Source organism: Tachypleus tridentatus, chromosome 13 (assembly GCF_004210375.1).
Source record: "Tachypleus tridentatus isolate NWPU-2018 chromosome 13, ASM421037v1, whole genome shotgun sequence".
In the NCBI taxonomy this organism is placed as follows: domain Eukaryota; kingdom Metazoa; phylum Arthropoda; class Merostomata; order Xiphosura; family Limulidae; genus Tachypleus; species Tachypleus tridentatus.
In genome coordinates, this window is record NC_134837.1 from 12,176,705 (window position 1) to 12,320,883 (window position 144,179).

Below are 144,179 nucleotides of genomic sequence, written 5' to 3' on the forward strand. Positions count from 1 at the left end.
TATCCTCGTTCGTCAAGCGTGCCTACAAGGCATATTTTGAAGTTCATCTTGGTGATCAAGACAAGCAATGGGCTCCTCATGTTGTGTGCCACAATTGTGAGAAAATGCTTCAAGACTGGACCAAAGGAAAACGCAATGGTCTGCCTTTTGATGTTCCAATGATTTGGCGCGAACCCACCAACCATGTAACTGACTGTTATTTCTGCATGGTAAACACAACGGGTGTTGGGAAGAAAACCGACATAAGATTACGTATCCGAACATTCCCTCAGCTATTCGGCCTGCTCCGCACTCTGAAGAAGTTCCTGTTCCAGTTTTCAAAGGCTTGCCTTCATTGGACGATAAAGACATTGGACATGATACAAGCGAACAAGACAGTTATGACAGTGAATTGTCAGAAAAGTGTTCACAATCGGAGAACTGTTCTTCAGACACTGAACCTTTCCCCGTCCCCAAGCCTCTTCCCCAGGCTGAATTGAATGATTTAGTGCGGGATTTAGGTCTTTCAAAGAAAGCATCAGAGCTTTTGCCATCAAGATTACAAGGCAGAACTCTTGTTGATCACTCTGTTAAAGTATCATATTTCAGAAAGCGTGACCAGCTTTTAGTGACCTTCTTTTCAGAAGACAGACAGTTTGTTTACTGCCATGACATCCAAGGGCTTCTCAAAGAACTGGGTGTACCTTACTATAGTCCTGCTGAATGGAGACTCATTTTAGACAGTTCAAAACGCAGCCTAAAGTGTGTTCTTTTACATAATGGGAATGTTTATGGAGCAGTACCTGTCGGTCACTCAGTGCACTTGCGGGAAGACTATGATGATATGAGAATGGTCATGGACTTATTAAAATATCATGAGCACAATTGGATCATTTGTGTAGACTTAAAGATGGTCAACTTTCTTCTTGGACAACAGAAAGGTTTCACCAAGTTTCCATGTTTCCTCTGTATGTGGGACAGCCGAGCACGAGACAGACATTGGGTATTGGGTCCAAAAGGACTGGCCTATTCGTGACACCCTTGAAGCAGGCATGCCAAATATCATACAAGACCCAATTGTAAGCAGAGATAAGATAATCTTTCCTCCTCTTCACATCAAATTAGGTTTGATGAAGCAATTTGTCAAGGCACTGGAAACCGAAGATGAATGTTTCCAACACATCATCACAGCTTTACCAGGGTTATCATTTGAGAAGATCAAAGCAGGCGTGTTTGATGGCCCACAGATTCGAACTCTAATTCGTGATAATCAGTTTGTTGCTAAGATGACCGCTTTAGAAAAGGCAACATGGTTATCCTTTGTGGCAGTCGTTCAGAACTTCCTTGGAAACAATAAGGCGGAGAACTACAGTGAACTTGTGAACAGAATGCTCCTCGCTTTTCGTGATCTCGGGTGCAACATGAGCATCAAGCTTCATTTTTTGAACAGCCACCTTGATAAGTTCCCTGACAACCTGGGGGCTGTGAGTGACGAACAAGGAGAACGATTCCACCAAGACCTAAAGGTCATGGAAGAACGCTACCAAGGGCGCTGGGACAAAAGTATGATGGCTGACTACTGCTGGAGCATTAAACGAGATTGTCCAGATGAAGTGTACAAGCGCAAAAGTTACAAACGCAAATTCCTACCTGAATAAAATACACAAACAAATTGATAAGCTATTCCTATAATTTCCTATAATAACGAAAAATTAAAAAATAAATAAAAATGTCAAATTGCATAACATCCGTAGCTTGCAGACAAAAACCGACTTCAGATTTGAAATCAACACACTCAAATTGACTATAGAAAGGACTTTTTTTAAATGTAACAAAATGAGTGTTCCCCAGTGTAATTGTAGATAGCGTGCCAGACACGGAGTCAGAGCAAAAATGTGGATGACTTTAAAAGGAGAATAGTAGTCGATGTCTATAGACAGAAGTATCATTATCGTTATGTTAAAAACTACAGAGATAAGTAGGAGACCAAGAGTTTTACATACAGTTAGATGAAGCTCCGATTTCAACATTAAGAGATTGTGGTATAGAAAATTAAGAACCTTCTCTACTCAGAATTAATGTTATATGAACCATTCATCATGTTAAAACTTCCTTTTACACAGTTATATAAACTAGGTACTCTAAACTACCTTATTGAATCTACTTACGTTTTACCACGAAATTAATTTTCTAGCTTTCACCTTTCACCCGGGCTTCATCCATCCGCTGCATAATTTAGACCTCTGTCAAATATTTTCATTTTGTTCTATCCTGGACATATCTCGTTCATAACGATCCTGGATATCGTGTGATATCATCTTTTAACTCTCTCTTAATATTTGTTGTTCGTATCGTCCATTTCTTGTCTTTCCGTATGGTAAATATGGTATGGTATGGTAAATACTTCAAGTGAGTTTCGTATTTCTTTTATCTGAAAATATTTCTCTGTATCTTCCACCCTGCTTCCATTCTTTAAAGACCTCTTCCTCTTCTATCTTACTAGATCTAAATCATTTTTGTTACTGCTCTTGTTAACGACAGTATCATACTGCCACCAGAAGGCGCTTTATCTTTATAGATCACATTCCGTCTCTAGTACCCAGTAATCGTTCAGATTGATAGAAGTAAAACGGGTCCTGAGTACAGTATATGATCATAAATAACGGGGTGCATTAAACACTTGTAATTTTGCTATCTGTTGACAAAGAAGATTGCTATGGAAACCATGAAGTGCTGTTACTACAGTACTAACCTGTTTATTTATTTATTTGTGAAAGAGCAGACTGTTGTCTGGCCGGATTACCGTCTCTCACATCCACAACTTAAGTATGCCAAACACATTTTATCTATTAATTTTTAGTTAAAGTTAGCAGGGAATATCGGTAATTAAAAGCCAGTTTGCTGCTTTATTAATTTAACATTTGTTAAATAAATAAAGTTTGTTTAATGTTAAACACAAAGCCATACATTGGGCTGTCTGTTTGTTTACATTGTAAGCCCTCAGACTTGCCACTGAAGGAACATCTAAAAAAAATTACAAATACACGACTATAAATACTTTTTTTTATCTGGTTTTTCTTTAGATAATTCAATTTGATTATTTCATAGCGAAGTAGTCGTTTTTAGGGTAACTTCGTAATGTGACTAGTCTTTAGGAATTCCTTAACACTATTTCAAATTTCCAACGTACTTATTCATTGAAGTAGCCCAAGAGTTGGCGCTAGGTGCTACAACAAGCTGCCTACATCCTAATGACAATCCTGCACGTTTACACTCCGCCCACTTGGCAACTACAACTGCCACACAACCCAGCGAGGGTAGTCTTACTGCGGTAACTGGTTGAATGTCGTGCAAACTTCACTTAGCAAGAGGTGATCTAGTAATTGGAACACTGACGTTCCCGTATTAATCATGAACTACATTAATGTGTTATCGCTATTCATTTTTTACATTAAATGTTCGCCTGTACTTCCGATGTATAAAACATTGCTGATGTTGTTAAAACAACTGGTTGGTACTTAACTCCGTGCTAAAACCGACACTGAATATCTTGTTTGTTTGTTTTTGAATTTCGCACAAAGCTACTCGAGGGCTATCTGCGCTAACCGTCCCTTATTTAGTAGTGTAAGACTAGAGGGAAGGCAGCTAGTCATCACCACCCACCGCCAACTCTTGGGCGACTCTTTACCAAGGAATAATGGGATTGACCGTCACATTATAACCCCACGACTGAAAGGGCGAGCATGTTTGGCGGAACGGGGATGCGAACCCGCGACCCTCAGATTACAAGTCGCACGCCTTAACACGCTTGGCCATGTCGGGCCTGACTGAATATCAATATTTCTGATAGTTAAAGTTAAATATACGACTTAAATATATATATATATCGCTAAGTGCATTTTCTGTATGTATATATGTGGAAAAATAACTAACCTTAGTTTAAAAGCTCATTTCTTTCCGACCTAATATTCCCAACAGAAACTACAAAACCAGCATGTCATTCGGGGACCTAACATTCGTCTATTGCCAATCGAAATGTCAGTTTTATCTTTAACAATTTTACTCTATTCATCCTTTTGCACGACACAACCTTCATAAAGGATTTTTTCTTACAGATTCAATATTTACTTTATGGGGCCATGTCAGTTTATTATGCTAGAAGACAGATCACTTCACTTGTGGTCCTTTAAAGGTGGAGGATATCCATGCAGAAAAAACATTCCTTTGAAGACGGAACTTATTGACCACTCGTGCACCGAAAAGAAAACAAGATGTAACAAAATAACCGAATTTCATTCGTTCACAAAAACATAACTTCTTACAAACATTTCTGTTTAAGCGAAGCAAAACTGACTTTTTTCGTCTAAATTGTAAAACATCACACGAGTATTTGTATTTCTTTGAGTGACTGGCAGTTAATATATGCAAGCATATAAAACACACCACTTATTCCTGAATTTGTTTTAACGCACGTTTTCATTTGAGAAAACTAAGTGAATAAATTTAGTTAAAATATCGTTTTTTGTTTAAGCACACATAAAATCAATACAACGACCAAACCTAATACCAGCTGACGCCATCTCTAAAGTTTAGAGCGCGTTTGTTCCTTCAGAACCTGTGATGTTTTGTCATTTCATCATGTTACCATCTTGTTTGGCACACATCTTAGCGTTGAAATACTCTCCAAATAAAGTAAAATAAGACACAATCTTAACAACGGTATAACGTGGAAAAACAGATGTCCAGGTCGCACTGGACTGAGTCAGTTTTTCTCTCGGTCATCTTTAAGTAGTTCTTTTCAAGTTATGGTCAGTCAATCGTTTATAATTTACATCCTTGAAAGTACAAATACTGATAACATTGTTTGCATGGAAATTTTCCGACATGACCGTAGCGGTTCTTAGTTTTGGATATGTCTTGACATACCACAACACTATACTTAAATACATGTCTTGTCGAGTTTCAACACGTTCTAGTATCACATTCGAGACATGGACAGTATCTTCGTCAACTTATTTTCTGCTTTGGGAATTTTCAGGTGATAAAATGGTTAGTAGTTTAGTAACCAAATATTACACCGAAGAATTTATAAAGAAGGTTTATTTCAAGCTGTTACTATTACCACCTTAACACCCTCCCACATAACATCTCTATTACCACATTAACACCAACCTATATAATGTCTCTGTTATCACCTTAACAACCTCCCACATAATGTCTTACTACCTTAACAACCTCCCACACAACGTCTCTGTTAACACATTAACACCATCCCACATAATGTCTCTGTTAGCAAATTAACAACCTCCCACACAACGTCTCCGTTAACACATTAACACCAATCCACATAACGTCTCTGTTAACACATTAACAACCTCCCACACAACGTCTCCGTTAACACATTAACACCAATCCACATAACGTCTCTGTTAACACATTAACACCAACCCACATAACGTCTCTGTTAACACATTAACACCAACCCACATAACGTCTCTGTTAACACATTAACAACCTCCCACACAACGTCTCCGTTAACACATTAACACCAATCCACATAACGTCTCTGTTAACACATTAACACCAACCCACATAACGTCTCTGTTAACACATTAACACCAACCCACATAACGTCTCTGTTAACACATTAACACCATCCCACATAACGTCTCTGTTAACACATTAACACCAATCCACACAACGTTTCTGTTACTACATTAACACTCTCCCACAGAATCAGCTTTCTGCAGGTTTTCTCATCATCACTGATTATTTCTACGGTTCGTGTTAAAACTCCGAACATTCAACAGTAATTATGTTAAATATACGTACAGATAGAGGTGTAAGAAACACGCATTAAACCAGGTGTTACGGACTGGTTTATATATCTTTATATATCCTTCTCTGTCAGTAAGGTCCACAGAATACCAAGGGATGTTCGTTTGTAATTGTTAGCTTCCAATCAAATGTACTTCGTACACAGATCGGGCCTAAACATCAACCTAGTGACATATATATATAACCAAATAACCAGTTTCACCAAGAATATACAAAGCAATAAAACAAAAGATTTAGTTATAAGAACATAATAAATTGATCAACTACTTACATTGTTGCTTTTATTGGTTTTTCAGCTTTAATCCTAAAACTCTGAATAGATAAACAATATTGCCTCATTTGATATTAGGGACTCCTGTCACTAATGGTCATGGACACACAAATATTTATTACATAACTAATTTGGAAAAAAAAATGCGTTTAAAGAGCCGATGAGGATATGAACCCTCACTAATAATACCTGACTTAAATAACTGACATTGAGTTTTCTAAAACCCTGAGTGGAAAAATCGATAATTAGGCGGGTATGTATTATGTAGGAGATTCATAAATTCTTGATCTGATAAGCAAGTCGGATCCATCAAAAGTTATCCAACTTTGCCAATAATGTGAAGTTTAATACAACATTTAAGCGAAAATTAGTGGACTATTCCTCGTATTAAAAGTTACATACTTCACAGAAATGTGCTGCTAAACCTTCCGGAATCGGGATATCTTGCTTATCCTCCAAACAGAATATAACCTCTCTCTCTGTACTCAGCAAGCGGAATGCTGTTGACACGCCTCTCCTGACGTTTTTAAACCAAAACAGTACCTATTGATACGTCTATCCTGACGTTTTTAAACCAAAACAGTACCTATTGACACGTCTATCCTGACGTTTTAAATCCAAAACAGTACCTATTGACACGTCTATCCGGACTTTTTAAACCAAAACAGTACGTATTGACACGTCTATCCTGACGGTTTAAATCCAAAACAGTACCTATTAACACGTCTATCCTGACGTTTTTAAACCAAAATAGTACCTATTGACACGTCTATCCTGACGTTTTTAAACCAAAACCATCCGTATTGACACGTCTATCCTGACGTTTTAAATCCAAAACAGTGCGTATTGACACGTCTATCCTGACGTTTTTAAACCGAAACAGTACGTATTGACACGTTAATCCTGACGTTTTAAAACCAAAACCGTACGTATTGACACGTCTCTCCTGACATTTTTAAACCAAAACAGTACGTATTGACACGTCTATCCTGACGTTTTTAAACCAAAACAGTACGTATTGACACGTCTATCCTGACGTTTTTAAACCAAAACCGTCCGTATTGACACGTCTATCCTGACGTTTTAAATCCAAAACAGTACCTATTGACACGTCTATCCTGACGTTTTTAAACCAAAACAGTACGTATTGACACGTCTATCCTGACGTTTTTAAACCAAAACCGTACGTATTGACACGTCTATCCTGACGTTTTAAAACCAAAACAGTACGTATTGACACGTCTCTCCTGACATTTTTAAACCAAAACAGTACGTATTGACACGTCTATCCTGACGTTTTTAAACCAAAACAGTACGTATTGACACGTCTATCCTGACGTTTTAAATCCAAAACAGTACCTATTGACACGTCTATCCTGACGTTTTTAAACCAAAACAGTACGTATCGACACGTCTGTCCAGACGTTTTTAAACCAAAACAGTACCTATTGATACGTCTATCCTGACGTTTTTAAACCAAAACAGTACCTATTGATACGTCTATCCTGACGTTTTTAAACCAAAACAGTACCTATTGATACGTCTATCCTGACGTTTTTAAACCAAAACAGTACGTATCGACACGTCTGTCCATACGTTTTCAAACCAAAACAGTACGTATCGACACGTCTGTCCAGACGTTTTTAAACCAAAACAATACGTATTGACACGTCTATCCTGACGTTTTGAAACCAAAACAGTACGTATTGACACGTCTATCCTGACGTTTTAAAACTAAAACAGTACGTATCGACACGTCTGTCCAGACGTTTTGAAACCAAAACAGTACGTATCGACACGTCTGTCCAGACGTTTTGAAACCAAAACAGTACGTATCGACACGTCTGTCCATACGCGGACTGTTTGAATTGCGCGGCTCCAGTTGGTTCCAGGTGAATCCGCTTGGTGTCGCTAGGTTCGCACAGATCAGCTGATTACGACGTCATTTCCCGATTGCAGATATCTTCATTTGTGTATTAGCTACGCGGTTTTAAGTGAAGTGTGATTTTTTCGTTTGGCGGATTTCAGAATGAATGACCTGAAGGAGCAACGACTTGCTGTGAAATTTTCTGTTAAACTTGGAAAATCTGCGACTGAAACTTTTGCTATGCTTAACACGGCTTACGGTGATGTTGCTATGAAGCGTACGGCATGTTTCAAGTGGCATGAACGTTTTAAGGATGGTCGACAGTCCATTGAAGATGATGAGCATCCTGGACGTCCTTCCACGTCAACTGACGACCCACACGTCGACAAAATCAACACTCTGGTGCGGGCAAATCGACGTCTGACTGTCAGGGAGCTTGCTGAAGAGTGTGGGATATCAGTTGGATCTTGTTACGAGATTCTGACCGAAAAATTGAAGATGCACCGCGTTGCTGCGAAATTTGTGCCACGCCTGATGACGGACGAACAAAAAGCCCATCACGTCCAGGTTTGTCAGAAACTGCTTGATCGTTCAGAAGAAGATGAAAACTTCTTGTCAAGGATCATAACAGGTGATGAATCATGAGTTTATGGTTATGATATTGAAACGAAGGTCCAATCGTCCCAGTGGATGGGTGAAACATCCCCCAGACCCAAAAAAGCTCGCCAAGTTCGATCCAAGGTCAAGGTGATGCTGACAGTTTTCTTCGATGCTAAGGGTGTTGTTCACCACGAGTACCTCCCCGAAGGCTCCACAGTGAACCAGACTTACTACATTGAAGTTCTGAAACGTCTGAGGGACGCCATCCGTCGCAAAAGGCCAGAAATGTGGAAGAGTGGCGACTGGTTTTTCCATCACGACAACGCTCCAGCCCATTCAGCCCTCAGAACTCGTGAGTTTTTGGCCAAACACTCGATCACTGTTCTTCCCCACCCCTACTCACCTGACCTTGCTCCTTGCGATTTTTTCTTGTTCCCCAAACTCAAAAGACCCTTGAAAGGAAGAAGATTTGAGACGATTCCCGAGATTAAGGCAAATGCGACGAAGGAGCTGGAGGACATTACAAAAGAAGCGTACCAGGACTGTTTCAACAAGTGGAAACACCGTTGGGATAAGTGTGTGCGTTGGGGAGGAGAGTACTTTGAAGGGGTCCCAGACTTGTAACTTCTAAATAAAGTACATTTTGTTTCACGACGTCAGTCCGGGTATTTTTTGAACAGACCTCGTATTCATTTAAAGATATTGAACTAGTGTTAACAATCAGTTCCTTAAATATCTCAAACTTTAACATTGTGCCAGCGTTCTTATATGCTACAAAATAATCGACTGACGTTTAAATAATATTTGTTCTTTTTTCCGAGACCTCTGGTGTTCTTTTTTTTTCACCTCGGGTTTTGTCCAATGTAAAGAACTGTGTCGCAGTCCCTAAAATTTGGATCAAAAAACAACTTTTAGCATTCTTTGGTTTCACTATAGAAATTTACTTGAAAATCTGTATTGACGTATAGAAATACGTTCACAACAATAGTCAAAACTCACATATTAAACATTTTCAAACTGTAACCTAAATATGAAGAAAAGAAGGCACTCTGGATCTACCAATTTACCAACTCTCATGAGTATATAATAAATACTTTCAAAATAACCATCTAATCTCCATACAGATGTTTCCCAGGAAAGACCAAAGAGAAATAGAATAGAAAACACTGTGAATTTGTTTCACAGTTTTATATTTTGTCCTCATATAATAATGAAGGGGATCTTGTAGTTATCTGCTTGGTATGATAAATCCACTGGGTATAACCTGTTTCCTTCTAGTTCACTTTGATAGTTACTAATGCTTGTGTACTACCCTATGCAAGTTTTCATCGAACATTTTGAATATCCACATTGAAATAATCTAATGTCGTCGTGAAATTCTAAATTTACTTATGCAAAACTTCTTTATACATTTATATAACTCGCTACTGATCTTCTGTGGATAACCGGCGCGGTAAACAAACTTCATATAGTTTATTACATGTAAATGATAATAAAACTATGATTTCGGTCTAAATCTGTTCAACAAATTCACAAGGTAACAACACTAAAGATATTTCAAGTTTAATAATCCATTCTGAAGATCGTCACAGTTATAATAAAAAATACTAAATATTTTCAAAAGGTGTATCAAATACCTTCAAAATGTTAAATGAAATATTTAGAAAATTAAAGTGTTTAGTTAGAAATAAGGAGGCAAGAACAGCAGAACACAGCACATTAAAGAACATATTTGAATCACTTGGTAACAGAATAAAAATACCATACACTGAAGTCCCAAAAATTATCTGAAAATTTGAATAGTAAGAGAAATTGTATAAATTGTTCAGCCAGTGTAATAAATAATCCCTTCTTTATTTTCCATTGTTGAATGTTAGGAATTCCAAAAGAAACTAAATGGTATCAGTAACATCAGTGAAAACAAAGTTTTGAAAAGACACTTCCTTAAACTTCCTTTGGAAATACTTGTAAGCTCCTTATTAAGGGTGCTCTTTAGAAGAAAAAATGTACCATTTAATAAGCTTTAATTGTACCCTTACATACGTATATCATACGTCAGATTAGTTAACCCTCACTGCAGGGTACTCTGAATTGAAGTTTCACTAGTAGATTGGATTTAAAAAATTAAAAAGTTATTTCGTGGTAATTAGTAATTAATCTCTAGGAATTAATAGTTCGGAAGAAGTAGTTACATAAATTGTTGTTGACATGAAACGTAGCTTCTTAAAGTAAAATAAAAAATATATACATCAACCAGATAAAGTGAGACGAAATTGTAAACGGTGAGATTTATGACACTTCCGTTTGTAATGGCCTAAAGTAAGAGCTCATGAACATTAGTAAGTAGAATAAGCGATTTAAATAAATATGTAATAAATGACTTTAATAACTAACTTAGTAAAGCGTTAAAGCAGTTTCAATAAATATCAATTAATTATATTAAAAAGAACAAACCTATCTAAATGTGATCATTTCAAGAAATTACTGAACACCTAACTGTCATGCACACGAACTTCTTTATACGTATAATCACAGCAACTGGAGGTGACACCTAGATTGTCTGAAGATAAACAGACTTTAGTAAAAAAAAAAAAGAATTTGTTCCTTGCTATTATTATTTGCTTAGAAAAAACTCTTTTGACAGATATCTCGATTTTCATTGTTGATTTATTACATACAAAACATTATCACGATAAAAGAGTTTAAAGTTACAACGAACAATGATATTTAATATAAGAAAGGCAGCCATTAGAACTAACATTAATATTATGAAATATCGTTATTAAACTCTCACTGTCGTCAGCAAGCAATAAGTTCTCATTTTTTTGTAAAAACTAACACTATTAATACTTCTTTCTTGTTGTTTTTTAATTTTAATGAAAATGTGAAATAACTTTAAAATCCAGAAATGTCTTCTTAGTTACTCAAATAAAGTTGACAATAAAAAAGTCGTTGAGGACAATCAAATTGCCAGCTTTTAAAGTTAACTTTAATCTTGAAAGTTGTGAGTTGGATTTTGGTTGATCTTCAAGAGCGTGTAGCGAGTCACTCACTAGTAACTAATTGAAGTTCGTATTTTTTGTGTGTGTTTTACTGTAACGGTGTAATGGCATTTTTAATGAAAAATAATAGCAATCTTCGATGGCTCTGAAAGTTCAATAACGTTTTAGTAGCGGACAAGCAACTAGATTATGTAAAGCTGGCTAAGTAATCGCTTCGAATGTTTTTGAGCAGTTGTAGCTAAGAAAGGAATTTCTCCTGGTAATAGTTAAATTAAAAATAAGTTTGTCATTACTGGCTCTATTTCAATGAACGGAAGTACTATTAGTGAAAAGCAGACGACAATACAAAAACAACACACCAAAAAACAGGAATATCCTGAGAATCATTATACTTTCAGTCACGGCTAGAGTTCCAACTGCATAAATGATGAACGTATGTTACGTAAAATAGGAACTCTCATTTATACGTAAATTTAGTTACTTCTTTTGCCTCTTACTAATTACATAGTATTTTCCGGTGTATAAGACACACTTTTTCTTCAAAAAAAGGGAGTCTTAAAACCCCCCTGCGTACTATACACCAAAGGTAAAAAATGTTATGCCTTTACAAGTTTTGAAGTATTCTAAAGAATAATAAAAGATTATAGCGATGTTGAACAAATAAATAAATGGTAACTGTGATTTTCTTTCCCTGAAGATAACCTTGAAAATAGGTTTGCGTCTTATACACCAAAAAAATACGTAGTTACACAGGATATTTACAGAAGTTTCCTCCTTCCTCTGATAATAATAATCTGATTCTTCTGATAAGATTAGTATTCAACAATAACTTTGTATAGAACAAAATGAGAGAACAATTAAAAACATCTAATATTTATGACAGAGTGAATTAATAGGAGGCTATCTCTAATTCTCGAAACGAACTTTTAAGTGCATGATTTGTTAACAAGATGACGAAGCTGATAATTATAACAATGGGGACAGCATCCCGCTTTCTGCCTCTCAATGTGAGCGCTGTTCTCGGTGAACTGAAATCCTGTCAGAAGAAACACGTTATTATTTTCAGAGGAAGGAGGAAACCTCTGTAAATATCCTATCTGACAGCTGTCTGGACAGTTACATAACCCTGTGTAAATATCCTATCTGACAGCTGTCTGGACAGTTACATAACCCTGTGTAAATATCCTACCAAACAGCTGTCTGAACAGTTACATAACCCTGTGTGAATATCCTATCTGACAGCTGTCTGGCCAGTTACATAACCCTGTGTAAATATCCTATCTAACAGCTGTCTGGCCAGTTACATAACCCTGTGAAAATATCCTGTCTGACAGCTGTCTGGACAGTTACATAACCCTCTTTAAATATCCTGTCTGACAGCTGTCTGGACAATTACATAACCCTCTTTAAATATCGTATCTGACAGCTGTCTGGACAGTTACATAACCCTGTGTAAATATCCTGTCTGACAGCTGTCTGGACAGTTACATAACCCTCTTTAAATATCGTATCTGACAGCTGTCTGGACAGTTACATAACCCTGTGTGAATATTTTATCTGACAGCTGTCTGGACAGTTACATAACCCTGTGTAAATATCCTGTCTGACAGCTGTCTGGAGAGTTACATAACCATCTTTAAATATCCTGTCTGACAGCTGTCTGGAGAGTTACATAACCCTGTGTGAATATCCTATCTGACAGCTGTTTGGACGGTTACATAACTCTGTGTAACTATCCTGTCTGACAGCTGTTTGGACAGTTACATAACCCTGTGTAAATATCCTACCTAACAGCTGTCTGGACAGTTACATAACCCTGTGTAAATATCCTGTCTGACAGCTGTCTGGACAGTTACATAACCCTGTGTAAATATCCTATCTGACAGCTGTTTGGACGGTTACATAACTCTGTGTAACTATCCTGTCTGACAGCTGTCTGGACAGTTACATAACCTTGTGTAAATATCCTGTCTGACAGCTGTCTGGACAATTACATAACCCTCTTTAAATATCGTATCTGACAGCTGTCTGGACAGTTACATAACCCTGTGCAAATATCCTGTCTGACAGCTGTCTGGACAGTTACATAACCCTCTTTAAATATCGTATCTGACAGCTGTCTGGACAGTTACATAACCCTGTGTGAATATCCTATCTGACAGCTGTTTGGACGGTTACATAACTCTGTGTAACTATCCTGTCTGACAGCTGTCTGGACAGTTACATAACCCTGTGTAAATATCCTGTCTGACAGCTGTCTGGAGAGTTACATAACCATCTTTAAATATCCTATCTGACAGCTGTCTGGACAGTTACATAACCCTGTGTAAGTATCCTATCAGACAGCTCTCTGGACAGTTACATAACCCTGTGTAAATATCCTGTCTGACAGCTGTCTGGACAGTTACATAACCCTGTGTAAATATCCTATCTGACAGCTCTCTGGACAGTTACATAACCCTGTGTAAATATCCTATCTGACAGCTGTCTGGACAGTTACATAACCCTGTGTAAATATCCTATCTGACAGCTGTCTGGACAGTTACATAACCCTGTGTGAATATCCTATCTGACAGCTGTTTGGACGGTTACATAACTCTGTGTAACTATCCTGTCTGACAGCTGTTTGGACAGTTACATAACCCTGTGTAAATATCCTACCTAACAGCTGTTTGGACAGTTACATAACCCTGTGTAAATATCCTGTCTGACAGCTGTCTGGACAGTTACATAACCCTGTGTAAATATCCTATCTGACAGCTGTCTGGACAGTTACATAACCCTGTGTGAATATCCTATCTGACAGCTGTTTGGACGGTTACATAACTCTGTGTAACTATCCTGTCTGACAGCTGTCTGGACAGTTACATAACCTTGTGTAAATATCCTGTCTGACAGCTGTCTGGACAGTTACATAACCCTGTGTGAATATCCTATCTGAGAGCTGTCTGGACAGTTACATAACCCTGTGTAAATATCCTACCAAACAGCTGTCTGAACAGTTACATAACCCTGTGTGAATATCCTATGTGACAGCTGTCTGGCCAGTTACATAACGCTGTGTAAATATCCTATCTAACAGCTGTCTGGCCAGTTACATAACCCTGTGAAAATATCCTGTCTGACAGCTGTCTGGACAGTTACATAACCCTCTTTAAATATCCTGTCTGACAGCTGTCTGAACAATTACATAACCCTCTTTAAATATCGTATCTGACAGCTGTCTGGACAGTTACATAACCCTGTGTAAATATCCTGTCTGACAGCTGTCTGGACAGTTACATAACCCTCTTTAAATATCGTATCTGACAGCTGTCTGGACAGTTACATAACCCTGTGTGAATATTTTATCTGACAGCTGTCTGGACAGTTACATAACCCTGTGTAAATATCCTGTCTGACAGCTGTCTGGACAGTTACATAACCCTGTGTGAATATTTTATCTGACAGCTGTCTGGACAGTTACATAACCCTGTGTAAATATCCTGTCTGACAGCTGTCTGGAGAGTTACATAACCATCTTTAAATATCCTGTCTGACAGCTGTCTGGAGAGTTACATAACCATCTTTAAATATCCTATCTGACAGCTGTCTGGACAGTTACATAACCCTGTGTAAATATCCTATCTGACAGCTCTCTGGACAGTTACATAACCCTGTGTAAATATCCTGTCTGACAGCTGTCTGGACAGTTACATAACCCTGTGTAAATATCCTATCTGACAGCTCTCTGGACAGTTACATAACCCTGTGTAAATATCCTGTCTGACAGCTGTCTGGACAGTTACATAACCCTGTGTAAATATCCTGTCTGACAGCTGTCTGGACAGTTACATAACCCTGTGTAAATATCCTATCTGACAGCTGTCTGGACAGTTACATAACCCTCTTTAAATATCGTATCTGACAGCTGTCTGGACAGTTACATAACCCTGTGTGAATATCCTATCTGACAGCTGTTTGGACGGTTACATAACTCTGTGTAACTATCCTGTCTGACAGCTGTCTGGACAGTTACATAACCCTGTGTAAATATCCTGTCTGACAGCTGTCTGGACAGTTACATAACCCTGTGTAAATATCCTATCTGACAGCTGTTTGGACGGTTACATAACTCTGTGTAACTATCCTGTCTGACAGCTGTCTGGACAGTTACATAACCTTGTGTAAATATCCTGTCTGACAGCTGTCTGGACAGTTACATAACCCTCTTTAAATATCCTGTCTGACAGCTGTCTGGACAATTACATAACCCTCTTTAAATATCGTATCTGACAGCTGTCTGGACAGTTATATAACCCTGTGTAAATATCCTGTCTGACAGCTGTCTGGACAGTTACATAACCCTCTTTAAATATCGTATCTGACAGCTGTCTGGACAGTTACATAACCCTGTGTGAATATCCTATCTGACAGCTGTTTGGACGGTTACATAACTCTGTGTAACTATCCTGTCTGACAGCTGTCTGGACAGTTACATAACCCTGTGTAAATATCCTGTCTGACAGCTCTCTGGAGAGTTACATAACCATCTTTAAATATCCTATCTGACAGCTGTCTGGACAGTTACATAACCCTGTGTAAATATCCTGTCTGACAGCTGTCTGGACAGTTACATAACCCTGTGTAAATATCCTATCTGACAGCTCTCTGGACAGTTACATAACCCTGTGTAAATATCCTATCTGACAGCTGTCTGGACAGTTACATAACCTTGTGTAAATATCCTATCTGACAGCTGTCTGGACAGTTACATAACCCTGTGTGAATATCCTATCTGACAGCTGTTTGGACGGTTACATAACTCTGTGTAACTATCCTGTCTGACAGCTGTTTGGACAGTTACATAACCCTGTGTAAATATCCTACCTAACAGCTGTTTGGACAGTTACATAACCCTGTGTAAATATCCTGTCTGACAGCTGTCTGGACAGTTACATAACCCTGTGTAAATATCCTATCTGACAGCTGTCTGGACAGTTACATAACCCTGTGTGAATATCCTATCTGACAGCTGTTTGGACGGTTACATAACTCTGTGTAACTATCCTGTCTGACAGCTGTCTGGACAGTTACATAACCTTGTGTAAATATCCTGTCTGACAGCTGTCTGGACAGTTACATAACCCTGTGTGAATATCCTATCTGAGAGCTGTCTGGCCAGTTACAAAACCCTGTGTAAATATCCTACCTAACAGCTGTCTGGACAGTTACATAACCCTGTGTAAATATCCTGTCTGACAGCTGTCTGGACAGTTACATAACCCTCTTTAAATATCCTATCTGACAGCTGTCTGGACAGTTACATAACCCTCTTTAAATATCGTATCTGACAGCTGTCTGGACAGTTACATAACCCTGTGTAAATATCCTATGTGACAATTGTTAGAAAAATTACATAACCCTGTATAAATATTCTGTGTAACAGCCGTCAGGACAATTATACGAATCCGGAAATACATTAAATTTTAAAGTTTAAAACATAATACTCTAGATAATGGTACCTCCACGTCCCTCATACCAGAAGTGATGAGTTCCCCTAACTTTATTTATTAACCTTTAGAAGGGTATTATTAAGACAATTAGGGCTAATGTGTTAATGTTTCCTTTAAAAGATAAGACAAATCAAAGGATAACGGACCATTTAAATATGAAACTCTAATAGAAATATAATTGGTACTGCGTTGTCCATGTTAACCTTCGACTATTGTTCCTAACATTAACTCTTAAGTTTGAACGTATTTATTCAGAAAAATTGTTAAGTTTCAATATGTTTATATGGCAAGATTGTCGAGTTTTAGTATCTTTGTACAGCAAAAATATTACGTTTTAACATGTTTATACACCAACATTATTAAGTTTGGTTTGACAATAACGAGACTTGAGTAAAGGGTAAGTTTCAATGAAAGGTAAGTACAGTGATATGACTTTGAGGCATTATTTTTCTAAAACTGTGGTAAAAATAAGACCATCTTTACCAAAATGAGAATTATTTGTTTTCTGTTTCTTTCTTATGATTTAGGCAATTAAATAATAATTATACCCCAATTTAACATAAGTATATCACAATGTAAGTTTCCTCTGTCTTCTATGTTTCATAACTTTCTCTATATATTTTTAACATAACCTTGACATTTTAAAATCCACTTAATTGTCTTATTGATCGAATTGTTTGGACGCTTGACCAACAATCAGCATTTTACAAAATGGAAACCCGTACCGTACGTGCTCACCCTTTCAACTGTTGGATCATCATAACGCAATGGTCAATCCCACAACTGGTTAGTAAAAGAGGGTAACCCGCGAGTTGGCGGAGGGTGTTACCTTCCTTCTGTATTAAACTGCTCCAGAAATTGTTAATAGGAAAGGCAGTTACCGGATATGATGAGTAAAACTGATCTACGTTGTTAACAAGGTAACAAGTAGCCCAGTACAACTGTGGTTCAGATGTCATTACTGTTTCTGTTTGATTGCACTGCACAACAAAGTTTTTGTTTCTTGAACAATGTTGAGTGTTCCTTACAGATTTTTGGCTGCTGATCACGAAAATCACATCCAAATGTGCCCATCAAGTACCATTTCATCAAAATCTTGGTTTCACTACGACATTGTTACAATGGGAAAATGATATCAGGGCAACTGGAATCCGTCAATGCTTGCTGACTACTGTTAGACACTGCAACGTGATGCACCGGACATTAAATACAAACGAAGTTCAGGAGCAAAACACTTTTAATTATGTTGAACTTAATAGCGTATTAGAAACATAAACGCAATTAAATACGTTATTGCCAGTAAACAGTTAACTGTCTATTTCTCAGAGTTCCTACGTGATGAAGCAAAACCAAAACTATATTTGTACATACCCACCAGGTACCTGTCACAATCAACATAAACTTTTCAGGAAGCAAAACGTTTCAAAAAATTGTTGTGCAGTGTTTGCTTGTTTTGAATTTCGCGCAAAGCTACTCGAGGGCTATCTGCGCTAGCCATCCCCAATTTAGCAGTGTAAGACTAAAGGAAAGTCAGCTAGTCATCATCACCCACTGCCAACTCTTGGGCTACTCTTTTACCAAAGAACAGTGGGATTGACCTTCACATTATAACGCTCTCACGGCTGAAAAGGCGAGCATGTTTAGTGCGACAGGGATTCGAACCCGCAACCCTCAGATTACGAGTCGAACGCCTTAACTCACCGGGCCATGCTGGACCCTGTTTCTGTTGGATGTTCCACTTTCTTACAGCCACGTTTCTGTATCAATCAGAAGTAGGATCAGCGAAGTCACGTTTCGGTATTAATCAGAAGTAGGATCAGTGACGTCAACTGTGGATAAATAAAAAAATCGTGTCCACTGTATGAGGAATAACGTTTATAACAGTGAAAGCTGTTTTGTCGAGATGTGGTAACCCTCCCTGTTTGAGACTTAGTGAACAACATTCTGATAAAGCCAGGGTAAGATTATTATTGGTTAGTATTACCAATGGCTTCAACCTTATCAACAAATCACATGAATCTCAACCGGATTAAAGTTTATTGCGTAAAACAGTTCAGTGATGACGAGAAAACCCACTTGTAGATAAAAATATACATGTAAAAACGGCTGGTTTGGGTTGAAAAAAATTGTATGTAGAGGAGAAAACAACGTTTCGATCTTTTTCGGTCATCGTCAGGTTCACAAAAGAAAGAAAGCACTCTCGAGTAATTCAGTAATAAATATTTGAAGCGTTAAGTGGTTGCAAGCTTATTTCATGGAAGTCATGCCATCTAGTGAGTAAATACATAATCATCTCAGTTATTTATTACCATGAAATACATATAAAAGTTTTTGTTTGACAAAGATTAAAAATATCAGATTCCTTGTTCTAATTGTCATACGTCAGTAGTACAGCAGGTCTAAGGTATCATAGTTTCTAAAAGATAATAAATTATAATAAGTTTCTGTTCCGCTTCACTTTTTTTTTCGGTTCGAAACTCACACCAATTTTAACAAATTTTATTTATCTCTAAAGTTATGGTCCTTGTAACATTAATTAAAAAACAAAAAAAAAGATGTAATTACTTCTTGCAAGAATATCTTGCCTGAACTGAAAACGCAGCTTATCAATATATTAAGCTAAGTATAGGTCTCTAGTAATAAGGCCTGGTGTGTCCTTTTCATTAGCGTCCCTGGACTGTGAATCCAAAGGTTCGTGATCCGCATTATCATGGATTTGATGTTTTAATGTAAAAACACACATCAAATAATTCATCTTTCTCCATGTTAAATTCGAATGTAGCTTTAGAACAAAAGTAACTGAGACATATTGTAAGAGACAGTTTTCATCAAAGTTTTAATCACTCAAGTATCGGGTTTAATGTAACAAATTGTAACCGTCCCTATAAAAAGCCATAACCCACCTCTATGTATATAACAAACCACAGCCAGAGTCTATATAAAACAATAACCCATCTCTATAACAAACCATAGCCAGCCCCTATATAAAACTATAACACACCTCTATAACAAACCATAGCCAGCCCTTACATAAAACTATTACCCTCTTCTACAACAAATCAAATATTATTTGATACTGCTCATCAGTGGCACAACGGTATTTCTGTAGACCCACATGCTAGAAACTATGTTTCGATACCCGTGGTGGGGCATAGCACATATAGCCTGTTGTGTAGCTTTGTGTTTAAGTACAAACAAACAGGCAGTTACTTTGTCTCAGCTTCTAACAAATTACATTTGGTTGTATAATATACACCTATATATCTACACACGCAAATAATATTTATATTATATAAATTTGTTCAATGAACATTGCGTACAGTTTCCCGAGGGTTATATGCAAGGTTTGGTTTTGTTTTTAGTTCCAAGTTCGCTTACAATCGATGGAGCACGTTAGATCCTGATGAATCAGCGGTGATTCTTATCGGTTAGGCTTACCTGGTGTCGCCTGTCTTCTCTCCAGACAAGAGGAAAGGCAGCTAGCCAACAGCACTCACCGCCAACTCTTGGGCTACTCCATACCAATGAATAATGCGATTGACGATAACATGACAACACCGTCTCTCCTGAAAGGACTAGCATGTTTGAGGACGTAATGTAAGCCCGTTACCATCACGTTGCGAGTCGAGTGCCCTGACCTCTAGACTATGCCAGGTATCATCTTTATCTTTGAGATGTACTTACATTTCCTGAACTTAGCTCTAAGTTTCTCTGGGTTTACTTAGCTGTGCATGCACCATTTAGCTCTAAATTTCTCTGGGTTAACTTAGTTGCGAACCATTTAGTTCTGCGTTTCTCTGAGTTTACTTGGCTGTGCACCATTTAGCTTCAAATTTTCCAGTAGAAGGGTTAGTTTGACTTGTTTTATATAATTAAACACCAATTTTTAGTTTTGATCTAATTTCATGTTCAGTTTAAGTTCGTTGAATTTCACTTAAAAGTTTATTTGTGTAGAGAGTTCGGATTCATTCCCAGGGCATGCTCACCCTTTCAGTCATTAAAAGGTGAAAATCAATTCCACTTTTCATTGGTAAAGCGTAGCTTAAGAGTAGGTAAAAAGTGGTGTTGAATAGCTGCATATCGCTTAATAGTTTATCACTTCAAAATTAGGAACCACAAGTATCCCTCGAATAACTTTACGTCTAATTCAATAACAAACACATCTATTTTATGCGATGTTTTATTACTACTTTAGCTTTCTACACCATTATTTTATTCTATTTATTAGTTACATTTGGTTTTACTCCATCACGTTTTATTTAACCATTTTTTGGTTAGTGTTTTTTTTTTCAATTTACGTTTTGTTTGACTGAATTTAATCAGTTTATATTTGGTTCAATTTCCCGTTATGTTTCAATTTAAAATATTCAGTTTACTGGCTGCTTAAGATTAATTGTTTAGTAAAAATTTATTTCGTTTGTCCTTCAGTAAATGTCATCGTATCTCGCGTGTCAGAACAAATTATGGCTATAATTTGTTACAAAGTTTTGATCATTTAAATATAATGTTTGAGATTTGGGGTCTTTGAAGCCTACGAAATAAATAAGTGAAAAGTGTAGTTGTTGAAAAAAATTTAAGATTTACACTTTAATAGCTAGAAAATAATTAATTTTTATCATCGTTTAATATTTTACTTCCATGCAGAAGCGAAGTATGGAGATTTGTACAAATTAGTATCAGCTGGAGGTTAATCTCCCTTTTGAATGTAAAAATGGAAATGATCACTGACGCAGGTAATTTAGAATTGTGGGATAGCGCAAAAGGATTTTGATGTGATTTAGTGATGTGAGAGATGCAACACTCAGTCTCTTATCTGACAAATATGTGTTTTATCTTTTTGCCACAGTAATCAATTCGTCCTTAATATTACAGAAGATGACCATTACTACATCAAACCATAACACGTGTCAAGTGTGAATAAAATTTGTGATGCTTTTTACTTTTGGTTGGTTCTAGTTTCACCTGTGAATACCACACAGTAAATGGTTCTAGTTCTACCTGTGAATACCACACAGTAAATGTTTCTAGTTCTACCTTGAAAACAGTTACAGAATATGGGTCCACTTCTATTTGTGAATACCATATCGTTAATTAAAAAGTACTTCTTCAATATACTCTTACATCAGCTATGTCATTAATTTAGTTAAAAATAAGTTTACTCTGTAACTTATAGAATATTTTATTTTCTCCACGATCAATATTTAACTGTATAATCAGATACCATTCACAGATGTAAGAACAAACTTTATAAAATGTAACTTGTTATTTTAAGTCTGTGAGCATACTTGTAATAATGTCTGCCTATCGTTTTATGTACTTTGTACCTATCTTATCTCTAAAATAGTAAAAGTTTCTACTTTACAAGTTACTGTATATATTTAAATTTATGTTGGATTTTTTAAATCTGTCTCTTTAGATGGGGATGGAACGTCTGGTTCTTCCAGATTTGACCCATCTACAAATCTAGCAACTAAGTTGATGTCACTAAATTTTGTTCAGAACATATACGGTTATAGAACAAACTAAAACACTTTTTGTTGTAATAGATTATAAAAACAACTGTTTTCTTACACGAACTGAAAATATTATACGTGATCACGTGTTACTGTTAGAGACGACACTAGTAATGTTGTACGTGATCACGTGTAACTGTTAGAGACTACACTAGTAATGTTGTACGTAATCACGTGTAACTGTTAGAGACGACACTAGTAATGTTGTACGTAATCACGTGTTACTGTTAGAGACGACACTAGTAATGTTGTACGTGATCACGTGTAACTGTTAGAGACGACACTAGTAATGTTGTACGTAATCACGTGTTACTGTTAGAGACGACACTAGTAATGTTGTACGTGATCACGTGTTACTGTTAGATAGTAATGCTCAAAAATCTACAACGTTCCTTGTCAAATTCTGTAGTTTTCTAATTGATAGACGTTAATCACAATTCCTAGGCTTATAGTGTACTAACTGTAGCTGACCAATGATAACATTTTTGTCTTCTGTCTCTCGCTAGTTGCTTTTATACGAATCACACGGGATCCTAGAACAAACTCCAAACAACAGTATCACTGCTATACATACACACCTAGTGCATTTAATTTTTAAATCATCTACAAATGTGGAAAAGAGGCGGGACTTGCACAATACACAATCAAAAATATGTGACATTCAAAAACGAAAACTATACAGAAACAATCGTAAGCACTAATGTAAATCTGTTACAATGATCTCTGATCTTAATAGTAAATCCTGTAGTGTGTTTTATATATATATAATAATCCTTTAACGTTTGTAGAAAATGGTAAGCAAGTTTTACTAACAGCCGAAGAAAATTGATAAATATAAATTTTATAACTAGTAAATATCTATTTTATCAACGGTATACTGAGAAGGAAAATTATTAAATTGTAAAATTATGAGTAGCTTAAAAATAGAGTAAGTGATAACTGAAATCCATAGCTTTAACTAACGGTATGTACGTCACTTTTCAACATAACCGGAAACTTTTATTACTTCATAGTGATCAGTATGTCTGTGATGAAATTTGTTTCCCTAAGGACAAGTAATTTTTACTGCACAACTACATTAAAGATGGAGTTTCTTTATGATTCCGTTCACTTTATTAACTTTTATCTTCTCTGAAAGCTTCAGCTTGCAATAAACAACCCTAACCACACCACAACGTTCCGTTGAAAAATTGACTTCAGATTGTTTACTATTTGAAACACTGGCTTTACTGTGATATCAAAGTACAGAATCTTTATCATGTCGGGTTTCCCTCGGGAATTCTCTTTCATGACCCAACCAAAGAGAAGATGTCACTGTGTAAAATTTCCACTCGATAACCCAACTGTATTTACATTATTTAATATCTTCTGTCTTATTTGTTTCACTAATTTTGATTTAGTAATTTGTTATCACTAATTTTGATTTAGTAATTTGTTTCACTAATTTTGATTTAGTAATTTGTTTCACTAATTTTGATTTAGTAATTTGTTATCTCTAATTTTGATTTAGTATTTGTTATCTCTAATTTTGATTTAGTAATTTGTTTCACTAATTTTGATTTAGTAATTTGTTATCACTAATTTTGATTTAGTAATTTGGTTCACTAATTTTGATTTAGTAATTTGTTATCTCTAATTTTGATTTAGTAATTTGTTATCTCTAATTTTGATTTAGTAATTTGTTATCACTAATTTTGATTTAGTAATTTGTTTCTCTAATTTTGATTTAGTAATTTGTTATCTCTAATTTTGATTTAGTAATTTGTTATCACTAATTTTCATTTAGTAATTTGTTATCTCTAATTTTCATTTAGTAATTTTTTATCACTAATTTTGATTTAGTAATTTGTTATCTCTAATTTTGATTTAGTAATTTGTTTCTCTAATTTTGATTTAATAATTTGTTATCTCTAATTTTGATTTAATAATTTGTTATCTCTAATTTTGATTTAGTAATTTGTTATCACTAATTTTGATTTAGTAATTTGTTATCTCTAATTTTGATTTAGTAATTTGTTTCACTAATTTTGATTTAGTAATTTGTTATCTCTAATTTTGATTTAGTAATTTGTTATCTCTAATTTTGATTTAGTAATTTGTTATCTCTAATTTTGATTTAGTAATTTGTTTCTCTAATTTTGATTTAGTAATTTGTTATCTCTAATTTTGATTTAGTAATTTGTTATCTCTAATTTTGATTTAGTAATTTGTTTCTCTAATTTTGATTTAGTAATTTGTTATCTCTAATTTTGATTTAGTAATTTGTTATCTCTAATTTTGATTTAGTAATTTGTTATCACTAATTTTGATTTAGTAATTTGTTATCTCTAATTTTGATTTAGTAATTTGTTTCTCTAATTTTGATTTAATAATTTGTTATCTCTAATTTTGATTTAGTAATTTGTTATCTCTAATTTTGATTTAGTAATTTGTTATCTCTAATTTTGATTTAGTAATTTGTTATCACTAATTTTGATTTAGTAATTTGTTATCTCTAATTTTGATTTAGTAATTTCTTATCTCTAATTTTGATTTAGTAATTTGTTATCACTAATTTTGATTTAGTAATTTGTTTCTCTAATTTTGATTTAGTAATTTGTTATCTCTAATTTTGATTTAGGAATTTGTTATCACTAATTTTGATTTAGTAATTTGTTATCTCTAATTTTGACTTAGTAATTTGTTATCACTAATTTTGATTTAGTAATTTGTTATCACTAATTTTGATTTAGTAATTTGTTTCACTAATTTTGATTTAGTAATTTGTTATCGCTAATTTTGATTTAGTAATTTGTTATCTCTAATTTTGATTTAGTAATTTGTTTCACTAATTTTGATTTAGTAATTTGTTATCTCTAATATTGATTTAGTAATTTGTTATCTCTAATTTTGATTTAGTAATTTGTTTCACTAATTTTGATTTAGTAATTTGTTTCACTAATTTTGATTTAGTAATTTGTTATCTCTAATTTTGATTTAGTAATTTGTTATCTCTAATTTTGATTTAGTAATTTGTTATCACTAATTTTGATTTAGTAATTTGTTTCTCTAATTTTGATTTAGTAATTTGTTATCTCTAATTTTGATTTAGGAATTTGTTATCACTAATTTTGATTTAGTAATTTGTTATCTCTAATTTTGACTTAGTAATTTGTTATCACTAATTTTGATTTAGTAATTTGTTTCACTAATTTTGATTTAGTAATTTGTTATCACTAATTTTGATTTAGTAATTTGTTATCTCTAATTTTGATTTAGTAATTTGTTTCACTAATTTTGATTTAGTAATTTGTTATCTCTAATTTTGATTTAGTAATTTGTTATCACTAATTTTGATTTAGTAATTTGTTTCTCTAATTTTGATTTAGTAATTTGTTATCACTAATTTTGATTTAGTAATTTGTTATCACTAATTTTGATTTAGTAATTTGTTATCTCTAATTTTTATTTAGTAATTTGTTTCACTAATTTTGATTTAGTAATTTGTTATCACTAATTTTGATTTAGTAATTTGTTATCACTAATTTTGATTTAGTAATTTGTTATCACTAATTTTGATTTGGTAATTTGTTATCTCTAATTTTGATTTAGTAATTTGTTATCTCTAATTTTGATTTAGTAATTTGTTATCACTAATTTTGATTTAGTAATTTGTTATCTCTAATTTTGATTTAGTAATTTGTTATCACTAATTTTGATTTAGTAATTTGTTATCACTAATTTTGATTTAGTAATTTGTTATCTCTAATTTTGATTTAGTAATTTGTTTCACTAATTTTGATTTAGTAATTTGTTATCTCTAATTTTGATTTAGTAATATGTTATCACTAATTTTGATTTAGTAATTTGTTATCTCTAATTTTTATTTAGTAATTTGTTTCACTAATTTTTATTTAGTAATTTGTTATCTCTAATTTTGATTTAGTAATTTGTTTCTCTAATTTTGATTTAGTAATTTGTTATCTCTAATTTTGATTTAGTAATTTGTTATCACTAATTTTGATTTAGTAATTTGTTATCTCTAATTTTTATTTAGTAATTTGTTTCACTAATTTTGATTTAGTAATTTGTTATCACTAATTTTGATTTAGTAATTTGTTATCACTAATTTTGATTTGGTAATTTGTTATCTCTAATTTTGATTTAGTAATTTGTTATCTCTAATTTTGATTTAGTAATTTGTTATCACTAATTTTGATTTAGTAATTTGTTATCTCTAATTTTGATTTAGTAATTTGCTATCTCTAATTTTGATTTAGTAATTTGTTATCACTAATTTTACAATTCAAGCTCTTCTTTCCAATATCGAACCCCCCTGTCAACCTGTAAACGTTGTTAATAACTGGTTTCACACAGGAACTTTGCTGTCATTTTGTTACTAACTCTAGTTTCATGCATTAAACCCGTATATAAACCTATAAACGTTTTAAATAAGTCTAGTTTCACACTTTGAACTCACCTATGAACCTCTAAATGTTGTGAATAACTCTAGTTTCACACACAAGCCCATTTATTAACATGCAAATGCTGTAAAAACGCTTGTTAAACAGAAATAGCACCATTACATGATTTTTACATAATAGAATCTGAGACAATAATATTATTAGTGACTTTGTGAGATCGATTTGAAGTTATAAGTTACAGACGGTGTAAGAAACCATGATAGAATACATGCTCAACATAATCCCTAAAAAGTCAACAATATCTGTGGAAACAAATATTTCAGCTACACAGTCCTTCGTACATTACTTCCACAAGGTAGCGTTCTGTTGTACATTACTTCCACAAGGTAGCGTTCTGTTGTTGTTTGTTTTTCACTTACCAATTATTACACAAAACATTTGACGAAAACTTAAATCTGAAATTCTAAACGTTGGTGTTTATTTTAAAATCCAGGTGTACAACTGATAAATCACGTCCTACTGCTTGTAATTACTACACACATAGTTGCAGTTAATATAAATAAGTTTAAATCAACACTAAACAATCCTGTTAAAGACTACATATAAGTTGGTACATGGATGATAATATGAGTACCAGGTTAAACATGTGGAGTTTGAATGTTTTATGTAGTTTTACTCGGAAAACTATTCTATACATAGATCGTAAGTTGAACTAATATATGGACAACCACATTAGTGAGCCACTGGTTAATCAAAACTTGAAGACACAAAATATTTATTTTACTTGTTTACAAACTTTGTCGTTTATAGATAATGATAAATGAACAATATTGTAGTCTTTATCTTTACGAAGACCATACTTATGATAAGCATGTAGATATTTCATACTTCAGGTCAACACGAAATAACCTTTTTGAGCACTAAAGCACAAGTTCAACTAACCTTGAACTAGGCTATACATATAATTAAACATGAATAAAAGGAACAGACATATTTATTTTACGTATTCAAACGCTTTGTTTGCTGCTGTATAAATATACATGGTGTTCGGAAAGTCACTGTGCAGTTTTGTAATTATATTTTATTCAGTCTCTTTCAAGCCAGCAACTGATAGCGGTGTTAAGAAACAAAATAAGAAGGATCCAGACCTGTATTGATGCCACCAGGGATCACTTTCAACATTGTTTATAATTGTCATTCATATTTACCTCCTGTATTCTATACTGAAACATGTCTGTTAATAAATATATAAGTGCACAGTGACTTTTCGAACACCCTGTATAATGAAGTGAAATTAAATAGTAGAAGGTTAACAATAAATATAAAAGAATAAATATAACCCATAAACTAACATTATGTTAAGAACTAGTAGTAGTTGTTTATCGTAATGTGTTGTAGCGAAAAGTAGTGCTCTACTTGGATTATTGGTTAAGCCTATCGCTTACAACCTAGTGATGCAAAATGAAACTATTGGCCACTACCAATAAATTTTTCATTACCCGCCCATAGTAATTTATGAGCCCTTACTACCAAACTGCTCAACCTCTAGCACCCCCTTATCGAATAAAGAAGTCACGTGCCTTCAGGTCTCAAAGGATACCTCTCTTTGGGCGGCATCCTTTGATCTCTACTTCCTTCATGTTTTCAAATGCCGTCATCCTCTGGGCACAGACCTGATGTTTTAGCTACATATATTCTTATATATAAGAAGGCTGTAAGAACGTGGTAATCTGTACGAAATAACAAGACTGTGAGAACGTGGTCATCTGTATGAAATAACAAGACTTTGAGAACGTTGTTATCTGTATGAAATAACAATACTCTGAGAACATGATTATCACATCTGATTGTAGGAACTAATCCCAGCAACAGCGTTATTTAATTTACCGAAGCGAGGTCTATTATTATGAAAATATGTCTAGAATATTTTACAAATCAAAGCTCCGATGACAGCTTTTATTTCATTTTACTTTCCCAAACAAGGCCAATTATTAAAAATAAAAACCCACACGTACCACAAATGTTTTGTAAATATACAACTAACTTTTTAAATTGTTTTTTGTGCATAATGTAAAGGTACATTGTGTATCTCAGGGCAGCTGGTATGGTTATTAACAATTTTACTAATAAAGTAAAGAACAACGTTTCGACCTTCTTAGGTCATCACGAATCACGTAAAAATACATTGTTACCATTTAGTGTTCATCTGCTTACACAAAGATTAAGTTAACATATTCAGATAATAAATGTGTAAATTCCTTCTGCCAAGTTTCAAATTATACCTTCAAAACAACATGTGTGTGTGACCACTAATAACTGGTGAATAGCTGGACAAGTTGTCACCAAACATATCAGCACATACCCTCAAATTCAGGAAGAGCTGACGTTAGGTTTCGGCGTTTGAATGTGATATCTACTCTTCCTAAACCCACTCCAAATTTTGAACTGGTACGTCAACTAGTGTTTCGAGAGTTCACAGTTGCTATTTCTGTGTTAAAAGCAACATTACTAGCTTTCGAATATATTTCAACAGTATCTACGTCTAGGCCTTGTTATAAGCACGTTATTCTATAAAATACTTCTCGACCGATAACACGTATGAAACAACAAAACAAACAAGTATGTAAGTACATACATGGTAGTCATACAATCAGGTTCACAAAATAACCGACAAATATAGTTTCGTGAAACAAATAACCTTAGTCAAATCATGTTTTTTAAAGTAAAAACAAAAATACCTAACTCTATTTATCTATAGAGAACAATTAGGTAAACAAACGGTTTTTTAAACATTCTAAGTAAAATCCTGTATACAGAACTCAGTGAACTAATAGTTTTCTGTGAACATTACAAGTAAACTTCTACATGTAAAACAACTAGTTAAAATAATAGATGTTTTTTAAACATTATAAGTAAAATCCTGTGTACAGAACTAAGTAAACTGACAGGTTTTTCTGAACATTATAAGTAAACTCCTGTGTACAGAACTCGGTAAATTAATAGGTTTTTACGAACATTGTAAGTAAAATCCTGCGTACAGAACTAGGTAAACTAACAAGTTTTTATGAACATAAGTAAAATCCTGTGTACAGAACTTGGTAAATTTATAGGTTTTTACGAAAATTGTAAATAAAATCCTGAGTACAGAATTCGGTAAACTGACAAGTTTTTATGAACATTATAAGTAAAATCCTGTGTACAGAATTCGGTAAATTAATAGGTTTTTACGAACATTGTAAGTAAAATCCTGTGCACAGAACTAGGTAAACTAACAAGTTTTTAAACATTACAAGTAAATTTCTATGCACAGAACTAGATAAACTAGAGAGTTTTTGTGAACATTATCAGCAAAATCCTGTGTACACAACTAAGTAAACTAACAAGTTTTTAAACATTATAAGTAAATTTCTATGCACAGAACTAGATAAACTAGTGGGTTTTTGTGAGCATTATCAGCAAAATCCTGTGTACAGAACTAAGTAAACTAACAGGTTTTTAAACATTATAAGTAAATTTCTATGCACAGAACTAGATAAACTAGAGAGTTTTTGTGAACATTATCAGCAAAATCCTGTGTACACAACTAAGTAAACTAACAGGTTTTTAAACATTATAAGTAAATTTCTATGCACAGAACTAGATAAACTAGAGGGTTTTTGTGAACATTATCAGCAAAATCCTGTGTACACAACTAAGTAAACTAACAAGTTTTTAAACATTATGAGTAAATTTCTATGCACAGAACTAGATAAACTAGAGGATTTTTGTGAACATTATCAGCAAAATTCTGTGTACACAACTAAGTAAACTAACAAGTTTTTAAACATTATAAGTAAATTTCTATGCACAGAACTAGATGAACTAGAGGGTTTTGTGAACATTATCAGCAAAATCCTGTGTACACAACTAAGTAAACTAACAAGTTTTAAACATTATAAGTAAATTTCTATGCACAGAACTAGATAAACTAGAGGGTTTTGTGAACATTATCAGCAAAATCCTGTGTACACAACTAAGTAAACTAACAAGTTTTTAAACATTATAAGTAAATTTCTATGCACAGAACTAGATAAACTAGAGGGTTTTTGTGAACATTATCAGCAAAATCCTGTGTACACAACTAAGTAAACTAACAAGTTTTTAAACATTATAAGTAAATTTCTATGCACAGAACTAGATAAACTAGTGGGTTTTTGTGAGCATTATCAGCAAAATCCTGTGTACAGAACTAAGTAAACTAACAGGTTTTTAAACATTATAAGTAAATTTCTATGCACAGAACTAGATAAACTAGAGGGGTTTTGTGAACATTATCAGCAAAATCCTGTGTACACAACTAAGTAAACTAACAGGTTTTAAACATTATAAGTAAATTTCTATGCACAGAACTAGATAAACTAGAGGGTTTTGTGAACATTATCAGCAAAATCCTGTGTACACAACTAAGTAAACTAACAAGTTTTAAACATTATAAGTAAATTTCTATGCACAGAACTAGATAAACTAGTGGGTTTTTGTGAGCATTATCAGCAAAATCCTGTGTACAGAACTAAGTAAACTAACAGGTTTTTAAACATTATAAGTAAATTTCTATGCACAGAACTAGATAAACTAGAGGGTTTTTGTGAACATTATCAGCAAAATCCTGTGTACACAACTAAGTAAACTAACAAGTTTTTAAACATTATAAGTAAATTTCTATGCACAGAACTAGATAAACTAGAGGGTTTTTGTGAACATTATCAGCAAAATCCTGTGTACACAACTAAGTAAACTAACAAGTTTTTAAACATTATAAGTAAATTTCTATGCACAGAACTAGATAAACTAGAGGGTTTTGTGAACATTATCAGCAAAATCCTGTGTACACAACTAAGTAAACTAAGAGGTTTTAAACATTATAAGTAAATTTCTATGCACAGAACTAGATAAACTAGAGGGTTTTTTGTGAACATTATCAGCAAAATCCTGTGTACACAACTAAGTAAACTAACAACTTTTAAACATTATAAGTAAATTTCTATGCACAGAACTAGATAAACTAGAGGGTTTTTGTGAACATTATCAGCAAAATCCTGTGTACACAACTAAGTAAACTAACAGGTTTTTAAACATTATAAGTAAAATACTGTGTACAGAACTAGGTAAACTAATAGGTTTTTGTGAATATTGGAAGTATAATCATGTGTATGAAACAAGAAAAGCATGTAAAAATTCAAACCATGATTAACATCTCTGGGTAATTTTTTCATATGTTTATAATAGTCTTTGCAATGGTCCATCATGTTTTTGAAAATGATATACACTTTTGTTATTTTGTGAAAAAGTTGCTTCCCACTTGATGTGATTATGAATACATTTGTTCCACTGAACGACAAAATGTTTCCAAAAGGTTGGTAGTGTGTGTATGAAAGTGTGAAATAACACTTTGTGATTCTGTTTGTATTTAGTAATTATATATATTATATGTAACATATATTTTAAACCATTACAGTTTATAGAAATGTATGAATCCATAACACAACAGTAAACAAAAACTTCTTATAATACTTGCAGTGTAATTGTTCAATACAAATTAAATGACAACTGGTCAGTTGTAAGTTGGATAAAAATCTGTTTATAACTTCACTACAGATATAAACACATATACGCTACTCTAGTGAGTCATTGCTGGAAAATGAACATGCAAACAACCACCAATTATGATTGTTCAACCAGTTTTCACATGAGAACATCATAATACTACAAAGAAAACAATGTATACACCTTTCAAATAGAACTGATAAATCGGTAATAAATCTAGCAAAATAAATCCATGTGTCACATTTAATGGCACACTGGGAATAACAATAATACTGGAAAAACATCTGGAAGAAGTCTCAATCACCTGACAAGCTAACAGCAGTTTGAAATGTTATGAAAAACTTTTAAAATCTTGTAGAAGCAATATGTACATGTTAGACAGTGATAACAACACAATTCTTAATACAAGAACTTGAAATGTATATATATATACACAACATTTGCTGATTATACATATAAACAAACAGAAATTGCACGTTCACCAGGCCTTTGTACACAACACGATCAATGCCAATAGCACATCGACTAATTAAATCAGAGAAAATAGCACATACAACCTCTAAAGTATTTAGAAGGATATGTTTCAAGAATTTATTTACAACAGGAATTTTCTTTCTTTGGTTTTAATTATTAATAGTTTCCAGTTTCATAGTTTGAATTATCTTTACAGTTTTAACGTCAGATTGAGATTTTAATCTTATAATAAAACTGTCTTCCAAACTTATAAAAATTGTATACATCTTTTGATTTTAATTACACTTCCAAATAAACATTAACAGCTGTGCTGAAAAATAAAAATACAACACAGTTATTTAACTTTTACTATGAAGACTCAGTTTTAGTATAAAACTCCAAACTTAATTGAAAACAAAAATAGATTTATATCTTATGCGAGTTTTAACTAGAAGACAATATTTCTACAGCATTATGACACATTCTTTACCAGTCATATTTCACAATAAATGTGTTGTACATAAAACAGAAATTCAAAGATTAAATTAGAAATGAACACAAAACATTTATTTTGTATTTGATGAACTTGTAGTATAAAAATGGATCACTTTCTAGAAACAGGTTTTAACGATCCACACAAAATATACAAATGGAAATTTGTAAGCGTGTGAGTAAAGCTAAGTTATACTTCTAAACGAAGGAAAGGAGAAATAAAAAACAGTTACAAAGTTAATTGTGTATTTTGTGTGGGTGTATCATGTTTACAAGATTAATATTAGATGTAATGTGTATTTCATGTGGGTGTATCATGTTTACAAGATTGATATTAGATATAATGTGTATTTCATGTTTACAAGATTAATATTAGATGTAATGTGTATTTTGTGTGGGTGTACCATGTTTACAAGATTAATATTAAATATAGTGTGTATTTTGTGTAGGTGTATCATGTTTACAAGATTAATATTAGATGTAATGTGTATTTCATGTGGGTGTGTCATGTTTACAAGATTGATATTAGATATAATGTGTATTTCATGTTTACAAGATTAATATTAGATGTAATGTGTATTTTGTGTGGGTGTATCATGTTTACAAGATTAATATTAGCTATAGTGTGTATTTTGTGAGTGTATCATGTTTACAACAAACAAACAAACTAAAGAAAGACACTACAATTTAGACACAAGTATGTAAAATATGCTAAGTCAGTCATTTTATTTTATAAAGCTTTGTAAATTTCTTTATTAAATATTTTGGTTCTATAATAACTAGCATGGAATAATATATTAATAATAACATCTAAGATAATTTACATTATTTCCACAGAATTAAAATCCTCAACTTAAAACATGGGTTTATATTAAACATATCTCTTTTTCTCAAATAACGCACAGCAATAATTCTATACCCACAGTTATTTTCATGTGGTAACTTAAAGTGGAGCATTATGGTTTTGTTCTGTATTGTAAAACAAACTGTTTTTATAATACTATGTGATAATGAAAGGTAAAGCCTATGTCATGTATTTTAACTTTTAACCATGTACATTCGTTACATATTATTCCTTTAAGCAAATCTTTACCGATTACTAAATTAAATCAAATTGAAACAAGCATCAAGGTATAAAATGATCTGGGGAATTAGAAACAAACTATATCCAAAACAAAAAGGAAAAAAGTAGACAAAAATATGTGTTATTAGTATGCGAATTACTAGCCTTCTGATCCGAGGTAAAAGTAATAACATTGGTAATATATCCAACTAACTACACCGTGTTACTGTTCACATAAAGCAAAATCCTTCATTAACCACCTAATGGTTCTGTTTCTAATACTATGCTTTAACTCCTAGATAGATTTATAAGACTACAATAATCTTCATAAGCCAAACAATGATAATTTTGTAATTCTGAATATTAAACTTTTATTAGCTTTTGAAAAATAAAGTTTATTCATAAATCATGCTTCAATATAATTATTCTCAAAATCAAGGATGGACCACACACAAACACTGCCAGATTAATAAAAAACTGCTATATTTTTCTTCAATGGTGAGTACTAGAAAATTTATGTCCTCAAGTGGAGTTAGCTGAAGCAGCCTTAGTTAATACACTCAAAGTGACAAAACTTTAGAGGTTTATCTCATTAAAGTTTTAATGTTCAGACTACAACCACTTAAGATAAAATATAAAAAATATACAGAAAATACAGAATTTCTTCACAGTTTATTGGCTCCATCAGTTGTTACAGATATGATAAATATAGTGTTGAAACCTGTCCATATAAATCTTCACATTCCTCTATATGACTGAAAACACTGAAGTCAAATTTACAATAAGTGCAGTTTTGTGTTAATATATAACACCACACTTAACAAAAACTGTATGGTAACAAACTGGAGCCTGAACCACGACACTCATGTTTTAACAAGAAACCCAACTGTATGGTAACAAACTGGAGCCTGAACCACGACACTTATGTTTTAACAAGAAACCCAACTGTATGGTAACAAACTGGAGCCTGAACCACGACACTCATGTTTTAACAAGAAACCCAACTGTATGGTAACAAACTGGAGCCTGAACCACGACACTCATGTTTTAACAAGAAACCCAACTGTATGGTAACAAACTGGAGCCTGAACCACGACACTCATGTTTTAACAAGAAACTCAACTGTATGGTAACAAACTGGAGCCTGAACCACGACACTCATGTTTTAACAAGAAACCCAACTGTATGGTAATAAACTGGAGCCTGAACCACGACACTCATGTTTTAACAAGAAACCCAACTGTATGGTAACAAACTGGAGCCTGAACCACGACACTTATGTTTTAACAAGAAACTCAACTGTATGGTAACAAACTGGAGCCTGAACCACGACACTCATGTTTTAACAAGAAACCCAACTGTATGGTAACAAACTGGAGCCTGAACCACGACACTTATGTTTTAACAAGAAACCCCAGTTTCACCTTCATAGCTCATCACACATATTATTGTTAAGAAAGCTAAAAATTATCTCTTCCTCACAAAATGACTAATTTACATGATTGTATGAGTAGAACACAATTTACACTTGTGAAACAGTTTTAATAACAACATAATTTGACTGTCTGTGAAACAGTTTTAATAACAACATAATTTGACTGTCAAAAGTATTTTAATACAATTAACTTACCAAGAGTTAGAAAAAGTATACAAATATCTAATAGAATAGTTTTAAAATAGCTTTACTTCAATGACAAATAGATCAAATAGTTATTTTTAAGCCTTTTGAAGACTAATAAATATAAAGAAACACTAAATAAAACATTATCATAAATGCTGCATACAACTTAAACAACACGTTAATTAGATTGTTAAACATACACAATAAAAGTGCACTGTTGCATTTTAAATTGTTCACATGGATACATGAACTCCCCCCCCCAAAAAACACTGGTACCCAAGCCACAACTGATGCATATATTACAAATAAAAGACAATTTCCAACAACTCCCTTTTAAACTCTGAGCATCTCCTTACCATAATATTATACAAATAATATAAGAACTTTCACCACATGATCCATTTCTATACACTTAAATCATTATATAAAATTGTATTTTTTGCACTAAACCGAAATATGCAACAATTCATTTAAGTTTAATTATAAACAAACTATTTTCAAATGTAGCTTCATACAGTTTTTATTAATAAAACTAAAAAATAGAAAATTTTTATGTCACAAAAACAATCAGAAGCTCTTACTTGCATAATCTATAAACAAGTTTAACCTATCTAATACAACAGCTCTCTAGACTTCTATTGTTTCAAAAATAGTTTACAACGGGTATGACTTTATGGTGTCATAACTTTCCACCTGAACATGTTAAAGATTTTGTTTTCATATGTTATTCCAGTAACAATATGGTTATGACAAGCTAAACACTAAAACAGTTAACTTCCGAACTTGAAATTAGAATATCCCTTGAGAAGATATTCTTCAGTGACATTTCTAAAACAACAGAACCTAGTGCTCAGCTAATTCAACTTCAATAAAGCTAATCATCCAGAAAGAAATTGAAGAAAACAGTTCGTGTTAAAATCACAGAGAGGTAAAATAAGTTAAAGTAATTTCTTTTGGCTTTAAAAAATAAATTGTAACAATTCTTCTGAACATATCCATCCTGATTTTAAAAGTAATTATGAAAAAAACTTTAGAACATAGTGGGAGAAAAAGCAGACTGCAATTCATGTACCTTCAGTTATATTTTTCACTGACAACATTATTTTAAAAACGACAAACAACTGAAAACTGTGAGAAGAAATTATTGTTTAACATCAGAAAAAAAGTTCAAAATATTATTTTCAAAATTATATTAATGACGTTTTATTACAATGAATGCCAATTTAAGTGCAGTTCCTATCAGTCTAATACTGTAGCTTTGTCAGCAGTACCAACATTTAATGGAAGACTGAAAATGACAATTTACAGTTTTATATACACACACTAAGTGTCACTCATGCACTTAAGGCATGATAACTTGCTTTAAAAACAAACACTTTAAAAGTACAATCATTTAATAAAATGATATATCTTGTTGCTTCTAGGCTCTTTATTCAGTTAATCCTTTAGAAACAACCATGATTCTATTCTTAAAATACTCCATTCCATTTTATATAAAAGCAAATAAATAGTTCAACTGGAAATCTTGCCAAACATTTATGGCAAGCATTCTCTGTTCAACTCACAGGATAAGGTTATGGCTTATATTCTTAGGCAAAGTGGTAAAACTGATAGAAACTATTATATCCCAAACCTTCCCACAGATGGCACTGAATGCTATGAATGCTCAAGTCTGAAAGTTTCCTCAGTAACTGGGTCACTTATTACACAAATATCAGGGTCCATGAGTATCTGCAATCCATCAAAATCAATGGGTTCCAGTCCAGCACGTAACACGTCATCTGAAGTGATAAAGTCTGTGCCAAAGAAGCCAGACACACTGGCCATGGCCGAACCGATATCTTTAACAAAGTCTTGCATCAACAGGGGTTCATCAGCACCTGGACCTGAGAAATAAATATAACTTTAAATTGTGAATTTAGAGAAAACTCCATCCTGTTTACAAGCTGTGTAGATGATTTGCTAACATAACCAGGAAGGTATTGGTTCACTTGATAATATCCCCAGTATATAGTTAACTATTTTGCTTATCCTTAGGCATTGTTTTTAGTACAAGAATTACTCACAGGTTTATCTAGTATGGACTAATGAACAGAACAGTATGACACAATTTCTAACAATCCCTTTTTTAAATCTAATGTCCTTCTCCTAAAAACAATGATAAATAAAATTATTCTAAATGGATTTAGTCACAAATTAATTATTTAAGCATGTTGTTAGTAAGGTTGTGTAGCAATATTATTTTTAATTAATTTCACCACAGGAATCCAATAATTTAAAAACAACTTCATTAAGTGTTTATAATTCTAATGTATAATATAATATTGTACAATATTGTACATATTGTACCCAATTTTTAACATTTTGTAAGCCTACAGACTTACTGCTTATTCTTTTTCCTTGGAAATACATTTTAAATACAACTCAAGACAGCTTAATGCTATAACTTCAAAATAAAAATAATGCATGGATATCAGCTCCAAATGTGTACAAAGCAATTACACAAAGATTATTTGTACTACACTTTAACCACATCAAAGGAAGAACCAATGTTTTCAATCATCCCTTTCTCTCAAAGTTTATTTGTACATGTATAAAGCATCTCATTCATCAGTCACTGTAACATGAAATGTAAACTACTCATAAATGAACACCGACTTGAATGTTCACCATAAACAAAAATGGCAGACAGCCACTGATGCCTGGAATACGAGTAACAGTTAGATACAGTATTACAGAATCCTCAACTACCCCTATGAAGGACACCTAACACTTACCAAGATACCGTCCTAACCATAGCTACAACCACGAAAGACACAACTGACAGAACACAAAAAAACAATTAAGAACTTAAATAAGGTCAGTATTCTGGGAAAATATAAAACCAACTATAATACAGAAAAAAAATGCCTTAAGGGAATTAAAAAACAACATCGAAACAAATCTACCAGAGAAAAAATGCTAATGCCACTACAATTACAATAAGCTCCGTTCTAATTTAATATGTCCAATAAACAAAGACCAAAAAATAACCCAACAGCTAGCAAAGACAAAACAGAAACTCCAGAACGAAGTCAGAACAGAACTACACCACACACAACTATGGTTTACTTAAAACTCACAAGAAGGAAAATAGCTCTATCCTGAAGTTAACTGCACAAATAATTTACCATGTCACTTCTGAGATAAGTATTTATTGAATATAAAATCAGGAAAACATATTTATATATTTACAGCTCAGTTAACAATGTACAGATTATATAAACAACAACAGCTTTACAAAACACAATGATTACCATCGACATATCCAGCCTCTTCAATAGCATAACAAACTTGTAACATATTCTCTACCAGCAACTTTAAAACTACAATAATCTCAAGATATGCACCCAACTGACAGCTTTGAAAGTTCTGTATCAACACAACTTACTTACAACATGAAAATACATATCACCAATAAGAAGGCCTAGCAAAATGTTCACAGCACAAAGGGACATCAACATAGAATGTTTTAAAGACACCAGTACCAGCTGAGATATGTTGACATTATATTAATCACATAAAACCACATACTACAGTTAAGATTCTAGAATTGAAAAACTGCATTAAATAATCAAGCATGGAAATAAACGCTTTCACACCAATATATGATTTACCACAATATGAAGTTTATACATCATAGAGTTTACACAGACAACCCATAGATACCAGAAAATGTCTTGGCCACGGATGAAACTAGTGCAACAAGGGGAAATAACAGTCTTAAAAAACAACAGAGCTCACTGTACATGGGGTAAGTTCAACAGACCAACCAGGATGTTGGTCATAAATGTAAGTTTATTCAACATAACTATATGAAATGTAGAAAGATTTTAGTAAAACATACAAATTTGTTGTAAACAAAAGTCATATGCATCCAAACAGTATCTGTACATAAGATGTCTGTGATTATTAATAACATTAGATTAACTTAGAACTCACAGCACTAGGTGGTGTTCACATGAAGAATACAAAATATACTTTTGTCCATCGTATAATCTCCACATTGTACTTGTATAATCTCTAGACTTCTGACACATTGTACTTGTATAATCTCTAGACTTCTGACACATTGTACTTGTATAATCTCTAGACTTCTGACACATTGTACTTGTATAATCTCTAGACTTCTGACACATTGTACTTGTATAATCTCTAGACTTCTGACACATTGTACTTGTATAATCTCTAGACTTCTGACACATTGTACTTGTATAATCTCTAGACTTCTGACACATTGTACTTGTATAATCTCTAGACTTCTGACACATTGTACTTGTATAATCTCTAGACTTCTGACACATTGTACTTGTATAATCTCTAGACTTCTGACACATTGTACTTGTATAATCTCTAGACTTCTGACACATTGTACTTGTATAATCTCTAGACTTCTGACACATTGTACTTGTATAATCTCTAGACTTCTGACACATTGTACTTGTATAATTTCTAGACTTCTGACACGTTGTACTTGTATAATCTCTAGACTTCTGACACGTTGTACTTGTATAATCTCTAGACTTCTGACACGTTGTACTTGTATAATCTCTAGACTTCTGACACGTTGTACTTGTATAATCTCTAGACTTCTGACACGTTGTACTTGTATAATCTCTAGACTTCTGACACGTTGTACTTGTATAATCTCTAGACTTCTGACACATTGTACTTGTATAATCTCTAGACTTCTGACACATTGTACTTGTATAATCTCTAGACTTCTGACACATTGTACTTGTATAATCTCTAGACTTCTGACACATTGTACTTGTATAATCTCTAGACTTCTGACACATTGTACTTGTATAATCTCTAGACTTCTGACACATTGTACTTGTATAATCTCTAGACTTCTGACACATTGTACTTGTATAATCTCTAGACTTCTGACACATTGTACTTGTATAATCTCTAGACTTCTGACACATTGTACTTGTATAATCTCTAGACTTCTGACACATTGTACTTGTATAATCTCTAGACTTCTGACACATTGTACTTGTATAATCTCTAGACTTCTGACACATTGTACTTGTATAATCTCTAGACTTCTGACACATTGTACTTGTATAATCTCTAGACTTTATTTCACTATCCCAGTAAACTTCATTTGGTATTTACTCTCTTTTACCATGTAAATCAATAAAATGTAGGGTAAAATTAATATTCAATAAGTCATCAAATACCATGTTTAATAACACTGTACAAAAGGTCATAACATCAGCACTTTGACCCCAAAAAGTAAACACTGGTTGATAAAGAAGATTAACTCTAATAATATGCAAAAAATATTAGACATAGATATTTATAATTCTCTTTATTAAAGGGCTGATAACATACTGAAAGATACATAAATGCCAAAATCAGAACAGTATTCTAAAGATGTATTCACAATAGAAAGCAAAAACATCATTTATGAATGTGACTCTATAGAATGAAGCAGAACAGCAAATGTTACCATAATGAACAGACAAAACTCAGCAGTACTGATCTATCCATTGTGCCAGAGAACAATACTGTGTAGTGAAGTGGAACAACATGAAAGTCATAGAATATAACACAGGAAAATAAAATTATGAACCATTCTACATCAAACTCAACTGAAAACACACTCACTCAACACAGGATGATAGCCAGCCAAACCTCAACACTGTCTCTTGAAGGCATTTAAATAGTTACTTGGTTCAGGTGCTAATGAAGTAACCCCAATACATGTGGGTACCAAATCCCAGCCACTAATACCAGAATGTCCCTGAAGATAGCAGCCAAAATGAAGCATACAAAGTTAGTTAGCAATCAGTATCATGTAATAAGAAATTCAGTGAACTCAGGCAACTATCTGTGACAGCAACTTTGATAACTCCAACACTGCTCTTAGTACTTATGATATAAACATAGGCTTACCTGTCAAAATAATGGTTGGTGTTTGAGGTGTCTGGGGTGAGTACGAAGGTGGAGAATAAAGGTTAGGCTCTGATCCTTTAGAAGGTATCCCATAATACATCAAACTGACATCAACACCATCCTGAGGCATCGACAGGGGTTGTGTCTGGACGTTAGAGTAATGATATCCATTTCCTTCAGATGTGCCCAACTCCACTGATACCTGTGGCCTCGATCCATTTTCAGTATCACGATTTAAATGATGTACATTAGGTAATGATATATTACTACTGGATACTGGACCACTACTGTCAGGTAAGTGCTATACACAGACACACAGAAAAAAAAAAAGAAAGATACACAAATTACAAACTAATATGTGAAGTAACATTCAATGGATTTCCAAATTACTCTTTCATAAAGAATCAACAATCACATCAAGCTGAATTACACTTACCTAAAGATACTGTAATACGGTTAAGTGCAATAATATGTACACACAGACTTGCATATGTATACAAAATTACTTCAGTGTGGTAAACGACTTAATTTGTGCCCCTCAGTGGCTCAGCGGTATGTCTGCAGACTTACAGCGCTAAAAACTGGGTTTTCAATACCAGTGGTGGGCAGAGCACAGACAGCCCATTGTGTAGCTTTGTGCTTAATTCAAAACAACAACAACTTAATTTGCTCCAGACAACCACCATTTGTAACTAAGATTACTTATGTTTACACTGCAGAAAGAATTTTTTGTTTCACACATTATGTATGTTCTGTACTATGACTGTTGTATATGCATTATAAAAGGTACTAAAATTAGTTCTAAAGCTCAAAAATTAAAAAACAAAGCATATAAAATGGAATATATATACACAGTACAATAAACTTGGCTTTACACAGGGATATATCTTTATAATGCAACAGGTTTAGTCCTACCTCTAAAGGACCAAGTATGTATATATATACAGCTAGAGAGAGAAAAGATGAATCCTTATTGTACCAGACAAATAACTCTAACTCTGAAGAACTAAATATACCCACATATATGCCTAAAAGTCAGAATATATCCTTATAGAGCAACACATTTGGTCCCACCTCTAAAGGACCAAGTACATATACAGAGATGCCAACTATTTCAAATGACTGAGAGTAATGATTGTAGACAGAGCCCTTTCACAGTTTTAGCCCTTTTAGATTTGCCAGAAACAAGACAATCTGGTGAATAAGGCCTCTTTTTTTCCATCTTGTGAACGATCACATTGGTGTTTCTATGCCGCTTAGAAAACAAGAAATACCCATCTATGCGAGCACTGATTGGCTGACAAGCATTGATGATGTAACTATGGATTCCCCCACGTACCCAGTATGGAGAAGCACTGCACTCAAACTATTGGTAGACGTCGGAGATACAAATATTTTTTATTATTTCAAGCACAAACATGATTATTGCATGTAGCCATTTGGACTATGTCTTTTATTTATTATCAAAATTTATTTGTATCTCACTATAAATTTTCTTTAACCCCTTTCAAGCCCTGGGGTAACAATTTATCACTTTATTGTATAGGCCTATATAATATATAATAATTTGGGAGTTGCAACAAGTCGTAATATTTGTCTGTATGAGTGTATAGTCGTAATGTATACACCAAAATCGTAATGATTACGCTCAAATTATTATGGTTGGTATCTCTGCATATATACATACATGTAATTAACTCAATAATTATCAATTTCAGTTATTGCTAATAGGCAATTGAATTCAGTATTATTAGACAATAAAGAATCAACAATCATTCAACACATTTCTGTCACTGGTTAGTCATCTATGATCATAACAGATTAAAGTTTGTGGTAATAGCACCCAATAAGCATTGTGGACATGCCATCTATCAAGCAAGATCCAAAACTCCAATTTTAATGAAGTTACCAACCATGGAAAATCAAAACATGTGAGAAGAGGCGAGTGCTTTAACCCAGAATGTCTCACCTCCTGAGTGCTTTAACCCAGAATGTCCCACCTCCTGAGTGCTTTAACCCAGAATGTCTCACCTCCTGAGTGCTTTAACCCAGAATGTCTCACCTCCTGAGTGCTTTAACCCAGAATGTCTCACCTCCTGAGTGCTTTAACCCAGAATGTCTCACCTCCTGCTACCTTTCTCTGTTGCAGCTAGATGTGGAAGAGCTGTTATCCTTAAAGTTAAGTTTTAAAACTACAAACAGAAACACACAAAATTTCTACCACATACAACTTCCAACTAGGACCCATATAAAGATCATAAAAAATGAAAGCAAGAAAGTGTGCTTATAAATTGTTGAAGATTTATTCAAATATAGTACAGGAAATTTGAGGCAGGCCCAGCTAGATGAAGATGGTCATTCCATTCTTAATAATATATTAATATGAATAAAAAACTAAATTATTCACCCTTGATAAACTAACAACCTCTCATTGAGGGAGATTTACATAATTGAACATTTATTTAAAATAAATTTATATTTCTTATAAAAAATAGTAAAAAAAATGTTAGTTGAAGATCTCTGTATCCATTATTTTTGGTTTGTTTATGAATAAAGAAATATTATCCATAAAAGAGTTCTTACCATTACATACCATTAAAAACCTTTTCAGTTTTGATACAATAACCCCTTTAAACAATACGTTCAGAATAAAACTATGGGGGTAGGTAATCCAAGGATGGAAAAAATAAATATCCTTCTTTGCATAAAAATGATCAACTGGACTCTACCTTATACAAAAAAAAACATTCTATGTCTAGATAATTAACATAAGAATAATTATATCCATTTTATACAAAGAGAGAGAGAAATGACTACTTGTGTGAACATGAAAAACAGAACAATTTCCACCTATGCAATCCTTATTAAACCCATTCGCTCAAAGTACTACTAAGGTTTGTTCTTATGTTGAAAATTAATTTCTAACAAAGCATAATTAAAGTTATAAATGTAACTTACTGCTTACAAATACAGTTCTCTTCAGTTGCAGCAATAAACAGCAGTTACCTTAATTTTATAGATACATAGCTATTAAAAATACCTTACCTTCTAAAGACAAAATTATATACAAAGAAACAATAATTTTTACAGCTCTGCAATCAGAGTGAGTATCTATATAATTAAGAGCTGACACCTTTATCTCAGCCCAAAACACACACTTGTCAACTATAAACATGGCAGTTGCCACTCCTTGCAACCATCCATTTCAGTATGTGTTTTAGCACACCAACCAGCTTTAAGATAAGAAAATTATCAACATAACACATACTGGCCTCTTTTATCTTCTTTTTTTTCCCATCATTGTTGATATAACTTCAGCAACCAGCAGTGTTAAACTTCATATTACTCTTACAGTGGAATGAAGAATTTCCCCAAACTCAGCTTTCAACCTGTGTGATGTTTCACACTGGATAAAAGATTGTGCTGACTTGTGATATTTTTATCATTATCTAAAAAAAGCAGAAACACTGTTTAGAAATGTCTGTGTGAACCATTACTAAGTTTTGAACTACAGGGATAGTGGCTAATACTACCTACCAACAGAGGGATAGCAGCTGGACAACAGTACTGCTCACCAACAGAGGACAGCAGCTGGACAACAGTACTACCTATCAACAGAGAGACAGCAGCTGGACAGCAGTACTACCTATCAACAGAAGGACAGCAGCTGGACAACAGTAGTACCTATCAACAGAGGGACAGCAGTCAGACAACAGTACTACCTATCAACAGAGGGACAGCAGCTGGACAACAGTACTACCTATCAACAGAGAGACAGCAATCAGACAACAGTACTACCTATCAACAGAGGGACAGCAGCTGGACAACAGTACTGCCTAACAACTCTTAGACTACTCTAATCAAACAGTGGAACCATCACTCTTTATTACCCACAGTACTAAATTACAGAGGGTCACTTTATAATAATAGCACATGAGCTATGGACCACTGGTTTTACTGTCTGGCATATCAACCATAAAACTATGTCTGGCTAAACAGATAAGTAAATCTGAACTTCTACTGATACATCTATTTATCCTAATATCCACTCTCATTACCATATACAAAAGAGACACTTATAATTCAGGTGAACAAGATTACTTCAACAAAACATTTAAACTTCTGTTGAAGAGGTAAGGTAACTTATATAGATATAACTTGGGCCAAATATAAGTAAAAAATGACATCATTTATTGCCTATAAAACCCTTCTTCATGCTGTTATCAGATACCTTTAGACACTTTTATGCACATCCTACAGAACTAACTCACTGTGATGTATCCTTGAAGGAAACAAAAAACTAAATTACAATTTAGGATATGTATAAGAAAGGCTACATAACATATCTATAGCAAAATATACACAGAATTGTAATCAAATTATTATACAGTTTCTCAAATATAGAATATTGTTAAATAACAGAACAGTCATAACAACAGTAGCAAGTAACTCTGAGTTTGGGATATTTCAGTATCTACAAACTAAATTTCTGTCCAACTTAACAGAATAAACAACAGATATACAAAATGTGAAATAAAACAAGCAAATGTATCTCAAGTTCAGGAACTGAGCCAGGAATGCAACTGTTCAGTACTTCCGACATCGAAATTTAAAAAAAACGTACACAGAACATAACTGGTAGGATCTATCATTGAAGGTTGTTATACAAAAAAAAACGTACACAGAACATAACTGGTAGGATCTATCATTGAAGGTTGTTATACAAATACAACATACAAAAGACCCAAGACCTACCTCTCAAAGCTGACATAAAATTGCTGAGTACTCTTAACTCTGAAAGGCAGTGTAAAGATAGGGTACAACAGGGTTAGCCATAACTCTTCAAAACAGATTATAAATATAATATTCAATATGATTAGTACACTGATATACCCATACACTACAAGTGGATAAACACTGATATAACTACACACTACATGTGCGTAAACACTAATAGAACTATACACTATATGTGGGTAAACACTAATAGAACTATACACTATAAGTGGATAAACACTGATATGACTATACACTATAAGTGGATAAACACTAATATGACTATACACTATAAGTGGATAAACACCGATATGACTATACACTACAAGTGGATAAACACTGATATAACTACACACTACATGTGGGTAAACACTAATATGACTATACACTACAAGTAAATAAACATTATTCCTTAACAATATCACTGACAGACATTCCAAGTTTAAAACTGGTCGTCTGGCACCAGTCTTCTCAAATTCAGCACCTGTCACATGTCAGATGGTAAAATTTATAGCTATTATCTACTGTTGTTTTTTATTTGTTTCTGAATTTCATCCAAAGATACACAACAGCTATCTGCACTAGCCATCCCTAATTTAGCAGTGTAAGAAAGATACACAAGGGCTATCTGCACTGTCCATCCCTAATTTAGCAGTGTAAGAAAGATACACAAGGGCTATCTGCACTGTCCATCCCTAATTTAGCAGTGTAAGAAAGATACACAAGAGCTATCTGCACTGGCCATCCCTAATTTAGCAGTGTAAGAAAGATACACAAGGGCTATCTGCACTGGCCATCCCTAATTTAGCAGTGTAAGAAAGATACACAAGGGCTATCTGCACTGGCCATCCCTAATTTAGCAGTGTAAGAAAGATACACAAGGGCTATCTGCACTGGCCATCCCTAATTTAGCAGTGTAAGAAAGATACACAAGGGCTATCTGCACTGGCCATCCCTAATTTAGCAGTGTAAGAAAGATACACAAGGGCTATCTGCACTGTCCATCCCTAATTTAGCAGTGTAAGAAAGATACACAAGGGCTATCTGCACTGTCCATCCCTAATTTAGCAGTGTAAGAAAGATACACAAGGGCTATCTGCACTGGCCATCCCTAATTTAGCAGTGTAAGAAAGATACACAAGGGCTATCTGCACTGGCCATCCCTAATTTAGCAGTGTAAGAAAGATACACAAGGGCTATCTGCACTGGCCATCCCTAATTTAGCAGTGTAAGAAAGATACACAAGGGCTATCTGCACTGGCCATCCCTAATTTAGCAGTGTAAGAAAGATACACAAGGGCTATCTGCACTGGCCATCCCTAATTTAGCAGTGTAAGAAAGATACACAAGGGCTATCTGTGCTAGCCATCCCTAATTTAGCAGTGTAAGAAAGATACACAAGGGCTATCTGTGCTAGCCATCCCTAATTTAGCAGTGTAAGAAAGATACACAAGGGCTATCTGTGCTAGCCATCCCTAATTTAGCAGTGTAAGAAAGATACACAAGGGCTATCTGCACTGGCCATCCCTAATTTAGCAGTGTAAGAAAGATACACAAGGGCTATCTGCACTGTCCATCCCTAATTTAGCAGTGTAAGAAAGATACACAAGGGCTATCTGCACTATCCATCCCTAATTTAGCAGTGTAAGAAAGATACACAAGGGCTACCTGCACTATCCATCCCTAATTTAGCAGTGTAAGAAAGATACACAAGGGCTACCTGCACTATCCATCCCTAATTTAGCAGTGTAAGAAAGATACACAAGGGCTATCTGTGCTAGCCATCCCTAATTTAGCAGTGTAAGAAAGATACACAAGGGCTATCTGCACTAGCCATCCCTAATTTAGCAGTGTAAGAAAGATACACAAGGGCTATCTGCACTGTCCATCCCTAATTTAGCTGTGTAAGAAAGATACACAAGAGCTACCTGCACTATCCATCCATAATTTAGCAGTGTAAGAAAGATACACAAGGGCTACCTGCACTATCCATCCCTAATTTAGCAGTGTAAGAAAGATACACAAGGGCTACCTGCACTATCCATCCCTAATTTAGCAGTGTAAGAAAGATACACAAGGGCTATCTGTGCTAGCCATCCCTAATTTAGCAGTGTAAGAAAGATACACAAGGGCTATCTGCACTGGCCATCCCTAATTTAGCAGTGTAAGAAAGATACACAAGGGCTATCTGCACTGTCCATCCCTAATTTAGCAGTGTAAGAAAGATACACAAGGGCTATCTGCACTATCCATCCCTAATTTAGCAGTGTAAGAAAGATACACAAGGGCTACCTGCACTATCCATCCCTAATTTAGCAGTGTAAGAAAGATACACAAGGGCTATCTGCACTGTCCATCCCTAATTTAGCTGTGTAAGACTAGAGGGAAGGGGGCTCGTCATCACCACCAACTCTTGGGCTATTCTTTTACCAATGAATAGTGGGATTGACTGTCACATTATAACATCCCCACGGCTGAAAGGGGTGGATTACGAGTTGAACGCCTTAACCCATCTGGCCATGCCGGGCCTTATCTAATGTTAACTGGTGGTCCTAAAATGCTAACGCCCTCTCATGGGTTAAATGTGAACTAAGATTTACAAAAATGATGTACCAAAGATAAGTCTTAACAATAAAACTTTCAGATGCTTATCTAATACCAGAAGAAAAGTTTTTTAGACATAACAAGTTTCTTTACCTTACATGGAAAATTCAACCCATTTATGGACTTTGATGGGGAACACTATGCAATCTAACTTCATTTGAGCATGTAAAAATGGAGTAGTTCAAGTTTTGTTCAAGTTTATTAAGCAAAAAGCCACGTAATGAGGTGTGTTCTGTGCTCATCATTGGTATCAAAATCTAATTTTTAGTATTATAAGCCTTCAAACTTACCACTGAGCAATTTTTAAAAGTTTCTGTACATGTAAGACTAAGTCATCAAGACCATAGACATACCATAACAAACTTGTAAGACTGGTCAAGATCTTCACCCATGGTGTGATTCTGCCCAAACTGTAGTTGTGGTACAACAGTGGCTTCGCGACTCCGATGTTGTTGATAAAGTAAATAGTTAGTATCTGTTATGGGACTTTTGGTCAGGGATGAGCCGTGTTGAAGGCCTGGAGACACTGCAGAAGTAGGATCACTATATGACTGACCTGATGAACTGTTGGTATGATACGGAATCTGTGAAGGTTGAAACTGTTTATTATGCAAGATTTATATTTTATTTTAAAATCTACTATAAATATTTTTAACAATGAACACTCATTTTGTTTGAAATATTAAAGTTTTAGTGGTTGGTACAAAGGTTTCATATACCTCCAAGGAGTTACACTTGTAAATGACAGATATATTGACTTTTATACAATTTTTTCTGTCCATCCTAGAGAATGACTTTTACTAAGAAACACCATCACCTCTTGAGAATATATTATTCATTTCTCAATTTTCGATCATTTCCTTTGTTTTGTACTGCTTAGTTTTACACAGACCTTAGCTGTCACCCTTTTATGATAAATTATTAATGAAACAGCCATAAAGTAAGTTTCGATATGATTGGATAAAGCAAGAATGACCGTTATGTCTCAGTAAATAAAATTGTCTAAGAAGTTCCAAGTTGAAGATCCTATAGCACTGATCATAGACATTCAATGGTAAGTTGAGAACAAAAGACACACCCAGCAATGTTTCCATACTTTCTTTAAACATTCTTTATATTTATGAAAGTATTTATGTGTTAGAGCATGTCTCTTAAAGAAATCTTCAATACTAAACCTAATTGAATGTAGGTAGGCAATACAAAATATTTTATAACTTAAACCTTTATTTATTGAATATAAATTTTATATTGATTTTACCCAGTTTAAACAACATACATAAATAAACTAACATTTTCTAACTGCAACTGTGCTAAGTTTTAACAGAGAGCCATTATGACCACTCCCAGTGAAAGTAGAGAATTTTCATTATTTTATTTACCCAAGTATATATCTATGTAATGTTTTCATCAGTCAAGAAATAATGCTTACACAAATTCCACTTAATTACAACCACTAGAAGCTGTTTATCATATTAAATAAAGAATAATTTGAAAATTACTTTAAAAACAAACTATCTGAAAATGTGAAGAATAACCTCATGTAAAAACAATTAATTATTGAATGTAACTCATTACTGGTTCTGACAGTTAATCAGCAAATTCGACTAATCACCAAGGTCGAGTTTTATATGTCATAAAAATTAACAACTATTTAAGTAAGTTCTGGAGACTTATATTTTAAACTGTCATAAAAAAATTAAAACTATTTAAGTTCTGGACATTATTATATTTTAAACTATAATAAAAAATTACAACTATTTGTGTAAGTTCTGGAAACTATTACATTTTAAACTACTTTTCCTTGAGACAAGTAAAGTGTGCTAAGTACAACACAAAACCTCACACAGGTACATTAACCCTTTTGAGACGGATCAAGGGTGAAAAGCCGTGTCATACTATTTGTTGACTGATACAGAGAACACCAAGTGCTCCATTCTATGGATCATTATGTTCATTGATACTACATCATATAACAGTTTTATTTCATGAATACCATTCTTTGGAAACAGCCAAAACATAACAAGACTGTGCTACTTAATGGTTAGGAATTTTGAATGTTGCTTGGTTTACAATGACTTGAAACTGCTGCTCTTTTAGTGTATGCTAATCATTCTTGTAAAATACAATAAACTTCCTGTACTGCTGGACACTGGACTTACTTGTTGAAGACTGAGAGAATACCTGTACTTATACATGTTATTCAGATATCTTACTTATAGAAATATTGAGCTTTATTGGTAGGTGAAGAACTACTCAGAAATCTTACCTGTGAATGTGCTTGGTTTTCTACATAGTCATGATGTGAACTCTGGTTGGACTGTTGTTGGTGATAAACACTGAATGATGGCTGGTAAAGTGAGTAATTATTCAATGATAAAGCATTAGTACCCATGGTCAGACCCTAAATCAGACAGTAAATACATACTCATCACGAACTCTAAAACAAGTCTAATTCATGTACAAAATATTAATTTGTAGCATTAATACCGAATGAAGAAATGTATTGTGTGATAAAATACAAATTTACAAAAACGACTCTTTAGTCCAGCAGTGACATCTAACTACAGTGTAGCGTGCATACAACTGAACTTTCCTACAATGAATGCACAAAAAGTGCAACTACAAACACAATGATGAAATCAAGATATATGCGAGTCAAGTACGTTATATTAAAATTATCTTTAATTTGCAAATCACAAAGTCACAATAGTACAGCATATATCAGAACAATTCTGACAGTTTCACTTTGCATATAGGTAATGTGATGGCACTAAAATTCATTGCTTTCAGAAATCGTAAGCAACAGCCCTCTCTGATACAAAGACATTCATACAATCAGATCATTACAATGTGTTCAAATTGGACATTTAGACCTTCTGATACAAAGATATTCATACAATAAGATCATAACAGTGTGTTGAAATTGGACATTTAGACCTTCTGAGACAAAGACATTCATACAATCAAATCATAACAGTGTGTTCAAATTGGACATTTAGACCTTCTGAGACAAAGACATTCATACAATCAGATCATTACAATGTGTTCAAATTGGACATTTAAACCTTCTGAGACAAAGACATTCATACAATCAGATCATTACAATGTGTTCAAATTGGACATTTAGACCTTCTGATACAAAGATATTCATACAATAAGATCATAACAGTGTGTTGAAATTGGACATTTAGACCTTCTGATACAAAGATATTCATACAATAAGATCATAACAGTGTGTTCAAATTGGACATTTAGACCTTCTGAGACAAAGACATTCATACAATCAGATCATAACAGTGTGTTGAAATTGGACATTTAGACCTTCTGAGACAAAGACATTCATACAATCAGATCATAACAATGTGTTCAAATTGGACATTTAGACCTTCTGAGACAAAGATATTCATACAATCAGATCATAACAGTGTGTTCAAATTGGACATTTAGACCTTCTGAGACAAAGACATTTATACAATCAGATCATAACAATGTGTTCAAATTGGACATTTAGACCTTCTGAGACAAAGATATTCATACAATAAGATCATAACAGTGTGTTCAAATTGGACATTTAAACCTTCTGAGACAAATATATTCATACAATCAGATCATAACAATGTGTTCAAATTGGACATTTAGACCTTCTGAGACAAAGATATTCATACAATCAGATCATAACAATGTGTTCAAATTGGACATTTAGACCTTCTGAGACAAAGATATTCATACAATCAGATCATAACAATGTGTTCAAATTGGACATTTAGACCTTCTGAGACAAAGACATTCATACAATCAGATCATAACAATGTGTTCAAATTGGACATTTAGACCTTCTGAGACAAAGATATTCATACAATCAGATCATAACAGTGTGTTCAAATTGGACATTTAGACCTTCTGAGACAAAGATATTCATACAATAAGATCATAACAGTGTGTTCAAATTGGACATTTAGACCTTCTGAGACAAAGATATTCATACAATCAGATCATAACAATGTGTTCAAATTGGACATTTAGACCTTCTGAGACAAAGATATTCATACAATAAGATCATAACAGTGTGTTCAAATTGGACATTTAGACCTTCTGAGACAAAGATATTCATACAATCAGATCATAACAGTGTGTTGAAATTGGACGTTTAGACCTTCTGAGACAAAGATATCTTTGTACTTAACGGCACTGAGAAAACAAAAATAAACAGAACAATTTGGGGCATTATGACAATCCAAAAAAAATCAGTTACTAATCATAACCCAGACATGGTAACAAAGCAAATCAGCTACTAATCATAACCCAGACATGATAACAAAGAAAATCAGCTACTAATCATAACTCAGACATGGTAACAAAGAAAGACATACTGTAGCAGATGAATACCTATGAACATAAAGATCAGTGACAACTGACCTGTACCAAGCAACAGTATATAACACAACCATGAAACAGCATATAGCATAACCATGACCTGAACCAGTAAACAGTATGTAACATGATCATGACCTGTATCAGTAAACAATATGTAACATGATCATGACCTGTACCAGGGAACAATATGTAACATGATCATGACCTGAACCAGTAAACAGTATGTAACATGATCATGATCTGAACCAGTAAACTGTATGTAACATGATCATGATCTGAACCAGTAAACAGTATGCAACATAACCATGACCTGTACCAGTAAACAATATGTAACACGAACACAAAGGATCTCCTTCTGGAAGTATAACAGAAGTTGTTTTCTTGACAGAAAAATAATATCAACAGTAACAATGTGTAGAAACAGTTCCTGAAACTGTATGAACGGTGCTTAAAGCCATATGAACAGTGCATAGCCAGGTAAAAACTAGCATTATGTAGTGACAACTAATTAAGTATAAGTGTATTTTGACAAATATAACAATTCTTATGACTTTTTCTATGCATCAGTTGGTGGAATAAGTTCAAAAACTGGAACACTTTGTCTTACGAACCTATTTCAAAGTAATTAATGATAATCACTGGACACTTTGACAAGGTCAAAGTAGTGGTGATGAGTGGATACACAGATAAAGAAAATCTACTTATAGTCAGACCATTGTTCTGGACCATTTACACTACAGAAATAACAGCTTTGTAGGGAAGAAAGTTGAAATTGGTATTGGTTTCCTGAGATAAGGTTACCAGTCATATTTTCTATTCAACCATCTTATACCTCAAGCAGGTGGATGATGGAATACATATTCATACTTTTCTATATAACGACATACCTGTCAGGTCACCAGATGTAGTGTCTATGTTGAAACAGGGACTGGGAAACAACTGTTCTTGTGAAACAAAACGGTTATGCAAAACTACAGAGAGGAGGGGGTGTGCTTATTGTGTTTCTTGTTTACAATGTAAACTAAGCTGCAAAGCTACCATCATGATGCACGACTATTAGTTGGGTCATAAATGAGCATGGTGATATGAAATGAAGAATAAATAGTAGTGAAGTTCCAACAGCATATTAATATAATACACTTAACCATCAGTGAACAATGCTGAAAACTTAAGTGCAGTCACATAAGCCTGACGATTTAAAATTAACATCAAATTAGGAATCCTCAAATTAGAACTGAAAGATCAGTTGTTTTTTGTACATATTAAACTTCAGAAGTTTTCTACACATCATGAGACACACTAGTGTGAAACAAATATTGTTTAGTTCGATTGTTACTACCAAATCACAGTTTTACTTGTATTACAAACATCAGTTTGTCATGAGAATTTGTTTTTTCTACAGTTACACACAAAGTTACACAATGGGTAATCTGTTCAGTTCCACCATGGTTATCAAAATCTGGTTACTAGTGTCATAAATCAGCAGACATACCACTATGCCATTGGGTGGCAACTTCAGAAATAAACTTAAACTGAAAACATTTATAATGTTTATATTTTCTTCATCAAATTCAAAAGAACAGATTGATAATGACCTAGTAATTAAACATGTAACAAAACCAGTTTTAACACCCAAAACCAGCAAAATATTGGAAAAACCATAAGGCCTAACAAATGTTCTAAAAACAAGTTACCTGCAGTTTTTTTATTCCACATTAATCTTGCATTTAAAACAGTGAATATTAAAGTACTATTCTGTAAACATAAGTAGCAGTTCATACATTGTTTTAGCTCTCATCATCCAGCTCAACTGACAATTACTGGTATTATCACAAATCTTACTCGAGAGTGACTTCTGTGACACGAGATAAAAAGTAAATGTTATTTTCAGACACCTCTGTTCTCAAGCTGCAGTAAAAATTATGAGGAATGTGTAAAAAAAACAAAACATCTGTGGTTTACTTGTTTATATACAAATGTAGCTGACATACTTGTACACACTAATAATAAAGAAATCATCAGATTTGGCACTTTACTTGCTATGTTAAATAATGTATTGAATACTAATTATTTTCTGATATATATTTAAAAATCTTTAGTGATATTGTCATTAGAATTACCACTTTTTGTAGTCCTAATACATCATTAAAGCATAGTTCAGGTATTAAATAAACATATGGCTTTTTCATTGAATAACAAAACAAGAAAGTGAACCACAACTAAATGTTAATATTTGTGTCACAACTTGTTAACTTTTCAACCTCATCTTTCAGTTGCTTGTCTAAAACGTCACATATCTGAGAAGTATGGAAACTAGTTAACACTAAAAATGTTGCATAAATACATTAGAGAAATTTTTATGTAAATAATACACAATCTGTTAAAAAAAACAATGTGTGTCACATAAGTGTTGTCAATAATAAAATGTAAAGGATACACTTAAATACATAAATTACTTTACAAACATCAAACTGAGTTTTGCCACAAACATCCATTCACCTACAAAATCTTGTTCATATATCTATGCAGTTTCTGAAAATAGGGTGTATATTGAATAAATGTTATCTTCCTGTGAGTGAAACTTAAGGTTATAACAACAAAAATGTTTGTTTTTCCACAAGAACAGTCTGAGAAATGAAACTATGGACTGTAAATGTTAGCTTTTGATGAGAAAAGTCTACTTGGAGTTTAAGATTTAACAAACATAAAAGAAGAAATTAACTGTCTGTAGGAAAGAGTTTGGAAAAAAATACATGAAGCTTCACCAAAAAATGTTGTCTGCATTTCAGGTTATCAAACAGTAGATCTAAAGATGCAGAGGGGGCATATTAGAATGAGACTACTACCAAATAGCAAAACACATTTCAGCAGAAAGAACCATAGACTTTATAAGCCATCTCTGGTCTCAACCCTACCTCCACTGTAAATTGGGGAGTTTCATATCTTGGGGGGGTGTAACATACTTTCTGTTGCTGTTTTGAAGAATGAAGGCCATGATGTCGTATATTACTGCTTCCAATTACCAGGTTGCTGGAGTTATGATGGTATCTATGTTGGGACGAGGGTGAAGGGGACGGACCTGGACTATTATGACGGCTTCCTCCACAATCCATTCTTGCTGCTGACTGGACAAGTCCACTCCCATGGACACTTGGACCTTAATAAAAAACACAAAACATTTTTTACAAACAAATACATCATTTCTTATTCATACTTTCATTCAATATAATAAACATTAATTCAGAAATACAGATAATGTAATATTTCTCCATTAAACAAACACTCATCATCATTTAAAATGTGTAAAATAAAAAAATAGCTAAAATAGAGAATAGTTGAAAGCTGTGTTATTAAAAGTAACTATGAGACTTCTTTAGATGAACTGTTTCTTAAACACTTTATTCTCAAGGAAATTTCACGACTAAGTAGAACAAATTATTTATTGATTGTTACTGGATATTAAGTTTGGAATGTTGTGTTTCTTTAGAGCCAGCTCTTCCACTTCTTCATGTTTCTAATTCCATCATTTATTGAAGTTCAAAATACTGATATTTATGTTGTAATGTTCATTAATGTTAATACCAAGTACTGGACAGGCACGGACTTACTGTCTTTTGTTTTTTTTGCAGGTGATAAAATTTGTTTTCCAACTGTTTGAAAGTTTTGTTTTCGACTACTGTGATTGTTCAAGTTTAACAAGTTCTCTTCAACTCTGGTTGTAGCAGAATTTGTATTTGTTACATACTAATAAGTATAGTAGTAGCATCATACTTGGCACCATATCTTTCACTTCATGTTATTACTAAGTAAGGAGTTTCCTCATACAATTAAACAGCTTAACATGTTGGTATTAAACAGACTTCTTATATACAAGTTATACCCAGAAAGAGTTCACTTGTTGATTTTAAAGTTCTTACAGATACCAAACTTCCTTCTTGGCTGGTGTGTGCAATTATTGTTTATTCTATGAGAGAGACCATCTGTGAGAAGGTTTTAGAATACACACTAATTTGCCAGCCGTAATCCTTACAAGGTTAGTGCAACAATCATATCCACATAATTCATATTCATCCTCAGTCCCCTTAAATAAAACTTGGTGATACTGAGCAATAATGGATGTTCTTTCTGGCTTTCCTTACTGAAATGTATCATCATATACCAGTAGAAATACTTCTAACTAAGTTTGAATGCTGAAAAAACAAAAGTATAAAAATGAGTACACAGACTAGAAACTGTTGAGTTATGACAAACACAACTCAAAACGTAAGTTTGACACCAAACACCACCATCAACTGATTCTCATAATAATTCACACACATATTAGCCACAAAATACACAAGTTTGACACCAAATAACACCATTAACTGATTCTCGTGATAATTCACACACATATTAGCCACAGAAGGCACAAGTCTGACACCAAACACCACCATCAACTGATTCTCATGATAATTCACACACATATTAGCCACAAAATACACAAGTTTGGCCAAATAACACCATAAACTGATTCTTGTGATAATTCACACACATATTAGCCACAGAAGACACAAGTTTGACACCAAATAACACCATCAACTGATTCTTGTGATAATTCACACACATATTAGCCACAGAAGACACAAGTTTGACACCAAATAACACCATCAACTGATTCTTGTGATAATTCACACACATATTAGCCACAGAAGACACAAGTTTGACATCAAATAACACCATCAACTGATTCTTGTGATAATTCACACACATATTAGCCACAGAAGACACAAGTTTGACACCAAACAACTTCTTAACTGAAATTCCTCTGCTTTTTCTTTAATTGCAAGCTCATTTTTATACCAAAAATTATTTATTCAGGAAAAATGTAGGTTGTTTTGATAAGACAGAAGGAAGATGTTTGATACTTTTTCTTGAGATCTAGATTGCTGAACCACATCAAGCCAAGAGCTTAAACTTAAGAGCCAACATGGAGAAGTTAAAGTAAAACAGTTTAGCAATAAAACATGTTTGAAATGTCCTAGATGTGTTTGTGAATGTGATGGTTTAAGTGTAGTGATTAAATTAAACAGTGGGTCCAGGTAGAATGAGGGAAGAACTTATTTGAAGATCTCCTGATCAAGTTGTCATGCCAGTTAAATTGGTGATTCATCAGTTAATTAGTGTAATGACAGCAAAACATTAAACAATGGGTACAATAAAATTATCTTTAAGAGGGGAACTAAAATCAAACATAAGAAATCATCAGTTTTCTTTGTAAAACAAACAGCACAATAAAGCCCAAAGATAAAGTGCTGAAGCAGATACATTGCACAATCATGTCCCTAGATATTCTCAAATTAAAAATGTAATCTCTACAATGAAGAGTAATTATAAGAAAGGTGGTATATAATTCATAGTATGGTACCATCATACTATAATCCATACAGATTTCACCATATTATATTTTGATTAATATTTAGTTTTTTTTCAATATGGAACTCATGCCAAGCTTCATTCATTGAAATTAAGATAAATAACCCTAAATCAGCAATTTCCTGAATGTCTTTCCTTTCCTGACAATCCAAAGCTACACACTAAAGGATGCTGGACTGGCTCAGGTGGCAAGTGTTAGTTTCCATTAGTTGCTTATATACCTCAATGAACATTATGCTGAATGGCTTATATGCTTCAACAAACATCATGTTGAGCACCCTATTGCTTATCTACCCGAGATCACTAAACTGAATGCCTCATTTTTTTATATGCCTCAATGAACATTAAGCTGAATGCCCCAAGACTTATATGCTTCAATGAACATTAAGTTGAATACCTTACCCCCCAACAAAGGCTTTTTGGCACATCATTAAATATTAATCTTTATTGCACTCATAGTTATTAACATTTTTAAATATGAAATACCAAAATCAATCTTTAAAAGTAGTGATACCAATTCATTTGTTTTAACTAAGAAAATAACAAATATGCATGTTCTGTGCCATGAAAGAAGCAGAAATTACAAATGTTTTTCTTTCTTTCTCGACAAGTTATCAAAGATGAAACAACACTCACCAATAACATGTGTGTGCTGTTGCTGAGGTGTTAAAGGAACTTGATGAGTATAACTAACTATGTTAGACTGGGAAAGACTAAGCTGATTGTAAAACAAGCCTGATTGGTCTTCCACATCCACTGATGTTGCCAAAGGTGAAGGAAAATGAAGATTGGTTAAATCTGGCAAGGAACCTGTGTTATTAGATATGGGTACGTAAATTAAGTTGCTTTCTTCTTGGTAAAGATAAGTGCTAAAAGAAAGAAATTGAAAAACAGTGCATAGTTAGCAAATGTGAATAAAAAATGGAAGATCTTTCAAGTATCATTTCTAACACTTTAGATAAAAATTTAAAATTTAGCCCTTTGAGCCTAATGGCAAGTATATTGCCATAACACTTTTGCAAAGGACTCCTGCAAAGGATAGTTGTGCAACAATAGACACAATAACTCTGAGCTTTCTTAAACTATTCTCACAAACTGGTAAGATTTTGTTAATGATTATAAGTATCTTATACATAAAAAAAAATCATATTACTTTAATTAAGTCTTTCAACTAAAAGTATGTTACTTATTTATTGTAGTTATTTGCACTGAAACACTTAATAGTTCAAGTGTAAAATGCTTTTCCTTTTACGTATAAAAATACTTTTCTCCATCTATTATTTTTCATATTTCATTTCATAACCTCTAGAACCTCTTAATGTATGTGATTTTTTAAGGTACATGTTTTTTCTCTACCATATCACTAAGTGGAAATATTATAATCAATAATAACTGGAATGAAATGTTTAAAATTAATAAATAGAAAGATGAACATATATTTTAATGTTTTTAATCTTATTTACATTATGTTTCTAACTTTGTCTTTTTCTTTCTCTCACACATATAATTTCTAATGTTTTATTTTTCTTTCCTGTCATTATTATTCATCTTGACGGAAGGCAATGGTGTCCTAGGGTTGTATTACAGTATCTTCGGCACAGATGTGTAAGCCTTGAGATCTGGGGCAGTGTTTAAAGTAAATTTAAAAAATGTTTCTTATCCTTTCAATTATACATTTTAAAACACAAATAACACGCCATTAACTAAAATATAAAACTAAGGCCTAAATACAACTTAAGTGTCTCTAACTATAGCATACTTTAAAAAACAACTGTAAGTGGTGTCATGGGCAATGCAGTCAATAATACTACTGACAGTTACATCTACCCGAAGACAATAATACTACTGACAGTTACATCTACCCGAAGACAATAATACTACTGACAGTTACATCTACCCGAAGACAATAATACTACTGACAGTTACATCTACCCGAAAACAATAATACTACTGACAGTTACATCTACCCGAAAACAATAATACTACTGACAGTTACATCTACTCGAAAACAATAATACTACTGACAGTTACATCTACCCAAAGACAATAATACTACTGACAGTTACATCTACCCAAAGACAATAATACTACTGACAGTTACATCTACCCGAAGACAATAATACTACTGACAGTTACATCTACCCGAAGACAATAATACTACTGACAGTTACATCTACCCGAAAACAATAATACTACTGACAGTTACATCTACCCAAAGACAATAAGTGAATTTCACACAACTGTTGTTGAACCACAGTGCAAAATGAGCTATTCCTTATGATTATAAACACATGCATCAAATAAGTACATGTGGAATGTTAATCTCAAAGCTATGTATAGAAGGAGAACATGATACCAGTTGGGGACTGGAAAACTTTATCTATAATTTTATCCAAACTCAGCCAAAAAACTTTGAAACGTGTCAACAGGGCAAGTAAACATACTTATTGTATATTCATAATTTAAGGACAGATGTTATGTGATTCAATATACAGTGTGTGAAAGATGAGATATTTCATGCATCTTGACAACAGAACTGAAGTTTATGTTTTAAAAGTTTCCTATGAAACAAAGGAATCAAACCTTAGATAACATAAAACTTTGAATCACAGTATACATTATGTCAATTTCATTAATATACCTCGAGAGTAAATTTATTTAGTTAAATTTCAAATGTAACTCGGTCACTTGCGTAGAAACAGATTTAAAGGCTTATGTAGTGCAAAAAGAGTTAATATAAATTAATAATCCATAAAAAGCAACATGTCTGAAACACTTCAAACATGTGGCATGGTAACTATGTAGCATTTTACATTGAACATTTGAAGTTTTTGGTCAACTTGTGATTAATGATAAGAAGCAAAACACACTTTAAACAGGTATTTAATATACTGTTATACATGGCCTATGCAATCACTGGACTAAAAGCCTATTTTCTTATATATACCACAGTAGGTCTACCGATGTTATGCACTACTACTTTGTTAAAAGAAATGGTACACTAAACATTTTTCTAAAGCTTTGAAATTAATACAAATAGATAGTATTTACTTTATCTTATAAATGAAACTTACCACTGTTCTGTTTCTACTAACTTAAAAGATGACATGATCTCTATCTGTATCCAGAGCAAAATATAATGTTAGTATTCACAATGGCTCTAGATTACAGAACCCTTGATTTTTTATGAACAGAAAATTAACTTCTCAAACATTTATTTAACTGAAGCAAATAATAAATAACAAAAACTGATTAAGTTATTACCTTTCCTCGACATACAAATAATAGGAAACTGCACTAACATACAAGACGAAAGCCGTGCATGTCAAAACCTAGCAAGACATTTTACAATCTATGCAAGAAGAGTTCTATGTTTGGTTTCTTTGATGCAGAGCAGCTAGGTTAGCTGCACCAAACAACCAAAAGAAAAATCTGAAAAGTAAAAGACTATAAAATGTAAAATAATATGAAGTAAAGAAGAAACCAATCAATGTCAGTAATAAACTCTTAGAAAGAAGTCCAAAATAATGCCACTACTAATAGTCATAATGACAACAGTAAAATGTGGGCTATTGTGACTTGAGTATCACAAAGGCCACACACACTGGTGTATGAGTCCCAGATGAAAGAAAACAAGAAGTTAATAAACAGTATCCAACATGTAGCTTAGCCAGGATAACTTTCTACTTACGGAAACAAAATGGCTTAAGAGCAACAGTATGTTTAATCTGGATATGCTCGTACATTTTGCACCCCGCTCTGACTGTCATCTGGCATGCAGCCAAACCTTGAATACAGGCCCATAATCTTGGTAGGAAGAGCCATGATGGTACAAGAGCAAATGGACTTAGCTGCAGTGTCAGCAAGGTTATTTCCACAAATACAGATGTGGCCTGGTATCCAGAAAAGCTAGATTGAATTAAAAGATAGACAAAAACTTGCAAGTTGTTTTTGAATATTGATGAAAACAAGGTGAGAATTAGCACTAAACTATGCCAGGGCCATTAGACAGTTACGAGAGTTAGTGTAAATAGTACAACTGGTGTACTGCATAGCTTTTACATAATCCAAGGCAAGAGATATGGCATATAACTCATCAGTGAACACAGAAACTGTAGAGGGGATCCTGCAAGTCACCACTGAGTGACAACAAACCATAGCAGAGCCCACACAGTCACCTGATTTTGAATCATTCATATAAAGATAGGAATGGTTTGAAAGATGTTTAGTATCGAGAAGACAGTATTTTCGAATGGAAGTATCTGTCTTCCTTATATGACTCAAAAAAAGGTCACAAGTAGGAATGGTAATTAGCCACAGTGGGAAGAGGCTGACTACTGGAGACAGCAAAATCATCCAATGACAGATCCAAGTCAGCCAACTGCACCTGGATCATAAAGCCAAAAGAAGGAATTGCAGATAACCTATTTCAAAAGAGCATAATCCACCAAGGAAGGAAAACCCAACTTCAGATGGTAAGGATTGAAACTTGGTAGAATACTGTACACAAAGTTGCAAACAGCAGAGATGAAGAGGGGGGTTCATGGGACTCAGTGTACAAACTGTGGACTGGAGAAGTGCAGAAACCCCCTGTGCAGAGCCAAACCAGCAGATGGTGAATGAAATCCAACATCTTCAAGGCAGGGACACTGGCAGAACCAAAGAACAAATGAGGGCATGATAGTTTTTGAATACATATCATCTATCCACTCCCCAAGAAGAGAGGACTCAGAAGATGTTCACTGCCCTTAAACACTTGACACATAGCTGCTTGATGTGAGAAATAAAAATAACTTGCTATTGGTGAAAGAGAAGTCCCAAGAACTCTGTCTTGGGGACCACAGAAAGAACAACATTAAAGATACTAACTGGGACACCCGTACCCTGGACGGAAGTTATGTGAATTTGTGATTGATGAAAGATTATCTTAGGACATGAAAAGTTGTTTCCTTTACATAAAATTTTAAAAACCCCAAAATACCCATAAAAAGACCAAATCAAAAAATGTAAAAATGTAAATTTGAATTATCTCCTCATGGACCTAACAAACCTGCATGCCAAATTTAGTAAAGAACCATCAACAGGAGCAAAGTAGTGGTAAAAAAAACCTAAAAAAAACTCTCATAAAAACAGCAAAATGCAAAATTGAAAATTATGTGTATTTCTCCATGGACCTGATGAGCCTCCAACCAATTTTGGTAAAGATCCATCCACAACCTGCAAAGTAATTACATGAATGTACAACAGATAATGCTATTATATTTATATAGATTAGTGCATTAGGTCTGCATGTGGTGTATTCATAACATCACATCTGAACCCCGAGTATGAAGAAAAAATTTTCACGACAGGAAACAGAGGCAAAATGGGAAAATAATGGCCCCTATTGCAAATCTACATACACACAGGATAAAACTTTCATGAAGTATGGGGAGGGGTGCACATTGCACATTGTTGTGGGCAACGTTTTTCCAATACCTTTCAAGCAAAAGTTCCATTGTAGTATGATGGAGCTTGGGATGTAAACCTTAATGATGGCAAAAGTGCACGCAAACAGTCTTTGAGAAAGAAATGGTAAAATTGTCTTCTGTTGTTCACTTTAACAAGCAATTTGAAAGTGCTGCTCAATAAACCTCATGTTCGATGACCAACATGAAATGTGGAAATCGACAAAGACTGTTTGCAACAACAGCAGGAGAAAAGTGTCAAGTAATAGCATTGATTTTTCACACTAAAAAGCATGATACTTAAGACACAGCCCTGAGGGACTCCAAGTTCGTGAGTAAATAAATAAGAAAGGGTGAAATCACCTGTCATGTAAAAAAAAATTACAAAAAATAATGGGTAAGCAGTCATATGAATGGAGGTTCAGCAAAATTCTGTACCTCCATGTAATGTCATAAGCCTTCTTGGGATCAAAGAAGGAAGAAACAAGATGTTCTCTCTTGAGAAAGGTTCTCTGATTTCAAGAATTCAAGTAAAATCAGGTGAACCATGATGAAGCACTATTGATGGAACCCACACTGGATGGGACAGAAGAGGTTGTTTAACATAATATAATGATCATGGACAGCAAACTATTAACACACAATTAAAACCAGCCCTTTTCATTCACATATCTATCAAGCTTTCTTTTAAACTTACTCAAATTTACTGCCTACACAACATCCAAAATAACCCATTCCACAGACCAACCAACCTGTTCGAAAAATAACACTTAACTGAAGATGGTTTCTACCTTGCCTAAGTCTATAATTTTATCCCCTAGTTCTATAATGCTTGCTGTGAAGTATGAAAAATAATGATGCATCAACATTATTAATTCTTTTCACAATCTTAAGCAATCTTTGTTAACCTGAAGATGACCTAAGAAGGTTGAAATGTTGTTCTCTGCTTTATTAGTAAAAGTGTTAATACCCATACCAGCCATCCTGAGATACATTTTTATTTCAAGTGGATTTCTCATCATAACAAACCTTAAACACTTCAATCAGATTCCCTCTAACACAAGGAATCAAAGGAGTATTAAACATCCTCTCTAAGACCTTACAAAGACTGGTAGTCAAAGCAATTAGACAATAATTAAAAGGAATATTTGAATCTTTTCCAGGTTTATGAAAAGGTAGGACAACAGCCTTCCATTAAACATCAAGAAAAATGTCTGGTTAAAAAAACAAACCAGGAGAAGGCGAAGGTATGCAGGAGAGAGATGATGCAAATACTAGTTGTGAACTTAATGCAAGGTTTCTTTTGGCTCTGATGTCAGGCCTGCCAAGTACAAATCTGAGCCCACTGGAATGCAGTGCAACTGAAAATGAGTGAAATACTTATGAAAGGTAACCCAGACCAATTTCTAAGCCTTCCCACAAAACAACAGGAAAATTATCACTGCCCCATGGATCACCATAAACACTTCACCAAAAGAAAAGTGAAGAGGAACAGAGAGATAGATCAATGGCAGTAAATGACCGACTAGATGCATGAAAATAATTATAACAACCATTACCTAAAGTCACCCATGAGGAAAAAAGGAAACAGTAACTCTTCTGTAATAACATCAAAGTCCAACTGATTGTAAATCTCTCCAGGAGAAAAGTAGAGAACAATCTATGATGGTATGACCCAAGGAGATACAGATGACCATGACCTCCAAGGATGTATACAATGACACAGACAAGTTTGGTACATACTGGTTAACTACAGATGCCATAGCTTGATAAACTCATCTATCACAAAAGTTGCCACTCCAGTGTAAAAAAAAACTGCTGAAAGGTGACAGTATTAGCAGGTTTCAAGAATGTTTCCTGTAAAGAGATAGCCATAGAATGACAGGAATTGTGCAAGGCTTTAAAATCATTCAAATTAGAATGATAACCTCAAAAGTTCCACTGTAACAATGAGACCATTTTTTATTTAGATGGAGGATAAATGGGCACAGAACTCTTCTGCTTGTAACCATGTCATTTTTCTTCAGTGAAAAATGGTCAACTAATCTCCACTGAATCTGCCCTGGGCTAATTGGGAATCTCTCTCTCACTAGAAGCAGATTTCAATAACTGAGGGCATGAAAAATAACCATTCTGCCTCTCAGGGGAGAAGAAGAGGAACATGAGCCATCATCAGAAAATGGAGTTTAAGGAGATGACCCAAACAGACACTGGATACAACAGTGGGAACAAAGTCAGGAGTAGACATTGACTCGTCTACTCTTTTGTACATATAAAGCAACAGACTCTTCACATGTTTTGAGAAAGACTTTGCTGGAGGCATGGAAAGATCTATCTGCACTCCTACTACAGCAGTGGAATGTAGTGCAGCAGCATATATCCAACATGGAGTAAGAGACAATAGCTTCTGAGCCTCTGAATAAGAAACGTTTTTTTTACAGTATGTAAACTTTGTACCTCTTTCTTCTCCACCCACTTAGGATAAGATCAAAAAGTAAGAGGAATTGAAACCATCACAACTCATGCAGTAAGGGTCCAATTGACACTCACAGGTGTCATGGTATTTACCACCACAAAGAAAACAAGTCAAAGAATTACAATGAGATATCTTAGAAAATCCAAACCACTTACACTGGAAATATCTGAGAGGGTTAGGAATATATGGCTGTACCTAACAGTTAAGAGAACCTGCCTTGACAGCAGCAGGTGGCATTCATGATGAGAACATTGGTTAGCAGCACAATTCTGAGAAGAGATGCATCACACAACAGAAACTTCTTGGCTGGAGAAACCAACAAAGATCTCTAACTCAGGGATGTTCCAGCAAGGATCTCCAACTCAAGAATGTTCTTTAAGTCCCTCTCCACAATAACTTCTTGTGAATAACTCAAAGTATCATAGGGAGTAATATCAATAGGTATGTCCCAAAGAGTTTTTGACTTCAAAAAGAGTTTGTTATGGTGTGGCATAGATATCTCCTGAATATAACTTCTCAACTAACTTGGGAGAGCTAGCAAGTGCCTCTAATCCCTTCTGGATAAAAAAGGGAGATATTTGACTTAAGGATTTCTCAGTCAAGGAATGTATAATTAAATTCTGGAGTAAAGAAATTAACTTGGGTGGTAACTGTGGAACAAAGTCCTCCATATGTGGTCACTTACCAATTAATTGTTTTTTTACAATTTTATTTTTATTTAGAGGTTGGGAATCCATAAAAAGAAGATCCAGTGCCTAGTAGTCCCACCAACCTCAGAATCCTACAAAAGGACACACTACAATGCCAAACAAAAACAATGAGCAATGCCAGAGTATCAGGAGCACTATACTGTATTTCCAGTATCAGACATAATGTCTCAACAACAGTCGAGAAGACCTAATACTGGTACTCAGTTGACCCTAGCCCAATGAGAACAGCAATCTGACCCTAGAGAAATCACCCCAAGGCCACCTGTCTACAAAAGCTCTAGGCTAAAGTGGCATGTTGCTGTGCCATAGACATCATTCAAACACCAGGATTCTCTCCTCCCAATCAGGGATGTCCATGTACAGCAAACACGAGTGGATGTTCAGGTCCCAGAGGTGGTAAAATGAAAATATAAAAACCTCAAAGAAGAGAAAAATTATGATCTACAGCAACCACTGAGTTATATCTGTGCAGATGGGAAATTTAACAATATTAATAATAATCACAATAAGGTGCAAAAACTGAAAATTTGGCTAGATTTATTTTAGTCACTTCATTCAAAACAAATATTAATGAAAGTAGCAAATAACATTCAAAATCTACACATTTCAATTATAATTTTAATTAAAAGATAATTTCAAGGTAAAGGTCACCATTTTACAAAATGCATCAATACTTGCTATGGTTCACATGCAATTTATCTTTCAAAGCAAAAAAAAAAAAAGAAATTTTATCAAAAAATATTTTTGTTTATACTTTAAATAAAACACAAATTCTTGTTCCTTTCTAGAACTTTGTAGAAAAGGTTTAACAAGCTCAACCATACGTTACAGGTTTTCAAACACAGCTAATAAAACAGGCAAAAAATAAAATATAGCTTCATTACACAATATACAATCAGATAAAATTCATCAATGCTACTTTTTGTGCACTTCCTCAAATAACATTTACGTTCGAAATCTAACACTTACCAAAAGCATTTAAGCTAAACTATGTCAATTATAAGGTTATAAGGATGGAACACTGTCAGGTCTGATGGTCCCAGACAACTAAATATAGTCAACCTATTAAAAAACTGTCAGGTCTGATGGTCCCAGACAACTAAATATAGTCAACCTATTGAAAAACTGTCAGGTCTGATGGTCCCAGACAACTAAATATAGTCAACCTATTGAAAAACTGTCAGGTCTGATGGTCCCAGACAACTAAATATAGTCAACCTATTGAAAAACTGTCAGGTCTGATGGTCCCAGACAACTAAATATAGTCAACCTATTGAATAAATCCTATCATATCCATTAACATTTACTGCCACTGAAGAAGAAAGGTCCACCTTTCGAAAGCGCTCAGGTTATAAGGATTTCTATTTCAGTTTTATTAAGACTTCTTGGACCTGAATGTTTTTAGTACATCATAAATATTAGTTGGTTGGTTGGTTGATTTAGTGTTTTATGGCACAAAGCAGCTAGGCTATCTGCACCAAACATCCAGTAAAAAGGTAAAATTTAGTAAAATTCATAAAAGGAAATTAAGGTAAAACAAAACATTTAAAAAAAAACAAATAGCATAAAACCAATGTTTACATCTAGAGTACAATGTTCAGAGAAAAACTACAGTAAGAGAAGTCACAAAGGACTTTCTGTAGCATAATGGTAATTATCATAACCTGCCAGGAAGATTAACAGGTAAGTACAAAAACCACCGTCAGTCGCCTTTCCAGTCATGGTTCCAAGTAATGTAACATTAAGGCCATTTTCCAAAAGTAATAAAAGTTTTAAAAGACTTGTAGCAAAATTTGAATAATAACTTGCCAGGATGACTAACAGGTAGTTCAAACACCAGTGTTAGTCACCTGAAGTTAGCCTTTTCAGTCCTGGTTTTGAGTTATTTAATATTACGGCCATTTCTAATTTCAAATCAAACTAGAGAGACTATGATTCTTGAAAGGAAACCACATTAAAAAAGGATTAATGTGTAAATTAAAAAACTTAAATGGCATTAAAAAGATAAATGGCCTTTAAAAAACTAAAAATTTACCAAGGTGGACAGTGTCACCATCACCAATAACACTGTTTAACATTATAGACAAACCTTGGGACAGAACATGTTTAAAATGGTGCTGTCATTGAGAGTTGTAACGATGGCAAGAAAGTAAAATGTGGCTTATTGTGATCTGAGTGTTGCACAGACTACACACTGGTGCACCAGTTCCAGACAAAAGAAAACGATGAGTTAAAAAACTGTGACCAATGAGTAGTCTGGTTAGAACAACTTCCTCCTTCCGATCCTTACGGAAGCAAGACAGTCAAAGTCCAATACAGGGTTTTATTTGGAAAAGCTTGTTTTTGTGTTGCTCACTACAAGTCAACTTCCAGCTGGCACAGAGCCGAGCCTTGAATAGAGCACTGCAGTCCATGTACGGAACAGGCACAGCAGTGATAATGCCAGAGCAGATAGACTTAGCTGCCGTGTCTGCAAGCTCGTTCCTGCAAATACCAACATGGTCCGGTATTCAGAAAAACTGAATAGAAGTAGATGTTAAAGAGAAATGGGCCAGTCGGTATTGAATATCGGCAAAAACACGGTGTAAACCAACGTGAAGCGATTCCAGGGCCAGTAGAGAACTAAGCAAGTTAGTATAAATAGTGAATTTGGAGTACTGCTTAGCTTCTATGTGATCCAGGGCAAGAGAAATGACAGACAGTTCAGTGGTGAACACAGAAGCTATAGAGGGGATTCTGCGCACAACCTCCAAACTGAAACAAACCATGGCAGAGCCCACAGAGCCACCTGATTTTGAACCATCTGTATAAATAGGAATGGAAAGAGTGTTTAAAAAATGTTCAGTAAATAAAAGACGGTACTTCCAATCAGGAGTATCTGCTTTTCTCAGATGACTTAAAGAAATGTCACATTTGGGAATTGTAATAAGCCATGGTGGAATGGGCTGACCAGTGAATACTCCAATGTTATCCAAGGACAGACCCAATTCATCCAACTGCGGCTGGATACAAAGGTCAAGAGGAGCAATGGCAGATCGTCTGTTCTGTAAACGTATGGCCCACCAAGGAAGGAAAACACAACCTCAGGTGGGATGCTTTGATAAGGAATGAAGTTTTGAAGCATATAGTAAAGACAGCTGCATACAGCAGAGGTGAAAAGAAGGTTCATGACACTCTATGTATAAGCTCTGAACTGGGGAGGTGTAGAAAGCCCCAGTACAGAGTTGAAGTCCTTGATGATGAATGGGATCCAGCATCTTTAAGGCTACGGGTCTGGCAGAGCCATAGACCAGTGATTCATAGTTGAGTTTCGATCGAATAAGAGCAGGACATATCTTTAGCACAGAACATCAATCCGCTCCCCAAGTGGTGGAAGAGAGGACATGGTTAATGTTCAGTGCTCTTGTGCATTTGACCTGTAGCTGCTTGATGTGTGGTATAAAGGTCAGCTTACGATGAAAGATAAACCCAAGAACTTTTTCTCAAAAATCACAGACAGAACAACTTTGCCAATAAAGAGTTCAGTATCAGGGTGAATAGCCTTTTGGTGGCAAAAGTGCATGCAAACAGTTTTAGAGAGAGAGAAGTTAAAGACATTTGCTGTGGTCCACTTCAGTAAACAATCAAGGGCAGTTTGTAGTTGCCCCTCAATATATCTCAGGTTCGACGACTGACAAGAGAAAGTCGTTGACATAGAGCCCATTTGCAACAGTGATAAGGAGTTATTCAGTGATGGCATTAATCTTTATAGTGAAAAGTGTGACACTCAAAACACAGCCCTGAGGGACTCCAAGTTCCTGTAGAAAAGAATGGGAAAGCATTGAAACCACATGAACTTGGAATTTCCTGTACATTAAAAATTTTTTAATAAAAATGGGCAAATGGCCATGTAACCCATAAATATGGATGTCTCTCAAAATGCAATACCTCCATTTTGTGTCATAAGCTTTCTCAATGTCAAAGAATACTGATACAAGATGTTGTTGTTTGAGAAAGACTTCTCTGATTGACGTTTCAAGTCGAATCAGGTGGTCCATGGTGGAGCACTGTCAGAGAAACCCACACTGAGTGGGCAAGGGGAGGTTGTTTGATTTGAGGAACCAACCAAGACGAGCATTAACCATTCTCTCTAAGGTCTTACAGAAACAGCTTTTCAAAGCATATTGGACAGTAGTTTGAAGGAATCTTGGGATCCTTCCCAGGCTTAGAGAAAGCAATATCAGTACTTACAACTTACTGAGACAACTAGCACATATCAGGGAACCATGACATGATGTCTTTGAGTGACCGAACCGCTGAACTGGAAACATCAGAGATGGTTTGGAATTTATGACCGTACCCTGAAATTAAGATAACCTGCCTTGATTGTGGCAGGTGCACGTGGTGATGTAAATGTCAGAATGAGGATATTAGTCAGCATTGTAACTCCATCTTTGCAAGTGGAGATACGCCTCACTGCAGAAACTACTTGAGTGGAGAAACCAGCGAGAATCTCTGACTCGAGGATGTTCTTCAAATCCCTCTCAACAATAACTCCTCGTGATCAATTCAAAGTAGTATGAGGGGTAACCTCAATAAGTATATCCCCAATTGCCTTTGAATTCAAGAGGAGTTCACTGTGTTGAGATGTGGATGTTTCCACCAATACATCACCAGATCAAAGCTTCTTTACTGACTTTGGAGAGCCAGCAAGTCCCTCCAGTCTCTTCTGGTTAAAAAGGAGGACATTTGCCCTAAAGGTTTCTCTGAAAGAGAATGTAGGGTAAGAAAATGAGTTACAACAGGTGGTAGAGATGTTGAAGATTGCTGCTCAGAAACTTCAAGACGTGGTCATTTACCTATGGACTGTTTTTTCACTATTTTATTGAATTTTTTTTTGGAGGATCTTTAAGAAAAAAGGAAATTTCGGTGCCCACTGACCCCACCCACCATGGAGCCCTATGGAGGGAAGCACTACAATGTCAAGCAAGGACACTGCAGTAACGCCAGGGTTTCATGAGCACTATACCCAAACACCAGTATCAGATACAATGTCCATAACACCTGTTGAGAACTTCCAACACTGGTACTTGGTTGGCCCTCACCCAAGTGAACAAGCCGATTAACCCAAGGGGGGCCACCCCAAGGCCACCTGTCTACAGGAATTCAAGGCCAAAGTGGTGTTTTAGGGTTGGGTACCTCAACCACCAGGATCCTCTCCTCCCCTTCACGGGTCGCCACGCATGGCAAACACGTGGGTGGATGTTTAGATCCCAGAGGAGGTAAACTGAAAGAACAGAACCTTTCCTGGTAGGTCCCCTCACCATGTACAGGAATCCACATCGAGGGGCATCATGAATATTAAATTTAACATGTACTGATTTAATAATTAAGAAGCTATTAAGGACTACTTTAATTTGTACTATAGACACCATTATTAATCCTTCAAAACTTCTCATAAGCACTGATGTTACCAACCCTTTAAACCTTGAAGTAAAAATAAGATATTGCTTGTGACCAAAAAACGAAGTTACACATGTAAGAAGTGATCAATTCAGACCAGTTTCACACCACTGATCTTAAGAGCATGCTACAATATGCAGCTACTCTTGAAAACAAAAGGTACAATTTAGATTTATTTCATGTTTTGTACATTTTATTTTACACTGCACTTCACTAATGATCTTGCTACAGTTATTAAGGTAGAGATAAACTAAGAGATAAAACATAGTTTTACTGAAAAACTTATTATTTATTTAATACATTCAATAGTTCATGCAACTGAAATATGAAAACTTTGAGACGAAAAATGCATTGTTGCTTTTAAAACTAAAATCAAATTGTATTGAGACTAGTTAGTCACAATGATATATATTTATAATATGTATAGTTTTACGGTTACATGGTGGTTAAAAGATTGAATCAAAACTACCAAACACAGCTTCAGAGTTAAACTGTACAGTAAGTGAAGTGTTACAAACTGTGTCAACTCAACAGATCAAAGGATAAGTAAATTTTTCGTAGGTTTTTGTTTCAGAATTTTGTTGAAACTAATCTATAGTGTCATCCCTAAATTTAAACTGAATGACCATAAGAAAACAAGGTGTTCAGCGGGAAATCTCTGTACATGATGCCATTAATAAATAGTGCACAACCAGTTCTCATAGAAATGCACAAAGTGGGTGCATTAATCACTAGGACATGCTAAGCCCCCCCAAATTTTAATATTCACAATTATACATATAAACAAAATTGTGTTTATAGTTAATTATATTCTTTTTCATAATTCTAAAAGTGGTAATTAAAGTACAGCAACTTCTAATCAGTTTTTCAAATATAAAATCAACCTGAATTAGGCTTATCATAGAGAAACACGCATATTCTTGTAATTAAAATATCTGATACATTATTACAACACAGTCACTAGAAGAGAATTAATACTCTGATCAACTGGAATGTTTATCAATGGTCATACTTGACTGAACGTGATGAATATATTCTAACATTCACCCCGATGAAATGTTTACTTAAACCCACACTTCACTCCCTAATTACATAAGTTAAGGTAAGACACTTCATGTATAGGATCAAATGTATTTCAACCTTCAAGTTAAACCTCAAACAATAAATTCTGAGACTTATTACTTACAAATCTCACATGGATTCTTCCATACAACAGAGTTTAATTAGCCTTCAGGCTTTCTACACTCAGGTTTTAGTTAGGTTTAAAACCTTCTACACTCAGGTCCATGGTTTAGTTAAATTTAAAACCTTCTATACTCAGGTCCATGGTTTAGTTAGTCTTCAGGCCTTCTATACTCAGGTCCATGGTTTAGTTAGTCTTCAGGCCTTATACACTCAGGTACATGGTTTAGTTAGTCTTCAGGCCTTCTACACTCAGGCCATGGTTTAGTTAGTCTTCAGGCCTTCTACACTCAGGCCATGGTTTAGTTAGTCTTCAGGCCTTCTACACTCAGGTCCATGGTTTAGTTAGCATTCAGGCCTTATACACTCAGGTACATGGTTTAGTTAGTCTTCAGGCCTTCTACACTCAGGCTATGGTTTAGTTAGTCTTCAGGCCTTCTACACTCATATTTATGGTTTAGTTAGCATTCAGGCCTTCTACACTCAGGTCCATGGTTTAGTTAGTGTTCAGGCTTTTTAAACTCGGGTCCATGATTTAATTAGACATCAGGCCTTCTACACTTCTATACTCAGGACCATAGTTAAATTAGCCTGTTGTTTCTTACTGTATTGTTTGTCCAAAAAGTAATTCATATATCTTTCAAATATGCATTTTAAAACACAAAAGATATATATCAGACACTGAAAATCTCTACAAAAATTTACCTAGCTTTCTAGCTAACTTGTGAATAGCTTTAAAAATTATTACTGTTCAAAACAACACTTTTAGTCTACATACATGAAGTTCTATTTATAAATTATTGGCTTTAACAAATACATATAATTTAGAAGATACTCTGTTGGTTATAAACAACAACGTCAGACAGAATTATAGACATTTCTTAATAGACAGGAAATATGTATTATGCAGGCGAAACACTTTGGTTGGTTGGTTTGCATTTTATGGTACAAAGCAACTAGGCTATCTGCACCAAACAACTGGTAAAAATATTAAAAGTAAAGTAAAATTAATAAACAAATATATTGATATCTCAGTACAGCAAGACAGCAGGTTCAAATATTATATTCTGAGCTTTCAGTGTCTAATGCATGTGTTTAATAGGATGAATAATATAAAACCATTATAAGGGAAGAAAGAAAATCAATGAATGAGAATTCAGAACATCACCTAATCACGTAGTTGAGCAGTGAAAATTTAGAATTTATTCAAGTTTTTCTTTTCTAAATTAATAACACAAATTCGAGTAACATAAAAAATTATATTATCAACTATGTTTCAATCCCATGTTCATTAACAAACGTTGATAATAAGATAGTTTATAAAAAGGTTATAACATGAGCACTTTAACCATCTCATATCTATATGGTTAATACTTCTGTCTTAATAACATCTATTACATAACACCATGAGCTGCTTCAAATAAACAGTATCAAATCTTCTCAACTTTCATGAGATTGTTATTACCAGAAGCCTCGAGAAAAAATTACATTTTAGGAGTAAACTGACTTTTGGATATTCTAAAATAAGCAATTTTAAAGTTATTTAAAACACTGGTTAAACATTCTTTGTGAAGTAGAAAAAAGCTGGTATTATAAGTAAAAGTTCCACAAGCTTACCCAGTATTAGGAACTTCACATGAATTGGGGCGTGTATGAGGTGACAGTGGAGAACATCCCTGCTGTTGTGGTGGCTGTTTTTACAGAAACTGGTATAAGATAATATTATACATTTTCGAGTTACTCACAAGCTGACAATACAATTAATTCATATGAAAATAACTTTATTCAAAAAAACAACTAAATCATCCAAACCTTAAAACTAAATTACATACAAATCTGTTTTTTTAAGAAAATATTAACTTCTGATCACAACAAGACATCATTAGCACTGTAACACTGTAAGTTACAAGCTATACTGTATTTATTTAAAACACAGAGAAAGCATTATTGAGACACGTATATAACACTGACCCAAGTGAAATCATATATCTATAAAGAAAGGGAAATAGTCTTTCAAATATGTGAAGACACATTACATTCAACTGACCACAAATTTCTGAAATTTAAATGTTAAAAGGCCCAATAAACATTTTGAGTAAGAACAGTGTATAACAGCATTTCACCTACACCTTATAACTGGTTGTTTCTTAGAACAAAGCTACACAGTGGTCTCTCTACAATCTGTACCCTGTAGAAATCACACCTCATATTTCAATGTTGTAAGTCCACTCTCTTACTGCTGACCTACCAAGTGACCTTTATTGTTCGATGTTGTTGTTGATGTTTCATTTATGAATCTCTTTCTTAACATGAAGAGATACAGTTGTTTACTTTCAATATAGCTGGCTGTCCTTCACTGTTCTTATAATATTTAATCTCTATCTTAACATGAAGAAATACAGTTGTTTACTTTCAATATAGCTGACTGTCCTTCACTGTTCTTATAATATTTAATCTCTTTCTTAACATGAAGAGATACAGTTGTTTACTTTAAACATAACTGACTGTCCTTCACTGTTCTTATAATATTTAATCTCTTTCTTAACATGAAGAGATACAGTTGTTTACTTTCAATATAGCTGACTGTCCTTCACTGTTCTTATATTATTTAATCCCTTTCTTAACATGGAGATACAGTTGTTTACTTTAAACATAACTGACTGTCCTTCACTGTTCTTATAATATTTAATCTCTTTCTTAACATGAAGAGATACAGTTGTTTACTTTAAACATAACTGACTGTCCTTCACTGTTCTTATAATATTTAATCTCTTTCTTAACATGAAGAGATACAGTTGTTTACTTTCAATATAGCTGACTGTCCTTCACTGTTCTTATAATATTTAATCCCTTTCTTAACATGAAGAGATACAGTTGTTTACTTTAAACATAACTGACTGTCCTTCACTGTTCTTATAATATTTAATCCCTTTCTTAACATGAAGAGATACAGTTGTTTACTTTAAACATAACTGACTGTCCTTCACTATTCTTATAATATTTAATCCCTTTCTTAACATGAAGAGATACAGTTGTTTACTTTAAACATAACTGACTGTCCTTCACTATTCTTATAATATTTAATCCCTTTCTTAACATGAAGAGATACAGTTGTTTACTTTAAACATAACTGACTGTCCTTCAACTGTTCTTATAATATTTAATCCCTTTCTTAACATGAAGAGATACAGTTGTTTACTTTAAACATAACAGACTGATCTTCAGCTGTTGTTATAATATTTAATCCCTTTCTTAACATGAAGAGATACAGTTGTTTACTTTAAACATAACAGACTGTTCTTCAGCTGTTGTTATATTATTTAATCCCTTTCTTAACATGAAGAGATACAGTTGTTTACTTTAAACATAACAGACTGTTCTTCAGCTGTTGTTATAATATTTAATCCCTTTCTTAACATGAAGAGATACAGTTGTTTACTTTAAACATAACAGACTGTTCTTCAGCTGTTGTTATAATATTTAATCCCTTTCTTAACATGAAGAGATACAGTTGTTTACTTTAAACATAACAGACTGATCTTCAGCTGTTCTTATATTATTTAATCCCTTTCTTAACATGAAGAGATACAGTTGTTTACTTTAAACATAACAGACTGTCCTTCACTGTTCTTATAATATTTAATCCCTTTCTTAACATGAAGAGATACGTACAAATGCTTACTTTAAACATAATTGACTGTCCTTCAGCCATGTTTATATTTGTTTAACAACACTAAACTATTAAAAAAGAACATTTTTCAATATACATATCATGTCAGAAGTACAAAAACATGAAAAGCGGCCCACCTAGCTTCATCCAAATCACAAAACATGGCCCACCTAGCTTCATCCAAAACATGAAATATGGCTCACCCAACATGATCCCAAACATGAAATATGGCCCACCTAGCATTATATATTAAGTAATTGAATTAAACAGAAGAATTTCAAGTGTGTGTAAAGTACTAAGGCTTAATGAAGTATGCAAGAGAAGGATAAGATAGAGGAAATGGTGAAATCATTACAAGAAATATTCATACACAAAGAAAATCAGCACACAATAACAGCCTACCAAAGTCTAACACGATGAGGTAACACTGTAAAGGATAAACCATAGCCTTCCTATCTTTTAGAAAACAGAACTAAAATGTACCAAACAACGGTCAGAACCTGTCTGTGGTCATTCACAGACTAGCAGTGGTTATTAAGGTCATACAATTTTACAATAGATATTATACGTTTCTCCCCTCTATGAAAACATGTTAACATGATACTGATTGACGTAATTCTTCATAGACTAGTAGTGGTTATTCAAGTCACACCACAACAATAGTAACTACAACCTTCTCCTCTCTATAAAAGCATGTTGACATGATACTAACTGAGGTCATTCTTCACAGACTAGTAGAGGTTATTCAGGTCACACCACATTACAATAGTAACTACAAGCTTCTCACCTCTTTAAAAACATGTTAACATGATACTGACAGAGGTCTTTCTTCACAGACTAGTAGTGATTATTCAGGTCACACCACATTACAATAGTAACTTCAAGCTTCTCCCCTCTATGAAAACATGTTGACATGGTACTAACTGAGGTCATTCTTCACAGACTAGTAGTGGTTATTCAGGTCACACCACATTACAATAGTAACTTCAAGCTTCTCCCCTCTATGAAAACATGTTGACATGGTACTAACTGAGGTCATTCTTCACAGACTAGTAGTGGTTATTCAGGTCACACCACATTACAATAGTAACTTCAAGCTTCTCCCCTCTATGAAAACATGTTGACATGGTACTAACTGAGGTCATTCTTCACAGACTAGTAGTGGTTATTCAGGTCACACCACATTACAATAGTAACTTCAAGCTTCTCCCCTCTATGAAAACATGTTAACATGATACTGACAGAGGTCATTCTTCACAGACTAGTAGTGGTTATTCAGGTCACACCACATTACAATAGTAACTACAAGCTTCTCACCTCTTTAAAAACATGTTAACATGATACTGACTGAGGTCTTTCTTCACAGACTAGTAGTGATTATTCAGGTCACACCACATTACAATAGTAACTTCAAGCTTCTCCCCTCTATGAAAACATGTTAACATGATACTGACTGAGGTCATTCTTCACAGACTAGTAGTGGTTATTCAGGTCACACCACATTACAATAGTAACTTCAAGCTTCTCCCCTCTATGAAAACATGTTAACATGATACTGACAGAGGTCATTCTTCACAGACTAGTAGTGGTTATTCAGGTCACACCACATTACAATAGTAACTTCAAGCTTCTCCCCTCTATGAAAACATGTTGACATGGTACTAACTGAGGTCATTCTTCACAGACTAGTAGTGGTTATTCAGGTCACACCACATTACAATAGTAACTACAAGCTTCTCACCTCTTTAAAAACATGTTAACATGATACTGACTGAGGTCTTTCTTCACAGACTAGTAGTGATTATTCAGGTCACACCACATTACAATAGTAACTACAAGCTTCTCACCTCTATGAAAACATGTTAACATGATACTGACTGAGGTCTTTCTTCACAGACTAGTAGTGATTATTCAGGTCACACCACATTACAATAGTAACTTCAAGCTTCTCCCCTCTATGAAAACATGTTAACATGATACTGACAGAGGTCATTCTTCACAGACTAGTAGTGGTTATTCAGGTCACACCACATTACAATAGTAACTTCAAGCTTCTCCCCTCTATGAAAACATGTTGACATGATACTGACTGAGGTCTTTCTTCACAGACTAGTAGTGGTTATTCAGGTCACACCACATTACAATAGTAACTTCAAGCTTCTCCCCTCTATGAAAACATGTTAACATGATACTAACAGAGGTCATTCTTCACAGACTAGTAGAGGTTATTCAGGTCACACCACATTACAATAGTAACTTCAAGCTTCTCCCCTCTATGAAAACATGTTAACATGATACTAACAGCTGGATGCTATTCCCTTGGAAACTAATACTGATTTATAAATACATATTCACAAGTAAGTTCTGTGTTGGTGGTACATTACCACAAGACTGTAATCTACCAAGTTTAAATGGTTTGTTTAACACTTTCCTGTACAGTACATTTCTAAGATTATGTGTATAATAATAATAAGATGGAATTTCACATATTTCGAATTATTATCTGAATAAAATGCTTTAACTAAAATCACACTTGAGAGTCTTTGAAATCATGTAATCTTGTCAGTATCAAACAATTAGCTTTATTCATAGATCTACACATTATGTTTATTTCTACTGTTTAATTCTACCTTAAACAGTTAAATAACAGAATATTTTTTTAAATGATAGGAGTAAAGCTTATTCATCCTTTATCTGCTGTATAACTCAATAAAGTTAGAGCATTAATGAGTAAATATTTGTTAGTAATTTGAGTTTTCTTCAGCATAGCTTGATAATTAGCTTAGTTACCCTCTTCAGGAAGACAATATTATGTTTATTCTTCAAACCCTAACATGGACAACAGTAAGGAGGTATGTAAATAAAACAAATTATGTTTATGTTTTAAATCCACAACCTCCAGTGAAAAAGGGTTAACAGGCACAGAGTTAAGCTATCTTTACACTTTATCAAAGTCACGGGAAAAGGTTTGTTTACCTTCTAAACTCCTATAGAAAAGCAGGGATTTTAGTGAGAAAGTATTACAATAACAAAATGTTTACCCTTTAAATAGTCGTAAAACAACAGGGTCTAAAGAAATGAGATACAAGGACTGTACAACCATTACTGACCTACCGATTCCAGATTGATAACAGGAACTGTGTCAAGATGAATGAAACAATGTAGTCTATAAATCAGATAACAGTCAAATGATTACTGATCCAATTAAATAAGACATTACAATAAGAATGTTAAATAGCAACAGCATATACCTATAATCATTGATGAGATAAAAAGGTAACCAAATACAAGATAATCAGTGATGTCAAGAAAACCCACTTGTAAATGATGATGACCGAAGAAGGTCGAAACGTTGTTCGCTCCTTTACATTAAAAATTTTCGTAACCCAAACGAGCCATTTCTACATATATATTTTTCAAATACAAGATAATTAAATGATAATTAAGATATGTATAGCAGAAAGATGACAATAAGATATGAAATCATGATATTCCTTTAAAATAAAAAACAGACATAACTAAATAATTAGAAAAAGAAAACTGCAAACTGACCTTTCCAATGTCCCAGTTCTCCTTCAAATGATTATTGCAGGTATTGTGCATAACACCGCTATGCACGTCATGGACTGGAAAATGAATTTTAAAAACTAAATGTAACATAACTGCATTCATTGTAAACAAATCTTACACATTTTTCATTGATTGTAAAACTTAATATTTATAAAAGAATTGATGAATTTATGCAAAAGTATATATAACATTACCAAATTACCAAGTTCACATAACAGATGGTGCATGTTTCTTTAGTTGCAAGAACTAGCTTATCTTGATTACAAGTAACTTGAAAAGCCACCTGCCCAGAAAATAAAACTTCCTCAATTTAAGGCACTTGACCTTCTACAAAAGTGTTATACATGTCTTTCAGTATATTGTGTAATTTGTAGGCCTATTAATCTCAAGTTTTAAGTTGCTCTTACAATATTACAGTATTACTTACTAAACTAGTACAGCAGGACTACATACCAATTAAAATCTAAGAAAGCATATAATAAATCAACTTGGTATTCTGAAAATTGTTTAATCTCAAAGTCTAAGTTCAATATACACTTTCATCAATGTGCGTTATTGTGTTATACTAGTTTTGGATACTTCAGTAAACAAAGAGAGATAAGCTGGACCTGTATCACAGAGAAGAGTATCAAACATGTTGGTGTGAATGTGCTCTGTGGTCACTATGAAGAAAAGCTAAACACTGGATATATGAAGTGCAGAAAGTACCATGGGAAAAAGTGTAGTCCCGAACAGTAATTTCATTTTCTACTATTAGAAAAACTTAAATAGTGAGGCCAATAAAACTGTATTCAGCCAATCCATCAACTAAAAGATTTATAAAGTAATCAGAAAAACACATCTGTAATAATTACTTAGAAGTGCATAGTGAAAATAATGTTCATGCCTGTAAGTTTTCATTGATCAATAAAGCAAAGTTCACATGAAGGTATGACTAATCTATCTTGATTGGTTAAAAAGATAAGTTTATGTGACATGTTAGGACATCTATTTTATGAGAGTAAACCCATACCATTTACTTATTTCTTCAAATGTAGTGGTCACCTTTCCTTTTCCAGTTTGAAATACCCATAAAATAACAGAGATGAAGCCTAAACATATCAGGATTTATTAGAAGGCAAACCTGGATAAGTAATCAGCTTTTTAGCTGAATAAAATGTGGGTATTTTTTTTATTTCTGAACTTTGGTAGGAAATATTTGTTACTGAAAGTAATAAACTGTAATGGTACGCTTACTACTGCTGATTATGAACCCTGCTACACATATCTATTCAAGAAGTATAAAATTTGAGAATACATTAAATTAATAATTAACAACAATTACACAGAGATTCTGTTTGTATCACAACTTTTGTTTTTCCTATTGTTACATAAAATATATAGGAAAAAAATTTGTAAAAATTCACCTATACTTGACATTCAATAATGATAGTGCATTTGACGTAACAAATTTTGAGAAAACTTGTAAACCATGTAGCAGATGTTGATGTAAGTAAACATAAGTTAATTTTCAATCTAAAGGGTTAGTAGCTACCACTAAAAATAGAAGTACAAATTTAAGCCTTACATTTTCTAGCTGTTAACCGCTAAATTAAGAACTTTACTCCACCATGTCATACTCACAAAATATTCGTTGTAATGTATGAAACACCAAAATTATGTCACAAAAACTGTACAACATTCTTACTTCGTCTCACTAGTGATGTATTAAGTGTGTAACTGTACAACATTCTTACTTCGTCTCACTGGTGATGTATTAAGTGTGTAACTGTACAACATTCTTACTTCGTCTCACTGGTGACGTAATAAGTGTGTAACTGTACAACATTCTTACTTCGTCTCACTGGTGACGTATTAAGTGTGTAACTGTACAACATTCTTACTTGTCTCACTGGTGACGATAAGTGTGTAACTGTACAACATTCTTACTTCGTCTCACTGGTGACGTATTAAGTGTGTAACTGTACAACATTCTTACTTCGTCTCACTGGTGACGTATTAAGTGTGTAACTGTACAACATTCTTACTTCGTCTCACTGGTGACGTATTAAGTATGTAAGAGTTTTCTTGAGAGTTGGATGCACTTTGGTGTAATGCCGAATCTGAGCTTGTTCTGAAAAAGAAACTGATCATAGTTTAATTGCTCTATATAAACAAACACATTCAGTTACAAAACTTCTGTACAATATATAAAAATGAATAGCATGTTACTGAACTCTACTGACAATATATAAAAATGAATAGCATGTTACTGAACTCTACTGAAAACTTTATAACACAAACATTTGTTTTTCTTTGTTACATATTAACTGAAATTTTCAGATTCTTTCAACAAAATAAAATATTGTTAATAACCACATGCATAAATACCTTAGGTTAAGGATGGAACAACAGATAAATCTTTATGAGTACCATCAAACAATGTATTTTACACATTAATGGGTACCATCAAACAATGTATTTTACACATTAATGGGTACCATCAAACAATGTATTTTACACATTAATGGGTACCATCAAACAATGTATTTTACACATTAATGGGTACCATCAAACAATGTATTTTACACATTAATGAGTACCATCAAACAATGTATTTTACACATTAATGAGTACCATCAAACAATGTATTTTACACATTAATGAGTACCATCAAACAATGTATTTTACACATTAATGAGTACCATCAAACAATGTATTTTACACATTAATGAGTACCATCAAACAATGTATTTTACACATTAATGAGTACCATCAAACAATGTATTTTACACATTAATGGGTACCATCAAACAATGTATTTTACACATTAATGGGTACCATCAAACAATGTATTTTACACATTAATGGGTACCATCAAACAATGTATTTTACACATTAATGAGTACCATCAAACAATGTATTTTACACATTAATGAGTACCATCAAACAATGTATTTTACACATTAATGAGTACCATCAAACAATGTATTTTACACATTAATGAGTACCATCAAACAATGTATTTTACACATTAATGAGTACCATCAAACAATGTATTTTACACATTAATGAGTACCATCAAACAATGTATTTTACACATTAATGAGTACCATCAAACAATGTATTTTACACATTAATGAGTACCATCAAACAATGTATTTTACACATTAATGAGTACCATCAAACAATGTATTTTACACATTAATGAGTACCATCAAACAATGTATTTTACACATTAATGAGTACCATCAAACAATGTATTTTACACATTAAAGAGTACCATCAAACAATGTATTTTACACATTAACGAGTACCATCAAACAATGTATTTTACACATTAACGAGTACCATCAAACAATGTATTTTACACATTAACGAGTACCATCAAACAATGTATTTTACACATTAACGAGTACCATCAAACAATGTATTTTACACATTAATGAGTACCATCAAACAATGTATTTTACACATTAATGAGTACCATCAAACAATGTATTTTACACACATGATTTGTACTTGTCATCAAAACTACAAATGTTTCTTAACGTGTGTTCTCTGAACATTAAATATGTTTGTCATTTTGAAACACTTTACAAAAAAACAAACATTCACCAGATATAAAGTATTTAATGGATAATGCAATGTCTAATCCAAAAACCTAACAATCATAACATGTTGGTAACTTATGTGTAAATCTGTAACTTAAAACAAACTGAAATACTTTCCTCTTGCCTATTATCTCGAATTCCTTGTACTGTCTCTTTCAAATTCATATACAGATGTGAATAACATTTGAATGTGTGTGGTAACTGACTACAAAACTTGTAATAAACAAACTGTTCCATTTGCTAGTTCATTAACCTGTCAAACAAAGCAACACAGCTGGGAGTCCTTTCTAAATTATTAATAAGGGAATGTAATTTTAACTTCACTATCTCCAACTGATCTAATCCAGACAGGTTGTCTCATAATCTAAAACCATATACTAAATTTGTTGCCAATATAGTATTTCACATTAAAACTGGATAGAAATTAATGTTGTAAATGCACAAAAGAGTTCACTATACATCAGCTTCACTACTGGTAAAAGCCATGTACAAACTAAATTATAAGTAACTCTGAAAGAGCTACATTTTACATACACACAAAATTTATCTCCTTGTTATGAAAAAGATAAAACACTGAATTATTATAAATGAAACACACCCAACTCTACGAGCAAGTACATATCAAGTGTTCTTCCATCAAAACTTTCTATTGTTTTATGAAACAAAATGGTTTACATATATTAGTTTCAGCAATATGACTTCCTTCAAATTCAAATTCTGTTTGTTTCTTCCCCTACTAAATCCAACAAACCTTTTAAAAATGTATGACATTACTAATTACTTTTGCTTATTTAATTTAATTAATGAACCAATCACAATTTAATCAACAAATGGTCATTAAGAAATAAAAACAATGTACAACTTCTAATTAAACACAGTATACAACTTCTAATTTTATAATAGCCCATTATTTAATTAAATTTTGTGGGGTTTTTTTACTCTATCATACAAGTACCTCGAATGCTATACTGACGTGCATAAAATGTCGTGCTGTATTTTTGTGTAACATAAACAAAAGTTGATGACCATAGAAGACTGTTTTCAGAGCATTGTCGCATTTCATTGTTACAATATACAACAAAGCAAGACTTCACCTGCTTCTACTGTCATGTGAAAGTAAGTTCTGTATCACACATTCACTATTTATGGTACACAGCTCATCAGTTTCAAAACTGAGATTTTATCTACCAAAAGTTAAAATATACCCCCAATTGGACAAAAACTGCTACATCTTGTCCACAAATGTCTGGATCAATAACCTAATACAGTGTTTTTCTACAACTGGTCCACCAAAACAGCCTTTTTTGTCAACAGAATTCTGTAAAACCAAACAAAAAGTGACAGATGTAAATCATAACAGCTTTTATAGTATTTGTATTCATGTGATCTATGACAGTATGGGGAGGCTATGTACCGAAAAGGTTTACAAATACTGGTCCACAGTACTCCACTGCTAAAAGACACCCTATAATGCAAAGTATTTTATCATGACAAGTCATGTTATTGATACATCGACACTTGACAGAAAATCACATCACGAGATAACTGACAATTGACAATGAGTCACATCACAGGTGTACTGACAATCGAAAATGGGTCATGTCATGGGTGTACTGACAATTGACAATGGGTCATGTCAGTGGATGTTCTGACACTTAACAATAAGAGTCATGTCATGGTCGTTCTAACAACTGACAATGAGCCTTGTCAGAGGTGTACTGACATTTGACAATAAGAGTCATGTCATGGGTTAATAACAATTGACAATGAACCTTGTCACGGGAGTATTGACACTTGGCAATAAGCCATGTCACAGGGTTATAGACACTTGGCAATGAGCCGTTTCAAGGTGTTATAGACACTTGGCAATGAGCCATGTCAAGGGGTTATAGACACTTGGCAATGAGCTGTGTCAAGGGGTTATAGACACTTGGCAATGAGCCGTGTCAAGGGGTTATAGACACTTGGCAATGAGCCGTGTCAAGGGGTTATAGACACTTGGCAATGAGCCGTGTCAAGGGGTTATGGATACTTGGCAATGAGCCGTGTCAAGGGGTTATAGACACTTGGCAATGAGCCGTGTCAAGGGGTTATAGACACTTGGCAATGAGCCGTGTCAAGGGGTTATAGACACTTGGCAATGAGCCGTGTCAAGGGGTTATAGACACTTGGCAATGAGTCATGTCACGGGGTTATTGACACTTGGCAATGAGTCGTGTCACGGGGTTATAGACACTTGGCAATGAGCTATGTCACGGGGTTATAGACACTTGGCAATGAGCTATGTCACGGGGTTATAGACACTTGGCAATGAGCTATGTCACGGGGTTATAGACACTTGGCAATGAGCTATGTCACGGGGTTATAGACACTTGGCAATGAGCTATGTCACGGGGTTATAGACACTTGGCAATGAGCTATGTCACGGGGTTATAGACACTTGGCAATGAGCTATGTCACGGGGTTATAGTCACTTGGCAATGAGCTATGTCACGGGGTTATAGACACTTGGCAATGAGCTATGTCACAGGGTTATAGACACTTGGCAATGAGCTGTGTCACAGGGTTATTGACACTTGGCAATTAGACGTATCACGGGGTTATTGACACTTGGCAATTAGTCGTATCACGGAGTTATTGACACTTGGCAATGAGTAGTGTCACGGAGTTATTGACACTTGGCAATGAGTAGTGTCACGGAGTTATTGACACTTGCAAATGAGTAGTGTCACGGAGTTATTGACACTTGGCAATGAGTAGTGCCACGGGGTTACTGACACTTGGCAATGAGCCATGTCATGCAGTTACTGACATTTGGCAATAAAAGTCATGTCATGTTTTAATAACAATTGACAATAAGAGTCATGTCATCGATGTACTGACACTTGGCAATGAGTCGTGTCACGGGGTTATAGACACTTGGCAATGAACTATGTCATGGGGTTATAGACACTTGGCAATGAGTAGTGTCACGGGGTTATTGACACTTGGCAATGAGTAGTGTCATGGGGTTATTGATACTTGGCAATGAGCCACGTCATGCAGTTACTAACATTTGGCAATAAGAGTCATGTCATGAATGTACTGACACTTGGCAATAAGAGTCATGTAATGGATTTATTGATACTTGACAATGAGTCGTATCATGGAGATATTTACACTTGACAATAAGTCATGTCATGAAGTTATTGACACTTGACAATGAGAGTCATGTCATAGGAGTATTAACACTTTACTTGACAGTGAGTCATGTCATGGGATTATTGATGCTTGACAATGAGTCTGCAAATCATTTTTAAGATGTCTGCAGTAACTTGTATGATTATTCTTTAATTAGAAATTACAATCTGTACTTATAACCTTATACTTTAAATTATTTTCAGCATGGATTATACATGCAATGAAATGTCTGTATTTAAAGTGACACCTGGTGTACATACCTTCTCCAGTTAGTGTCTGTAGGTGGAGAGAGATAAGCAACTAATCCATACGTTGAAACATCTGTCTGAACAACAAGTATAGAAAAACAAAACTAAATGTATATCTAAAGTCACTCACAAAAATGTCCATTATTAACACACACTTTATTCATATATGGAAGTGAGTTTAAAACTCAAAAACTAGCTTCAGAAAGTTTAAATCTCATTTCATAAAATAATTGTATCATAACAATTACAACACAAGTGTAATTCATTAAGGAAACAAAATTATGATCATAACTAATGGAACAAAAAGTAACTTCATATTTAGTTCCAATCAAAACCTATACCATGGATGATATCCAGAGGACTTTAAGTTAAACATGAAATTATGCAATAGACTGGATGATGTCCACAGAACAATAACTTAATAATTATTCTTAAAAATACAGTGGCTTCAGGTTCACAAACATGAGAATTATAACCTAATTAGAAAAGTTTCTCTTATAAAACTAGACAAAAATAATTATCCATAAATGATGTGGTGAAACTTACATATTAAAACTGTTAAAATAATCTTTTGATTCATTCAAACCAGTGCTTTATTTCCTTATCCAACAAAACTGTAAAAAAAAACAAATGTAATTTTAAGTTTAATTTAAATTTTTGTGACTACTGCATCCACTTTAACACTCCTACGAAAAGATGTTTCTAGTCCTGATTTCTCCAAGCCTGTTCCCCTGGCTGTGGTTTCGCTAGATAGTAGATAGGGACAGTAGGAATCTCGTTAATCCATTCATTAATGGATTTAAATGGCAATTTCATTTAAATACAAAATTATTAGCCTAATATTAATAACCTTTCAAGTTGCTCTGGGGCCTATTAGGCCTCACTTTTCGTAGGAGTGTTAACTGAATTATTCATGCAGCTTTAAAGGATACACGTTTTTGAAATGGAAACTGCCTTGTACGATGTGGTGATCCTTGTCGGCCTTGTTCCCTGTGTGTTCTGTCAGAGTGGTCTCTGCCTTGCTTCATGTCTTCAAGACTTATCAAAGCACTCTGACATCCAATAGATAAATTGGTTACAAATTTATGACACTCCTGGAAACCATCTCTAACACATTCAAATTAATTTATATCTCTAAACAAAAAATTCTTGACAACTCTGACTCTTTTTAAACTAAAAAAAAAAAAAGAGCTATTTAGAAAGTTACTAGGATAATATAAGCCTTTGAAATAGCTGGTTTTGGCTGTAAAAAACAATTGTGTTTCTAACTGTCATAAACTTAAATAATCTTTAAAACTTTTTTTATAATTACCTTAAACCCACATGTAAATAATGTTAAGCTCAGTAATGGCAAGAGGAAAAGAAAAACAATCACCACTACACCTGAACTTGTATAACAGTTTTCAATAAACAGGCAGTAAACTGTTTTGTCAGATAAGAACCATTTTAAGAACTTAAGTGGAAGCAATGAAGAATATGAAATAACACGTCAACTGCACAAGGTGTGCCTTATCCACCCAATACTAGTGATCAACAGGCCTGCTGGGAAACTACTGTACATTCACATGAAGTTTTCCCTTATTTTGTCACAAGCTGAGTTAAACATTTGATCAGTAACACTAGGTGGTATGTGGTTGTAGTGACCAGACACTGGCATTCTAAAGTTAATTAGAAGTTAAAAGAACCCAACACAAATAGACGGTACAATAAGAAATACTATTTCAAGTCTTTTTCCACATTACTTTAACTGCCAAATACAACCAGTATACCTGTATAAAGGTTATTAACAACAACCTTATAAGAAAAAGTTGTGAACTTGTATATATATACATAAATATTGGGTTTTTATCCCCAGATGATTTGAAAATTCAAAATTAGGCTTAGCAGCTTAAAACTGCAAAAAATTGAAAATTTTATATACATTGGCCTTCAAAGACATTAACAATATCAACAGTATTACTTACAGTGTTTGAATGTTATCTTCAATACACTTGTAAGGTGTTACTTTTTGTTTATGAAACTCTGAAATGATTGAAATCAGTATTGTGGTATACTGTTAAAAATATCGATTTTTACAAAGAGAACAAAATTTAATGTTTTAAATGGCAAATTACTAAAGCTTTAATTCTTTTTTAAAAACAAAAATTATGCATACATGAAATTATATAAAAAGTTTGTATTCAAAACACTGATTCACTTTTCACAGCTTCCTTTGGACCTGTTCTTTTATTCAAGATCTTTAAAATTTAAATCGAGAGCAATACAACAAATTGATACTTATTGAACATCTAACATTATCTACAACAAGTCTATTATAAGATATTTTGTTACATATATGCTGGTTGAATATTCCATTTTCTAGACTTTCTTAATACCTTTGTGTCAATAATGTACATTGGAGAGTTCATTAATTGGAAAATTTAAATAAAAGCAGTTCAGAAAAATTAGATACACACACACAGATAACTAAATTTGTATGTAGTGTCTTCAGATACACACGCACTGAACTAAATCACCAGAACTTATCTCCCTACCTGAAGGTCAATACTGTTGTTCCCAATATGGTTAACATTTGGAAGAGAGCCACCTCGATAAGACCCAAGGGATGGGCACAGGTGCAGGTGTTGAGACTTGGGGTAGGAATGAAAGTTTCAAAAAACAACAAAGACCTTTTTATAGAAACATCTTCAATTACTAATAGCAAAGTATGAACACTTAAAGATAAACACAAGTTCATAAACAACCAAGAAGAACGTGAGAAAGGAAAACCAAGTATATTTAAGACTAACAATATGCACAGAGTACTAGATATTTATATAAAGATGATACACTATGAACAGGAATAGTGGAAGTAAAGGTAGGTAATTGTTTAATAAAATAGTACATCAAGAAATATTTCAAAGAAACTTTGAAAAACAAACAGTTAAAATCAATACAACCAATACTAAAATAAAGGTTATATTACAAAAACATGTACCGCATCATGTAACATACATACAATAAAACTACTGTTTCTAATGTACTGTAAATATTAATGAATACTGTCAATAACTTATAATCATATAACCTTAAATAATTATCAATTATCTGTTAACCTGAAGATGACCTAAGAATTGTTAATACCCATACCAGCCATTCTAAAAACGTTATTATCGATCAGCTCGTTAAACTCAAAATCTCATTTGGAATAGGTGAAAAGCCCTGCCAAAGTTCCACCCTTGGAGTGACAACGGAGACTGGTATTTCACGATGATGAGAAACCCACTTGAAGTAAAAATGTATCTTCAAATTGGCTGGTGTTAGCACTTTAATTAAAATAAAGTACATAACAACATTTTGACCTGAAGATGACCTAAGTAGGTTGAAATATTGTTCCATACTTTATTTTAAAAATAAAGTGCTAATACACATACCAACCATCTTGAGAATACATAGAGACTGGTAATATTTGAGATGTGTTGACTGAGATGCATATTTGAATCCCAACTTATGTACATCATCTTTTTTTTGTAACTGCTTTTTTAAATGCTTCAACAGTTTTAGGTACTTTATTTTAATCGTACATAAATTATCTTAAAAATACTATAGCCACATTAAACTCGTAGCCTTCTCAAACATACCACTCACAATCATACATTCTCCAAACCTTGAAGACTTACTAAAACGAACAATTTTGAGTACCTGTATTTGATTTAACTTTTACAATACTATACTGAAAAATAGATCTGAAACATAAACTATGAGTACAATTACTGATTATTATATTGTTACCAGTACTAGTTCCACTTTCACTCTACGGTACCACTACCACTATCATTAATAGTATCAGAATAACTTATAATAATGTGTTTGTGTTTTCTTATAGCAAAGCCACATCGGACTATCTGCTGAGTCCACCGAGGGGAATCGAACCCCTTATTTTAGCGTTGTAAATCCGGAAACATACCGCTGTACTAGCGGGGGTCAATTATAATAATAATTATATTAAAATAAATCCCTAGTACAGTAGTATCGTCACTGAATATTATTAACTGTACTAATAAAACTTAAACTCAATTAGGCTAAGTTATTACACATATTACTGTGTATCTACAAATACGCAAACCAATGAACGAGCAGTATCAAATTTAACACGAAAGCTAAAACCGAAAGTGAAGAAACTCCTTAAACCTGCGGCGATTATAATCGTCGCTTCTCTGAGTAAAAGTTAAACTAAAAAGGTAAACTCACCCTCGTAGCTCCCATCACTTCGCGCATAACTTGGTCAAACGCAGCAGTCTCCTCAGCTTGTTTTTGATTGTGAAGAGCTATTTTTTCACTAAATTTTCTTGGATTCGCCATGATGAATTATTTTACAACCAAACTTCCCAGCAATCCTACTATCATCCTATGAATCTAACTAAACCAAAACATCCCTCAATGACTAATAATTTCCAAGATATACCATGAGGTGGAGTTCTTAATTTTATGTAAAAAAAAAATAAATCACTTATGTGTGCCATTTTTCAGCGTATTTGCAGCTTTCACAATTATTTAGTTGTTTATGCCTCATCATATTTTAACTTTAAGGTTAAATGTATATAATCAAGAAATATATATAATAAAAGCATCATTATTATTAAAATGTGATGTGTTATTTCCTTAGGCTAACAATACAAGAAATATTCTTAAGTTTAAAGACTGGTTAGTTGATTTGGTGTTTCACGGCACATAGCAGCTAGGCTATCTGCACCTTAAATGTAAAAAAAAAAAAATCAAATGTAAATAATATATATATATATATATTATCATTCTATAACAAAAGGATATTCCTTCCTGAGAGGCACAGCTTTTTGTGTGTTTTTCAAAGAGATATTTTGATAATTTTAAAAAATGTTAGTAAAATAACCCAAATAAAAAATTAAAATGTCGCAAATAAGTTTTATTTATATAAGATGGAGTTCGTTAACAACCGTGATCCGAACCAGATTAAGCCTACTGTTATGCATGGACTAACTGTCATTTTAAAAGCCATTGATGGAAAATATGTGTATTTTCAAATATATTTAAGGATAGATGGGTCCCCATACCTTTGGGGTCCCAGAGTAGAGACCCCGTTAGCCCTTGCACTTTGACACTGACAGTGACAAGAATGGATGACATTGTGCCAATACTCATCGATACCAAGTACTGAAACAATATTAGTATGGGACACATTTTAGCTGCTTTGTCGTTTTTGGTATTTATATTAATGTGCATTACATTCACGTAATAACCCAAAGCAACAACCCATAGTTAAAGGATCCAATTTTTGTACAAAGATCTTTAAATTAGTTGTCTTATAAATAATTTATAATTCTCATTCAATTTAAATTTGGGTCGAATTATCGGAGAATAATTAAAATTTCATTTAATTTTAGTCCTCCTTTGGTTCAGCAGTAAGTCAGTGGACTTATAACGCTAAAAATCAGGATTTCGACACCTGTAGTGGGCACAGCATATGTAATCCTTTGTGTAGCTTTACGTTTAACAATAAAAAGAAAGAAACATTTGATTTTATTGCATGCTTAACATTTCACAGACTAAAAATTATAACTTTAACGCAGCTACTGATAGATATAGTTTGTTTTGGTGTTTTATATTGTTGAATTTCGCTCAAAGCTTTTCGAGGGCAACCTGTGTTATGAGTCCTTATATTTAGTGATGTCGAGAAACCCACTTGTTGAGAAATTTATATGCAAAAACGGCTCGTTTGGGTTGAGAAAATATTTTACATAGAAGAGCGAACAACGTTTCGACCTTCTTCGGTCATCGTCAGGTTCACAAAGAAAGAGGTAACTGACCGGAAGCTGACCACATGTTCGAAAGGGGTTGTGTAACTGAGTGTCGTAATGTAATATAATATAATATAATATAATATAATATAATATAATATAATATAATATAATATAATATAATATAATATAATATAATATAATATAATATAATATAATATAATATAATATAATATAATATAATATAATATAATATAATATAATATAATATAATATAATATAATATAATATAATATAATATAATTAATATAATAAAATTATATATTCAAACATCTAATACCGCCCTCTACATTACGACACTCAGTCACACAACCCCTTTCAAACATGTGGTCAGCTTCCGGTCAGTTACCTCTTTCTTTGTGAACCTGACGAAGAAGGTTGAAATGTTGTTCGCTGTTCTATGTAAAAGTCCTTATATTTGTCACTAGGAGGTTCTGATTACAAGTAGAATAGTAGAGAAGACACGAGCAACGTTATTTTCAACATAGAAAGTGCGAACGTGTTCATCAACGGGTTTAGATCCCGCGATCTGTATGTTTTGAATCGAATGTTCTAACACCAGGCCCATCTGGCAAACATACTCCACCCTGGATTTCGTATAACGAAACAGACAACGCTTCTTTTGCTAGAATAACTTTAAAGGTTACTTGGTAAAATATGATGATTGATCTACGTTTATGATTTTGTTATAAAAAGGAAAACTTCCAAAACATTTTTCAATTGTCTTTTATACTTTTAATCGAATTAACTTTGTAAGAAATACTAATTTTAAAACTAACACAATTTGCGTAACAACGAGTAAAGTGTTTCGTAATTCTTCTCAAAACCGATAGAGGGAGACAAAAAGCAACAGTTTTTATCATAATCTTAAATCAGGTGAAAAAAATACGAGTTAATTTCAAATAGTTGAAGAAGTTAAATCAACACATTCCAAGCAGAATGGAATTATATGTATATATATGTAACACAGTTTACAGTTATCAGCTTGCATTCTAAGCTGTGCGTCCTAAAGATAATGTCCTGATGCCACGAAATAGAGCTCCGTTCTTTGGACCCATATGTGTTTTCTAAGGGTGTGGTTCATGATTTAGTGCTGGGTGCAGTATTGATAAAAGTGGCTAGAATACAGGTGGTCCTTATGTAGCTATGTGCTTAATTTCAAACAAAAAACTGTTCAAAAATAAAAATGATTAGAGTACAAATAGCCCTTGTATAGTTGTACGCGAAAATCCATATGGAAACTTACTAACGCATAAATCCATTATTGAATAATCTTCCATGATACTGATATAAATCTAATATCATTAAACTTAAGTGTACTCTATTCCATTCAGTATTAATATTAAAGACAAACAAATAACCCGGCGTGGCCAAGTGGTTAGGGTGCTCGTCTCTTAATCTGAGTATCTTAATCTGTCTTTTGTTTTTTTTTTTGTTGTTTTTTTTTTGGGGGGTACTTCAGATAATTATGCAGTTATTTCAGTTTTGTTTTTAGAATTTTATCATCTGGAACCTAGGGGATAATGATGATGACGGAATTCTACTACTCATCCAAATACGTCAAAACTTTGCCGCCAGTCAACAAATATGACGTCTAAAATGTCCCCCAGTGACAAAGCAGAATGTTTGTAGGCTTACAACTGTAGAAATCGGTTTTTGACACAAGTGGTACACAGATAGTTCATTGCGTAGTTTTGTGCTTCACCGTAAAGGAAACACACTTCTCAAATACAAAATAAAGTCTACAACAGATAACTTAATTTTCTGGAGTATGTTTAAAGGGTAATATGAACTCCTTATAAAACACTATGAATTGTTTGTTTGTTTTGGAATTTCGCACAAAACTACTCGAGAGTTATCTGTGCTAGCCGTCCCTAATTTAACAGTGTAAGACTAGAGGGAAGGCAGCTAGGCATCACCACCCACCCCCAACTCTTGGGCTACTCTTTTACCAACGAATAGTGGGATTGACCGTCACATTATAACGCCCCCACGGCTGGGGGGACGAGCATGTTTGGCGCAACGCGGGCGCGAACCCGCGGATTACGAGTCGCACGCCTTACGCGCTTGGCCATGCCAGGCCTAACACTATGAAAGAACGTAGTAAGACCTAAAGTTTAAAATTTCTGCAAACTGTAATAAAATGCAATAAACGAATTTTAAGGATTAACATTTTATCTTTTTATTAATGCTGCTTGTTTGTTTTTATTGCACGTGTACAGTTCTGTGTTGTACCTGAAAATATATGAATCATAAATTTTTAATTTGGTATTTTGTAAGTCACTTGAAAGAATACAAGACTCATTGAAAATATACTGTTTGAATATAAACTTAATTAGATGAACAGACAAATATATTTCAGATTGTTTTTAATTTGCTTTTCTTAAAGTACAGAAAATGAAATAAAGCTCTGGGAACTGGTTATGACTTTATTTCACATAAATGTCGCATTCTATTTCCTAAGCAGACGTACATAATAACGCAATATTATGCCCTTCAAATTATGGCCTGGTAGTAACTAATTCGAATCGCAGTTACCAAACATACGAATTCTATATGGTTGCCAGCTGGGTCAGCCAGTAGAGTATGAAATTATTGGCTGACAAAAAGATATACCGGATGACCACAGATTGGTGTGATTAAGGTCATAAAGGAAAATATGTTTAGTTAAAATCACCTTGATCATTTGTTTGCATGCTTTTGTTTGTTTGTTTGTTTTTGGAATTCGCACAAAGCTACTCGAGGGCTATCTGTGCTAGCCGTCCCTAATTTAGCAGTATAAGACTAGAGGGAAGGCAGCTAGTCATCACCACCCACCGCCAACTCGCACGCCTTAACACGCTTGTGTTTGCATGCTAAGCACAAAGCTACGCAAATCGATATTTGTGATCTACTCAAAAGGGGACAGCAACCCCTTTTTTTTTTTGGGGGGGGGTATAAATTATTATATCCTTCCATTGAGTTAAGACTAGTAACGCTATAATTCGAAGTATTATCCCTTCAGTGGCACGGCCCAGATATATCTCATTGTATATAAAGAATTTTTGGTTTGTTGTTTTGAATTAAGCACAAAGCTACTCAATGGGCTATCTGTGCTCTGCCCACCACGGGTATCGAATCCCGGTTTTTAGCGTTGTAAGTCTGCAGACATACGCTGAGCCACTGGGGCCCCATTGGAAAAGAGGAACGTAAGTTATTAATTGCTTAAATATTTATAAACGACATATTATACAGCATGGAATGTAGAGAAAACAGCTGAAAACCAACAGTAATCATTAGCTTTGTTTAATTATCACCCATCTGAAATAATATTCAACTCGGTGAGTCAGCTGAAAGTCTGAGGGATTGTAACGCTATAGATCAGGCTTCGACACCCGGGTTAGGCAGACAGTATGCAGCCCGTTGTGTAGCTTTGCGCTTAGCATTAAAACAAAACTCTCAAGAACACGATGTAACGTTTTCGAAATATATCCATTGAAACGTAAAACAAGTTTTGGTAAAATAGAATCAGATAACTTTGAGACTAACTTGAATTTTTTTATCAAAATGTGATATATATACATATACATACTATATAAACACATATGTATAGATATATATAGGGTATATATTATAAAAACATTGTGTAGCTGTTGTTCACCGTCATTTAGTCTTATCCTACTGTGTGATGGTTGTTTTTGTTTTATTACGCAACAACTAACTAATTGAAGGGCACAAGGAAAACTGCCTCATTTGTTAAACTCCCAGTGCTAGTTTATATCATCTTTAAAGCTTGTAAGGAATAGGGAGCTTGAAAATATATTAACTGGAATAGAAAAGTTGCATTATATCATCAAAATATATTAACTGGAATAGAAAAGTTGCATTATATCATCAAAATATATTAACTGGAATAGAAAAGTTGCATTATATCATCAAAATATATTAACTGGAATAGAAAAGTTGCATTATATCATCAAAATATATTAACTGGAATAGAAAAGTTGCATTATATCATCAAAATATATTAACTGGAATAGAAAAGTTGCATTATATCATCAATTTATTGCTTTGTTTTATCAATAAAAATTATATACATTACACATCTGTTTAAATTTCTGACACTGGCTTCCAGTGCACGTGATGGGCATACCAAAAATAGCCTGTTGTATGATTTTGCGTTTAGCGGCAACTAAGCAGTGAATAGTTAAAAGATTGAACAGTTCAGAATCTACGCTGAGACGTTAGTGTATTTAATTTGAAAGTTTAGTATCAGATTGTTTCTTCACTCAGTTTCGATCTGTGATTAAAAACATGGATATAATATATTTTTAAAATAAAATTAGAATAACTTTAAACTTTCCGTTTAATATCTTTAGCTAACTACATATAATCAGAGATGAAATGTAACACCTAGTAAAGCTTTGACACAAAGTATACTATAAAAAAATAATAGCATTAGATTTTCTACATAAGTAAAAAAAAAATTACCATGTTAGGTGAAACTTAGAAATCTATTTGTTGTCAGGTGCACAAAATATGTTATATATGTGATTACAATGTTTAACTAGGTTAATCTGACCTCATCAGGTACAGTTTCACTTAACATGGTGAAACTTCTAATCACAGATATTATACTCTGTATACCCGATGATAAATATGTCTTTAAATCAACAAATGAATTTTTAAATAAGAGTATATTTTTTATATGGTTTGACGCAACTGATGTGGTCAATGAGGCATGAATTAATAGTAAACTGTCAGCAAAGCTAATGTTTTAGTTTACACATTAAATTATGGGAACTGTAATATACGATGAAACATTTAATTAAAACCGTTAAGGTATAAGCGTTCTGTCCTGACAGAAAAGGCGTATCTCAAAAAGAGCAGGAAAACAAATTTGTTGTTCGCTTCATAATACGACATTCATTAATGATCTAGAAAATATTTAATACGCTAATTAATAACTAAAAAAGTGTAAATTGTTGACACAAGCAGATGTCAAGTATAACAATCACGTGATTGTTCAGACATCAATATATTATAGGTCTAAACTTTTAGAAAATGTTACTTGTCGTGTTTGCATTACATCACGGTTGAAAGGCCTAGCAGAGTAAATGTGCTTTTTAAACTAAGGGTCGTAAAGAATTAGGGAAGCAAGTTGACAACTAATATACTATTCTAAAAAATTAATAACTTTATAAAATATTAACCTCTGTATACATTTTATGAGCCCCATTTATTAAGTGAATGAAATTGTATTTAACATCTTGGCAACATAACTGGTTGGAGCCAAGGAAATTCTATCTCGGTTGTCGTAAAAAATCACAGTAGCAAAAATATATAACTAGTAATGCATAAAACACCGTTGAACTAAGTAAGATGTCCGTGCCTGAAACATTCCAGCAAATGTTGTAGGAGAATTGTAACAATCCAGCAAACGTTGAAAGAAAACAAAACTGCAACAGTCCAAAAAATGTTGGATAGCTATAACAGTCCAGTAAATGTTATAGAACTGTAACAGTTCATCAAATGTTAGAAGAAAACTGTAACAGTCCAACGAATGTTATAGGAGAACTGTAACAGTCCAGCAAATGTTAAAGGAGAATTGTAACAGTCCAGCAAATATTAAAGGAGAATTGTAACAGTCCAGCAAATGTTAGAAGAGAACTGTAACAGTTCATCAAATGTTAGAAGAGAACTGTAACAGTTCATCAAATGTTAGAAGAGAACTATAACAGTCCAGCAAATGTTAGAAGAGAACTGTAACAGTCCAGCAAATGTTATAGGAAAACTGTAACAGTCCAGCAAATGTTAAAGGAGAATTGTAACAGTCCAGCAAATGTTAGAAGAGAACTGTAACAGTCCAACAAATGTTATAGAAGAACTGTAACAGTCCAACAAATGTTAGAAGAGAACTGTAACAGTCCAACAAATGTTATAGGAGAACTGTAACAGTCCAACAAATGTTATAGGAGAACTGTAACAGTCCAGCAAATGTTAAAGGAGAATTGTAACAGTCCAGCAAATGTTGAATAGCTATAACAATCCAGCAAATGTTCAAATAGGTTACCATGTACGAAACATAAGGGCACGTAATCAATGTCTCTTTATTTTAGAAACTACACAAAACATTTGAAAATTAAACTGTTTGTCTTGCTGACCTTCACATCCGATTAACTTAAAGCTTAAAACTGATGCGTTATATTCAATGCATGTATATCTAAGTAAAAAATGTCACATAAAAATGTCCAAATTGTAAGACAGATAATACTGATATTTTTAACGGCTTTAATGATTACACCGTCAAGAAATGAAAACTACGTCTCTCACTTTGTGTGTTATATTTAAACAACAAATATGCGAGTTCGAGATTGAAACTTAGTATCATGGATGTAACAACTTACTTGAATTATAAGAACACTGGACTTATAAAACGTTAAATAAAAGGTAAGTATTATCTCTTACTAAAACGAAACTTAAAAGATACTGAATTAGAATTTCTAGGTTGTTGTCAGTTTTATATAAAGGATCAAAATACTCATCGATTTTGGCATGATCCATGTTAATATGTATCGAATATACTTGTTTTATTTACACTGTCATACGAGTAAACAATTAAATATTCCTTAATATGTGTCATTTTACAAGTCTTGATTTGTATACTGAAGGTCAGTTTTAAATTGTTAGTAATGTCCACGACTGATTTATTTTTTTCAAATGTTTTGTTGAATTTCTAAAATAAAGAAACCTTTGCTTACTTTTGCAAAGTAAATATTAATTAAAGTTTATAATTATGAAATTACGAGCAGTAAATTGTTATTAAAACTTTAATCACTTGATTCTTGGACTAACCATGTGGTGTTGCAAAATATATTTGTTCATTTTAGACATTATTTTCTTAGTAAGTTGTAATCTTATTCAAACATATTACTTTAAATAATGTTTTTGACAATTTACTATATTCATGTCCAGTGGTGGGATTCAGCCGGTTTGCACCGGTTCGTAAGAACCTGTTCTTAACATTTCACGAGTTCGCCGAATGGGTTCTTATCGGCTTTTAACTCTCTAATGCTAGACGTACAATGTATCGACTGTCACTATGGAAATTCATGTTACGTAATCGACTGTCACTATTGGTTTCTTGCTACGTAAAGTCACGCGCAATAACACACTTGTAAATTAATACGATAATTTTTAGGCCGGATTTGCACGGGCCTCTACAAGTGACAGATCAGCCATCTTAGATGAAGGAAGAAGAGCATTGCCGTAGACTAATGTAGGCCTACATTTTCCTGTGTGAACATTTGATATCATTCATCTATCATACGGAGCAGACAGAAAAAGGAAGGTGCGTTTCAAAAATGATGTAATCTATGTAGACTTCTATGCTATTAACGATAAACTGCGAGGATTAATGTTATTTTGTAGATTTTGCTATTCTAGAGCAAAATTAAAGACTAAGAGACTTAGCCTTGATTAATGTTTTTGTTGTCTATCTGCCCCTCACCTTTTAAAGCCAAATCGTGCCAGTTAAACATTTAATTCATTCAAACACGAACAAGTTCTTTTGACGTGCATATTATCAAAAATGTTAAAAGCAGTACGTGATGACGTCTGACGGTCTAAGGAAATAAAACATATCTCATGCTTTTGTTCGGGATACTGAATTTCTATTTGCTTGTATTTTCATATTGACAGGATACAAAATTTTGATATTAGGTTTAGTAAGCTAGTACTCATGTAGAAAAACTATTCCAGTAATAGATATAAACATGAACCATAACACCGTAGTACTACATTTGTGTTATAATCGTATGACTTGGTAGAACTATCTTTCACTATATTTATGCTTATTGATATTATGTAAGCGAAACAGAGTCACCTAGAAACAGTATCTGCAAAAACAGTTAAACGTTAAATTAATTTCCTTTGATTGTATGCCACTAAAAAATTAAAAGATAATTATAAAAATAGTTTTCATATGAGCATTTATAAAAATAGTTCTATATTTCTAGTCCTTGTGGTGAAAGTTTAATAAAAAGTTATATTAATACATTTATTTTAGTAAAGGAATTTTGGCATTTCAGACTTCAAGCGGCAACATGATATACTAGATTTTGTTAGAAAAACCCCATGAATTGAAACTTCAAAGTAATATCCAATTGAACACCTAACACTAGTAACTTCAAGAAGAGATGAAACCTCTGCTTCTAATACTGCGCAAACTAAAGATGATGAAAATCCAGCAGTTGCTCTTCCAGATTGCTGGAGTATGAAGCAGGCAGAGTAGTTCAATAAAAAATAAGATGGTTTGGTTGTTCGCAGCAAGAAACTTGGTTGTGATCACTACGCCAAATTTGATTCCAAAAACATGAAGAGCATTCACATATCGATGGAATGGAAAAGCTACAGTGTTGAAGCATCAGGAAGGAATATAACTGTCCAGCAAACATCTTTTAGAAAAAAATGAATGAACATTTTTCATCGAAGGTACACAATATATGTGCAATGCAATTACCAAATGCCTAGATAAAATAAACCAAAAGTATAACAGTTCTACATGCAAAGTTTTTAATGCAGTGTAGAAACGAAGCAAGCCATTTTCTGACGTTGAAGATGAGGTTAAGCTACAAATAAAAACGAGTTTGACATGGAAATGGGACTCCATTCTCGAAAATCTGCTGTTTGACATGGAAATGGGACTCCATTCTCGAAAATCTGCTGTTGAAATATTTACTAATAAAAACGAGTTTGACATGGAAATGGGACTCCATTCTCGAAAATCTGCTGTTTGACATGGAAATGGGACTCCATTCTCGAAAATCTGCTGTTTGACATAGAAATGGGACTCCATTCTCGAAAATCTGCTGTTGAAATATTTACTAAACAATTGAACATAGTTTAAAACTCTGTGTCATCATTTTGAAGCATCAACCATATCTAGTAAACCAGTGATCATAACTTTTGTAAAGGTTGAAGATTGTAATCTGTTGCAAATAATTTTTCTTGATTTGATTGAGTTGAAAGGACAGGATGCTGAAACTATATACACATTTCAATTAAAAAGTTTGCAAAGTTTGATAGTGGATACTTGAAAAATAATTTGATCGCATTCTTCTCAGATGGTGCAAGTGTAATGATTGGCTACAAGTCAGGAGGTGAACAGTAAACTTAAAAATGATTTTTCTGACATCATAATTTGTCATTGTTTAAATCATTACTTGTAATTGGTTTTGGATTATTCTATCACTGATATAAAAAAAAGTGAATCACTTCAAAATGTTTATAGATAAAATCTACACGATCTTTCACCAGTCAAACAAAATCCAAATGGAACTTTTTAGCATTTCGGAAGAAATTAGATTACAAATTCTGAAAATTGGTAGAGTTTTGGGACCAAGATGAGCTGCTTGCAGCCTAAAAGCAATATTTACTGTATGGTGTGGTTATCCAGCATTGTACACATATGTTTCTGCTGAGAAGCAATATTCAGGAATGGCTAGCTGTCTTTACAACAAATTCTTCCTGGACGATTTAACAAGAGTGATAAATATACTACAAGAAATTTCTTTCAAGCCAGAAATTTAAATTTAGAAAGAGCTGAAAAACTAATAAAAATTGCCATTAAAGCATTTGAAATACTGAAAGAAAGTAGGGGAACCTTTGAAAAGAAAATTGATGAAATCATTGCTTCTGACGCCTTTAAGAATGTCGAGTTTGTTGAAAAGCAAAGATATGTAGGCCTTTCTCGTCAAAAACTACTGGAAGCAGTAACTAACAAATATGAAAGCCAGGCTGATGGATTGTGATAATTTAAAATGACAATAAAATTCATGAACTAGTAAATATATTTGAACCAGATTCTTGGAATACTGATGAAGTTGTCATCCTTTGGGAAGCCACTGAAGAAAAAACTATGAATTCAGTAAGCTCTTTCATCACAAAATCAGCATTAATTATTTACGTGACTATGTGGAAAATATCATACGAAATCGCCATAATCATGAGATTCCAAGAACTGTACAAAAGGCTAAACATATCACCAGTACGATTGCTCTTAGTTCCACAGAGGCAGAAAGAGGGTATTCAATAATGAATATCATATATTAAAATAAAAGAAGCCACCTTACAGATGAAAATGTTGGAAGCCTAATTACTATTAATTTGACTGGCCTCCAATTGGATTCATGGGATCCTACTTCATTTCAAACATTGCTGAGAAAAACCACACAACTAATGACAACAGGGGGAAAAGTGGAAGGAATAAAGATTGTGATGATAATCATGTGGCGATTTGGAAATATTTAAAACACTAAACGAATTCTTTCAGTAAGATATTTTTGTCATAATTGTTATCGCAAAAAAATGAGGGTGTGTAAAGTGAGATAGAACCGGTTGTTAAAATGTTTGAATCCCACTACTGTTTATGTATTGTTTATGTTATTCTATAACAGTAATTAATCATATGTAGTATAATGTAAGTTGTTATCTCATTCAAACATATTATATTAAATAATATTTTGGGCAATGTTCATATAAGGAAGGCAACTCTTTTAAAACTCCTTTCAGGTTAAGTATCATATACACATATTTTGTCACAAACTAGTGACATTTTTAATTATTGCTTAATAAACGTTTTATTGACGATATAAAATGTTGTATAAAGTAAAAGTTTTAATTATTATATGATATTAATTTAAACCTATTGTATCACTAGTAAAGGTATGCTATGATCGTGTTACAATGAATAATATTTCATATCATTGCTGATACTTATTTGATTACGTTTTAATTATTGTATTATCCTTTCTAGGACGAATTAATTACAATTTTAACGAGAAACTAATAATTTAATAATGAAAATTTTAAACAAAAAGTTTAATTATGGTATCGTCCTTTTAAGGATGACTTAATTGGTCTTAAATGCCCTTTTTATGGCAATTTGATCATAAATAACGTAATTAATTAGTGTTAAGCCTCGTCTATAATTAATTAATGTTGATCATTTATTTTATAAAAAATAACTTACAAATGAATTAGTGTTAAACGTCCTCTTTCGGACGATTTATTTAATTAATCATAGATAAGATGAGGCACGTTGTATGAAACAGAGCCACTTGTGATGGTATCTTTAAAAACACGTTCTCGACTTTGTGGTACTATGACGTAATCATTCATCATAGCCCTGTCATGGCGACCTAGCAATACGTCCCTAACGTGATAATATTTGGAACTATAGCTCATTGTCTTTGATGACATCCATCTCTTCCCTTCCCATGAGGCGCTAATCAGCGTGAGGCGGCAGCTTTTCACTAGTAAAAAATATGATATTTACGTTTACGGTAATAAGCAATGTAAGAAAATTTATTATTAAGGTTAAATGGGAAAACAACAGCTTTTTTATATGTAAAGGAAACTGCAGAAAGAAAGTCTAAATAATATTAGATATTTAAGAAATGTTTATAAGAACCTTTAGATTAGTTTGTTTGTAGAATTTCATGCAAGTTACTCAAGGGTTATCTTCACTATCTGTCCCTAACTTTAAAATGTTAGGCTAGAGAATAGGCAGCTAGCTAACCAACGAAACCAAAAAAGTCAGTTGTTGGGCAACTGTAATGGAATAGTAGGATTTGACCGTCAGTCTTATAACGGATTCACGGCTGCAGAGACTGAAAGGCAGCTTTAGGCTGTTCGTTACTAACAAATGTTAACATTGACCAAACATTATAACATTTCTACTGAATGGGTAAGCATGTTCAGTAACGGAATTTGGAGTCGCAACCATCAGATTGCGAGTCGAGTCCCCTAACCCCTAGTCCATCTTATTATTGGAATAAATAAAATTAAAAAGCGTTAAAAACGGTTTTATTAATGATGTTGAAGAAATTATTACTTAGAATTTTAGATGATCAGTTGTTGTTTTTTAAATAAAAGGTTTTCATTCAAATAATGAAAGGTATATTTGTAGGACTAGTTGAACGAGAACCATAAAACACACTGGTCGTTGGGAAAAAAAGAATTATAACTTAACTGTGGTGTTGAATTAACAAAATTTTTTGAAGATGGAGATTTTGCCTTTACTTTCTTTTGGTCAAAACGCTTGACTTGTAATCTGAAGGTCGCGGGTTCAAATCCCCGTCACACCAAACATGCTCGCCCTTTCAGCCGTGTGGGCGTTATAATGTTACGATCAATCGTACTATTCGTTGGTAAAAGAGAAGCCAAAGAGTTGGCGGTGGGTGGTGATGACTAGTTGCCTTTCCTCTAGTTTTACACTGCTAAATCAGGGAAGGCTAGCGCAGATAGCCTTCGTATAGCTTTGCGCGAAATTCCACAAACAAACAATTTTTTTTTTTTTACTTTGATGGATCAGCGGCAACTTCATGTACTTAAAGTGTTAAAATCCGGAGTTCTATATTCAGAGATGGGGAGAGGCAACTTCATGTACTTAAAGTGTTAAAATCTGGAGTTCTATATTCAGAGATGGGGAGAGGCAACTTCATGTACTTAAAGTGTTAAAATCCGGAGTTCTATATTCAGAAATGGATCAGCGGCAACTTCATGTACTTAAAGTGTTAAAATCCGGAGTTCTATATTCAGAGATGGGGAGAGGCAACTTCATGTACTTAAAGTGTTAAAATCTGGAGTTCTATATTCCGAGTGTAGTAAACCCACTGCGAAGAAACAACAGCTTATTTTAAATTGTTTACAAAGTACGACGACGTATTAAAGTCTTTAAAGGGTGTTGCTACTTTCAGAAATTTGTTTTCGAGTGTGATGGTACACCCATAAAATTCACCTTTGTAATAAAATATTAAGATGGCTATATACTACCTCCCTAAAACAGTGTAGAAGTTTTACTTTGAGATAGCTATGAGATTGATTTTTTCTCATAAAGAAGTAATATACCCTCCAAACAGTTTAATCCATTCGATTGATCCAACAAAAGAGAAAGAACGACGTTTTGCTGTTTACATTTCCACTATAATCACAAATCCATCAGAAGATAATAACATAGAAGAACTAGGTAATTGTTCGTGCACGTAGGTTTAGGGCGAACAATGTCGGAGATGGTATATGTACAGAACCACGTAGGTGTTCTGTAAATAGATTTACCACTAATAATGTTGGAATTGGTATACGTATAGAACTAGGTATATATTTGGGTACACAGGTTTATCGCTACTAATGCTGGTTACACGTATCTTGTTTAGTGTTTCATGTCGGCCTGGCATGGTCTAGCGCGTTAAGGCGTGCGCTTCGTAATCTGAAGGTCGCGGGTTCGCGCCCGAGTCGCGCCAAAACATGCTCACCCTCCCAGCCGTGGGGGCGTTATAATGTGACGTTCAATCCCACTATTCGTTGGTAAAAGAGTAGCCCAAGAGTTGGCGGTAGGTGGTGATGACTAGCTGCCATCCCTCTAGTCTTACACTGCTAAATTAGGGACGGCTACACCGATAGCCCTCGCGTTGCTTTGTGCGAAATTCCAAACAAGTTTCATGTCACAGATGGCCCAGGAGAACTGACCCCCCCTTCTTGATTTGTATGAGCAATATCTCCGGTCATCATACCTTCAAGTCAAATTTTAGGAATTTTGTTTATTTTCCTCTTTAAAACGCAAATCGATCGATAAATACATAGTATTGTGATGTATAACCCACCATACTAAACAAAGCATTTGCTAAGTAACTCCCTCGTACCTGAGCACGTGCCTGAGTGGTGAAGTGGTAGGAACTGTTTCACTAATTGAAAAATAGAGTGGAAGGGCGGAATAACTGACAACCCGTGTCGTAATTCACGAACACTTCCCGATATCGTACAATGAGTCTCATTATCCTAATGTCAAGTAATACGGAATTTCGAAGTTACGGCATTTGTGTGAAATGATACGTGACACAGTTCTTGTACCAACTTCAACTGACTCTAATTATAATACTAATGGGATAAACACAGAATGTAAATTCTATAAGATTATATCGGTTAAGGATGAAATATTAATTTCAATATGTTTCATTCAGCAGCCATGATGTCACGTTAATAAAAAGCGCCTCCTGGCTTATAATAATAATAATATATTTTATGTGAGAATATTTCTTAATTATACTTAACTATTTTTGTTGTCTTGTTGAAGTTGCATTATATGCATTTTAGAAATTTAGGTTAGAATCTACATTTCAACCTAATATACTTTTATCACTATATAAACAACAATTCAGTCGACTCATTTACAGCTACTAATCTCACAGATAATAACGTTTCATACACGTTATACAAATTATTTGAATATACAGTGGTACCTCGGTTCTCGAACAATTCGGTTTTCGAACATACTGTTTGTGAAAAAAATGTCTCGGTTGTAGAACATAAACTCGGTTCCAGAACCAAGCTGTTGTGGCCCGAACCCCCGAAATAACCCGACTGATGACCCGAACGACCCTTTGACCATTTTCGGCCTGCGCCAAGCTTGCCCAAAACATTTTACCTGCACTTGTTGTTCAGTCCACACACCCACCGCTGTGAACGTTCTTGGTTTTCTTTTTTTTATTGTTGTTTTTTTTTAAATATTCTGATTAAATAAACCACCGTGGGGTCACAGAAGGATAATGAAAGCAGCAAACCAAAAAGAAAAGTTGTTAGAGCCACAATAGAGGTGAAAAAAGATCTCATAGCAAATTTTGAGAATGGTGTTCGTGTGTCTGACCTTGCTACACAGTTTGGTATGGTGAAGTCTACAGTCTGCACCATACTGAAAAATAAAGTGGTCATCAAAGGAACTGATGTTACAAAAGGAGTGACAGTGATTACGAAACAATGATCACAAACAATGGAAGAGGTAGAAAAACTGTCGTTGATTTGGGTAAACGAAAAACAGTTAGCTGGTGATAGCATTTCTGAGACCATCATTTGTGAGAAAGCAAAGCAGTTACATGCTGACCTCCTGAAAAACACCCCTGGAACGAGTGCTGATACAAGTGATGCCATGGGAAGGGTGCCAGGCAGAAACAAACCTCATTAGACAAGATTTTAGTGAGAAATAGGTCCAGTGAGTCCTAAGCAGGTTGTAGTGGTGCAATGAGACAGAAAAGAGAAAGAACCCCTGAAGGAGAGTTACCTGACGTTTTTATGGAAGGTGACTCCCCTTCCAAACAATAATAACCCTCCTACTCTCTACGTTCCTTACCACCTTTCACTTACACCATCAGCTCTCCTCAGCACAGTTAAAGTGCAGTTAAATTTTCATTTATTGTTTTTTATTATGTTTATAGTTTTTGTGGTTGACTTTATGCATGTAAATATTATTATACAGGTATAAATAAACAATATTTTTACGTAAAATGCTTCATAATGCGTAATTTTTGGAGGCCTGTAACGGATTAATTTAATTTACAGTATTTCTTATGGGAAAAATTGATTCGGTTTTCAAACAAATCGGTTTTCGAACAGCCTTCTGGAACGGATTAAGTTCGAGAACCGAGGTACCACTGTATAAATACACACATATAGGAACATGCAGACTCAAACTTAGCACAAATTGTGGCCCGTGCGAGCTTTGTATTTGGTACTTCTTTCCCTACAAATTTGAAGAATACTGTCGATTGTTGTGTTAATTTTGGCGCGTTTAGGGTGTGTACATATCGCCCACGGCAACGGCCGAACTTGTATGTATGTATCTATAAATACAGACAGAAGAAACAAAATTGTTTGTTTATTTGTTTGTTTTGGAATTTCGCACAAAGCTACTCGAGGGCTATCTGTGCTAGCCGTCCCTAATTTAGCAGTGTAAGACTAGAGGGAAGGCAGCTAGTCATCACCACCCACCGCCAACTCTTGGGCTATTCTTTTAACAACGAAAAGTGGGATTGACCGTCACATTATAACGCCCCCACGGCTGGGAGGGCGAGTATGTTTGGCGCGACCCTCAGATTACGAAGCGCACGCCTTAACGCGCTAGGCCATGCCAGGCCAGAAACAAAATTAAAACATTAAGAGTAAGATTCAAATTTAAAAGACTTGTCACTCGCAACAAAATTCAAAATTATAATTTTTATCAAAACAAATAAAATAAATCATAATGTTTATTAAAACAAATAAAATAAATCATAATGTTTATAAAAACAAATAAAACAAATCATAATGTTCATCAAAACAAATAAAATAAATTATAATGTTTATCAAAACAAATAAAATAAATCATAATGTTTATCAAAACAAATCATAATGTTTATCACAACAAATAGGCCCGGGTTCGAATCCCCGTCACACCAAACATACTCGCCCTTTCAGCTGTTGGAACGTTATAAAGTTACAGTCAATCCCAGTATTTATTGGTAAAAGAGTAGTCCAAGAGTTTGCTGTGGGTGGTGATGACTAGCTGCCTTCCATCTAGTCTTACACTGGTAAATAAGGAACGGATACTGCAGATGGCCCTCGTGTAGCTTTGCGTGAAATTCAAAACAAATAAAATAAACTGTAATGTTTGTCAAAAATAAAATAAAATTATACTATTTATCAAAATAAATCACATGTTTATGTTTGTTTGCTTTTTGTTACTAGTTGTTGCACGTGGTACCTATCAGTTACTAGTTGTTGTACGTGGTACCTATCAGTTACTAGTTGTTGCACGTGGAACCTATCAGTTACTAGTTGCTGCACGTGGTACCTATCAGTTACGAGTTGTTGCACGTCGTAACTATCAGTTACTAGTTGCTGCACGTGGCATTTATCAGTTACTAGTTGTTGCACGTGGTACCTATCAGTTACTAGTTGTTGCATGGTACCTATCAGTTACTAGTTGTTGCACGTGGTACCTGTCAGTTACTAGTTGTTGTACATGGTACTTATAACTTAGTAGTTGTTGCACGTGGTACCTATGAGTTACTAGTTGTTGCACGTGGCACCTATCAGTTACTAGTTGCAGCACGGGGCACCTATCAGTTACTAGTTGTTGCACGGGGTACCTATCAGTTACTAGTTGTTGCACGTGGCACTTATCAGTTACTAGTTCTCGCACGTGGTACCTATCAGTTACTAGTTCTTGCACGTGGTACCTAATAGTCACTAGTTGCTGCACGTGGTACCTATTAGTTACTAGTTGCTGTACGTGATACCTATAATTTACTAGTTGTTGCACGTGGTACCTATTAGTTACTAGTTACTGCACATGGTACCTATCAGTTAGTAGTTGCTGCACGTAGTACCTATCAGTTACTAGTTCCTGAACGTGGTACCTGTCAGTTACTAGTTGTTGCACGTCGTACCTATCAGTTACTAGTTGTTGTACGTGGTATCTATCAGTTACTAGTTGTTGTACATGGTACCTATAACTTAGTAGTTGTTGCACGTGGCACCTATCAGTTACTAGTTGTTGAACGTGGTACCTATCAGTTACTAGTTGTTGAACGTGGTACCTATCAGTTACTATTTGTTGCACGTGGTACCTATGAGTTACTAGTTGCTACACGTGGTACCTATTAGTTAATAGTTGCTGAACGTGGTACCTATGAGTTACTAGTTGTTGCATGGTACCTATCAGTTACTGGTTGTTGCATGGTACCTATCAGTTACTAGTTGTTGCACGTGGTACCTGTCAGTTACTAGTTGTTACACGTGGTACCTATCAGTTACAAGTTGTTGCACGTGGTACCTATCAGTTACTAGTTACTGCACGTGGTACCTATTAGTTACTAGTTGCTGCACGTGGTACCTATCAGTTACTAGTTGTTGCACGTGGTATCTATCAGTTACTAGTTGCTGTACGTGATACCTATTATTTACTAGTTGTTGCACGTGGTACCTATTAGTTACTAGTTACTGCACGTAATACCTATCAGTTATTAAATGCTGCACGTAGTACCTATCAGTTACTAGTTCCTGAACGTGGTACCTATCAGTTACTAGTTGTTGCACGTCGTACCTATCAGTTACTAGTTGATGCACGTGGCACCTATCAGTTACTAGTTGCTGCACGGGGTACCTATCAGTTACTAGTTGTTGCACGTGGTACCTATCAGTTACTAGTTGCTGCACATGGTACCTATCAGTTACTAGTTGCTACATGTGGTACCTATCAGTAACTAGTTGCTGAACGTGGTACCTATGAGTTACTAGTTGTTGCACGTGGTACCTATGAGGTACTAGTTGCTGCACGTGGTACCTATCAGTTACTAGTTGCTTTACGTGGTACCTATCAGTTACTAGTTGCTGCACGTGGTACCTATCAGTTACTAGTTGTTGCACGTGGTACCTATCAGTTACTAGTTGCTGCACGTGGTACCTATCAGTTACTAGTTGCTGCACGTGGTACCTATCAGTTACTAGTTGTTGCACGTGGTACCTATCAGTTACTAGTTGTTGCACGTGGTACCTATCAGTTACTAGTTGTTGCACGTGGTACCTATCAGTTACTAGTTGTTGCACGTGGTACCTATCAGTTACTAGTTGTTGCACGTGGTACCTATCAGTTACTAGTTGCTGCACGTGGTACCTATCAGTTACTAGTTGTTGCACGTGGTACCTATCAGTTACTAGTTGTTGCACGTGGTACCTATCAGTTACTAGTTGTTGCACGTGGTACCTATCAGTTACTAGTTGTTGCACGTGGTACCTATCAGTTACTAGTTGTTGCACGTCGTACCTATCAGTTACTAGTTGTTGTACGTGGTATCTATCAGTTACTAGTTCTTGTACGTGGTACCTATCAGTTAGTAGTTGTTGCACGTGGTACCTATCAGTTACTAGTTGTTGAACGTGGCACCTATCAGTTACTAGTTGCTGCACGGGGTACCTATCAGTTACTAGTTGTTGGACGTGGTACCTATCAGTTACTAGTTGTTGTACGTGGTACCTATCAGTTACTAGTTGCTGAACGTGGTACCTATCAGTTACTAGTTGTTGCACGTGGTACCTATCAGTTACTAGTTGCTGCACGTGGTACCTATCAGTTACTAGTTGTTGCACGTGGTACCTATCAGTTACTAGTTGCTGCACGTGGTACCTATCAGTTACTAGTTGTTGCACGTGGTACCTATCAGTTACTAGTTGTTGCACGTGGTACCTATCAGTTACTAGTTGCTGCACGTGGTACCTATCAGTTACTAGTTGTTGCACGTGGTACCTATCAGTTACTAGTTGTTGTACGTGGTACCTATCAGTTACTAGTTGCTGAACGTGGTACCTATCAGTTACTAGTTGTTGCACGTGGTACCTATGAGTTACTAGTTGCTGCACGTGGTACCTATGAATTACTAGTTGCTGCACGTGGTACCTATCAGTTACTAGTTGTTGCATGGTACCTATCAGTTACTAGTTGTTGCACGTGGTACCTATCAGTTACTAGTTGTTGCACGTGGTACCTATCAGTTACTAGTTGTTGCACGTGGTACCTATCAGTTACTAGTTGTTGCACGTGGTACCTATCAGTTACTAGTTGTTGCACGTGGTACCTATCAGTTACTAGTTGTTGCACGTGGTACCTATCAGTTACTAGTTGTTGCACGTGGTACCTATCAGTTACTAGTTGTTGCACGTGGTACCTATCAGTTACTAGTTGTTGCATGGTACCTATCAGTTACTAGTTGTTGCACGTGGTACCTATCAGTTACTAGTTGTTGCACGTGGTACCTATCAGTTACTAGTTCCTGCACGTGGTACCTATCAGTTACTAGTTGTTGCACGTGGTACCTATCAGTTACTAGTTGCTGCACGTGGTACCTATCAGTTACTAGTTGCTGCACGTGGTACCTATCAGTTACTAGTTGTTGCACGTGGTACCTATCAGTTACTAGTTGCTGCACGTGGTACCTATCAGTTACTAGTTGTTGCACGTGGTACCTATCAGTTACTAGTTGTTGCACGTGGTACCTATCAGTTACTAGTTGTTGCACGTGGTACCTATCAGTTACTAGTTGCTGCACGTGGTACCTATCAGTTACTAGTTGCTGCACGTGGTACCTATCAGTTACTAGTTGCTGCACGTGGTACCTATCAGTTACTAGTTGCTGCACGTGGTACCTATCAGTTACTAGTTGTTGTACGTGGTACCTATCAGTTACTAGTTGTTGTACGTGGTACCTATCAGTTACTAGTTGCTGCACGTGGTACCTATCAGTTACTAGTTGCTGCACGTGGTACCTATCAGTTACTAGTTGTTGCACGTGGTACCTATCAGTTACTAGTTGTTGCACGTGGTACCTATCAGTTACTAGTTGTTGCACGTGGTACCTATCAGTTACTAGTTGCTGCACGTGGTATTTATCAGTTACTAGTTGTTGCACGTGGTACCTATCAGTTACTAGTTGTTGCGCGTGGTACCTATCAGTTACTAGTTGTTGCACGTGGTACCTATCAGTTACTAGTTGTTACACGTGGTACCTATCAGTTACTAGTTGTTGCACGTGGTACCTATCAGTCACTAGTTGCTGCACGTGGTACCTATTAGTTACTAGTTGTTGCACGAGGTATCTATCAGTTACTAGTTGCTGTACGTGATACCTATTATTTACTAGTTGTTGCACGTGGTACCTATTAGTTACTAGTTACTGCACATGGTACCTATCAGTTAGTAGTTGCTGCACGTAGTACCTATCAGTTACTAGTTCCTGAACGTGGTACCTATCAGTTACTAGTTGTTGCACGTCGTACCTATCAGTTACTAGTTGTTGTACGTGGTACCTATCAGTTACTAGTTGTTGTACGTGGTACCTATCAGTTACTAGTTGTTGCACGTGGTACCTATCAGTTACTAGTTGTTGCACGGGGTACCTATCAGTTACTAGTTGTTGCACGGCTTACCTATCAGTTACTAGTTGTTGCACGTGGTACCTATGAGTTACTAGTTGTTGCATGGTACCTATCAGTTACTGGTTGTTGCATGGTACCTATCAGTTACTAGTTGTTGCACGTGGTACCTATCAGTTACTAGTTGTTGCACGTGGTACCTATCAGTTACTAGTTGTTGCACGTGGTACCTATCAGTTACTAGTTGCTGCACGTGGTACCTATTAGTTAATAGTTGCTGAACGTGGTACCTATGAGTTACTAGTTGTTGCATGGTACCTATCAGTTACTAGTTGTTGCACGTGGTACCTATCAGTTACTAGTTGTTGCACGTGGTACCTATCAGTTACTAGTTGTTGCACGTGGTACCTATCAGTTACTAGTTGTTGCACGTGGTACCTATCAGTTACTAGTTACTGCACGTGGTACCTATCAGTTACTAGTTGCTGCACGTGGTACCTATCAGTTACTAGTTGTTGCACGTGGTATCTATCAGTTACTAGTTGCTGTACGTGATACCTATTATTTACTAGTTGTTGCACGTGGTACCTATTAGTTACTAGTTACTGCACGTAATACCTATCAGTTATTAAATGCTGCACGTAGTACCTATCAGTTACTAGTTCCTGAACGTGGTACCTATCAGTTACTAGTTGTTGCACGTCGTACCTATCAGTTACTAGTTGTTGCACGTCGTACCTATCAGTTACTAGTTGTTGCACGTGGCACCTATCAGTTACTAGTTGCTGCACGGGGTACCTATCAGTTACTAGTTGTTGCACGTGGTACCTATCAGTTACTAGTTGCTGCACATGGTACCTATCAGTTACTAGTTGCTACATGTGGTACCTATCAGTAACTAGTTGCTGAACGTGGTACCTATGAGTTACTAGTTGTTGCACGTGGTACCTATGAGGTACTAGTTGCTGCACGTGGTACCTATGAGTTACTAGTTGCTGCACGTGGTACCTATCAGATACTAGTTGCTGTACGTGGTACCTATCAGTTACTAGTTGTTGCATGGTACCTATCAGTTACTAGTTGTTGCACGTGGTACCTGACAGTTACTAGTTGTTGTACATGGTACCCATAACTTAGTAGTTGTTGCACGTGGTACCTATGAGTTACTAGTTGTTGCACGTGGCACCTATCAGTTACTAGTTGCAGCACGGGGTACCTATCAGTTACTAGTTGTTGCACGGGGTACCTATCAGTTACTAGTTGTTGCACGTGGCACTTATCAGTTACTAGTTCTCGCACGTGGTACCTATCAGGTACTAGTTCTTGCACGTGGTACCTATCAGTTACTAGTTGCTGCACGTGGTACCTATCAGCTACTAGTTGTTGTACCTGGTACCTATCAGTTACTAGTTGTTGCACGTGGTACCTATCAGTTACTAGTTGCTGCACGTGGCATTTATCAGTTACTAGTTGTTGCACGTGGTACCTATCAGTTACTAGTTGTTGCACGTGGTACCTGTCAATTACTAGTTGTTACACGTGGTACCTATCAGTTACTAGTTGTTGCACGTGGTACCTATCAGTCACTAGTTGCTGCACGTGGTACCTGTCAGTTACTAATTTTGTACGTGGTACCTATCAGTTACTAGTTGCTGGACGTGATACTTATCAGTTACTAGTTGCTGCACGTGGTACCTATCAGTTACTAGTTGCTGCACGTGGTACCTATCAATTGCTAGTTGCTTTACGTGGTATCTATCAGTTACTAGTAGCTGTACGTGGTACTATTATTTACTAGTTGTTGCACGTGGTACCTAGTTACTAGCACATGGTACCTATCAGTTACTAGTTGCTGCACGTAGTACCTATCAGTTACTAGTTCCTGAACGTGGTACCTATCAGTTACTAGTTGTTGCACGTCGTACCTATCAGTTACTAGTTGTTGCACGTCGTACCTATCAGTTACTAGTTGTTGCACGTGGTACCTATCAGTTACTAGTTGTTGCACGTCGTACCTATCACTTAGTAGTTGTTGTACGTGGTACCTATCAGTTACTAGTTGTTGCACGTGGTACCTATCAGTTACTAGTTGCTGCACGTGGTACCTATCAGTTACTAGTTGTTGCACGTGGTACCTATCAGTTACTAGTTGTTGCACGTGGTACCTATCAGTTACTAGTTGTTGCACGTGGTACCTATCAGTTACTAGTTGTTGTACGTGGTATCTATCAGTTACTAGTTCTTGTACGTTGTACCTATCAGTTACTAGTTGTTGCACGTGGTACCTATCAGTTACTAGTTGTTGCACGTGGTACCTATCAGTTACTAGTTGCTGCACGGGGTACCTATCAGTTACTAGTTGTTGCACGTGGTACCTATCAGTTACTAGTTGTTGTACGTGGTACCTATCAGTTACTAGTTGCTGAACGTGGTACCTATCAGTTACTAGTTGTTGCACGTGGTACCTATCAGTTACTAGTTGCTGCACGTGGTACCTATCAGTTACTAGTTGCTGCACGTGGTACCTATCAGTTACTAGTTGCTGCACGTGGTACCTATCAGTTACTAGTTTTGCACGTGGTACCTATCAGTTACTAATTTTGTACGTGGTACCTATCAGTTACTAGTTGTTGCATGGTACCTATCAGTTACTAGTTGTTGCACGTGGTACCTATCAGTTACTAGTTGTTGCACGTGGTACCTATCAGTTACTAGTTGTTGCACGTGGTACCTATCAGTTACTAGTTGTTGCACGTGGTACCTATCAGTTACTAGTTCTTGCACGTGGTACCTATCTGTTACTAGTTGTTGCACGTGGTACCTATCAGTTACTAGTTGTTGCATGGTACCTATCAGTTACTAGTTGTTGCACGTGGTACCTATCAGTTACTAGTTGTTGCACGTGGTACCTATCAGTTACTAGTTGTTGCACGTGGTACCTATCAGTTACTAGTTGTTGCACGTGGTACCTATCAGTTACTAGTTGCTGCACGTGGTACCTATCAGTTACTAGTTGTTGCACGTGGTACCTATCAGTTACTAGTTGCTGCACGTGGTACCTATCAGTTACTAGTTGTTGCACGTGGTACCTATCAGTTACTAGTTGTTGCACGTGGTACCTGTCAGTTACTAATTTTGTACGTGGTACCTATCAGTTACTAGTTGCTGGACGTGATACCTATCAGTTACTAGTTGCTGCACGTGGTACCTATCAATTGCTAGTTGCTGCACGTGGTACCTATCAGTTACTAGTTGCTGCACGTGGTACCTATCAGTTACTAGTTGTTATACGTGGTACCTATCAGTTACTAATTGTTGTACGTGGTACCTATCAGTTACTAGTTGTTGCACGTGGTACCTATCAGTTACTAGTTGCTGCACGTGGTACCTATCAGTTACTAGTTGCTGCACGTGGTACCTATCAGTTACTAGTTGCTGCACGTGGTACCTATCAGTTACTAGTTGTTGTACGTGGTACCTATCAGTTACTAGTTGTTGCACGTGGTACCTATCAGTTACTAGTTGCTGCACGTGGCACCTATCAGTTACTAGTTGTTGCACGTGGTACCTATCAGTTACTAGTTGCTGCACGTGGTACCTATCAGTTACTAGTTGTTGCACGTGGTACCTATCAGTTACTAGTTGTTGCACGTGGTACCTATCAGTTACTAGTTGTTGCACGTGGTACCTATCAGTTACTAGTTGTTGCACGTGGTACCTATCAGTTACTAGTTGCTGTACGTGATACCTATTATTTACTAGTTGTTGCACGTGGTACCTATTAGTTACTAGTTACTGCACGTGGTACCTATCAGTTACTAGTTGCTGCACGTAGTACCTATCAGTTACTAGTTCCTGAACGTGGTACCTATCAGTTACTAGTTGTTGCACGTCGTACCTATCAGTTACTAGTTATTGTACGTGGTACCTATCACGTAGTTGTTGTACGTGGTACCTATCAGTTACTAGTTGTTGCACGTGGTACCTATCAGTTACTAGTTGCTGCACGTGGTACCTATCAGTTACTAGTTGTTGCACGTGGTACCTATCAGTTACTAGTTGCTGCACGTGGTACCTATCAGTTACTAGTTGTTGCATGGTACCTATCAGTTACTAGTTGTTGTACCTATCATGGTACCTATCAGTTACTAGTTGTTGCACGTGGTACCTATCAGTTACTAGTTGTTGCACGTGGTACCTATCAGTTACTAGTTGTTGCACGTGGTACCTATCAGTTACTAGTTGCTGTACGTGGTACCTATCAGTTACTAGTTGCTGCACGTGGTACCTATCAGTTACTAGTTGTTGCACGTGGTACCTATCAGTTACTAGTTGCTGCACGTGGTACCTATCAGTTACTAGTTGTTGCACGTGGTACCTATCAGTTACTAGTAGTTGCTGCACGTGGTACCTATCAGTTATTAGTTGCTGCACGTGGTACCTATCAGTTACTAGTTGCTGCACGTGGTACCTATCAGTTACTAGTTGTTGCACGTGGTACCTATCAGTTACTAGTTGTTGTACGTGGTACCTATCAGTTACTAGTTGTTGCACGTGGTACCTATCAGTTACTAGTTGTTGCACGTGGTACCTATCAGTTACTAGTTGCTGCACGTGGTACCTATCAGTTACTAGTTGTTGCACGTGGTACCATCAGTTACTAGTTGTACCTATCATCAGTTACTAGTTGCTGCACGTGGTACCTATCAGTTACTAGTTGCTGCACGTGGTACCTATCAGTTACTAGTTGCTGCACGTGGTACCTATCAGTTACTAGTTGTTGCACGTGGTACCTATCAGTTACTAGTTGTTGCACGTGGTACCTATCAGTTACTAGTTGTTGAACGTGGTACCTATCAGTTACTAGTTGTTGCACGTGGTACCTATCAGTTACTAGTTGTTGCACGTGGTACCTATCAGTTACTAGTTGCTGCACGTGGTACCTATCAGTTACTAGTTGCTGCACGTGGTACCTATCAGTTACTAGTTGTTGCACGTGGTACCTATCAGTTACTAGTTGTTGCACGTGGTACCTATCAGTTACTAGTTGTTGTACGTGGTACCTATCAGTTACTAGTTGTTGCACGTGGCACCTATCAGTTACTAGTTGCTGCACGGGGTACCTATCAGTTACTAGTTGTTGGACGTGGTACCTATCAGTTACTAGTTGTTGTACGTGGTACCTATCAGTTACTAGTTGTTGAACGTGGTACCTATCAGTTACTAGTTGTTGCACGTGGTACCTATCAGTTACTAGTTGCTGCACGTGGTACCTATCAGTTACTAGTTGCTGCACGTGGTACCTATCAGTTACTAGTTGCTGCACGTGGTACCTATCAGTTACTAGTTGTTGCACGTGGTACCTATCAGTTACTAATTTTGTACGTGGTACCTATCAGTTACTAGTTGTTGCACGTGGTACCTGTCAATTACTAGTTGTTACACGTGGTACCTATCAGTTACTAGTTCTTGCACGTGGTACCTATCAGTCACTAGTTGCTGCACGTGGTACCTGTCAGTTACTAATTTTGTACGTGATACCTATCAGTTACTAGTTGCTGTACGTGGTACCTATCAGTTACTAGTTGCTGCGTGGTACCTATCAGTTACTAGTTGCTGCACGTGGTACCTATCAGTTACTAGTTGCTGCACGTGGTACCTATCAGTTACTAGTTGTTGCACGTGGTACCTATCAGTTACTAGTTGCTGCACGTGGTACCTATCAGTTACTAGTTGTTGCACGTGGTACCTATCAGTTACTAGTTGCTGCACGTGGTACCTATCAGTTACTAGTTGCTGCACGTGGTACCTATCAGTTACTAGTTGTTGTACGTGGTACTTATCAGTTACTAGTTGTTGCACGTGGTACCTATCAGTTACTAGTTGTTGCACGTGGTACCTATCAGTTACTAGTTGTTGCACGTGGTACCTATCAGTTACTAGTTGTTGCACGTGGTACCTATCAGTTACTAGTTGTTGCACGTGGTACCTATCAGTTACTAGTTGCTGCACGTGGTACCTATCAGTTACTAGTTGTTGCACGTGGTACCTATCAGTTACTAGTTGTTGCACGTGGTACCTATCAGTTACTAGTTGCTGCACGTGGTACCTATCAGTTACTAGTTGCTGCACGTGGTACCTATCAGTTACTAGTTGTTGCACGTGGTACCTATCAGTTACTAGTTGTTGCACGTGGTACCTATCAGTTACTAGTTGTTGCACGTGGTACCTATCAGTTACTAGTTGTTGCACGTGGTACCTATCAGTTACTAGTTGTTGTTACGTGGTACCTATCAGTTACTAGTTGTTGCACGTGGTACCTATCAGTTACTAGTTGTTGCACGTGGTACCTATCAGTTACTAGTTGTTGCACGTGGTACCTATCAGTTACTAGTTGTTGCACGTGGTACCTATCAGTTACTAGTTGTTGCACGTGGTACCTATCAGTTACTAGTTGTTGCACGTGGTACCTATCAGTTACTAGTTGTTGCACGTGGTACCTATCAGTTACTAGTTGTTGCACGTGGTACCTATCAGTTACTAGTTGTTGCACGTGGTACCTATCAGCTACTAGTTGTTGCACGTGGTACTTATCAGTTACTAGTTGTTGCACGTGGTACCTATCAGTTACTAGTTGCTGGACGTGGTACCTATCAGTTACTAGTTGCTGCACGTGGTACCTATCATTTACTAGTTGCTGCACGTGGTACCTATCAGCTACTAGTTGCTGCACGTGGTACCTATCAGTTACTAGTTGTTATACGTGGTACCTATCAGTTACTAATTGTTGTACGTGGTACCTATCAGTTACTAGTTGTTGCACGTGGTACCTATCAGTTACTAGTTGCTGCACGTGGTACCTATCAGTTACTAGTTGCTGCACGTGGTACCTATCAGTTACTAGTTGCTGCACGTGGTACCTATCAGTTACTAGTTGTTGCACGTGGTACCTATCAGTTACTAGTTGTTGCACGTGGTACCTATCAGTTACTAGTTTGCACGTGGTACCTATCAGTTACTAGTTGCTGCACGTGGTACCTATCAGTTACTAGTTGTTGCGTGGTACCTATCAGTTACTAGTTGCTGCACGTGGTACCTATCAGTTACTAGTTGTTGCACGTGGTACCTATCAGTTACTAGTTGTTGCACGTGGTACCTATCAGTTACTAGTTGTTGCACGTGGTACCTATCAGTTACTAGTTGTTGCACGTGGTACCTATCAGTTACTAGTTGCTGCACGTGGTACCTATCAGTTACTAGTTGTTGCACGTGGTACCTATAGTTACTAGTTGCTGCACATGGTACCTATCAGTTACTAGTTGCTGCACGTGGTACCTATCAGTTACTAGTTCCTGAACGTGGTACCTATCAGTTACTAGTTGTTGCACGTGGTACCTATCAGTTACTAGTTGTTGTACGTTGTACCTATAAGTTTACGTGGTAGTTGTTGCACGTGGTACCTATCAGTTACTAGTTGTTGCACGTGGTACCTATCAGTTACTAGTTGTTGCACGTGGTACCTATCAGTTACTAGTTGTTGCACGTGGTACCTATCAGTTACTAGTTGTTGCACGTGGTACCTATCAGTTACTAGTTGTTGCATGGTACCTATCAGTTACTAGTTGTTGCACGTGGTACCTATCAGTTACTAGTTGTTGCACGTGGTACCTCATCAGTTACTAGTTGTTGCACGTGGTACCTATCAGTTACTAGTTGTTGCACGTGGTACCTATCAGTTACTAGTTGCTGCACGTGGTACCTATCAGTTACTAGTTGCTGCACGTGGTACCTATCAGTTACTAGTTGTTGCACGTGATACCTATCAGTTACTAGTTGCTGCACGTGGTACCTATCAGTTACTAGTTGTTGCACGTGGTACCTATCAGTTACTACTGCACGTGGTTATCAGTTACTAGTTGCTGCACGTGGTACCTATCAGTTACTAGTTGCTGCACGTGGTACCTATCAGTTACTAGTTGCTGCACGTGGTACCTATCAGTTACTAGTTGTTGCACGTGGTACCTATCAGTTACTAGTTGTTGCACGTGGTACCTATCAGTTACTAGTTGTTGCACGTGGTACCTATCAGTTACTAGTTGTTGCACGTGGTACCTATCAGTTACTAGTTGCTGAACGTGGTACCTATCAGTTACTAGTTGTTGCACGTGGTACCTATGAGTTACTAGTTGCTGCACGTGGTACCTATGAATTACTAGTTGCTGCACGTGGTACCTATCAGTTACTAGTTGCTGCACGTGGTACCTATCAGTTACTAGTTGTTGCACGTGGTACCTATCAGTTACTAGTTGCTGCACGTGGTACCTATCAGTTACTAGTTGTTGCACGTGGTACCTATCAGTTACTAGTTGCTGCACGTGGTACCTATCAGTTACTAGTTGTTGCACGTGGTACCTATCAGTTACTAGTTGCTGCACGTGGTACCTATCAGTTACTAGTTGCTGCACGTGGTACCTATCAGTTACTAGTTGCTGTTACGTGGTACCTATCAGTTACTAGTTGTTGCACGTGGTACCTATCAGTTACTAGTTGTTGCACGTGGTACCTATCAGTTACTAGTTGTTGCACGTGGTACCTATCAGTTACTAGTTGTTGCACGTGGTACCTATCAGTTACTAGTTGCTGCACGTGGTACCTATCAGTTACTAGTTGTTGCACGTGGTACCTATCAGTTACTAGTTGTTGCACGTGGTACCTATCAGTTACTAGTTGCTGCACGTGGTACCTATCAGTTACTAGTTGTTGCACGTGGTACCTATCAGTTACTAGTTGCTGCACGTGGTACCTATGAGTTACTAGTTGCTGCACGTGGTACCTATCAGTTACTAGTTGCTGCACGTGGTACCTATCAGTTACTAGTTGTTGCACGTGGTACCTATCAGTTACTAATTTTGTACGTGGTACCTATCAGTTACTAGTTGTTGCACGTGGTACCTATCAGTTACTAGTTGTTGCACGTGGTACCTATCAGTTACTAGTTGTTGCACGTGGTACCTATCAGTTACTAGTTGCTGCACGTGGTACCTGTCAGTTACTAATTTTGTACGTGGTACCTATCAGTTACTAGTTGCTGCACGTGGTACCTATCAGTTACTAGTTGCTGCACGTGGTACCTATCAGTTACTAGTTGCTGCACGTGGTACCTATCAGTTACTAGTTGCTGCACGTGGTACCTATCAGTTACTAGTTGCTGCACGTGGTACCTATCAGTTACTAGTTGTTGCACGTGGTACCTATCAGTTACTAGTTGCTGCACGTGGTACCTATCAGTTACTAGTTGCTGCACGTGGTACCTATCAGTTACTAGTTGCTGCACGTGGTACCTATCAGTTACTAGTTGTTGCACGTGGTACCTATCAGTTACTAGTTGTTGCACGTGGTACCTATCAGTTACTAGTTGTTGCACGTGGTACCTATCAGTTACTAGTTGCTGCACGTGGTACCTATCAGTTACTAGTTGTTGCACGTGGTACCTATCAGTTACTAGTTGTTGCACGTGGTACCTATCAGTCACTAGTTGCTGCACGTGGTACCTATCAGTTACTAGTTGTTGCACGTGGTACCTATCAGTTACTAGTTGTTGCACGTGGTACCTATCAGTTACTAGTTGTTGCACGTGGTACCTATCAGTTACTAGTTGTTGCACGTCGTACCTATCAGTTACTAGTTGTTGCACGTGGTACCTATCAGTTACTAGTTGTTGCACGTGGTACCTATCAGTTACTAGTTGCTGCACGTGGTACCTATCAGTTACTAGTTGCTGCACGTGGTACCTATCAGTTACTAGTTGTTGCACGTGGTACCTATCAGTTACTAGTTGCTGCACGTGGTACCTATCAGTTACTAGTTGCTGCACGTGGTACCTATCAGTTACTAGTTGTTGCACGTGGTACCTATCAGTTACTAGTTGTTGCACGTGGTACCTATCAGTTACTAGTTGTTGCACGTGGTACCTATCAGTTACTAGTTGCTGCACGTGGTACCTATCAGTTACTAGTTGTTGCACGTGGTACCTATCAGTTACTAGTTGTTGCACGTGGTACCTATCAGTTACTAGTTGTTGCACGTGGTACCTATCAGTTACTAGTTGTTGCACGTGGTACCTATCAGTTACTAGTTGTTGCACGTGGTACCTATCAGTTACTAGTTGCTGCACGTGGTACCTATCAGTTACTAGTTGTTGCACGTGGTACCTATCAGTTACTAGTTGCTGCACGTGGTACCTATCAGTTACTAGTTGTTGCACGTGGTACCTATCAGTTACTAGTTGTTGCACGTGGTACCTATCAGTTACTAGTTGCTGCACGTGGTACCTATCAGTTACTAGTTGTTGCACGTGGTACCTATCAGTTACTAGTTGTTGCACGTGGTACCTATCAGTTACTAGTTGCTGCACGTGGTACCTATCAGTTACTAGTTGTTGCACGTGGTACCTATCAGTTACTAGTTGCTGCACGTGGTACCTATCAGTTACTAGTTGCTGCACGTGGTACCTATCAGTTACTAGTTGCTGCACGTGGTACCTATCAGTTACTAGTTGTTGCACGTGGTACCTATCAGTTACTAGTTGCACGTGGTACCTATCAGTTACTAGTTGTACGTGGTACCTATCAGTTACTAGTTGTTGCACGTGGTACCTATCAGTTACTAGTTGCTGCACGTGGTACCTATCAGTTACTAGTTGTTGCACGTGGTACCTATCAGTTACTAGTTGTTGCACGTGGTACCTATCAGTTACTAGTTGTTGCACGTGGTACCTATCAGTTACTAGTTGTTGCACGTGGTACCTATCAGTTACTAGTTGTTGCACGTGGTACCTATCAGTTACTAGTTGTTGCACGTGGTACCTATCAGTTACTAGTTGTTGCACGTGGTACCTATCAGTTACTAGTTGTTGCACGTGGTACCTATCAGTTACTAGTTGTTGCACGTGGTACCTATCAGTTACTAGTTGCTGCACGTGGTACCTATCAGTTACTAGTTGTTGCACGTGGTACCTATCAGTTACTAGTTGCTGCACGTGGTACCTATCAGTTACTAGTTGTTGCACGTGGTACCTATCAGTTACTAGTTGTTGCACGTGGTACCTATCAGTTACTAGTTGTTGCACGTGGTACCTATCAGTTACTAGTTGTTTACCTAGTTGTTGCACGTGGTACCTATCAGTTACTAGTTGTTGCACGTGGTACCTATCAGTTACTAGTTGCTGCACGTGGTACCTATCAGTTACTAGTTGTTGCACGTGGTACCTATCAGTTACTAGTTGTTGCACGTGGTACCTATCAGTTACTAGTTGTTGCACGTGGTACCTATCAGTTACTAGTTGCTGCACGTGGTACCTATCAGTTACTAGTTGCTGCACGTGGTACCTATCAGTTACTAGTTGCTGCACGTGGTACCTATCAGTTACTAGTTGCTGCACGTGGTACCTATCAGTTACTAGTTGTTGCACGTGGTACCTATCAGTTACTAGTTGTTGCACGTGGTACCTATCAGTTACTAGTTGTTGCACGTGGTACCTATCAGTTACTAGTTGCTGCACGTGGTACCTATCAGTTACTAGTTGCTGCACGTGGTACCTATCAGTTACTAGTTGTTGCACGTGGTACCTATCAGTTACTAGTTGTTGCACGTGGTACCTATCAGTTACTAGTTGTTGCACGTGGTACCTATCAGTTACTAGTTGTTGCACGTGGTACCTATCAGTTACTAGTTGTTGCACGTGGTACCTATCAGTTACTAGTTGTTGCACGTGGTACCTATCAGTTACTAGTTGTTGCACGTGGTACCTATCAGTTACTAGTTGTTGCACGTGGTACCTATCAGTTACTAGTTGTTGCACGTGGTACCTATCAGTTACTAGTTGCTGCACGTGGTACCTATCAGTTACTAGTTGTTGCACGTGGTACCTATCAGTTACTAGTTGCTGCACGTGGTACCTATCAGTTACTAGTTGCTGCACGTGGTACCTATCAGTTACTAGTTGTTGCACGTGGTACCTATCAGTTACTAGTTGTTGCACGTGGTACCTATCAGTTACTAGTTGTTGCACGTGGTACCTATCAGTTACTAGTTGTTGCACGTGGTACCTATCAGTTACTAGTTGCTGCACGTGGTACCTATCAGTTACTAGTTGTTGCACGTGGTACCTATCAGTTACTAGTTGCTGCACGTGGTACCTATCAGTTACTAGTTGCTGCACGTGGTACCTATCAGTTACTAGTTGTTGCACGTGGTACCTATCAGTTACTAGTTGTTGCACGTGGTACCTATCAGTTACTAGTTGTTGCACGTGGTACCTATCAGTTACTAGTTGTTGCACGTGGTACCTATCAGTTACTAGTTGTTGCACGTGGTACCTATCAGTTACTAGTTGTTGCACGTGGTACCTATCAGTTACTAGTTGTTGCACGTGGTACCTATCAGTTACTAGTTGTTGCACGTGGTACCTATCAGTTACTAGTTGTTGCACGTGGTACCTATCAGTTACTAGTTGTTGCACGTGGTACCTATCAGTTACTAGTTGCTGCACGTGGTACCTATCAGTTACTAGTTGCTGCACGTGGTACCTATCAGTTACTAGTTGTTGCACGTGGTACCTATCAGTTACTAGTTGCTGCACGTGGTACCTATCAGTTACTAGTTGTTGCACGTGGTACCTATCAGTTACTAGTTGTTGCACGTGGTACCTATCAGTTACTAGTTGTTGCACGTGGTACCTATCAGTTACTAGTTGCTGCACGTGGTACCTATCAGTTACTAGTTGCTGCACGTGGTACCTATCAGTTACTAGTTGCTGCACGTGGTACCTATCAGTTACTAGTTGCTGCACGTGGTACCTATCAGTTACTAGTTGTTGCACGTGGTACCTATCAGTTACTAGTTGTTGCACGTGGTACCTATCAGTTACTAGTTGCTGCACGTGGTACCTATCAGTTACTAGTTGCTGCACGTGGTACCTATCAGTTACTAGTTGTTGCACGTGGTACCTATCAGTTACTAGTTGTTGCACGTGGTACCTATCAGTTACTAGTTGCTGCACGTGGTACCTATCAGTTACTAGTTGCTGCACGTGGTACCTATCAGTTACTAGTTGTTGTTACTAGTTGGTACCTATCAGTTACTAGTTGTTGCACGTGGTACCTATCAGTTACTAGTTGTTGCACGTGGTACCTATCAGTTACTAGTTGTTGCACGTGGTACCTATCAGTTACTAGTTGTTGCACGTGGTACCTATCAGTTACTAGTTGCTGCACGTGGTACCTATCAGTTACTAGTTGCTGCACGTGGTACCTATCAGTTACTAGTTGTTGCACGTGGTACCTATCAGTTACTAGTTGTTGCACGTGGTACCTATCAGTTACTAGTTGTTGCACGTGGTACCTATCAGTTACTAGTTGTTGCACGTGGTACCTATCAGTTACTAGTTGTTGCACGTGGTACCTATCAGTTACTATCAGTTACTAGTTGTTGCACGTGGTACCTATCAGTTACTAGTTGCTGCACGTGGTACCTATCAGTTACTAGTTGCTGCACGTGGTACCTATCAGTTACTAGTTGTTGCACGTGGTACCTATCAGTTACTAGTTGTTGCACGTGGTACCTATCAGTTACTAGTTGTTGCACGTGGTACCTATCAGTTACTAGTTGTTGCAGTTGTGGTACCTATCAGTTACTAGTTGTTGCACGTGGTACCTATCAGTTACTAGTTGTTGCACGTGGTACCTATCAGTTACTAGTTGTTGCACGTGGTACCTATCAGTTACTAGTTGTTGCACGTGGTACCTATCAGTTACTAGTTGCTGCACGTGGTACCTATCAGTTACTAGTTGCTGCACGTGGTACCTATCAGTTACTAGTTGTTGCACGTGGTACCTATCAGTTACTAGTTGCTGCACGTGGTACCTATCAGTTACTAGTTGTTGCACGTGGTACCTATCAGTTACTAGTTGTTGCACGTGGTACCTATCAGTTACTAGTTTGCACGTGGTACCTATCAGTTACTAGTTGCTGCACGTGGTACCTATCAGTTACTAGTTGCTGCACGTGGTACCTATCAGTTACTAGTTGCTGCACGTGGTACCTATCAGTTACTAGTTGCTGCACGTGGTACCTCATCAGTTACTAGTTGTTGCACGTGGTACCTATCAGTTACTAGTTGTTGCACGTGGTACCTATCAGTTACTAGTTGCTGCACGTGGTACCTATCAGTTACTAGTTGCTGCACGTGGTACCTATCAGTTACTAGTTGTTGCACGTGGTACCTATCAGTTACTAGTTGTTGTACGTGGTACCTATCAGTTACTAGTTGTTGCACGTGGTACCTATCAGTTACTAGTTGCTGCACGTGGTACCTATCAGTTACTAGTTGTTGCACGTGGTACCTATCAGTTACTAGTTGTTGCACGTGGTACCTATCAGTTACTAGTTGTTGCACGTGGTACCTGTCAATTACTAGTTGTTACACGTGGTACCTATCAGTTACTAGTTGTTGCACGTGGTACCTATCAGTCACTAGTTGCTGCACGTGGTACCTATTAGTTACTAGTTGTTGCACGTGGTATCTATCAGTTACTAGTTGCTGTACGTGATACCTATTATTTACTAGTTGTTGCACGTGGTACCTATTAGTTACTAGTTACTGCACATGGTACCTATCAGTTAGTAGTTGCTGCACGTAGTACCTATCAGTTACTAGTTCCTGAACGTGGTACCTATCAGTTACTAGTTGTTGCACGTCGTACCTATCAGTTACTAGTTGTTGTACGTTGTACCTATAACTTAGTAGTTGTTGTACGTGGTACCTATCAGTTACTAGTTGTTGCACGTGGTACCTATCAGTTACTAGTTGCTGCACGTGGTACCTATCAGTTACTAGTTGTTGCACGTGGTACCTATCAGTTACTAGTTGTTGCACGTGGTACCTATCAGTTACTAGTTGTTGCACGTGGTACCTATCAGTTACTAGTTGTTGCACGTGGTACCTATCAGTTACTAGTTGTTGCACGTGGTACCTATCAGTTACTAGTTGTTGCACGTGGTACCTATCAGTTACTAGTTGTTGCACGTGGTACCTATCAGTTACTAGTTGCTGCACGTGGTACCTATTAGTTAATAGTTGCTGAACGTGGTACCTATGAGTTACTAGTTGTTGCATGGTACCTATCAGTTACTGGTTGTTGCATGGTACCTATCAGTTACTAGTTGTTGCACGTGGTACCTATCAGTTACTAGTTGTTGCACGTGGTACCTATCAGTTACTAGTTGTTGCACGTGGTACCTATCAGTTACTAGTTGCTGCACGTGGTACCTATCAGTTACTAGTTGCTGCACGTGGTACCTATCAGTTACTAGTTGTTGCACGTGGTACCTATCAGTTACTAGTTGCTGTACGTGATACCTATTATTTACTAGTTGTTGCACGTGGTACCTATCAGTTACTAGTTACTGCACGTAATACCTATCAGTTATTAGTTGCTGCACGTGGTACCTATCAGTTACTAGTTCCTGAACGTGGTACCTATCAGTTACTAGTTGTTGCACGTCGTACCTATCAGTTACTAGTTGTTGCACGTGGTACCTATCAGTTACTAGTTGTTGCACGTGGTACCTATCAGTTACTAGTTGTTGCACGTGGTACCTATCAGTTACTAGTTGTTGCACGTGGTACCTATCAGTTACTAGTTGCTGCACGTGGTACCTATCAGTTACTAGTTGCTGCACGTGGTACCTATCAGTTACTAGTTGCTGAACGTGGTACCTATCAGTTACTAGTTGTTGCACGTGGTACCTATCAGTTACTAGTTGCTGCACGTGGTACCTATCAGTTACTAGTTGCTGCACGTGGTACCTATCAGTTACTAGTTGTTGCACGTGGTACCTATCAGTTACTAGTTGCTGCACGGGGTACCTATCAGTTACTAGTTGTTGCACGTGGTACCTATCAGTTACTAGTTGTTGCACGTGGCACCTATCAGTTACTAGTTCTGCACGTGGTACCTATCAGTTACTAGTTCTTGCACGTGGTACCTATCAGTTACTAGTTGCTGCACGTGGTACCTATCAGTTACTAGTTGTTGCACGTGGTACCTATCAGTTACTAGTTGTTGCACGTGGTACCTATCAGTTACTAGTTGCTGCACGTGGCACCTATCAGTTACTAGTTGTTGCACGTGGTACCTATCAGTTACTAGTTGTTGCACGTGGTACCTATCAGTTACTAGTTGTTGCACGTGGTACCTATCAGTTACTAGTTGTTGCACGTGGTACCTATCAGTTACTAGTTGCTGCACGTGGTACCTATCAGTTACTAGTTTTGCACGTGGTACCTATCAGTTACTAGTTGCTGCACGTGGTACCTATCAGTTACTAGTTGCTGCACGTGGTACCTATCAGTTACTAGTTGCTGCACGTGGTACCTATCAATTACTAGTTGCTTTACGTGGTATCTATCAGTTACTAGTAGCTGTACGTGATACCTATTATTTACTAGTTGTTGCACGTGGTACCTATCAGTTACTAGTTGCTGCACGTGGTACCTATCAGTTACTAGTTGCTGCACGTGGTACCTATCAGTTACTAGTTCCTGCACGTGGTACCTATCAGTTACTAGTTGTTGCACGTCGTACCTATCAGTTACTAGTTGTTGCACGTGGTACCTATCAGTTACTAGTTGTTGCACGTGGTACCTATCAGTTACTAGTTGTTGCACGTGGCACCTATCAGTTACTAGTTGCTGCACGGGGTACCTATCAGTTACTAGTTGTTGCACGGCTTACCTATCAGTTACTAGTTGTTGCACGTGGTACCTATCAGTTACTAGTTGTTGCACGTGGTACCTATCAGTTACTAGTTGTTGCACGTGGTACCTATCAGTTACTAGTTCTTGTACGTTGTACCTATAACTTACTAGTTGTTGAACGTGGTACCTATCAGTTACTAGTTGTTGCACGTGGTACCTATCAGTTACTAGTTGCTGCACGTGGTACCTATCAGTTACTAGTTGTTGCACGTGGTACCTATCAGTTACTAGTTGTTGCACGTGGTACCTATCAGTTACTAGTTGCTGCACGTGGTACCTATCAGTTACTAGTTGTTGCACGTGGTACCTATCAGTTACTAGTTGCTGCACGTGGTACCTATCAGTTACTAGTTGCTGCACGTGGTACCTATCAGTTACTAGTTGCTGCACGTGGTACCTATCAGTTACTAGTTGTTGCACGTGGTACCTATCAGTTACTAGTTGTTGCACGTGGTACCTATCAGTTACTAGTTGTTGCACGTGGTACCTATCAGTTACTAGTTGTTGCACGTGGTACCTATCAGTTACTAGTTGTTGCACGTGGTACCTATCAGTTACTAGTTGTTGCACGTGGTACCTATCAGTTACTAGTTGTTGCACGTGGTACCTATCAGTTACTAGTTGTTGCACGTGGTACCTATCAGTTACTAGTTGTTGCACGTGGTACCTATCAGTTACTAGTTGTTGCACGTGGTACCTATCAGTTACTAGTTGTTGCACGTGGTACCTATCAGTTACTAGTTGTTGCACGTGGTACCTATCAGTTACTAGTTGCTGCACGTGGTACCTATCAGTTACTAGTTGTTGCACGTGGTACCTATCAGTTACTAGTTGCTGCACGTGGTACCTATCAGTTACTAGTTGTTGCACGTGGTACCTATCAGTTACTAGTTGTTGTACGTGGTACTATCAGTTACTAGTTGTTGCACGTGGTACCTATCAGTTACTAGTTTTTGCACGTGGTACCTATCAGTTACTAGTTGCTGCACGTGGTACCTATCAGTTACTAGTTGCTGCACGTGGTACCTATCAGTTACTAGTTGCTGCACGTGGTACCTATCAGTTACTAGTTGCTGCACGTGGTACCTATCAGTTACTAGTTGTTGCACGTGGTACCTATCAGTTACTAGTTGTTGCACGTGGTACCTATCAGTTACTAGTTGTTGCACGTGGTACCTATCAGTTACTAGTTGCTGCACGTGGTACCTATCAGTTACTAGTTGCTGCACGTGGTACCTATCAGTTACTAGTTGCTGCACGTGGTACCTATCAGTTACTAGTTGTTGCACGTGGTACCTATCAGTTACTAGTTGTTGCACGTGGTACCTATCAGTTACTAGTTGCTGCACGTGGCACCTATCAGTTACTAGTTGTTGCACGTGGTACCTATCAGTTACTAGTTGCTGCACGTGGTACCTATCAGTTACTAGTTGTTGCACGTGGTACCTATCAGTTACTAGTTGTTGCACGTGGTACCTATCAGTTACTAGTTGTTGCACGTGGTACCTATCAGTTACTAGTTGTTGCACGTGGTACCTATCAGTTACTAGTTGTTGCACGTGGTACCTATCAGTTACTAGTTGCTGCACGGGGTACCTATCAGTTACTAGTTGTTGCACGTGGTACCTATCAGTTACTAGTTCCTGCACATGGTACCTATCAGTTACTAGTTGCTGCACGTGGTATATCAGTTACTATCAGTTACTAGTTAGCTGTTGCACGTGGTACCTATCAGTTACTAGTTGTTGCACGTCGTACCTATCAGTTACTAGTTGTTGTACGTGGTACCTATCAGTTACTAGTTGTTGCACGTGGTACCTATCAGTTACTAGTTGTTGCACGTGGTACCTATCAGTTACTAGTTGCTGCACGTGGTACCTATCAGTTACTAGTTGCTGCACGTGGTACCTATCAGTTACTAGTTGCTGCACGTGGTACCTATCAGTTACTAGTTGTTGCACGTGGTACCTATCAGTTACTAGTTGTTGCACGTGGTACCTATCAGTTACTAGTTGTTGCACGTGGTACCTATCAGTTACTAGTTGTTGCACGTGGTACCTATCAGTTACTAGTTGCTGCACGTGGTACCTATCAGTTACTAGTTGTTGCACGTGGTACCTATCAGTTACTAGTTGTTGCACGTGGTACCTATCAGTTACTAGTTGTTGCACGTGGTACCTATCAGTTACTAGTTGTTGCACGTGGTACCTATCAGTTACTAGTTGTTGCACGTGGTACCTATCAGTTACTAGTTGTTGCACGTGGTACCTATCAGTTACTAGTTGTTGCACGTGGTACCTATCAGTTACTAGTTGTTGCACGTGGTACCTATCAGTTACTAGTTGTTGCACGTGGTACCTATCAGTTACTAGTTGTTGCACGTGGTATCCTATCACGTTACTAGTTTAGTTTGCACGTGGTACCTATCAGTTACTAGTTGTTGCACGTGGTACCTATCAGTTACTAGTTGTTGCACGTGGTACCTATCAGTTACTAGTTGCTGCACGTGGTACCTATCAGTTACTAGTTGCTGCACGTGGTACCTATCAGTTACTAGTTGCTGCACGTGGTACCTATCAGTTACTAGTTGTTGCACGTGGTACCTATCAGTTACTAGTTGTTGCACGTGGTACCTATCAGTTACTAGTTGTTGCACGTGGTACCTATCAGTTACTAGTTGTTGCACGTGGTACCTATCAGTTACTAGTTGTTGCACGTGGTACCTATCAGTTACTAGTTGTTGCACGTGGTACCTATCAGTTACTAGTTGCTGCACGTGGTACCTATCAGTTACTAGTTGCTGCACGTGGTACCTATCAGTTACTAGTTGTTGCACGTGGTACCTATCAGTTACTAGTTGTTGCACGTGGTACCTATCAGTTACTAGTTGTTGCACGTGGTACCTATCAGTTACTAGTTGTTGCATGGTACCTATCAGTTACTAGTTGTTGCACGTGGTACCTATCAGTTACTAGTTGTTGCACGTGGCACTTATCAGTTACTAGTTGTTGCACGTGGTACCTATCAGTTACTAGTTGTTGCACGTGGTACCTATCAGTTACTAGTTGCTGCACGTGGTACCTATCAGTTACTAGTTGCTGCACGTGGTACCTATCAGTTACTAGTTGTTGCACGTGGTACCTATCAGTTACTAGTTGCTGCACGTGGTACCTATCAGTTACTAGTTGTTGCACGTGGTACCTATCAGTTACTAGTTGTTGCACGTGGTACCTATCAGTTACTAGTTACCTATCAGTTACTAGTTTGCACGTGGTACCTATCAGTTACTAGTTGCTCACGTTACCTATCAGTTACTAGTTGCTGCACGTGGTACCTATCAGTTACTAGTTGCTGCACGTGGTACCTATCAGTTACTAGTTGCTGCACGTGGTACCTATCAGTTACTAGTTGTTGCACGTGGTACCTATCAGTTACTAGTTGTTGCACGTGGTACCTATCAGTTACTAGTTGCTGCACGTGGTACCTATCAGTTACTAGTTGTTGCACGTGGTACCTATCAGTTACTAGTTGTTGCACGTGGTACCTATCAGTTACTAGTTGTTGCACGTGGTACCTATCAGTTACTAGTTGTTGCACGTGGTACCTATCAGTTACTAGTTGTTGCACGTGGTACCTATCAGTTACTAGTTGTTGCACGTGGTACCTATCAGTTACTAGTTGCTGCACGTGGTACCTATCAGTTACTAGTTGTTGCACGTGGTACCTATCAGTTACTAGTTGTTGCACGTGGTACCTATCAGTTACTAGTTGTTGCACGTGGTACCTATCAGTTACTAGTTGTTGCACGTGGTACCTATCAGTTACTAGTTGTTGCACGTGGTACCTATCAGTTACTAGTTGCTGCACGTGGTACCTATCAGTTACTAGTTGTTGCACGTGGTACCTATCAGTTACTAGTTGCTGCACGTGGTACCTATCAGTTACTAGTTGTTGCACGTGGTACCTATCAGTTACTAGTTGCTGCACGTGGTACCTATCAGTTACTAGTTGCTGCACGTGGTACCTATCAGTTACTAGTTCCTGAACGTGGTACCTATCAGTTACTAGTTGTTGCACGTGGTACCTATCAGTTACTAGTTGTTGCACGTGGTACCTATCAGTTACTAGTTGTTGCACGTGGTACCTATCAGTTACTAGTTGTTGCACGTGGCACCTATCAGTTACTAGTTGCTGCACGGGGTACCTATCAGTTACTAGTTGTTGCACGTGGTACCTATCAGTTACTAGTTGTTGCACGTGGTACCTATCAGTTACTAGTTGTTGCACGTGGTACCTATCAGTTACTAGTTGTTGCACGTGGTACCTATCAGTTACTAGTTGTTGCACGTGGTACCTATCAGTTACTAGTTGTTGCACGTGGTACCTATCAGTTACTAGTTGTTGCACGTGGTACCTATCAGTTACTAGTTGCTGCACGTGGTACCTATCAGTTACTAGTTGCTGCACGTGGTACCTATCAGTTACTAGTTGTTGCACGTGGTACCTATCAGCTACTAGTTGTTGTACGTGGTACCTATCAGTTACTAGTTGTTGCATGGTGGTACCTATCAGTTACTAGTTGTTGCACGTGGTACCTATCAGTTACTAGTTGTTGCACGTGGTACCTATCAGTTACTAGTTGCTGCACGTGGTACCTCAGTTACTAGTTGCTGCACGTGGTACCTGTCAGTTACTAATTTTGTACGTGGTACCTATCAGTTACTAGTTGCTGTACGTGGTACCTATCAGTTACTAGTTGTTGCACGTGGTACCTATCAGTTACTAGTTACTGCACGTGGTACCTATCAGTAACTAGTTGCTGCACGTAGTACCTATCAGTTACTAGTTGCTGAACGTGGTACCTATCAGTTACTAGTTGTTGCACGTGGTACCTATCAGTTACTAGTTGTTGCACGTGGTACCTATCAGTTACTAGTTGTTGCACGTGGTACCTATCAGTTACTAGTTGCTGCACGTGGTACCTATCAGTTACTAGTTGTTGCACGTGGTACCTATCAGTTACTAGTTGCTGCACGTGGTACCTATCAGTTACTAGTTGCTGCACGTGGTACCTATCAGTTACTAGTTGCTGAACGTGGTACCTATCAGTTACTAGTTGTTGCACGTGGTACCTATGAGTTACTAGTTGCTGCACGTGGTACCTATCAGTTACTAGTTGCTGCACGTGGTACCTATCAGTTACTAGTTGCTGCACGTGGTACCTATCAGTTACTAGTTGTTGCACGTGGTACCTATCAGTTACTAGTTTTGCACGTGGTACCTATCAGTTACTAGTTGTTGCACGTGGTACCTATCAGTTACTAGTTGTTGCACGTGGTACCTATCAGTTACTAGTTCTTGCACGTGGCACCTATCAGTTACTAGTTGCTGCACGTGGTACCTATCAGTTACTAGTTGTTGCACGTGGTACCTATCAGTTACTAGTTGTTGCACGTGGCACTTATCAGTTACTAGTTCTCGCACGTGGTACCTATCAGTTACTAGTTGTTGCACGTGGTACCTATCAGTTACTAGTTGCTGCACGTGGTACCTATCAGTTACTAGTTGTTGCACGTGGTACCTATCAGTTACTAGTTGTTGCACGTGGTACCTATCAGTTACTAGTTGCTGCACGTGGCCTATCAGTTACTATCAGTTACTCAGTTGTTTGCACGTGGTACCTATCAGTTACTAGTTGTTGCACGTGGTACCTATCAGTTACTAGTTGTTGCACGTGGTACCTATCAGTTACTAGTTGTTGCACGTGGTACCTATCAGTTACTAGTTGCTGCACGTGGTACCTGTCAGTTACTAATTTTGTACGTGGTACCTATCAGTTACTAGTTGCTGTACGTGATACTTATCAGTTACTAGTTACTGCACGTGGTGCCTATTAGTTACTAGTTGCTGCACGTGGTACCTATCAATTGCTAGTTGCTTTACGTGGTATCTATCAGTTACTAGTAGCTGTACGTGATACCTATTATTTACTAGTTGTTGCACGTGGTACCTATCAGTTACTAGTTGCTGCACATGGTACCTATCAGTTACTAGTTGCTGCACGTAGTACCTATCAGTTACTAGTTCCTGAAAGTGGTACCTATCAGTTACTAGTTGTTGCACGTCGTACCTATCAGTTACTAGTTGTTGCACGTCGTACCTATCACTTAGTAGTTGTTGTACGTGGTACCTATCAGTTACTAGTTGTTGCACGTGGCACCTATCAGTTACTAGTTGCTGCACGGGGTACCTATCAGTTACTAGTTGTTGCACGGCTTACCTATCAGTTACTAGTTGTTGCACGTGGTACCTATCAGTTACTAGTTGTTGCACGTCGTACCTATCAGTTACTAGTTGTTGTACGTGGTATCTATCAGTTACTAGTTCTTGTACGTTGTACCTATAACTTAGTAGTTGTTGCACGTGGTACCTATCAGTTACTAGTTGTTGCACGTGGCACCTATCAGTTACTAGTTGCTGCACGGGGTACCTATCAGTTACTAGTTGTTGTACGTGGTACCTATCAGTTACTAGTTGTTGTACGTGGTACCTATCAGTTACTAGTTGCTGAACGTGGTACCTATCAGTTACTAGTTGTTGCACGTGGTACCTATCAGTTACTAGTTGCTGCACGTGGTACCTATCAGTTACTAGTTGCTGCACGTGGTACCTATCAGTTACTAGTTGCTGCACGTGGTACCTATCAGTTACTAGTTGTTGCACGTGGTACCTATCAGTTACTAGTTGTTGCACGTGGTACCTATCAGTTACTAGTTGTTGCACGTGGTACCTATCAGTTACTAGTTGTTGCACGTGGTACCTATCAGTTACTAGTTCTTGCACGTGGTACCTATCAGTTACTAGTTGTTGCACGTGGTACCTATCAGTTACTAGTTGTTGCACGTGGTACCTATCAGTTACTAGTTGTTGCACGTGGTACCTATCAGTTACTAGTTGTTGCACGTGGTACCTATCAGTTACTAGTTGTTGCACGTGGTACCTATCAGTTACTAGTTGTTGCACGTGGTACCTATCAGTTACTAGTTGCTGTACGTGGTACCTATCAGTTACTAGTTGCTGCACGTGGTACCTATCAGTTACTAGTTGCTGCACGTGGTACCTATCAGTTACTAGTTGTTGCACGTGATACCTATCAGTTACTAGTTGTTGCACGTGGTACCTATCAGTTACTAGTTGTTGTACGTGGTACCTATACTAGTTGTTGCACGTGGTACCTATCAGTTACTAGTTGCTGGACGTGGTACCTATCAGTTACTAGTTGCTGCACGTGGTACCTATCAGTTACTAGTTGCTGCACGTGGTACCTATCAGTTACTAGTTGCTGCACGTGGTACCTATCAGTTACTAGTTGTTGCACGTGGTACCTATCAGTTACTAGTTGTTGCACGTGGTACCTATCAGTTACTAGTTGTTGCACGTGGTACCTATCAGTTACTAGTTGCTGCACGTGGTACCTATCAGTTACTAGTTGCTGCACGTGGTACCTATCAGTTACTAGTTGCTGCACGTGGTACCTATCAGTTACTAGTTGTTGTACGTGGTACCTATCAGTTACTAGTTGTTGCACGTGGTACCTATCAGTTACTAGTTGCTGCACGTGGCACCTATCAGTTACTAGTTGTTGCACGTGGTACCTATCAGTTACTAGTTGCTGCACGTGGTACCTATCAGTTACTAGTTGTTGCACGTGGTACCTATCAGTTTACCTATCAGTTACTAGTTGTTGCACGTGGTACCTATGAGTTACTAGTTGTTGCATGGTACCTATCAGTTACTGGTTGTTGCATGGTACCTATCAGTTACTAGTTGTTGCACGTGGTACCTATCAGTTACTAGTTGCTGTACGTGATACCTATTATTTACTAGTTGTTGCATGTGCTACCTATAGTTACTAGTTACCTGCACGTGGTACCTATCAGTTACTAGTTGCTGCACGTGGTACCTATCAGTTACTAGTTCCTGAACGTGGTACCTATCAGTTACTAGTTGTTGCACGTCGTACCTATCAGTTACTAGTTGTTGTACGTGGTACCTATCAGTTAGTAGTTGTTGTACGTGGTACCTATCAGTTACTAGTTGTTGCACGTGGCACCTATCAGTTACTAGTTGCTGCACGTGGTACCTATCAGTTACTAGTTGTTGCACGTGGTACCTATCAGTTACTAGTTGTTGCACGTGGTACCTATCAGTTACTAGTTGCTGTACGTGGTACCTATCAGTTACTAGTTGTTGCATGGTACCTATCAGTTACTAGTTGTTGCACGTGGTACCTGTCAGTTACTAGTTGTTACACGTGGTACCTATCAGTTACTAGTTGTTGCACGTGGTACCTATCAGTTACTAGTTGCTGCACGTGGTACCTATTAGTTACTAGTTGCTGCACGTGGTACCTATCAGTTACTAGTTGTTGCACGTGGTATCTATCAGTTACTAGTTGCTGTACGTGATACCTATTATTTACTAGTTGTTGCACGTGGTACCTATTAGTTACTAGTTACTGCACGTGGTACCTATCAGTTATTAAATGCTGCACGTAGTACCTATCAGTTACTAGTTCCTGAACGTGGTACCTATCAGTTACTAGTTGTTGCACGTCGTACCTATCAGTTACTAGTTGTTGTACGTGGTACCTATCAGTTACTAGTTGTTGCACGTGGTACCTATCAGTTACTAGTTGTTGCACGTGGTACCTATCAGTTACTAGTTGCTGCACGTGGTACCTATCAGTTACTAGTTGTTGCACGTGGTACCTATCAGTTACTAGTTGTTGCACGTGGTACCTATCAGTTACTAGTTGTTGCACGTGGTACCTATCAGTTACTAGTTGTTGCACGTGGCACTTATCAGTTACTAGTTGTTGCACGTGGTACCTATCTGTTACTAGTTGTTGCACGTGGTACCTATCAGTTACTAGTTGTTGCATGGTACCTATCAGTTACTAGTTGTTGCACGTGGTACCTATCAGTTACTAGTTGTTGCACGTGGTACCTATCAGTTACTAGTTGTTGCACGTGGTACCTATCAGTTACTAGTTGTTGCACGTGGTACCTATCAGTTACTAGTTGCTGTACGTGGTACCTATCAGTTACTAGTTGTTGCACGTGGTACCTATCAGTTACTAGTTGCTGCACGTGGTACCTATCAGTTACTAGTTGTTGTACGTGGTACTTATCAGTTACTAGTTGTTGCACGTGGTACCTGTCAGTTACTAATTTTGTACGTGGTACCTATCAGTTACTAGTTGCTGGACGTGATACCTATCAGTTACTAGTTGCTGCACGTGGTACCTATCAGTTGCTAGTTGCTGCACGTGGTACCTATCAGTTACTAGTTGCTGCACGTGGTACCTATCAGTTACTAGTTGTTATACGTGGTACCTATCAGTTACTAATTGTTGTACGTGGTACCTATCAGTTACTAGTTGTTGCACGTGGTACCTATCAGTTACTAGTTGCTGCACGTGGTACCTATCAGTTACTAGTTGCTGCACGTGGTACCTATCAGTTACTAGTTGCTGCACGTGGTACCTATCAGTTACTAGTTGTTGCACGTGGTACCTATCAGTTACTAGTTGTTGCACGTGGTACCTATCAGTTACTAGTTGCTGCACGTGGCATTTATCAGTTACTAGTTGTTGCACGTGGTACCTATCAGTTACTAGTTGCTGCACGGGGTACCTATCAGTTACTAGTTGTTGCACGGCTTACCTCTCAGTTACTAGTTGTTGCACGTGGTACCTATGAGTTACTAGTTGTTGCATGGTACCTATCAGTTACTAGTTGTTGCATGGTACCTATCAGTTACTAGTTGTTGCACGTGGTACCTATCAGTTACTAGTTGCTGTACGTGATACCTATTATTTACTAGTTGTTGCATGTGCTACCTATTAGTTACTAGTTACCTCACATGGTACCTATCAGTTAGTAGTTGCTGCACGTAGTACCTATCAGTTACTAGTTCCTGAACGTGGTACCTATCAGTTACTAGTTGTTGCACGTCGTGCCTATCAGTTACTAGTTGTTGTACGTTGTACCTATAACTTAGTAGTTGTTGTACGTGGTACCTATCAGTTACTAGTTGTTGCACGTGGCACCTATCAGTTACTAGTTGCTGCACGGGGTACCTATCAGTTACTTGTTGTTGCACGGCATACCTATCAGTTACTAGTTGTTGCACGTGGTACCTATGAGTTACTAGTTGTTGCATGGTACCTATCAGTTACTGGTTGTTGCATGGTACCTATCAGTTACTAGTTGTTGCACGTGGTACCTGTCAGTTACTAGTTGTTGCACGTGGTACCTATCAGTTACTAGTTGTTGCACGTGGTACCTATCAGTTACTAGTTGCTGCACGTGGTACCTATCAGTTACTAGTTGCTGCACGTGGTACCTATCAGTTACTAGTTGTTGCACGTGGTACCTATCAGTTACTAGTTGCTGTACGTGATACCTATTAGTTACTAGTTGTTGCACGTGGTACCTATCAGTTACTAGTTGCTGCACGTGGTACCTATCAGTTACTAGTTGCTGCACGTGGTACCTATCAGTTACTAGTTGCTGAACGTGGTACCTATCAGTTACTAGTTGTTGCACGTGGTACCTATCAGTTACTAGTTGTTGTACGTGGTACCTATCAGTTACTAGTTGTTGCACGTGGTACCTATCAGTTACTAGTTGTTGCACGTGGTACCTATCAGTTACTAGTTGCTGCACGTGGTACCTATCAGTTACTAGTTGTTGCACGTGGTACCTATCAGTTACTAGTTGCTGCACGTGGTACCTATCAGTTACTAGTTGCTGCACGTGGTACCTATCAGTTACTAGTTGCTGAACGTGGTACCTATCAGTTACTAGTTACTAGTTGCACGTGGTACCTATGAGGTACTAGTTGCTGCACGTGGTACCTATGAGTTACTAGTTGTTGCACGTGGTACCTATCAGATACTAGTTGCTGAACGTGATACCTATTATTTACTAGTTGTTGCACGTGGTACCTATTAGTTACTAGTTACTGCACATGGTACCTATCAGTTACTAGTTGCTGCACGTAGTACCTATCAGTTACTAGTTCCTGCACGTGGTACCTATCAGTTACTAGTTGTTGCACGTCGTATCTATCAGTTACTAGTTGTTGTACGTTGTACCTATAATTTAGTAGTTGTTGTACGTGGTACCTATCAGTTACTAGTTGTTGCACGTGGCACCTATCAGTTACTAGTTGCTGCACGGGGTACCTATCAGTTACTAGTTGTTGCACGGCTTACCTATCAGTTACTAGTTGTTGCACGTGGTACCTATCAGTTACTAGTTGTTGCACGTCGTACCTATCAGTTACTAGTTGTACGTGGTATCTATCAGTTACTAGTTCTTGTACGTTGTACCTATAACTTAGTAGTTGTTGCACGTGGTACCTATCAGTTACTAGTTGTTGCACGTGGTACCTATCAGTTACTAGTTGCTGCACGTGGTACCTATCAGTTACTAGTTGCTGAACGTGGTACCTATCAGTTACTAGTTGTTGCACGTGGTACCTATGAGTTACTAGTTGCTGCACGTGGTACCTATCAGTTACTAGTTGCTGCACGTGGTACCTATCAGTTACTAGTTGCTGCACGTGGTACCTATCAGTTACTAATTTTGTACGTGGTACCTATCAGTTACTAGTTGTTGCACGTGGTACCTATCAGTTACTAGTTGTTGCACGTGGCACTTATCATTTACTAGTTGTTGCACGTGGTACCTATCAGTTACTAATTTTGTACGTGGTACCTATCAGTTACTAGTTGCTGCAAGTGGTACCTATCAGTTACGTATGATATTTTTTGTGTTTTTCTTTCCTCCCATTGTCAATTAATTAAAGTTTTGTGTAGATGAAGCCACTATTCAAAGTGAAAACCACTCTTTGGATCGTTTTGAGTTCCTTGATATTTCGGTATAACTTAACCTTTATTTACTCTGTTTTCAAAACAAAACAAGAAGCATTTGGTGTATAAAAGAAA

At 36.0% G+C, this 144,179-nt stretch overlaps 1 protein-coding gene across 3 annotated transcripts; it reads right to left on the reverse strand.

The window, feature by feature from the left end:
• Positions 1-32,562: 32,562 nt before the first annotated feature.
• On the reverse strand, positions 32,563-93,493 carry LOC143237545 (CREB-regulated transcription coactivator 1-like). 3 transcript variants are annotated; one of them, XM_076476941.1, is made up of 13 exons: positions 93,041-93,493; positions 91,345-91,440; positions 89,743-89,862; positions 88,823-88,887; positions 83,817-83,902; positions 81,772-81,845; positions 76,167-76,240; positions 59,929-60,161; positions 56,796-57,037; positions 51,773-51,853; positions 49,860-50,090; positions 42,127-42,427; positions 32,563-38,066 (listed from the first exon to the last, which is right to left on the reverse strand). In XM_076476941.1, exons 1-13 carry the CDS (start codon positions 93,149-93,151, stop codon positions 37,837-37,839), a joined length of 1,944 nt encoding a protein of 647 aa, XP_076333056.1. In that variant the 5' UTR covers positions 93,152-93,493; the 3' UTR covers positions 32,563-37,836. The 3 variants fall into 3 exon arrangements, with proteins under 3 accessions (XP_076333056.1, XP_076333055.1, XP_076333057.1); XM_076476940.1 differs by having other exon boundaries at positions 51,773-51,907; positions 93,041-93,482; XM_076476942.1 differs by lacking the exon at positions 93,041-93,493 and adding an exon at positions 90,775-90,832 and having other exon boundaries at positions 51,773-51,907.
• Between the last annotated feature and the right edge of the window lie 50,686 nt (positions 93,494-144,179).

Excerpts from the sequence above, each read along its gene's own strand:
- LOC143237545 (XM_076476940.1), bottom strand. The coding sequence starts at position 93,151 with ATGGCGAATCCAAGAAAATTTAGTGAAAAAATAGCTCTTCACAATCAA. Across the intron at positions 83,903-88,822 it reads ACAGACACTAACTGGAGAAG|AACAAGCTCAGATTCGGCAT; the intron begins GTATGTACACCA and ends TTTCTTTTTCAG. Across the intron at positions 51,908-56,795 it reads CTCCCCAATTTACAGTGGAG|GGTCTGACCATGGGTACTAA; the intron begins GTAGGGTTGAGA and ends TGTCTGATTTAG.